Raw genomic sequence first — 121,896 nt, 5'->3', positions numbered from 1 at the left:
CTGGGCTCACTGAGAGGTTAAGCAACTTATCCCATCACACAGCTAGTTTGTGTCAGAAGCAGGACTCTAAGGCTGGTCCTCTTAACTACTACATCACACTCTCTTTTTGTGTATGTTGGGGGGGGGGGTCAATGGGGTTAAGTGACTTGCCCAGGGTCACACAGCTAGTAAGTGTCAAGTGTCTGAGGCCGGATTTGAACTCAGGTACTCCTGAATCCAGGGCCGGTGCTTTATCCACTTCGCCACCTAGCTGCCCCCGCATCACACTCTCTTTATCCTATTATGCTTACATTCTTTAAAAGGTTTCAAATATTTTTTCATATATTTGTCCAATCTATCCATGGAGAGAATAGGCTTCCTGAGGACAGAGACTGCCCCTTCAATTTCTCTGGCATCCCTTTGCTACACAATGCAGGAGAGAGCAAAGAAAGAGAATCTTTATCAGTTTACTGAATATAAGGTGAAACCACAGAATTGTTTTCATTTGCATTTTTCTTATTATTAGTAACCTGGAGCACCTTTTCTTTAGAAAGTTGTTTATATCCATTACCAACTTTTGAGGAATGGATTTTTGGGTTTTGGTGTGTGTATATTTATGCATATATACATACATATCAATTACCTTTATATCTTAGATATCAGAAATATATGATACAAGTTGTTTTGGGGGTTTTTTTGGTGGGGGTGTTATTGTCTGTGTGAAGACCTGCAATGATGTCCTGAGAACATCCATTATGTGTGTTTTGGCAAATTTTCCCTGTATCATGCCAGAATCTGTCTTCTTATAACCTAATGTATTGGTTTAAGTCCTTTTAAAATACAAAAGTACTTCTGTCACACTACTGTGTGGTTCCAAGCACTTTCACTCACAAGTAGACCAAAAAAAGCAAACATTAATTCTTTTTCAAAAAGTTCTGTATTTTGTCAAGTACAATTAATGTCTTCATATATGTGAATAAATGAAAAGCATTCTCTTTCTTTTCCTGATCATTACAGACAAGGACTTGCTGTTGACTTAACTAGTTGTTTCAAAATCAAAACATGCCCCCTTCCCATTTCCAAAAAGCAAATCCTACTAAGTGCATCCATTTAATGATCTGGGTTGGTGGTCCTGCCTTTTGACTTTTTGATTTTTGTGGGGCAATTGGGGTTAAGTGACTTGCCTCAGACACTTGACACTTACTAGCTGTGTGACCCTGGGCAAGTCACTTAACCCCAATTGCCTCACTAAAAAAAAAAAGTAATAGGTTAAAAAAAAAGTGATAGGTTAATTAAGGCCTGAAAGTTAAAGATAAGAAAGAATGAAATAACCTGGCTAATTCTTGGATTGTAAATTTAAACACTTGATATTCATCTTTTGGAGGAAAAGGTGGGACTGTACCGTATTTGGCTTTATAGCCCTCATAGCACCTGGCACAGTGCCTTGCACATAGTAGGAACTTAAATATATATCTGCCAACTGACCACAAAAATTTTTTTTTAAAGTGATAAACTTGAAAATAGAAGCCAGCTATTTCCTTTTCCTGTTACATGGCACAGAATTCCCCTTTGTCTTACAGATCTTTGGAGGGGGGGTCGAAGGGGAAGAACATGGAACATTTGTCACGGGGTTCACCAGACCAAGTGCTATTGTAGGGCTGACATAAATGATTTCATAACCAATACAATGCCTTGTGTCTCTTACAAAATTTAAGTCTCTTAAGACATTTAAAATAAGGTGAAATGCTGCTCTATTGTACTGTTTTATCTAGCCTCCTACCCCACAGCCATAAAGGACCCCAAAAGTCATCTTTCTCTGAATATTCATTTTGGGTCATGCTTTCTTGCTTATCTTGAATATTAGAGCACATGGTTTATTATCTAGCAGCAGCATCCACATAAAAAGAGTACTTTTTTCTTCCAACCCATAAATGGAAAACAAACTGACAACCCTGTCTTCTGTATCTGAGGAAGGGTAGAACGGGGAATTTTAATTCTTTTTACGAAGGTGCTATAGAAATGCAAGGTCATCTTATTAAAGGTCAAAGTAGAGAAAGGCAGACACAATGTCAAAGCTGTTTTCTCCTGCAAACAGTAACTACCTGGAGCCCTTCTGCATCCCATCTCTGCACATTCCAAGTTCTCTTGTCAAAACGATACTTGACAATAGAGAACTCAACATCACTAACGGCATTTCAGCATGGGCAAGGCAGTACTTGTGAAAATATTCAAGGATAAACTAAATTTGTACAAATTCAAACTTTTAAAGAAATGGCCCCCTTAATGACAGCTTTAAGTGGGTAAAAATCTAGATGTTACAGTAATCTTTTTTTAAAAGCACCAAGTTGAGAGGTTCTGGGTATCCAGAAGGCACACATACAACTTTTCCCGATCTCAACAGTGTGAAGAACCCAAAAGATAGTTCCCCTAGGTTTTGCTCTTCCCCATGGCAGTGTGTTACTGTCTTTTTGGAAAGCAATGGGGGGGTAAAAAAAAAAGGTGGGGAGATTTAGAAGGGAGCAGGTAAATGTACTGGTCTATATGTCCCTGAAAACTTTTAATGATCCTAACCAAGATGATGGCAAGCAGGTTGAGGATTTATTTATATAATGAAGGGTTTGGCAATCCTCTTATGGTTCCTATAGTATTAACCTCAGTGAAGCTGTGTAAGCCAAGCAAATGGGAACCACAGGAGACTTCACTGTGCTTGATTTGTTTGTATTCACCTATTCCAGCAGACACAACGATTTTGGCATGTATTAGGAAAACAGGGTCTGCATTATTGCACTGTTGAGGATCTTATGATTGGCTCACCTAACGAACCATTTCCAGCAGAGCCCCTGCACACACTTAACGCCTTCACCACCTCCAGTCTTCCATCTCGTGCATGGCAATGAGAGTCAGCTCACCAGCTATCTAATGATCTTTAGCACTGACTCGAACAGGTTTCCTGGCTGGGCTGGCTTTCTGCTCTGCCTTTAGAAAGCAGAGTATGAACAGGAAAGACAAAGGTCCCTCCTCTGGGGCAACCCCAGGAAACTGAAAGTTGAAAGACAATATAGATTGCACAGCAGACAAATCATTCTCTTGGGAGCTTGGTGCAGCTCCTATGAGGGAAACACCCCACCCTGTGTGTAGACATTTTTGCTAACATTAATACCAGCGACTGAGTTCAGAGTACTTATGGGTTAAACTCAAAAGTGACAATTTAAAACAAAAATGGAGGCACTGCCCCACTGGGCTCATAAGCCTGGAAACTAGGAGACATTACTCTAAAGCCCACGTCATTGGAAACCCCCAGTAGGCACGTCCCTTCATCTCTGCCTTATGTAAAAAACAATGGTCCAAACAGGAGGAAGAGCAAACTCTGCAGGTCACTGGACTGCTCTGGTTACACGCTGCAGTTCACAGGTACAACATTTTAATTTGTCCCTTCAAGTTACTGAATCTTTTTTCTTTCGGAAAGGTGATTTCAGTCTTTTCCACACACTGCTTTTGGGTTTAGATTTCTTCTCCATGGCCAGCACTGCCTCCTTTTCCTTCCTACGGATCTCCCTCACAAGGGCATGGAACACGTCATCGATGTAGTACCGGTAGGCAGCTGAAGTTTCAAAAAAGGGGCAACTGAATTCACGGGCCAAAGCTATGCCTTCTTCTTTGGTGACCTTGGAGAAAGAATGTGACAGAAAGTACCTTATTAAAAAAAAAAATCGTTCCTTGTCAATGGACTGGGCTGCTATTTTGTGAGGTAATGAGCTTCTCATCATTAGATGTATGCAGGCAGAGGGTGATAAACACCGGTCAAGGAGGCCATGAAGACTTCTGCACTACGAAGGAGACTAAACTCTTGCCAATTCTAAAATCTCTGAAGTTATGAAATAAGCTAAGCACTAATTCATGCTAAAACCAACTGATCTGAAGCTAACTTTCTGAAAAACAAAACAACTGTATGTATCAAATTCTATCATCTCAATGATATACTTTAGGCAGATAAAGTGACTAACCCTAAAGACTCACCTTATATTCCAATCTAAAAACTAATAGGGATCTCAGAGGTCATCTTGTTTTCTCTTCCTGCTCTTAGGGAGGGTGGAACAAAAACTGTTTTGCATAGCTATGAGTATCTCCTATACCTCAAGTCCTCCATTATTTCTTTTAAGTCATTCTCACCAGGAAGTGAAACCTTTGCACTTTGAACTAAGTTCCTCTTGCAACTCACCTATTCTGGGTGATGACCCCCAGGGTCCCACCCTTGCTTATTTAAGGTGGTCTCCATCTGTCACCTGATCCTCTTTTACAATAGAGAATCATAGCCTCGTAAGCTTAAATCGAGAAAGGATTTCTGAGGTCATCTAGTCTTATAACTCCCCTCATTTTAGAAATGAGAAAACTCAGGTGTGGAATGAGGGGATGACTTCCCAAGATCCCACAGGTCAGTGGCAGAAGTGGGATTCAATCCCAGCCCTCCTGTGACAGTCCATGCTGTCTGCCTTATGTTATAAACCTATGGTTTGTTTCTTTCCTAAAAAATTTTCCCTATGACAGTCTGCATTCAACTTGTTTTCATATAATGTTGGGAGCAGGGAGATTTTCAGGTATCCCCTATTCAAAGGAGAACAGATGCTAAAATTTCAATTCAAGGTAAAAGTAGACAATGGGACATTAGGAAGGAGAGGAAGCATCAAACAGCAGCAACAGAGGCTTCCTCTCAGGTCTTACTTGGCGTAGCTGTCTCAGGTCAGACTTGTTTCCCACTAGCACCACAGGTGTGTCATCCGTCCGTCGAACTCGATAGATCAGTTGCTTAAATTCCCGAACTTCATGGAAACTTCGACGATCCGTAATGGAGTAACAAATGATAAATCCTTCACCTGCCCTCATGTACTGGTCCCTCATGGCCGTGAACTCTGCCTATAAAATATACAATGAACGTTCTGTTTTGTCAGAAGTAGAGGCAGATACAGTAACTGATTGCTCCACATTAAGGAAGAAGTATACTGATTACCTGCTATCCTGAGTCAGAGTGCATGAAAAGAAAAAGATAGAATTGGGCTAGTGATCTCATCTACAGAAACTTTTCCCATCCTTTCACTAAAGTTTCGTTCATGGCACTTGGGTTTTTAAAATCACGCACCTGTCCAGCTGTATCCAATATATCCAGATTAGCCGGTTCATCATCAATACGAATTCGGATTTTATATGCATCTTCTACAAAAGGGAAGACGTGCAGAAATTTAGCTAGTGATATAGATCACCAGAAAAACTAAGAAACGACTGAGGAAAATCTGACACATGAGAACTTATTTTTAATGTCTTTCTCTATTTAGCAGACCTAGGCAAAGGCTGAGTTCCCTAAGGAGCTACATCTTAAGCAAATGTTTTAAAACCACTGTCTTTGGGGCAGCTAGGCAGTGTAGTAGATAGAGTACTGGCCCTGGAGTCGGGAGGACCTGAGTGCAAATCCCACCTCAGACACTTAACATTTACTAGCTGTGTGACCCTGGGCAAGTCACTTAACCCCAATTGCCTTACACACACACAAAAACAAGAAAAAAAACCCCACTGTCTTCAAATTGGACTTGTCTCATTTAAGTATAGCCATGGCATACTTACAATTTTAAAACTGCTAGTTTTTTTTTTATCAATATTTTTTATTTGTTTACAAATATTTTAGAGGGCAGCTAGGTGGTGCAGTGGATAAAGCACTGGCCCTGGATTCAAGAGGACCTGAGTTCAAAACATGCCCTGATCAATCAATAAGCCAGTGCCAAGCACTGGGTTAGGTCTTGGGGACACAAATGCAAAGAATGAATAAATATTCTCAAGGAGCTTACAGTCTATTTGATGATAATGAGTCATTCACATTTTTATAGGGCTCTAAGCTTTACAAAGAACTTAAATCATGAGAACCCTGTAAAGCAGGTGACATGTCTGACAATGTCACTTTCCTGTTTAAAAAGCTCCAGAGCTTCCCTGTTGCTCCTGGTATAAAACACACACTGCTGGGTTTGGCATTTAAAGCCCTTCACAATTTGGCTACAACCTACTTTTCCAGATTCACTGTACATGATTCCCATTCATGTATAGTGTTCTACATTCCAGTCAAACTGATCTAACTGCTGAATTTTACATCATTTTCATCACCTTTGCATGGACTGACCCCTATGTGTGGCATATATTCTCCTACTCTTGGAATCCCTAGGTCCCTTCAAGGCCAGGGATGGAGAGCACCTCCTGTAAGAGGCTCCTGATTCCCCACCAGCAACTAAGGGCTGTCCCTCTCTCCCCCAACGAACAGTGCTTTACACAGATTTCATATTTACTTATCTGTGTACCTGCTGTTTTCCCAATAGAAAGTAAGCTCTTTTTGGGCAGGTTCTGTTTCACCTTGCACCTCTATATCCTGAGCCTGACACATAGTATGCACTTGTTAAATGTTTTTGAATGAATGAATCAAAGTACAATTATCTGAATTTTACATAAGACGATAATGAGTTTTAAAGAGGTTAAATTACCCAATCAATCAATAATCATTTTTTTTTTGCAGGGCATTGGGCGTTAAGTGACTTGCCCAGGGTCACACAGCTAGTAAGTGTCAAGTGTCTGAGGCTGGATTTAAACTCAGGTACTCCTGAATCCAGGGCCTGTGCTTTATCCTCTGTGCCACCTAGCTGCCCCCTCAACAATCATTTATTAAACAATTATTATGTTCCAGGTGCTAGAAGTACAAATTCAAAAGGGAAACAGGTAACAAGGAGTAGAGCTGAGACTGGAGCCCAAGTTCTCTGACCCCAAATCCAGTGCTTTTCATTATATCACAAAGTCACATTTGAGAGGGATGGCAATTTTTTTTAAGCCCAAGCAAAGGAAACAGTGAATTTCCTCCTCTCACAAGTCTCTTGTTATCAACAGAATTGAGACTATGGAAAGGTACTGGTTAAAGCCTTCCCAAATTATCAATTCCAGGTAACAGGAAGCAAAGAAAGGGGATGATGGGGAGGAAGTTCAGGCTATGTCTGGGGTAGTGAGAGTTCAGTGGGCTGGCTCTACTTGCTTTTCTGCTTCCCTTTGTGGAAATCTGAACAGGATGACTCATAGTTACATAGCACCTCTTCAATCAGGCCTTCGGAGAAGTGACAAACCAGAAAGGGCTCCAGGCAAGTGGCATTTCAGCTTAATCCCCCCCCCCTTTAATTTAATATGTTATATTACCCAGCCATAAAAGCTGAAGGGAAAAAGTGGTGCCACTGATGCTCAACATAGGATAGCTTATAGGTATTTAGATGTGGGCAAAGATTGAGGACCTACAGGAGGTGATTCTGTTCATCAGCTTGTTACTAAATAAAAACATCTGCTACCTAAAGAGGTTCATCAAGTCCCTATCTAGAGGAGCTGCTTTTGGAGCCTGGTGCATTCTTTTTTTTTTTTTTTTGGTGAGGCAATTGGGGTTAAGTGACTTGCCCAGGGTCACACAGCTAAGTAAGTGTCAAGTGTCGCAGGCCACATTTGAACTCAGGTCCTCCTGAATTCAGGGCAGGTGCTCCATCCACTGCACCACCTAGCTGGCCCCCTGGTGCATTCTTGATTAGTGGACAGTGAAGGTTACAGGATCAGCTCTGATGCTGCATGAGACCTCAGGACTTAGATCTGGAACCAGCTAAGGAAGAAACTTTCTGGACAAAGAGGTGAAATAATTAGACCAAGGTTACACGGGGAGCAAGGAGCCAAGGCAGGATCTGACACCTGGTCCTCGGATTCCAAATCGAGAGTTGTTTCTAACATGTGGTCTTCAGAAGAAGATACTATGCGGCTTCATCCACCAGGAAGCAAAGGGGGATCTGGGCAGGGCTGAAAGAAGCCCTGGCAAAGCTGACTCGGGGGCACGGAGAGCATCAGCAGGGGTAAAGGGGGTGTGTTGCTGGCTGGTGTGTGAATCCTTCCCCTTCCCCTGCTGTCTCTATGCGGGGTGGGGGTTTAACCCGACTTACCGATGGTGGGATCGTGGTCCTCGGGGAATCGATGGCTGATGAACTGCATGGTCATGGCTACGAAAGAGGAAGCGGGAGTTCATGAGAACACTGGGCTCAGAGTTGGGGGGACCCTGGAAAAGTCCACCTAGGCAAAGCGCCACCCCCACCTGCATTTTTACACGTAAGGAAACTGAGGCTGGCCGGCCTGGCGCGGTGCCGCGCCTTGGAAAAGGTGGCAGGGCCGGCCCGGGCTTCTGTCGGGACCAAGCGCGCTCCCCCAAGTTAGCCTGCCCGGCTGGGCGGGCGCAAAGTCACCTACCGCTCTTGCCCACGCCCCCGGCGCCCAGCATCACCAGCTTGTACTCGCGGGACTGCGCCGCCGCCGCCGCCGCTGCCGCCGCGGAGCCTCCGGAGGAGCCCCCACCGCCGCCCGTGCGCGCGCCCGCGTCCATCCTGCCCCGGGCACGCGTCTGGCCCCCGCGGGGGCGCGGCGGAGGAGACACGGTCTCGAACCGCGGCCTGTCCCCTCTCCTGGGAGTGCACGCCCCCACAGCGTTTTCGGGCCGGGGCCGGGCGGGGGGCAATGCGGGGACCGAGACCCCGGACTATCCGACAGAAGGGCCTGGGGCCCCGTGGCCGCAGCTCAGTCCGTTTCCCCGCGGTCCTCTCGGCTTCCCCCGCCCGCGTACCTCCGGGCCGGACACCTCGGCCCGACCCCGCCCGGCGCTCCAGGAACCCTAACCTGTGACCCCTCCCGCAGCTAGGGGAAGATGGCAATGGCGCCTGCAGCCGCCAACGTCCAGACAGGAGTGGGGAGGGCCCGCTGCCCCGTGACGCGTCGGCGCCGAGGCCCCGCCCCCTGGCTCCCTCTTCCTCCCTTAGCCCGGGGCCGCGCCTCAGCTGTCCAGCGGGATCCAGCCGCCCAACCCGGAGGCCCCAGTTGCCGGTTCCCGACCTCCTAAGGCAGCTCGGTTTCGGTCTCAGAGCTGGGGCTGGAGAAACATCTCAGTTGGGGCTGTTTGCTGGAGTTTAGGAAAGAAGCTTCGTCTCAGATTAGTGACACTCCCACAACAAAATGTGGAATGAAGCAAAGAAGCGGTCACGCATAACGCCTCAATCTTCACTTTCCCAAAATACAAGTGACAAGCAAAGAGGCATTGGCATTTAAAAACCCCAGAGGCCTCCCCCAGCACAGCCGCAGGGATTCGAACCCTAGTTCCATGATTGGGCTGCTGGGGGTGGGTCGGCTATGAAAGCGGCAGCTGTTTTCTTGAAAACGTTTTTGCGAAGATAAGGTGACCTTCCCATAAACAAGGGAAAGCAAACACGCAATTCATATTTCACTTCCCAAAATTTACGCGCATAGAATTTACTGGCTAAAGCTTAGTTGCAGCTGTTCTAAACTTATTACCTCACCCTTCCACTTCCCCTCTGCTTTGCGTCCTTCCCGACCTCCAAGGGTTAGGAAGATAGTTTTCTATAGGTTGCCACTGAGAGGCGGTGTGGAGGTAGTGCATTAAAGAGCTGCCCTTGGAGTCAAGACCAAGGCCCATGTCAGGCCTCTGTTACTCTGACAGAGGCTGCGACCTCGAAGAAGTGAATTAATCGGGGCAGCTAGGTGGCGCAGTGGATAAAGCACTGGCCTTGGATTCAGGAGGACCTGAGTTCAAATCCAGCCTCAGACACTTGACACTAGCTGTGTGACCCTGGGCAAGTCACTTAACCTTCATTGCGGCCTTAAAAAAAAAAGTGAATTAACCTCTCCTTGCCACAGGCAATTCTCTGATACAGAGGAAGTTCCCCACATTGATCAAATCACCAGTTTGAATATCAAAACTGCATGTAGGGAAGCTAGGTGGCACAATGGATAAAGCACCAGGACGACCTGAGTTCAAATCCGACCTCAAGTCACTTGACACTAGTTGTATGACCCTGGGCAAGTCACTGAATTCCCATTGTCTAGCAAAAAAAACCCCTGCAAGCAGTTGCACAAACAGCACTCAGGTATCACATAGCCCTGGAAGTCCTTAATCCATCTCCATAAGGAAGTTTAGCACCAAGGGTAAGGAGGATACTGAGCATTTAAAATGGCATTTTTCATACCTTCTATTTGTGGTACCCTTTTGAGTTGGAGTTTAGTATCCCATACAATCTTTTTGGATCTGTGCTGTGGAAGCAAGCCCCATTGGTAACCTTTTCACTTTTCGACTTCCCAATCAGTATTACTCCATATATAGTCATGCTGGCAGCAATCTGACAAGTTTGGGCATCATTTTATATAGTTATTTCACATATGGATAAACAGCACCCCCCTTTACTTATTCCCTAACCTTACCCAAAATGGTTATTTTTCTTTAAACCTAATTAATTGCATGTATGTGTAAATATAAATAATCTCTGTAACACTGTCCCAATCAGCCTGATTTTGCAAGAATGTCTATCATTAATATTCTACCATAAACTGGTGGTAAAGTTGCTACACTTCTACAATGCCCTCCTGTTAACAGTTTTGCTTATTTTTGTGAAACCACAAAAGTGATGTTTTGCCAGCACTTAACACCCAGAGTAATGATCCACTAGCACAGGACAAGTTTTCTGTGCTAGAGAAGGTAAAACACAATACCAAAAAAAGAGAACTGGAATGCAGAATATTTATATTTATTTATAATGAAATTATGGTTCTAAATATTTACAACATATAGGAAACCAGAGAAATTTTATACAAAGCCAGCCTGCAAAGTGTTCAAGTGTGCAAAAACAACAGTCCCAATATCTCAAACACTAACTCCTGCTCTGCAGGCCAGCGCCGACATTCTCAATGGATTCACATATCAATATTCTCAATACAAAAAAAAGTTCTTTTGGCAGGACCTTTGTAATGCCAAGAAAAAAGAAACTAGCTGCAATTTCAGTCACTCTAAATGATTCACCAGCCTAGCCAGAGCAGTCAAATCTCTCTACTACAGCTGCAACCAGTTCTGTGGAGACATACAATTTCCATGGTGATGAGTTGGGAAAAGAACCTGGTAGACTGAGAGTAGTAAGAGAACAACTTCAGATGCTCTGACCTGCTCATAGTCAAGGAGTTTCATCTGGACCAGCTGAAGAGAGGGAAAGTTTAGAGGGATGAAATAAAGTTGCAATGACTGTCTTAAGACATAAATATGCTGAAGGTGCTGGGTATGTAGATAATCCCAATAAAGATGAGGAAATAACTTCAACTTTCCACTCAGGAACTGGTTAGATCCAAGATTCTCAAGTGAGAAAACAGCATTTTTCAAAACAAAAGTAATCCAACAACGGAATATGGAAAAGGGTCTCTTAGAAGAATTAAATATTAAAAGATAGAATGCAAGTTCTCAAAATGATGTCCCCCTTAATGCTAAGATTTTGGCTGCCACTGCTTATAAACATTCATGAACAGCAGGGAAATACAAATAGTATTTGTATCATGTCAGAGCTGGGGTCTTACATTTGTAAATAATATGGGGGCCAGACCACAAGCAACACTTTGCTCCTTTTATCAAGCAAGCACATTTCATCCATTCTCAAGACATCCTCTCTCCCCTGAAATAAGCCTGTGATTCTCAACATCTTTTAATGGATGGTATGCTGCTGTAGAAATAAGAGCATTTTTAAAAGAATGGAACTCCTCTGGAAGGGGACACAGCACCTCTAACTTCTGGAAACGTTAAAGATGGCTCCCCCAGCTCCACAGTCTGTTACGTGACACACATGCATTATTGCTAGAGAAGAGTCACTGATGATCTGCTCTGATGTCTTCTACGGGGCCATCCAGAAAGGCATTTGCTGTTTAGCTCGATGCTGTGATGATGGGTATTGATATCCCAAACTCCAGCCCTGTGGGAAAGTACTTGCATTTTTATGGCCTCCATGCTCCTCCTCTTCATCAGATGAATCCCCAGCATAAGCTACCAGCCCAAATCCCTTTTCCGTGGTTTTCATCTTCTTAGCTGGATAATCTAGAATAGAGAAAGGCAACCCCAACCCCCATCCCCACCAAGAAAAAAAGATAATACCATAATTTGTTAATAAAAAAAGATGTTAATTGTAAGTGGTTAGTTGGACACCATTTTGAGGTCACAGGGTCAATGGTCACCCAAAACCGTTGAAGATCACACGAAAACAGCACCAGCATCAGCAAATGTGAATCCACCAGAACCATGTAAGAAAAGAGAAAGAAAAAGAAACACAAAAAAGAAAAAAAAAAGGAAAGTTAGCAAGTGAGTTTCTAAGGACTGACATTTCACCTTTTAAAGCGTTAAAAGAAAGAAGTTAAGTATAAAAGAAATGTATTTGCCTCTGTTTATTTAGGCCACAGTATGAAAAGGTACCAAATCCTATGGACCTTCTAAAAATCCAGAGCAACTGTTCTGGAATGAGAGGCAAGATTCTCAGAGTGAGCAACAGCTCAGTGTTAGACCTATAAGGATCTAGCATTATCTTCACTAATTCTGAGAAAGTTAACTCTTGGTGTCTAACGAGCATGCAATGCTACTTTTGAATTGTGAAATTTGCTACTTAATTAAAAAATTCAATTAGTAGCCTTTTAGTGGGTTTTAAATATGGAAGTTGATGCTATGTGCCATGTAAACTGACAATATTCCCTAGAATCTCCCTATACTAACTAGTTAAAAGACAAAAGGTTAGGTGTCTATAGGCTATGTGTATGAACATAAAGGAAAGCAGCTTATTATTCAGGATCACCCAAGTGAACATCAGATAAGAAAGTTAAAAGCTACAGCTCAGACTAAAGAGTCTCCCACCTACACCATACTCACCATGGCTGCCTGATAAGGCCCCAGACCCATTCCTTTCATCAGATTCAGTTTTTATTCCAGTCACTGGGAAAGCTGGTGGAGGCATCAACTGCCTGTTAAAAGACAAGAGATTTAGAAACAGCATGGCTAGGAGTGCCAATTGTTCATTTAGGGCTTCATTCTAAAGCAAATCCAATCAATCCTTATGTATCTAGGAGGCAAGTACAGAGAAGAAAATTTAAAAGTCTACAAATAGTCCCTTAAACTCACTCTGACCATTACTTTCAAGCTCCTATCCACAAAATCTTTTAAAAAGAAAACCAAGCACCAGCCCTGGACTCAGGAGGACCTGAATTCAAATTCGGCCTCAAAACACTTGATACTAGCAATGTGACCCTGGGCAAGTCATTTAACCCTCATTGCACTGCAAAAAAAAGAGACAGAGAAAAAAAGAAAACCAAAAAAGTTCTATTAACGAGTACCAAATTTGGTTGAATTAATTTTCTCTTTACTCAGTTCTTATCCTTTCTCAGTGCAATGACCAAAATCTAGGCAACAAGAAGACACCTAAATAACCATGCCTTCAAAAGGTTACAGTCGATTGTACCTACTTCTTTATACAGGCTCTCTAGAGCCTGTTTGCCATTTATTCGATTAATTATAACAAATAGAAGCTTGTTTGACCCGAAAGTATTCCTTTCAATCTCATAATAATACTAGTGCCTGTAGCAATGTCCAGTAACCACTAACAATTACTTGAACATTATCTCTTAGGTCATGTCAACCGCCCACTGGACAATTCATCCAACTTACCTGTCCCTCTCTCTCTCCTTGCCTGAGGAACTTGCCGGCTTCGATCCCGCACCCTCGATCTCACTCTGACTGGAGAAGCCTGTACCTAAATTAGTCATATGAATGGGTCCATGCTATGAGCAGAAAAATACAGCGGCATTAGCAAATCTACAACTGCTGTATTAGTTTAGCTCCTTAATGTAACTGTCACGTGCCCCATCTTTCAGGTAAACTGTAACTAGTCTGAACTACACAGTTCCTTGTAATTTGACCAACTAATAACTACCCTCAAAATAGGAATTTCAACTTCTTTTCCTTATACATAGAATGTTTTCCTTTACTAAGGGATTCCAATGATGTGACCTGCTCTTTCCAAGACTGGCCACAACTTAACTGAACAGCACAAGCGTAGTCATATTATATGAAAAGCTACTAATTTTTGCATACTACATTAATATGGGCCAAACTCAAACATGATTCTTGTCTTGGAAGTGAATAAGACCCTTTTATTGGATGAGGGGAAAGGGTACCCAGAGTAACTAGATAATATATTTCCAGCTAACATTTCTAGCAGCTTTCCTATTTGGCATCTGGAGGAAAATACTGAATTGAAAACCAAGCTGCAACAACGAAAAGCCCTAAACAAAGTTGTAGACTACCAGATCTTGGTGATGTCTCTAGTGAGATGAGAACCATCACATGAAACATCTATAACAGAACCTAGATAGGAAGTACAGGCTTCTAAATACCTTCTAGATTCTAATTAAAGGGGTCTTTTTCTCTAAGTGGGATGCTTGGTAAACTCATCACTGTGCCCTTTCTGACTTAAAAAACAAAAGGACAGCTCTGGGGTTATTAATTCCCCAAGAATAAAATCATAAATGAGTTAACTAAATTATAGGTATATCAAATATTATCAAGAAGACTGCTGATGTAGATTTGGATTTCTGTCTCTTTAGAGGGAGAGTAAGGTTAAGAAGGTAAGTTGCCGAGAAAAGTAAGACTGGATATTTTATTTGACCTGGTATCCCAGAAGTCCAGATTCTCGTTCATCTGGTAGCTCCTCTGTGAACCGCCTCTTCTGCCCCTGGGGCTGTGCTGGGAGTGGGGGTTGAGGCTGAGGACTAGTAGGCAAGGCAGTTTTGACAGGGGCAGCAGGGAGAAAAGGACCACTCATTGGACTCTGGGGGCCAAAAGAAACCAAGAAGGAGAGAAAGAGAGAATGAGAATACAAAACTGGTAAAAAGGTAAATAGCAAGAATAATATACTTTTATGATACACTAATTACAAACTTTCATCTTTTCCTAGGCACCAGTAAAATGACTGTAATATTAACAAAATATAGTAATAATAGGGACAGCTAGGTGGCGCAGTGGATAGAGCACCAGCCCTGGATTCAGGAGGACCTGAGTTCAAATGCAGCCTCAGACACTTAACACTCACTAGCTGTGTGACCCTGGGCAAGTCACTTAACCCCAGTTGCTTTAAAAAAAATTATATATATATATATATATATATATATATATATATATATATATATATATATATAGAGAGAGAGAGAGAGAGAGAGAGAGAGAGAGAGAGAGAGAGAGAGAGAGAGAGAAAGAATATCTACTTCCCTTCTTCCTAGGGCTATATGAAATTAGAAGAAAATCTAAACAAAGACTTTGGACTTCTGGGAAGAAAGACCAGTTACAAATTCAATGTGCCATTATTGCTCTTATTAAAAGGCAAACATACTCATTAAAATTATACCCATTCTAGGGGCAGCTAGGTGGCGCAGTGGATAGAGCACCAGTCCTGGATTCAGGAGGACCTGAGTTCAAATCTGGCCTCAGACACTTGACACTTACTAGCTGTGTGACCCTGGGCAAGTCACTTAACCCTCATTACCCCGCCCCCCCCAATTTATACCCATTCTATATAAACAAAAAACAGTCCAAAGGGATTCAGACAAAATTTTCATTTAAAGACATTTATCAAGCATGAAAACTCTTTCAGTCAGCAACCACTGACTATGTATACTGCAAAGAAAATTACATTACTAAAAAGTAGTTCCTCTGACACTATTTTCTTCTATTATTTAAAGATGCTATGATGGGTACAAAGAATTCTGAATCAAAGTTGCGAAAATTTGTCTTTATATAAGACGTAGAATTTAAAACCAAATGCATTGGGAAATATATATACACAATGAAATTTTATAGAATCTCAAAAATTAAGGATGTTTTCTAATCCACTGCAGAAAGATTACCACTTACTCTTTACTTTAAAGGCATGAGGAGTTTCTTTAACATTTGGTTGTACATTTCAGTAACAGAAACATAAAAGATGGAGACATAAGAGCTAGCTGTTAATAAATTTGACAGATTAAAAACTGACTGGATGATTGGACTTAAAGAGCAGTCACTAATGTTCAATGTCAACTTAGAATGTGGAGTCAGCCATAGATCTGTTTTGCCATATGCTGCTGAATATTTTTGTTGATGACTTGGATAAAGTTGTAGATAGCATGCTTATCAATCTGCAGATAACAAAAAGCTGAAAGGGATAGATAATGCATTGAGTGATTCAGGTACCGGCTAAAATCTGATCTTCAAGAAAACTTTCCTGAATCCTCTTAATGTCAGTGCCTTCACTTTAAAATTACCTCCAATTTATCCTGTCTCCATCTTGTTTGTATGTTACCTCCCCCATTAAACTGTGAGTTCCTTGTGAATAAGGACTGTCATTTTTATTTTCTGGATTTGTTTTTTGTACTTCCAGGGCTTAGTACAATGCCTGGGACACAGGAGGAGTTTAAAAAATGTTTGCTGACTTGGCTTTAGTCCAAAATGAAGTCAGAATTCAGAAACATCTTCAGAAGTTCAAATATTTGGCCTGATAAAAGAATGCATAGAATAGGTATGTGTCAAGTCTTACACTTGGGTTCAAAGAATAAACTTCGGGGCAGCTAGGTGGTGCAGTGGATAGAGCACTGGCCCTGGAGTCAGGAGTACCTGAGTTCAAATCTGGCCTCAGACGCTTAACACTTACTTGCTGTGTGACCCTGGGCAAGTCACTTAACCCCAATTGCCTCACTAAAACAAAAAAACAAAAAAACAAAAAAAAGAATAAACTTCACAAGTACAGGATGGAGGAGGTACGGCTAGATTGCAGTTTGTCAGAAATAGATCAGAGGGGGAGCTACAGGGACTGCAAACTCAATGAGTCAACAGTGTGATTAGAGCAGCCAAGAAAGCTAATGAGATCTTAGGCTGCATTCTGAGAGGTGGCAATTTCAGGAAGAAGGTGGTGTTTAAATCAGCCAGTCTTTCTAGTCATCTAAGACCTGTAGTGTTATGTTCAGTCCTGGGGAGCAGGTGTTTAGAACAAACATGGTTTAAGTTGGAAAACATCCAAGAGAAGCCAACCAGAATAGTGAAGAGCTTGAGTCCAAACCATATGAGAATCAGCCAGAGAAACTGGGAATGTTTAACCTCTATCAGAGAAGTTTGCAGGTGACTCGAGAGCTATCTTCAAAAAAAAAGAAAGAAAGAAAAGAAAATAGCCATCTTTAACTACCCAAAGAGCTATTAGATGGAACAAGAATGCTACTTACTCTGCGTGGCCAAAAAGAGCAAACCAGAGCACAATGGATAGAGGGGGCCAAGGCAAATTCAGGATTTATATAAGGAGAAACTTCTCAACAATTATGGGGATGCAGTAGGCTATTCCTGACTAGAAGTCTCCAGCAAAGGCCAGACGACCCCTTGTTGTAGTAGATACACTTTGGGAGGTTCAAAGTAGATGGCTACTATGGTCCTTTCCAATTCTAAAGCAATGGCTAAGATTTCTTGTTCTTAATGTCACTTTGTAAACTTCCACATATGACAACCTGAATCTGGCACCGTTTGGGGAGGTTATGAAAATGGAAGGTACAGAGAACTAAAGAGCTTTTCATGGCAGGAGTGGGATGACCTGAACTGGCCCTTTTTACCTTGTGAACCTTCTTCTAAATTAAGGATAGAGAAGATCTCTTGGAAGGTGATTTTTTTTCTTTTTATTTTATAGTGACAAATTGATTTTGTGGCAAAGGGTACAGGATAAAGATATCTGACCTTTTTATTTAACAGGTTTTCTTTTTCAATGAGTAAAATAGGTTATTCGTATCCTTAACCTCTATGTCCCCTCCCCCCAAAATCATGCCATCTGGTATACCCATCCCTTTAGTATCCTACCTGTCCAGTGCTAGCTGGAGGCTGCACTTGTGAAATCGGATATTGTGTTGGCACAGGTGGGACTCCAGTAGGTAACGTTGGCAAGACTCCAGGTGCCAATGAAACAGCTGGTGGCACTATGCCTGGTACTCCATAGGGAGGCTGAACTGGCTGCTGAGGAGGGGGAACAACAGGGTAACCAGACTGATAGCCATTGGATGGATAATATGGTGGTTGAGGAGGGACACTATTTATAGCAGAGGGTTGTGTATAGCCTGAGGGGGAAGAAAAAAAGTGTTTATTATCAGCTGCAGCAGAAGGAGATGATCAAGTTGAGTTACACTTATTACCTAAAAGGAAAGGAATAAAAATGAAGCAAAATGTTTTTCCAAATTACAAATGAGTGTGAGCTAATGTTACTTGGGAGTTTAGGGCACTCTAAGGTTTAACCTGGCCTTCCATGACCCATATAGAAGCATTGTTTACAATAAACTGATTCACAATCCCAAAACAGTAAACTGAAATGTACATACCTGGTAAAGGTACGGCAGTGTTAATCTGATTCACAAATCTGGAGTATTCCGCATGAACCTGCAATAGGAAAAAGAATAAATTAACAAGTGAATATCCCTGGATTTATAGTTTATGAACTAGGAAAAGCTTCCTGAAATTTTTGGTAGGTCTGGTAAAGGCATTTCTTTCAGGTCGAGGTCTGTTTAAACAATTCTACAGGTTTTAATTCTCAAATAACTTAGGAATTTTGGAAGCACTGTGAAAATTAAGTTTCAAATGACATGATAAACTTAACTAAGTTTAATATTTTCACATGGGAGTCTAAATTTTGACAGGATGAATGAAAAGGCATTTGTTACATATTTAACATGGGCCAAGAACTGAGCTATGCATTTGGGATACAAATAGAAAAAGCAAGAAAGTAATACTCCCAGGGCAGCTAAGTGGCACAGTGGATAAAGTACCAGCCCTGGATTCAAGAGGACCCGAGTTCAAATTTGACCTCAGACACTTGATACTAGCTGTGTAACCTTGGGCAAGTCACTTAACCCTTATTGCCCCAAAAAAGAAAGAGAGAGAGAGAGAGAGAGAGAGAAACACACTCCAACTTGGAGGAAAAAACATAGAGGAGGGTTCAGCAACCTAGGGCAGTGCCTAGGGGCCTAAAAGAAAAGAAGCCGATAAATTTTAAGACAAGCAATGGACTTCTTTTTCTTGGCCTAAAACACATGTTCTCCAATCTACACAACTACCTAACATTCATACACTCATAGCAATCAGGCAATTTCAAAGTTGTTGATTCTAACACAATAATAAATATTCCTTGATTCCCCGCCAATTCTTCATCATAAATGTCAACCATTTTCTTCATGTCCCCACTCATTCCTTAGCCAATACATACCTGCAAAATGCCCAGGACAAGAAAAAGGTAGCAGGAGAGTCTGGAATAAAGACTAGAAAACTACCAAGCATGAAGGCCATCTAACAAACCCCAAGACTGAGGCTCAATTTAGCATCTCAGACTTTTAGACTCTCAAAAAATAGCTACATAATTAACTCTGATCATGTTTGTATTCTTGAACTCCCATACCTTCTAGGCAGTAAGAGCATAGGTCATCTAGGGTTTAAATAAAATCTAAGTTTACAAACAGGCAACCAAAAAGCCCTACAAAACATATTTTTTTTAATGATGAAATGAATGGAATGGTGAATTCCAAATTCTAAGAGGAAAACAGCAGCCAGGTATGTAAACTGCAACCCACACTTCAGTGATTCTGGCCTGCCTCTCCACAGTATATCCAGGTGGCAGAGTGAGAAATGCAGTCCTGTCAAGCCCCAAAGGCAGCAAAATCTCTTTTGCAAAAGTGATAAACAAGAGACAGGTAGGTGGCACAGTGCATAAAGCACCAGCCCTGGATTCAGGAGGACCTGAGTTCAAGTCCAGCCTCAGACACTTGACAGTTATTAGTTGTGTGACTCTGGGCAAGTCACTTAACCCTCAATGCCCTGCAAAACAAAACAAACAAACAAAAAGTGATAAACGACAATACAACTCACTGTTTGTAGGAGATTTTCACAGAGTTTCTTGGCAGCAGCAAGGCCTTCTGGTTTGGGATGACTACAAAAAAACAAGAGCAAGGAATTCAATGGGGAAGAAAAAAAAATATACACACTGCTTTGATTACCAGTCTATTTCCATTATCTAATCCAAATTTTCATGATAGTCCAAATTCTAGGCCTGAAGATAATGTAACATAGATACATGCCCTTAGGTATTTGGAATATGTTCAGTACTGTGGCCATAAACATTTTTACTAGCTTTCCTTACAGATGCCAACTCCCATGGATCCCATATGACCAAATTAAGGGGGAAAAAATACACGCAATTTTCTAAGAAAATAATAAAAATAATCACAGGTTCAAGAACTTGTTATAATTTGGGGGGGGGGGCAATGAGGGTTAAGTGACTTGCCCAGGGTCACACAGCTACTAAGTGTTAAGTGTTTGAGGCCAGATTTGAGCTCAGGTCCTCCTGACTCCAGGGCTGGTGCTCTATCCACTGTGCCACCTAGCTGCCCCTACAGCAGGTGTTCTTAACCATTTTTTGAGTCATGGATCCCTTTGGCAATTTGATGAAGCCTGTAGCTCCCCTTCTCATATGTTTTGTGTTTTTTTTTTGCGGGGCAGTGGGGGTTAAGTGACTTGCCCAAGGTCACACAGCTAGTAAGTGTCAAGTGTCTGAGGCTGGATTTGAACTCAGGAACTCCTGAATCCAGGGCGGGTGCTTTATCCACTGCGCCACCTAGCCGCCCCCCTCATATGCTTTTTTTTTTTTTTTTTTTGCGGGGCAATGGGGGTTAAGTGACTTGCCCAGGGTCACACAGCTAGTAAGTGTCAAGTGTCTGAGGCCGGATTTGAACTCAGGTACTCCTGAATCCAGGGCGGGTGCTTTACCACTGCGCCACCTAGCTGCCCCCCCCATATGCTTTTAAATGCATTTTGAAATGGTTATACAAATACTTTATAAAAATGTTCACAGACACCAGATTAAGAAAACTGTTTTAGAATTACAAACTGCAAAACTGAACACTGGAATTGGAAAGAATGTTATGCCCTACTTCAAAAACAGCTTATGTTTATATGGAGCTCAAAAATTCACAAAGCATTTTCCTTGCAATCCTATTAAATTTTACAATTTTACAAATGAGGTTTCATGAAGCAGAGACAGATTAAGTGACCAGTCCACTGCTAACACAACTAGAAAGTTTTTTCAGGAACTCAGAGCTTCTGATTTTAAATACATTATCTTTCCAATACAACATCTTTACTCCTCCTAAAAAGGGGATTGCACTAAAACTAATTTGGAAAATGGATATTCCTTGGGTTTAAATGCTTCCAGAGAAGATTCTAAAATTTTCTTTTATCATATTTAAGATGTTATGTTTAAGAGATTATTCTTAGTATTTTAGCTAAATATTTCATAACTTAGGCCTATTTTCTTTTGCTCTGTCTTCGTCAATCCACGGTAAGGCTCAAACCACCCCCCACACACCCTCCCTAACCCTAGCCAAACATACCTAATGTAAATATACATTGGTTCGAAAGCTTCACGGCCTGAAGCTGGTTCTATGCAGCCTGAGCCTTTGCCTCGTAGGAAGACTTTGGCGCCAGTTTCAATCTGAATGTGTTGCAAATATGAGCAGCTGGGGCCTTCTACCTTCTCCTTGACATTAAATGTGGGCACAGCATGTTCCAGACCCACAAATAATTTGTCTTGAACATAATGCAGCTGTAGACAGAACAGAATCACATCTCAGCCCCCGCAAAACATACAGGTACATCTTATTCCTTGAGAAATCATGTACAAAAGATATACTTAATTCTCTCAATAATAAACACTACATATAACATGATGCCAAGTCAACCCCACCACCACCATGTACTGGGTCCTCACCCACAATACTAATGATTTACAAAGCGTCTGATTTACATCACCCACCCCATCCCCCACCACCATATTACTCACCATTGCCTACCAAATACTTTATACTGAATACCAAAGAATCTAGCAAGTGATGTTTGCTGATGAGAGAAACACTTAAAAAGCTGGCAGGGAGCACTCCCTTCATAAAAACACATATGACATTATTGTAGATTGCCTTTTCCTATGAAGAGATGGAATATAATGTTGGGTAGTACAGTCAGTCCTCTATTGTTCTTGAAGTGGGACTGCTCTCTCCAACCCTTTTTTTGTAGGAGGATTGTATCAGCAGAGTCTAGCTTCATCAGACTCAGCCTTCTTAGTCCTCCAGTGGTTACCAAGTTCAGAACTAAACCAAATAAGCTATCCATATATGTGAAGAAAGATTCCTTAGCCTCACCTTTTTTTTTTTTAACTCTCAGATGAAAGCATACAGTTCCATTAATATATCGATGACTGTGTTGTAAAAACAAAATCATTTCCCCTAAAATCTAGCTCCTTTGAATCATCCCGTATAACATGAAAAACATTTAAGCAAAAACCAAGAGACATAAGCAGCAGACACTATAGCATTCCACATCTACAGTCCCTCCCATCTCTATTAGCATATGCCTCATAAACAATTTTTTGAGACCAGTCACTAGAATGTGTCAGAATCCAACTGTTTTTAGGGTTGTGTTCTTCCATACCACACCACTTTGTTTTTGGTAGCAGGCTTCTTTGGGGGTGCATAACCAGCAGTATAATTTCTGGGCCAAGGGTAGTTTAGTAACTTTCCTCACAATTCCAAATTACTTTGTAGAAGAGTTGTAGCAGTTCGAAGTTCCACTAACCGTATATTTTTTGTCTTCCCAGAGTGTCCAACAGAGTGTTTTGTTCTTTTGATACCTTTGCTAATTTGCTGTAAAGTGAAACCTCAATTGTTTCAATGTGCATTTCTCTTACTATTGTTTGGAACAATTTTTCATATAATTAGTTGTTGATATGTAGTTGCTTGCAATTCTTACTGTTTATCTGGTCCCCACTCTGCTTCCCAATCCACTTAACTCTTAGGATCTCAACTTTTAAATAAGAATACTTTGAAATTAAACTAAGTATCTGTGTACCTGCACTATGCTGCTGGCCTAAAGACGGTTAAGGTACATTAACATACCCCTGACTGGAATGGAGGCTTCTGACCAATAGCTGGTGACAGTTGGGCGACAGGAGCAGGCTGGTGATAGACAGTGACTGTTGCTCCATTGAAAGTTGGACTGGTCCCTGTGGCAGCCTTCACAACTCCATTAGTGATGATTTCTTTGATTCGGTTCACAGCTCCTAAAAGGGCATAGAAAGTAAATCTCCTAATGAAATGACCAGTGCCCCAAAGTACATTAAATCCAACTCTCAACAACCAAATGACAGATAATCCATCTTATACATTGTCCAAGTTTCTGCCTTTCTCCAAGCATTTACATATTTGGAAGGTGAACAGAAGACTAAATTGGTCAATTTATCTCCTTATTACACAGCCCCAAAAAGTCAACTTGTGCTTCAAATACAGTACAATAATCATCTGCCACATTGAATGTAAAGCAAAACCATTACTTACTGTCTACTAACTCCCGGGTCTGGCCCTGAACATGAAGATATAATGGACGGTCCCTGGAAAAGTGAACATAAAGCAAATCTTTCAAACTAAAGAAAACACATGTCAATGTTCTAATTTTAAATGTGTTTAAAATTTCAAATAGGAAAATTAAACACAAATGGAGTTGTCAAAGCTAGGCAATTTACTTTTTTTTAGGTAATTAACTTCTACTTTTGGATGCAAAAGGATGCTCAAATTAAGAAAGAACATGCTAAGGATTTAAGTTTACATTTAGAGTATTACTTTTCTTTTTTTTTTTTTTAACTTTTTTTTTTCAGGGCAGTGAAGGTTAAGTGACTTGCTCAGGGTCACACAGCTACTAAGTGTCAAGCATCTGAAGCCAGATTTGAACTCAGGTACTCCTGAATCCAGGGCCAATGCTTTATCCACGGCGCCACCTAGCCGCCCCCTTAGAGTATTACTTTTCAAAAAGAAATCTTAGTTTAGTCCCTTTCCTCTATATTAGTCCCTGATGGAAAGTAAGTGTTTAAGACTTAAACCACATATTTTACAAATGCTGCCTACAAAGGTATTTGCAGGACAGTTCCTAAGGATAGTACACTAAAATGCGAACAAGTTCTAATCTGAACCATATGGTCAAAGATTTGTTAGTTTTCATTCATCATCAGTGCTCTATCCACTGCACTAACCAGCTGCCCTAATTTTCATTCATTTTAAAAAATTCTCTTTAACTTAAAAAACCTCTTCAGTTTTGCTTTGTTTCTGGTTCTTATATAGGTTTAAAAAAGGTCATGGGGCGGCTAGGTGGCGCAGTGGATAGAGCACCGGCCCTGGAGTCAGGAGTACCTGAGTTCAAATCCGGCCTCAGACACTTAACATTTACTAGCTGTGTGACCTTGGGCAAGTCACTTAACCCCAATTGCCTCACTAAAAAAAAAAAAAAAAGGTCATAAAAAAGTCAAATTTGACAATTCCAACAAATGACAACAGTTGAGAAAAACTTATTTTGGGTGCTTATTTTTAGGAAAACTAGGCAAAAAACTAAGTAGATATTTCCTTGAAATGCTACCCTGATACATTAGAATCCCTTTACTCAATAGGGACATAAAAGGCAGAAGAATAATCACAATATTCTATAATAAGAGAACATAATCATAGAAATATGGATTATTCACCACCACTACCAAAATCAACAGTACAAAGCATGTTTCTACAAATGGTCCAACCAACAAAGAATTCCAGTGACTTTGCTAATCTCTAAAATCCTTGAGAAAAGTAACTGAGGGGAAAAAAAAAAAAAAAGGCTGTACAAGGCCCTATTATGAAGCTATAATAGCCCTGACTTAATAAGGCTTGTGAGTTGTTCTTCCAGGAATGGTTATACTTTTCCTATATCCATCCACATTTCATCTGGAATCCACTGTTAACCAAGCATGAATTTACTAGATCTACTTGGCAATAGGGGTAACACTCTATGGCTGTGACTTCATTAGTACTATGTGCTAGCCAAAATATGTAAGAATAGATTATGTAGCAACCACATATTAGGTCTAAGTCAAATAGGCTTGTGGGTCTCAAAACTATAACTTTAGATTAACCATGATAAAAGTTGGCAGTGATGTGGATAATTAATAATAAAACAAACCCCATCTTAACAGGTAATCAAAAAACCACCTTTACTTGTTCTGGGTGAGGCAATTGGGGTTAAGGGACTTGCCCAGGGACACACAGTTAGTAAGCGTTAAGTGTCTGAGGTCGGATTTGAACTCAGGTCTTCCTGAATCCAGGGCCAGTGCTCTATCCACTTCGACACCTAGCTGCCCCACTGCCTTTATTTGTAAGAGATTTTTGTTTTCCTTTCTAATTTCATCTCCTAATTATGTTCTACGTAGGTCAATGTTTTTAAATGTTTGCAATCAATCCCCAAGGTCAAATCAACTGATAGCTGAAAGAGAAAGGTCAAATATAACAAGTACCAGGTAAGACCTTGTGGGATTAAAATTTCACTACAGATTGTTCACAATCCATACCTGACATGTAGATAGTCAATAACCAACTATACTGCATAAATCATACCTGAGATACCCAGGACACAAGTGTTAACAACACTTTGGAAAACTCAAATGGGCTTTTTAAACAATCATTATACCAAGCTACTAATTAAGGAATAAGAGCATCTTTAAAATATCTCAATGAAATGGACCCAGCAGACCCAAAGATCAGTTGGTGACTCCCACTCTAACACCCTACACCAAGGAAGGAAATATTAATCTGTACCCAGGTCCCACTTTGGCTTTCTCCTCTGCTGTCATGAATCTCCCTCGAGTGGAGACTGCAGCCCCACTCAGTCGGCTGATCTAAAAAGAGCAAAGAAGCACAATGAACAAAATGGCATGTTCATTAATAGAGGCTGCAAAATGCATGTGATTCCCCCCCCCCAAGAGCCAATAGATGAAGACAAACTATAAATTCACGCTTTAATTCAGCAAAGTTGACATTTAATTGTGTCTCCAATATGTAGATGCTTCACTTCTATGTGGATCACAAATCAGGACCCAAAGAGCCCATAATTACTGCCTTAAAACTGGTAAAATGTCAATTACCTCATTTGCAAATAGGGTCTCTTCCCTGATTTAACAGGTTCCATTTCCCTGATTTCATTACCTCTTACACTCTCACAATGCTGTTGACTTCTTTTCTCAACATAAATTCAGTCTTCACGTTGGAGACCAGAATAATAATCCCTTAGCTAGATAGCAAACACCTAAATCTTTTAATTTGTTTCAAGAATCCTCTCTTTCCTAAAATGCTTCTACGTATTACCATTCTAAAAGCAGAGATCAAATTCATACACACCTCATCCTGAGTCTGTCCTCGTGTCAATAAGTTCCTGCATGTAAGGGGGACATCATTGATTTCTACTTCAGCTACCACCAGGTCATCTTTGCTTTTATTGCTGACCAGGCCTTTGCCTGGAACCTGAAGCTACAAACAGAGAAAAAAATCAGAACAGAAGCAGATAGAATAATAAAATCATTAAGTTGATATTCATTGGCCTCTCCCAAATCCCCTAATCTTTTTTCCTATTCCTCCATCTCCCTAAGCCACCTCATTCAATTAAAATGACCAAATATTTATTAAGCAAGGCAGTGGGGATACAAAGAAAAAACAAAACAGTTGCTGCCCTTAAAGAGTTTGTCCATACATGTGAGTCTTCCTTGAGAACAAGGTAGAACAGATTATTAGAGATAACAGGACTTTGGATGTCATTTAGAATAAGCCCTTTATTTTACAGATAGGGAAACAGAGGCCCAGTAATGTGAAGTAATTTGCTCAATATAAAATGGCTAATGGAAAATATAGTGTAAAAAGTTCTGGAACTGGATACAGCAGACTGTCTGACACTAGCCATATAACAATGGGCATGTCACTTAGCCTCTCTTGGCCAGTTTCCTCATCTGCTATAAAAAATCTAACAGTAGTTGTGTCTACCTTAAAAAGATATCGTAAAAAAAAAAGATATCATGAGAACATAAGATGTAAAAAATAATTTACCTTAAGTAACTATATAAAATGTCAATTATTATTATTTGTGGCAAAGAAGTGACTAGACATGGCTATTATATTACATTATATTATACTATACCACAGACAAGACATCATTTTGAGCTAATTGCCAAATGGCTTTTAATCTTAGCATGTATATGGACTCTGTGACCACAAAACTGTAGAAACATTAAGTGCTATTAATTGTTCCCACCAAAGAGAATGTATGATAACTAAATTATGATGATTTGCAGCCTAATTCATCCAAGTAAACATGGCAGTAAAATGTATGGGAGAATCCACTGTATAACATTCCTCAGGCCAGGCCTTTATCCCAAATCCCAAAGCCCCAGAACCTCAAATCTGCCTAGCTTTATTTTATCAACACCAGAAGACTCAAACTGGATTATTCATCCTTTCAGCAATAGTAATGAGGCACATAAGGTAAAAAGCTATAAAGTAAAAAACCCGAGTTTACTTTTCTCAAAATTGAAAGTACTATCAATTTCTAATTATATGCCATGACTTTTAACAAAAACATTTTTTCCCAAGTACATATAAAACAATTTTTAACGTTCTTTTTAAAAATTTTGAGTTCCAAATTTTCTCTCTCCCTCCTATCCCTTCCTCCTTCCTGAGATGACAAGCAATTTGATATAGGTCATACACCTATATCACCAATGTCCAGCAGGTTTGTGGATCAGGGAAAATAAAGTCTGACATTATTTTGTACAACAGGTAGAATCTACAAAATTTCTGTGTAAAGCAAAAATGTGGATATAGCACTATACAGTAATTTTCTAAGTGAGTTCCATTATAATTTCAGAGACATATGTCCATGAAAAAATGTGGGGCCCAAGACTTCCAGGACTATTCTGTATCAGTATGCATTTAATTCTTTGCCCCTACTACTATCACAAGAAATGGACAATTGTTTATCATACTAATTAAAAGCATATACATGCTGAATTACTCAAGGAAAAAATAATTTACTTCTACTTTACTGGAAATTCCCACTAACCTCATAGAAACTGAATGTTCAAATAGTCATTCTGATTCTAATAATCTGGAGTTTCTGCCTTCTCACTGTGGAACGTCCCTCTTCTGCTCCTCCTTCTCCCATTTACAAGTTTCTCCAGGGATCTCCAATTTGGGAAAGAGACCAGGCTAACCATCCTCCATTCCTTTCATGGCTCTGCTTTTGACTCTTTGGACTTTACCACCATTAGGCCACAAGCTCCTCCCCCGTCCTTTTCAGCTCCCTTTTGTGTCACTGTCCCCTAATTAGAAGGCAGAGTCCTTGAGGGCAAATACTGTCTTCTCTTAGCTTGTGGCTTAGCAGTGTCTTCCACATAGTAAGCACTTAATAAATCAATGCGTGTTGCCTGCCTGGTAGAGCTACATGGAGATACTTTTTCCAAACACTTGTTCATCACTACCGTAACAACAGATAGAAATTACTAGGAGAAAGATTCCATGTTAACATACAAAAAACTTTTTAACAATTAGAGGGCTACCTCAGACCGTATTAAGTTCTATCACTGAAGGTACTCAAGCATAAGCTGGATGGCTGTTGTCGAGAATTCTACAGAAAATTAGAGATTGCTTCAAAGAGTGAAAAGTTAATCTTTGACATCTCTTTGGAAGATTCTACAATTCCACATGATGCTCAGCAAAAATGTAAAGTACTCAACATATCATTCTCTCTCACACACACACACACACACACCAGATTCTTCAAGTTTCATTAAATGTTAGTCATTAAATAAAGCAGTCTAGTAAATTTTTAAGCTCATGCAACACTAAAAAATGTACACTTATTCAGAAATTGGCTAAATATATCAATCTTTTATTTCAACCTTAATAGTATTTTATTTTTTTCCCAGTGACAAGTAAAGATAAGTTTTCAACATTTGTTTTTATATTGGAGTTCCACATTTTTCCCCCTGCTCCAGACAGAAAGCAATCTAATATAGGTTATATATAAACATAAAAATCTTAAAACATATTAATACAACTTATTTTAAAATGAACTATTTGACCTCTAATTTAGTGTTATAAATAATCATCTATCATATCCCTCTAAAAAGAGAATTATCAAAAAGTGAGCCTACTCTCAAAATACCTTCTCAACAGCATTTTGGGTTGGTTTGAGCTTTCCTTTAGCCATCAGCATAGCATTGATTTTGGCGGCCACAGCAGCTGCTGCATCTAAGGCTCCTGAGGGAGCAGCTGCTGATCCCCCAGGACTCCCCCCACTGTTGGGAATCTCTCCACCAGGGGCAGCAGGTGGGAGGAAGAGAAGTGGGGCTGGTGCTGGCTGGTCCCATTTACTTCTTCGCCTTAAGGAATGAAATAAAAATGTTAACCCTCCAAGAGCTCGCTACCATTTCAACTCCCTGTTCTTCCTTTACTTCCTCCAGATAACTTGCCCTACTTTAATACTTCAATCCCTACTGGGGATAATTCTCTGAGGTCTCTATTTTGTTTCATATTGGACCTCCTCTAACCCATGCTGGAAATGCAGCATTGGCTGATCCTAATATTGATCTACATCTAAGTTTTAACCCATATGCCTATTTTTCCTGTATTTCTACCAGTTAGACCCTCCTTAGAGGGCCTGGTAGCCCTGCACTTTAGGGGGCTTCCTAAATTTCTGCATGACTTAGTTCAGAGACCCATTTGTTTTCAACCCTACTGCTGCTATGAATTCAAGTTATCCACCAGCCTCAGCCTCCTAAGCTGCAAAGACTATAGGTGTGTGCCACCCCATGCTCTGTGTTTGTACTTGTACAAACTGCTTTGCATTTTTCTCACAACTAGGCAAGTAAGCATCGCGTGTTATTGTTCTGACACGTGAAATTAAAGCTCAAGGAATCAGAATTGGGAGGCAGTAGGACATAGCAATGGATCTGTAGTCATCAAGACTTACGTTAAAAGCGTAATTATTAGATGTATAACCTTCAGTAAGTAATTTCTCTTCTCATCCCTAAGATAATGTAATGGATAAAAATGATTCTCTTCCAGTTCTAAATGCTTTAACTTATAAGTCCGCTGTACTTGCACTAACATATGTTCTAACACATTACCTACTGTTATTCCCCAAATTTCAATGAACAAATTCAATAAACTTCTTTAGCTCCTATCTGTGTGCAACTCCATTCCCTCTACGCTTAGAACAGAGCCCCTTTAATTGCCCCCGCCCCAGCAGTCCTGTCACCTTCCCCTCACGGTCAGCCCCGCCTCTTTCCCCGATTGGTCGTCCGGCCTCCCTCTCCTCTAGCTCCCCAACCCCCAGCGACCTCCCCAAAGCTCCTCCTCCGGCTTTGTCCCACTCACCCTAACCTCCTCTCCGCCCCTTCTCAATAACACCCCCCCCCCCAATCCTCCTCCCTCACTCCCCCCTCCTCACGTTCCCTTCCACCTCCGCTCCCCTGGCCAACCTCGCCTTACCAACTCCCTCTCGCTACCATGGCCCCTCGGCCCTCTCCTCATCCCTTCCCATTCCCGCCCACCATCTCCTTCACCCTCCAGGCCTCACCCGCCACCCCCGGGATGCGCCGCACTCCCCGCGGACATGGCGACAGGATCAGCTCAACCACCCGCCAACTACCACCCCACACCACTAACACCGCTCCCCGTCACTTCCGCCCCCAACGCCTTCGCGCACAACCCTTTCCGGTCGCGAGGCAAGGCGGTTCCGGTGTCAGCGCCTCCAAGGATTGGATGTAGAGCGGAAGAAGGTGAAGGGATGGCGGGAGCGGGAGGAGCCTTTTGAGGCATGCGCAATGTGTCTTTCCGGTTTCTCTCCCTCCCGAGGACGGATGCCGAATTGCTTTTCACAGATGGGCGTGGCCTCTGTGACTGCCTGTGCTGTGGGCACGTGATCTGGCTTGGTTGAGCCCATGGAGGTATAGTTGGGCCACGTGCTTCAGAAGAGTTGCGCATACTGAATCCTGATCAATGGGAAAGGCTTGGTTGGCAATGAGGAAGAGGGGCCAATAAACATCAACTTTTCCTTCAATTCAACACAATTAAAAACGCACCAATGTTTTATTTTAACTTTTTTTTGTCATTCAGTCCCGTGCGACTCGTGATCCATCGGACCATGCTGTCCATGGGGTTTTCTTGGCAAAAATACCTTAATGGTTCGTCATTTCCTCCAACAGTGGATTATTAAAAAGGGGTTAGATGGGGGCAGCTAGGTGGTGCAGTGGATAGAGCACCCGCCCTGGAGTCAGGAGTACCTGAATTCAAATCCGGCCTCAGACACTTAACACTAGCTGTGTGACCCTGGGCGAGTCACTTAACCCCAATTGCCTCCCTAAAAAAAAAGGGGGGGGTAGATGACTTCCTTGTTTATTTTTACTATTTTCTGTTTTCTATATGTATTCAAATATGATAGCATAAAAAATAAGGAAAACAAGCAGGAGAAAGGATTCTGTTGTCTTTCAATTCCTGCTATTTACCCATTTCAGTGTTTACTAGGAGCTGACTGTTACACACACACAAAACTACACAAAGTGCTCCTGTCTGGGAGAGATACAAATTGTAAATGTTACAGTGTCCCTGTCCTCATAATGCTTACATTCCATTAAAGGAATTGGCTACATTCATGTGTATTTGTAGAACAATTAGGGATGCCCTCTCCCACTCCAGGTTTTTTCTTCCTGGTCTATGGTTGCCCCCATGATGGCAGATCAGGGTTGTTTCCCCAAAGGATGGCTATGCTGCTACAACCAAGTCTTCAGGGTCCTAGAGGAAATCCTACTGGGAAGGGAAGATTGGGAAAGACCTACTTCTACTCACTACTATCCTCACTACTGAGCTTCCACTGGTATGCTTCTCATTTAAGCAAATCAAGATGACACCATTGCATCTTTTTTTTTTCTTTTTTTCTTGCGGGGCAATGAGGATTAAGTGGAAAAGGCCAAATTTGTCCCCAGATTCACCTTATGACAGTAAACCCCCAAAACAAACCTCCATTGAAAAAGGTACCTTGTGGGAATGTTTTCCATGACTACTCATGTATAATTTATTTTGAAATGCTTGAGTTCTAGTGGGTGGGGGTGGGAAGAGAAGTGGGAACAATTTTTTTAAAAATTTATGTTAAAATTTGTTTTTACATATATTTTGGAAAATAAAATTCTATTCAAAAAAAAATTAGAAAAAGGTACCTGCCTCGGGGGTTGGCTTAGGACCCCCAGGAACTCCAAATTAGGATAAGCCCTCCCTTGTAACACCCCTAGGTGGAGAATATTATAATATGAAGGACAGGCCCTCCCCTGTACCTCCCCAAGGTGGAGATTATTATAATGAGACTGATAATCAATTTATCCATACTATAAATATAACTGTCTTTCCTTATTTGAGAGATACCTTTCCACTATTCTGGTTCTCTCCTTGTGGTCACTCACAGTATTGCAATAAAACTTGGGAAACTGAGTCACTGAGTCTTGTAATTCTTTTGGGACGACTCACAATCAATTTGACCCCAAATTCCAGCCCACATCACATGGAGGAAAGTAGACACAAATTTATAGAAACCTAGCAGTGAAACAGATGAACAGAGAAATAAATCCTTGTCCCTTGGGGCAACTCACAACTCTAGGCTACAGGTCTTTACTCTATGATTCAGTCTTGTCTGGGCCTCTCCATTTCCCTGATGGACAAAGCTGCTTCCTTGCTATTCTCAGGCTTCAGTGTTCAGCTCTTTTCCCCTTAAGCCTGGAATTTGCAGAGCTTTTCAGATCTGCTCCCTTGGCTGAGTGCTGAGGCAGCATTAACAAACTTTCAGTGAAAAGCAGTTCCTGTAAGCCTAGTATATATAAAAGTATTTAAGTCTGTTCTCTGATTTTGAGTAGTTTCTCTTTTACAATAAAGGGCAAAGTAGTCAAACCTCAAAGGAGTTTCCCCATTTTGCAAGGTACAGATAATATAAAGATTAAGGCAGCCTTTCTTCAAGTAGTTTCCTAGATCCGTAGGAGCGCCCTCCAGTCAGATCAACTATCTGTATCATCAACAGCAGAGCCTGTGCCTCATTATTAGTCAGCTAGACTATTATCTGTTGACTTCTGTAATATTGTCTTCTATCTTGAAATAGTTCAACTTCTGTATAACACTTATCTCATTAGCTTCTACCTTTTAATTCCCCACTTCTCATGTGGCTTCTCAATCAGCTCTCCCACCACAAACCAGGGACTCCTCCTAGATAGGTACCCCTTTGTATTAGAGGTTAAGAAACACCAAATCCACATTTGTCAGATGTGACATATAATAGTCAATGTTCAGTTTTCCCATAGTTTCCAAATAGTTCTCTGACTCATTTCCCTAGAAGGGAAGTTCCATATCTTAAAAGCAGTCATACGTAAATTAGATGCTGGGAAACAATGCACTGCAACCATCAAAAGGGGCTATTTTCACTCAAGTCCTCTCAGAGTAATGTATCTCTCTTAAAGCGGCTTTTCTCTGTTTCTTACTCAAATGTACTTTTTATTCCTTCCTGAGTAAGTTAAATGTCCACACGAAGAACATAACATATATGTAATTCACAATTACGATAACTAACATTTCTTTAGTACTTCTCAGGTTTTTGAAATGCTTCACAAAAATTATCTCACTTCATCAGTATAACAACCTTGGCAGGCAAGTGCTACTGTTGTTATTATTATGCCCATTTTACATATAAGAAAACTGAGGTTGAAGAAAGTTAAGTGACTTGTGTTAGGTCACACAACGGGTAGTAGATTTTGAATCAAGGTCTTCCTTGCTGCAAATCCAGCACCCAACTCATTGCTGATGTTGCTTATCATGTTTGTGATAAGCATGCTCATAAAGGCAGCAGAAAAGTGCAAAGAAAGTTCTATGTGAAGTTTGAGCAGGAAGGGTGTTTATAGACCTGGAATGAGAGAAAGCTTTATGGAGGAGGTGGTATTTGAGTTGAACTTCAAAGATTGATGAGACTTCACCAAACTTCTGCCAGTGTACCAACATCTTTCTGTATACACCCAAGTTCATAACCTTAGAATCATCCTTAGGTTTTTCTTCTCACTGCAGGGCATGGGTGGAAGAGGATAGATAGCCTTATATAGTTAGATAGGTGCAAAGTCTTATGGATTCTACTTCCACAAAATTTCTTTGGCCAATTAGTTCCCACCTCTCCATATAGTCATTGCTTTAGTTCAGGACCCTATCTCTGAAATATTGTAATAGTCTCTACATTGGTCTACCTACTTCAAGTCTCTCCCCTCTCCAATCCATTCTCCACACAACTGCCAAAATAATCTTTAAAACCTTTAGTGTTCCCTATTTCCTCTATAGTAAGATAAAAATTTCACAAACTGGCATATAAGATTCTCCAAAATCTGACACCAATATAATGTAGTAGGGTGAGTTGATCCAAAAACCTTTGATCAATTTAAAGAGTTTCTTCCAATCAGTTTGAAGAGATTACAGGATACTGATTTTGCTGCATCTGACATCACTCAGCTTTCCCCACTATCTCCTTATCTCTCTCTCTTTTTTTTTTTTGTGAGGCAATTGGGGTTAAGTGACTTGCCCAGGGTCACACAGCTAGTAAGTGTTAAGTGTCTGAGGCCAAATTTGAACTCAGATCCTCATCTCTTTCTCATCAGAAATGGCCCTTCTCCTTGCCAAGACAAAACTCTCAATAGGCACCCTTAACCTACCCCTTCCTGTCTTCTCCAACAGATTGTCCCCTCTATCATCCTCACTCTAATCTTTAGTCTTTCCCTCTCAACTGGCTCTGTAATTACCTGCTGTCATATTTCCCTCATCTTTAAAAAATCCTTACTTGATCCAATATTCTCATTAGCGATTGCCATGGTTAAACTGCTTGAGTAAGCTGTTTATACTAAGTGCTTCCATATCCTCTAGTCTCGCTCACATCTAAACCCTCTGTAATCTGGCTACCCACCTCATCACTAAAAATAGCTTTTCTGGGGGCAGGTAGGTGGCACAGTGGATAGAGCACTGGCCCTGGATTCAGGAGAATCTGAGTTCAAATCCAGCCTCAGACACTTGACACTTACTAGCTGTGTGACCCTGGGCAAGTCACTTAACCCCAATTGCCTCACCAAAAAAACCAAACCAAAACAAAACAAAAACCAACAAAAAAAACCCAGCTTTCTCTGTAATTACCAGTGTTCTCTTAATTGCCAAATATAATAATCTTTTCTTCATCCTTATCCTTTTTGACCTCTCTGCAACTTTTGACACTATCAATCACCTTCTCTTGGATGCTCTCTCCTTTCTAAGTTTTAGTGGCATTGCACTTTCCATTTTTCCCCCAATCTGTCCAAGCACCCACTCCTCAATCTCCTTTCCTGGATCTTCATCCAGGTTGCACCCACTAAACTTGGGGGTCCTCCAAGGTTCTTTTCCCTTTATACTCTCATTTGGGGGGGGGGTCTCATCAGTTCCCATGGGTTCAATTATCATCTTTCCACAGATGATTCCCGGATCTAATTTCCAGCTCTAATCTCTCTCTTGAGCTCTAGTGTCTTATCAATAGTCAATAAATACTTATTAAATGCTTACTATGTGTTTACTATATGCTTACTAGGTGCTTACTAAGTGCTAGGTACTGTGCTAAGTGCTAGGGATAGAATACAAAAGAAAGAGGAAGGAAGGAAGGAAGGAAGGAAGGAAGGAAGGAAGGAAGGAAGGAAGGAAGGAAGGAAGGAAGGAAGGAAGGAAGGAAAGAGAAAGAAAGAAAGAAAGAAAGAAAGAAAGAAAGAAAGAAAGAAAGAAAGAAAGAAAGAAAGAAAGAAAGAAAGAAAGAAAGGCAGTCCCTGCTCTCAAGGATACATAACAAGGGGAAGGACAATGCACAAAAGAAAGGTGGTAAGTAGGGGTAGAGGTTTCCAGCATGGGGGAATGGGGAGGAAACCCAAGAATTTAAAAATGAGTGTTTCTGTCAAGTCCAAAAAGTCCAAAATTAGTTCAGATAGAATATAAATGAAGAGATCTCCAGTTCTTGTATGCCTTTTCTATTTCTGATTCCTTTTTTTTTGGTGGGGCAAGGAGGGTTAAGTGACTTGCCCAGGGTCACACAGCTAGTGTCAAATGTCTTGACAGCTAGTAAGTGTCAAGTGTCTGAGGCCAGACATTTGACACTAGCTGTGTGACCCTGGGCAAGTCACTTAACCCTCCTTGCCCTGAAAAAAAACAACCCCCCCCCAAAAAAAAACCAAAGAAAGTTTGAAGGTTCCAAGCCTGTGCCTGAGATCCTAGAATAATACAATATTGAATAAGGCAGCAACAGGACCGTCCAAACCTTTCCTCTAGAAGTGCACAGGGCCCAGTCCTAATATTAAGTAACTGCAAGAATGGGCAACCTCCCCCCCAAAAAAACCCACTGTAAGAAGCAAGTATGGTAGCAGGGACACTCGAGACACAAAGAAGAGAATGACTCTAAAACTTCTACAAACATTGCCCCAGATTAAAACATAGCTAGGGGACAAACGTAACCAGAATTTTTGGAAGAGATGAAGCAAGAGTTAAAAACTGAAACTGTTTTTATGAATGGAATGAGAGTATTTGAGTAAAAAATTGGAAAAGAAATTAGAACCATTGAAAGAAAGAATCAGAAAGGGAATTAACAGCTTGGCACAAAGAAGTAAAAAGCTTTGCTCGAGACAAACTCTCTGAAAACTAGAATGGATAAAATAGAAGCCAAAGACTCCATGAGACAATAAGAAATAGTAAAACAAAGTCAAAAGGCTGAGGAAAAATGAAAGAAAATGTAAAGTATCTCATAGCACAAACAACTGACCTAGAAAGCAGAACAAGGAGAAAAAAAAATTTAAGAATCATTGAACTATCTAAATGTCATGACCAAAATAAGAAATTTTAAGAAATTTTCAAAGGAAACTGCCCAGATCTCTTAAAGCCAGAGAGCAAAGTAGAAACAGAAAGAATCTACTGGTCACCTCCTAAAAGAAACCCCAAAATGAAAACTCCTAAAAAAGCGAGAGCCAAAATCCAAAGTTGCCAGGTCAAAGAAAAAAATACTGCAAAAAGTCAGAAGCAAATGATTCAATTACCACAGAGGTATAGTCAAGATCACACACTATTTAACAGCCTACCACCATAAAGGATCAGAGAACATGGAGGATGATATTCCAGAAAGCAAAAGGATATTCACTTACAGCCAAGAATAGCTTACCCAGAAAAACTAAGTATAATCTTAAAGGGAAGAAAATGGATCTTTAATGATCCATTCCTGATAAGCACAGGAATTAAGAGAAAAATGAAAATATAAACACAAAATGAACAATCATAAGGAACTAAAATAGTATAAACTGCTTACTTTATTTTTCATTTTTTATTTTTGTTTAATGCACTTGTGTTTTTTTGTTTGTATGTTTTTTGGTGGGCAATGAAGGTTAAGTGACTTGCCCAGGGTCATATAGCTAGTAAGTGTCAAGTGTCTGAGGCCGCATTTGAACTCAGGTCCTCCTGAATCCAGGGCTGGTGCTTTTTCCACTACACCACCTAGCTGCCCCAAAATGCTTACTTTAAATTAGACATGTCCTGAAAGTGGATCCATTATGTTTTGATGATCCTAAAAATGAAAAGGGAGGGGAAGAGGGGGTTGGGGGAGGGAAGAGAAAGGAAGGCTAGAGAAAATAATCTCCACAATCAGGGTGTACAAACAAGGAAGAGGGGGTGGAGGGAGTGGCTGATACTTGAATTTCACTCTGAACTGGTCAAAAGGGGGGAAAATGTGCATATACACACACGGAACTGGGTACAGAAATACATTTCACTCAATAGGGAGATAGGAGGGAAAGAGAAGAAGTGACAGTTAGGAGGGTAGATTATGGAAAGGTTTAATTATAAACAAAACAAATTACGATGATGTACAAAAAATTATACCTCTTTTTGAGATGGTAAACAATGGGAATCTAAGGCAGGGTTCATCATTTGAGTAATGGGTGAACAACTTATAATATATAAACATGATGAAATACTATTTTACTGTAAGAAATAATTAAGGAAATGGCTTCAGAGAAAACTGGGAAGACTTGTATGAACTGATGAAGAGTGAAGTAAGTAGAGCCAAGAGAACAATTTATAGAATGATAAGAATATTGAAAAGATAAACAACTTTGAAAGAATTAGAAACTCTGATCAGCATAATGGATAAAAATTCCAGAGGACTAATGATAAAACATGCTATCCACTTCTTGATAGAGAGGTGAAGTCAGAATATAGAATAAGATTTAAAAAATATATGTATGGAGTGAGCTCTCAAACTCATGACACGGTCACTCCAAAAAACATCCAAATAACACCATAGGAAAATGCCCGGAGCAGCAAAACTCATAGAAGAATGTGCTGAAATTATCTTCTAACCAAGAACGTGTAATGGGGGGAAATGGGGTATGGGTTTGGGTTAGGGGTTGGGGTTCTTAGGAATTCCTCTTTAAAGAATTACACCCTCTTGCACACAAAAGTAGTTAGAATAAAGTGGTAGTTTATTTAGGGGCAAGGGAAGGGAAGGGGGAGGAAGGGAAACCATGACAGAAATCCTTGGACTTCTATGGGGAGATAGGCACAAAGCATGTGGCTCAGAGGTACCAATCTCCTCGAACAGGAGACTGGCAGGTACTTTTATAGAGGACTGATGGGGGGTGGACCATCTGCCTGTGGAAAGTTCTTTTAGTGAGGGAGGACCATCCCTCACTGGTAGTGACTGGAGGAATTGGGTGAGGATTTATCTCCCCAGGGGTAAGGGAGACCAGAATGAAGGGTGGGAATCCGAAGCTAGCTCAGTCCAATTTGGTTCCACTTATCTCTCTAGGCATTATATATCCTCTGGTTTAGTTTCTTCAAGGAGAAGATTCCTTGATGTACCCCAGAGAACTTCTGGGGTACTCTGCACCCCATGACATACGGCTTGGAAGGTCAGAAGGAAGGACCTACTGTGCTGATACAGGAGTCGAGCCCAACCTCACAGTCACCCTGACACAGATCCAGTCCCAGGAAGGCCTCACCAGAGAAGGAGACCCCCAGAGCCTCTGAATCAGCTGAAGTGCAAGTGTCATCTGGAACTAAGCTCACAGTCTGGTGAGAGGGCTGAGCCCTGGGCAGGGGGGAGACTACAGGGGTCTATGCTGGTGCTGAGGCAGAACTTGGATTTTTCACCCTTGCTGAGAACCAGGAGGTAGGCTTGAGTAGCAGTGGCCCAGGTTGGGGAGGGGCACAGGCTCATGGGAGCTGACAACCACAACACACAAAGCTGGTTGATTAGCAAGTTGGTCTGGGGTCATCTACGGACCAGGGAACAGACCAGGGGAGCGAAGAACCTGATCCTCCTTAAATCATACCACCTGGGACTTCTTAACTTTGGGATTCTGTAGCCTGGAAACATAGCCCCACTTTAAGGAGCTAAAAGTCAAGTAAAAGAAAGGCAAGATGAGCTGACAGAGAAAGGTGAGGACCATAGAGTTTCTTCAGTAACAAGGAAGAACGAGGTGCACCCTCAGAGGAAGATATCAACGTCAGGGCCCCTACATCTAAAACTTCCAAGAAAATATGAATTGGTCTCAGGCCATAGAGGTGCTCAAAAAGGACTTTGAAGATAAAGTTAGAGAGGTAGAGGGAAAAATGGAAAGAGAAATGAGGGTGATGCAGGAAAGACATGAGAAAAAAGTCAACAGCTTGAAAAGCCAAATGGAAAAATTCTCTGATGAAAACAATTGCCTAAGAATTAGATTGAACAAATGGAAGCCAGTGACTTTATGAGAAACCAAGACACAATAAAGCAAATCCAAATGAATAAAAAAATAGAGGGCAATGTGAAATATCTTCTGGGGAAAACTGTTGACCTGGAAAATTGGTCCAGGAGAGATAATTTGAAAATTATTAGTCTGCCTGAAAACCATGATCAAGGGGATAGAGAGAGAGGGGCAAAAGAAGGAAGGGCAGAATGGGGGAGGGGACAGACAGAAGCAAATTCCTTTTGAAGAGTGATAGGATGAAAGAAGAGGGATAATAGAATAAATATTATGGGGAAGGGAATAGGATGGAAGGGAAACAGTTAACAATAGTAATCATGAAAAAGAGAAAAGGGGGAAAAACTGTACAAAAATATTTATAGCAACTCTTTGTGGAGGCTAAGAATTGAGATTCAAGGGAATGTCCATCAATTGAGGAATTATGGAAGAAGCTGTGCTATATGATTGCGGTGGAATGGTCTCATGCTATAGGAAATGACAAACAGGATGATCCCAGAAAAACCTGGAAAGACTGATGAACATTGATGTATAGTGAAGTGAGCAGAGCTGGGAGGACATTGTGCATAGTGACAGCAATATTGTTCAATGAGCAGTTGTGAATGACTTAACTACTCTCAGCAATGCAATGATCCAAAACAATCCCAAGGTACTAATGAGGAAGCTTACTATCCACTCCCATAGAAAGAACTGATAAAAAGAACACTTGTGGATTGTACATATATAACCTTGTTGCAATCTTGTGGAGGGGGGAGAAAAGGGAGGGAGGGAGAAAAGTTTGGAACTTTAAATTTTATGAAAACGAATGTTGAAAACTACCCTTACATGTAACTGGAAAAAATAAAATAAAATAAAAAGATATGCCAGGATTTGTACTGCAAAAAAAAATTTATATATATATATGACCAGTCAAAAAACTCTGTTTTGCTTAATTATATAAGTTAATAACTGGATTTGGTTTTCTTCTGTTCTCATTTGTGGGAGGAAGGGTGAGTTAGGATGGGGAGGAGAGAAATGGCTTTTTGCTGACTGAAAAAAACCATAATTTAAAAAAAAGAACTTTAAGAAAGAAACTGAACAAATATTAGTATTAAACATATGTTTACCAAATGGCACAGCATCTAAATTCATAGAGGAAAAATTAACTGACTTGCAAAGGACTAAAATAACAAAATAATAGGAGCCCTTACTAGTCCTCTTTCATAGACGGACAACTCTAACAGTATGATAAACAAAAAGCAAAATATAGAACTGAATAAACTGTTGGAGAAATAGAGTCAAAAGAATAAATAGTACCACAAAAGCACATACATATTTTTCAGTACTACTTTTTTTTTTTTACAATAGAACATGTATTAGGACACAGATAACTTCCAAATATATATATAAGAAAATAGAAATACTAAATGTATCCTTTACAGATCATCATACAATAAAAATATAAATAACACAAGAAAAAGACATAGATCTAAATGGAATCTTTATTATGAAATCCTCAACAATGAGTAGGGCAAAGAACAAATCACAAAAACAATTAATTCTATGAAAGATAATGATAATATAACAGAATATCTGTAATGCAACAGAGGAAAAAGTATAACCCTAAAAATATACATTGACAAAATAGAAAAGGGAGGACTAATTAAATGAATATGCAATTAGAATTTAGAAAGTGAACTCAAAATATGCACAAAAGAAATCTTGAAAATTTAAGGAGAAAGAAATAAATTAGGAACCAAAAAATTAAAGCAGTAATAAAATTAAAAGATGATTCTTTGAAAGGACTAGCAAAGTTGATTAACCTTTAGCCAAACTGATTAAGAAAAGGAGGATAATTAGATTTTTTTTTTTGGATGAGGCAATGGGGGTTAAGTGACTTGCCCAGGGTCACACAGCTAGTAAGTGTCAAGTGTCTGAGGCCGGATTTGAACTCAGGTACTCCTGAATCCAGGGCTGGTGCTCTATCCACTGCGCCACCTAGCTGCCCCTCTCCAACTCACTTTACAAATGAAGGAACTGAGGCTAACAGGGTTAAGTGACTTGACCAGGGTCACACAGCTAATAAGTGTCTGAGGTCAGATTTGAACTCACCAAGATGAGTTCCACTGTATTACCTAACTGTTTGCAATAATATTAGTGAATATAAATTTAAAAGCTTTAGGAGGCAGCTAGGTGGCGCAGTGGATAAAGCATTGGCCTTGGATTTAGGAGGACCTGAGTTCAAATCCAGCCTCAGACACTTGACATTTAACTATCTGTGTGACCCTGGGCAAGTCACTTAACCCTCATTGCCTTGCAAAAAATTTTAAAAAACAAAAATAAATTTAAAAGCTTTAAATAGAACCCTGGTAAAAATGACTACAGCAATCCATCTAAAAAACTACTGGATTCACAGAAGATAGCAAGGATGATTCAACATTATGAAAATAATGATTATAATTAATTATATTAAAAAGGAAAAAAATCCCCCAAGCCACATGATTATATCAGTAGATACAGAAAAAGCTTATAACAAAGTACAACATTCATTTATGCTAAAAACCCTATGAAATATAGAAGGATTTTTAATATGATAAATTATCTATCTAAAACTAAAAGATAGCATAATGAAGACAGCATAATACAGCCCCTCCTGCAAGTTTCTATGGAACAATGAGATAGCACCCTAGGAAAGAGAATTGTCTATTGGAGGTACACTGGGGGGGGGCAGCTAGATGGTGCAGTGGATAAAGCACCAGCCCTGGATTCAGGAGGACCTGAGTTCAAATCCGGCCTCCGACACTTGACACTTACTAGCTGTGTGACCCTGGGCAAGTCACTTCATCCCCACTGCCCCACCAAAAAAAAAAAAAAAAGAGAGAGAGAGAGAAGGAGGTACACTGGATTTGGTGGCGAGGGGAGGAGATGTTGCTTTAGCATGAAGTTTGGAGCACCAGAAGGAACTTAGCTGAGAAGCAGCAAGAACAACTGCAACTGTGGAAATAGGAAAACAAGAAAAATACTTTAACAGAATAGAAAACAATCCAGAGATTACACTGATGGGCATTTACCCTGAGAAGTCATTGACAAAACAAAAGGCTTCACATACACAAAAATATTTGTAGCAACTCTTTTTGTGGTAGCAAAGAAATGGAAATAAAGTAGATGCTCATCAATTGGGGAATGGATAAACAAATTGTGCTAGGGGAATGTAATAGGATATTAATGTATTGTAAGAAACAAATATAACAAATATAGAGAATGAAAAAACATACAAACTGATGCAAGGTTAGTTAGGAAAAGAATATAGACAACTATAACAATGTGTATGAAAAACAACAAAAAAATGATTAAAACTAAATGTTACAAACTTATAGAGATCAAGCTTGGATTAAAAGGAGATATTTGAAAAGAAACCTTCCTCTGCTCCTTTGCAGAGGTGGGACTCTGTGAGTGTGGAATACTGAATATAACATCAGAATATTTTGATGTCTTGATTTGTTTTGCTAACCACAGATGTTTACAAGGAATAGAACTTTTTTTTTGGAACAGAACTTCTGTAAAATGATGTTTATAATAGGATGATGGAACATGCTTAGAAATGGGTACCAGTCATACTGAGCTAAAGAGGTGAAAAATAGAAATAGTTCACTTTATGATCAGCCATCACAGATTAGAACAGTCTATACCTCTTTGACAACCCTCTTCCCCCTTTGTCTGGTCTTATTTTCCCTGTATCCCCCAGGGGTGATGGAAGAGGAGTTTGGAAATCTGCATCTCTTGGCTGTTTTTCAAACTACCACATCAGCTCCCACTCTGTGTAGGCCAGAGGTGTCAGTAACACTCCCCAAGTATGGCACCCACTAGATTAAAATGCAATTGGGGAGGGGCAGCTAGGTGGCGCAGTGGATAAAGCACCTGCCCTGGAGTCAGGAGTACCTGAGTTCAAATCCGGCCTCAGACACTTAACACTTACTAGCTGTGTGACCCTGGGCAAGTCACTTAACCCCAATTGCCTTACTAAAAAAAAAAAAATCATATAAAATGCAATTGCCCCTCAAAAAAAAAATGCAGTTGGGAGGGGCAGCTAGGTGGCACAGTGGATAGAGCACTGGCCCTGGATTTAGGAGACCCTGAGTTCAAATCTGGCCTGAGACACTTGACACTTACTAGCTGTGTGACCCTGGGCAAGTCACTTAAGTCCAATTGTCTCACTATTGAAAAAAAATGCAATTGGGAAATATTAAACAAAATAAATAAAAACACAATTTCATTGTTTAGTCATTTTTCAATCATATCCAACTCTTTGGGACCACCTTTGGGGTTTTCTTGACAATGATACTGGGGTGGTTTGCTATTTCCTTCTGCAGCTCATTTTACATATGAGGAAACTGAGATAGGGTTAAGTGACTTGCCCAGGGTCACAAAGCTAGTGTCTGAAGTTGGATTTGAGCTCATGTCTTCCTAACACCAGGCCTGCTGCTCTATCCACAGTGCCATCTAGCTACCCCCAAAACACAATAGAATATAGATAATGTTACTGTGCCGTTGTTTAAGTCAGCATGTAGCTGCAAGTTTAGTGGCCCAAGAGCCCTACTCCACATTCTCTATGGATTCTGCAGCTCCATGGTCTCTGGAAGGCTAGAGAGTTAGTACTTACTGTATGTGCCCTCTCTCTGCTAGGCGTATTTTCTTCTTTTCTTTTTTTTTTTTAATAGTCTCTTCTTTTAGTCCAAGTTCAGTTTCAAACCATCTAATATTTCCTTACCTTGGGAGATGAGCAGAAAAATTCCAAATCCCAGAAATCTATGCTGGTTCAGATGATTATTCCCTCTTCTAAAGAAGTCTTTACATTCACACAACCTATACTATACATCCCCTAAAACAAATAAATTCCTTTGCAAAGTACATTTTGCCCCCCCCCCCAAAAAAACCCACCAACAATCCAAGATGACTGATTGTTAAGAGTAAGCATAAATGTGTCCCTTAACTTTGGCAATGTGGTATTGAAACTCTGAGCTAACTCTGAGATATGCAGAAACAGTGTTTGAGGGGCACTGGACTGGAATAACTAATGTAGAGTACAATATCTCTACATAGCACGAGGTTGTGGTCCAAGTTCTAGCTTCTTTGTTCATTTTCACTTCAAGGGGTGAGCAGCTTCTAGGGTCTGGTGTTAAATGTCTCAGAGACATCTCAAACGTAATGTCCAAAACAGAATTCATCATCTTTTCCCCTCTAAACCCAACCCTCTACCCAATTTCCCTATTTCTATCGAGGACACCACCATTTTTCCATTTTCCTAGGTCCTTAACTTTAACATTATTCCCTATTCTTCACTCTCCCTCTCCTTACATATTCATCAGTTGCCAAATATTACCATTTCTAACTCCATAACATCTCTTGAATCCATCCCCTTCTCTCTATTCACACAGCTACCACCTTAGTTCAGGCACCTATCACTCTTGTCTAGGCTATTACTGTCTTCCTAATGACTTGCTTTTTTCTCAAGTCTTTCCCCACTCCAATCTTTCCTCCACAGTGATTTTTTTAAAGTGCAGATCTGTCACTTCCCTACTCAATACACTCTAGTGGGTGCTCTATTATCTCCACGATAAAATGTAAAGTATTTTGACATTTAGAACCCTTCGTATATACTCGAGAGAGACCAAATAAACAGAAAAGACCCATATGTACAAAAAAAATGTTTATAGCAGCAGTTTTTACTGTAGTAAAGAACTGGAAATAAAGTGGAAATAAATCAATTGGGGAATGGCTGAACAAACGAATACAGTGAAATACTATTGTGGGGTAAGAAATGATGAAAAGAATGGTTTCAGAGAAACTTGGCAAGACTTATAAACTGATGTAGAATGAAGTAAACAGAACTATGAGAACAATTTCTATAATAACAGTATTGTAAAGACAAACAAGTTTGAAAGATTTAAGAAATCTGAATAACCATTTATATTTCCAGAGGACCAATGATGAAGCGTGCTACCCACCCTCTGACAATGGTGATGGATTAAAGGTGTAGAATGAGACCCTTTTTAGACATTATCATTGAGGAAATTTATTTTTCAACTATGTATATTCATTATAAGCATTTTGTTTTTCTTGTATTTTTTTTTAAGTGAGGCAATTGGGGTTAAGTGACTTGCCCAGGATCACACAGCTAGTAAGTGTTAAGTGTCTGAGGCCGGATTTGAACTCAGGTACTCCTGACTCCAGGGCCGGTGCTCTATCCACTGTGCCATCTAGCTGCCCCTCTTGTATTTTTTAATGGGAGGGGATGGTTGTGGGAGAGAGAAAAACATTTTTGTTATTTGAAAAAATAAATTTAAAAATATAAAACTCACATATACCTCCAAAGAGGCCAAAGAAAGGACTCATATGTAGACAAATATTTATAAGTGGGTTTTTTGTTGTAGTAAAGTACTGAAAACAAAGTATGTGCTCATCAATTGGTAAATGTTACAACAAATTATTGTATATTAGTCAACAAGCATTTATTAAGTACCAGTCATGCGCTAGGCACTGTGCTAAGTACTATGCCATCATGTGAACAAAAATGGAATATTATTATTCTGGAATAGTATAGTATTCCATTATGTTCATATAATCATATTCAATATATTATTATTTTGTTTATTGTTTATATTAACATATCAGAATATTACTGTGCTACAAGAAATAAGAAAAAAAGACGAATTCTGATAAATCTGGGAAGACTTAGATAAACTGATGCAAAATGCAGTGAACAAAAACAGGAGAACAATGACTACGAATTATAAAGAAAGACAAATTTGAGAGACTCAATGTCCAACTACACTTCCAAAGAACTAATGAAGCATGCTGTACATCTCCTGACAGAGATGATAGATTTGAGGTGCAGATTGAGACATACATTTTGGGGGCAGCTAGATGGCGCAGTGGATAGAGCACCGGCCCTGGAGTCAGGAGTACCTGAGTTCAAATCCGGCCTCAGACACTTAACACTTACTAGCTGTGTGACCCTGGGCAAGTCACTTAACCCCAATTGCCTCACTGAAAAAAAAAAAAAAGAAAGAAAAGAAAAAAAAAGAGACATACATTTTGGGGCATGGTCAATGTATGAATTTGTTTTGCTTGACCTAGTTTGTTAAGAAGGATTGTTTTAAAAGTTTTTATTATATACAATATATGTCTCAGTAATGCAATGACCTAAAAATACAAATGGTGTCCACTCTTAATTCCTGTACACTTAACACATGTCTAGTTGGCTGTTGGACATCTTCAACTAGATGTCCAATAGACATCTTACACTCAACATATCCAAAAGAGAATTCATCTTTCCTCCAAACCATCTCTTCTTCCTAACCTTCCTATTACCATTAAGGGTGGTGTCATCTTCCTACTCACCCAAGATGACTAGGCAATTGCTCTTACATTAAATGTCTTAGGCCATTCACTTACCCAATTCTAACTTTTCTCTTATTCCTAAAGATGTAGGGAGAATGCAGAATAAAAAGACACTTGGCCAAGTGGAGACTAATAGGTACTAATGTACCTATTTGTCTGAGATTCTTGCCTCAGTGGAGATCAATGTCTCTCACTTATTCGAGGTTGGGGAGAGCAGGAGAAAGAAGTCCACTCTCCTTGAGCTCAGGAATCTCTCCAGTTGCTTTAAGTCTCTTGAGGGCTCGTTAGTCTTCTTCAAGTCATTTCAGATGCTTCTGTCTTCCAGGTTCAAGAGAGAAGATGGAAGATGCTAACCCTGCTTCAGGTTGCTGAAGGAAAACTTCTGGAGAGAAGCCTACATGAGAGGAGCTAACAGTCTCCATCATGTCCACTAGAGATTTAGGGGAGTTTCCCCTTGGTGGGATCTGAGGCTCTCTTGGTTAAGCTGAGTTACCTTGCTCAAATGGGAGAGCTCCTTCACTCTGTATTGTCTAGTACATATTCTCCTAAGTATACTTTCTCTGACTTCTATTTTGCTACCAATTCAGATAGAAAGGGTTTTTTGCTGGTTGTGTCCATTGTGGAACTAGTATTCAGTGGGATGGGAGTCAAACCTTGGATATAAAGCTAGGGGTCTTGCTTCCCTTATTAATAAAACAGCACCCTAGGGGCAGCTAGGTGGCGCAGTGGATAGAGCACCGGCCCTGGATTCAGGAGGACCTGAGTTCAAATCCGGCCTCAGACACTTAACACTTACTAGCTGTGTGACCCTGGGCAAGTCATTTAACCCCAATTGCCTCACCAGCACCCTTATTAATGAAAACAGCAGAAGTTAGCTTGAACTAAAAAATTACATCCCTTAGACTAACAATCTTTAAGGGAGCAGAGAGATGTTATTTTATTTGTTTGTTTGGTTTGGTTTTTTTGTGGGGCAATGGGGGTTAAGTGACTTGCCAAGGGTCACACAGCTAGTAAGTGTTAAGTGTCTGAGGCTGGATTTGAACTCAGGTACTCTTGAATCCAGGGTCAGTGCTTTATCCACTGCACCGCCTAGCTGCTCCCAGAGAGATATTATTTTAACTCAGTACCCATTCTCTCTGAGGAGAGCAGAGTGACCTCTGGACCCAATCTCCTGCTTCCCTTTCTGGAAAGAATTAAAGTCTCCCTTGGAGAATGGTAAGAAAAGAAGAGGTTAGAGATGTCTATTCTGCCTCTCTTTGAGCTCCACAATGATATCCCCATGTTACATGTGGGGGATAGCTCTCATCACATGAACATTGACCATTCTATTTGACTAGTTCTGTTACCTCTGTATACTTACTATAGTCATCTCCTGGCTGTTTTCTCATTCTTCTTCATTTCAAACACATTTTTTAGTGTTTCTTTGGATTTTAAAGGTCATTTTAAAAGTTCATTTGCCCTCTATTCATGTGCCAAATGTGGTGGCTTCATCATCATTTACAGTAAAAAGAATTTGTTATAAATAACTGCAGATCTTTACCAAGTTTTATCTGTTATCTTCCTTCCAGTTTCACCCTTAGATTCTTTCAGGATGAAGATATTTAGCCTATCCATAATCACAATGAAAGGCTGCTTGGTATAGTAGATAAAGAACTGGTTTACGAGTCAAGAAGAGGGAATCAGCTAGGTGGCTCAGTAGATAAAGCACCTGCCCTGGATTCACGAAGACCTGAGTTCAAATCCGGCCTCAGACACTTGACACTTACTAGCCGTATGACCCTGCGCAAGTCACCTAACCCTCATTGCCCTGCAAAAAAAATAATAATAATAATCAAGAAGACCTGGGTTCAAGTCCTGTCTCTGCTACGTGTGACCCTGCATGTTGTACAGGTGCCAAGGTACATTGACAGAATTTCCTCATCTAAGAGTTCTCCAAACCAATAAAATCACAGTTCTAGGCCCTATCTTTCTCTCTATAATTAAAAAATTTTGGTCTGCCTTTGCATATAGGGAAAAGCCAAGTGGATATATGTAGCAGCACCTACCCCTTACAAAGGAACAGCAGAAAGGACAGGTACAAAGGCATTAATTCCCAGATTCCATTTTGAACCCCCATCTCCTAGTGTTCTGGCTTAGGTTCCTTCCAGTGTTTCTTTCTTCTTCTTCTTCTTCTTCTTCTTCTTCTTCTTCTTCTTTTTTCTTTTTCTTTTTTTTGTGGGGCAATGAGGGTGAAGTGACTTGCCCAGGGTCACACAGCTAGTAAGTGTCAAGTGTCTGAGGCCGGATTTGAACTCAGGTCCTCCTGAATCTAGGGCTGATTCTTTATCCACTGCACCACCTAGCTGCCCCCCCATCCAGTGTTTCAATTGTCAAGCTAATGTTTAAAATGTAAACTCATTCACATATAATATTTCATAAATTTGTCATAAATGGACTCATTTGCCTCCACCCAGAGGGAAAATGCTCAATATATGCTTCATTTCCCCTTTAGATTTTTATCTCCCTTCACATGACCCAAAAGGAAAACAGTCCTATTAAAAATTAACATAAATTTACTGCATGAAATCAAAATGAAAAGGCACAGCATGAAACTTCTAAGCAACTGGGTGCCACCCTGGCAGGTGAAAGGTCTGCAATCTCTACCTAATCTCCTCTGGGTATTCCCAGCCCCCTCAAGCAATATATAAGTCATCATTTATAGTCATGTCAAGACATGACATACAGGACAGATACAGAATGAACTGGAGGCAATCTCAAAGGGAAGGCATTAGCGTTGAGGGATGGGGAGGAATCAGGAAAGGCTTCTTGCAGAAGGTAGTATTTGAACTTGGATCTTGACAGAAGCCAGGAGGTAGAGGAGGCGAGGAAGGAGAACATTATGTCTGGAGGACAGCCAGTGAATAGGTATGATGATGGTATGGGGAAATGGCAGTTGTGTGGCAAGAACCTGAGGAGGGCCTACATTGCTAGATCATTGAGTACATGGAAGAGAGTCCATTGTAAGAAGACTTTAGAGTAGGAAGGAGCCAGATTATGGAGGGTTTTATGTCAGAGGATTTTGTTTGGTTCTCAAGGTATTAGGGAGCCACTGGAGGTTTCTGAGTAAGGGAGTTGCATGTTTAGACCTATTCTTTTTTTTTTTTTTTTTGGTGGGGCAATGAGGGTTAAGTGACTTGCCCAGGGTCACAAAGCTAATAAGTGTCAAGTGTCTGAGGTCAGATTTGAACTCAGGTCCTCCTGAATCCAGGGCTGGTGCTTTATCCACTGCACCACCTAGCTGCCCCCTTAGACCTATTCTTTAGGAAGAACTCTTCAGCACCTGAATAAAGGATGGATTGGAGCAGAGAGAAACCTCAAGATAGGGAGACCAGTTAGGAGGCTATTGCAGCAGTCCAGGCGTGAGATGATAAAGACCTCTGCCAAGGTGATGGCTGTGTCAGAGGAAAGAAGGTGTTGCAAAGGTAGAGACATAGTCTTTCTTGAGCTCTCTGCAGCATTTAACTGTGTCTGCCACCTTCTTTACCTTGTTACCAGGTTTCCATGACAGTGTTCTGTCCTAGTTCTCCTCCTTCCTCTCTGACTACTTCTCAGTCCTCTTTGATGGATCTTCATTCAGGTCATGCCTACTAAAGGTGGGTTTTGCCCAAGGAGTTGGTGAAACAGACAAGGAAAACTGATACCATAAGATGCTCATCAAGTCAAAGGAGAATGATCAACATTGTCAAATGCTGTAGAGAGGTTGGGAAGATGACGACCAGGAGATTGAGTAATAAAGAGGTCATTGGTGATCTCTGAGAGAGCAGTTTCAGTGAAGAGTCAGGGCCGGAAGCCAAACTGCAAGGAGCTGATGTGAGAGTGGGTGGTGAGGAAGGGTTGTGTGTTTTTTTTCTCCCCTAGAACAGCTTCTTCCAGAGCCCAGAAATATGTCTCAACTTCTTCAAAATCTTGAGAAAATATATGTTCCTCTCTCAATTCTTGTGTCACCGGGACCCTTTGGGAAGTCCTTTCTGTTGTCTAACCTTTTCCCTCCTGCTAAAATGTTAGCCTCTTCCTTCTTTTTCTGCCCTCCATAGAGATGAGAGCCAGTGTAGCACCTCTCTTTTCAGAAACCCACATCCCAGCAATTTATGAGTATGGCCAACAGTAGGGGACTGGAGGGAAGTGTGGCTATGTTGAAGGAGGGATGGATCAAATTGTTAGGCAATTGTCACTCAGCAAATGATGATTTGCCAAGAGATACTATCGTATAAAGAGGTCCTGGGCTGGGACTTGGGAAACCTGGGTTCTTATAGTCTCTTTCAATAACTTGATATATGACCTTAAGCAAGTCAATTCCCTTCTCTGGCCTCAGTTTCCATATCTATAAAGTAAGTGGAGTGGGACTTTTTGTCATTTTCACTCATATCTGACTCTGTGACCCCATTTGGGGCTTTCTTAGCAAAGATACTGGAGTGGTTTACCATTTCCTTCTCCAGCTCAATGTACAGATGAGGAAACTGAGGTAAACAGGATTAGGTGACCTGCCCAGGGTCACCCATCTAATGTCTGAGGCCAGATTTGAACTCAGGAAGATGAGTCAGTCTTCCTGACTCCAGGCTCTGCATTCTGTACACTATAGTGTCACCTAGCTGCCCTCTCTGAACACTGGGGATGGCTCTTAGAGACTTAGCTTCCCTCCCATTGAATCTTGACATTCCAAGCACTTGAGAACAGGGAAGGTTCTTGGGAGAAGGGAAGAGAAGAGAGGTACTATACTGTAATGGAAGGCAATCCTGACCAAGTTAGTTCCCTACTCAGTGCCTCAGTTCCTTTATCTCTAAAATGAGCCTGTAGGACTAGGACTAAAAGAGGCTGTACATAGCAGATTTTGGAGTGTAGAAGACCTAGAAAGTCCCGTCTCTGATAATATGCTACCTGTTTGACTCCTCAGTGTTCTAGGCAATTTCTCTAAGACTGTAAGATGCAGAGTAGATGCCTATCTGCTTTGGTAGAGGGAGTTTCCACACTAGGCTTTCCCTGTGCCAGTGAAGGGGGCAGCTAGGTGGTACCAAAGTGCACAGAGTACTGGGCCTGGAGTCAGGAAGACCCATCTTCCTTAGTTCAAATCTGACCTCAGAAACTCACTAGCTGTGTGACCCTGGGTAAATCACTTAACCCTGCCTGCCTCAGTTTCCTCATCTGTAAAATGAGCTGGAGAAGGCAATGGCAAATCACTCTAGTATCTCTGCCAAGAAAACCCTAAATGGGTCATGAAGAGTCTGACGACTCAAAAACAACTGAACGGCGTGCCACAGAATTCACAGATCTGGTCCCCAGAAAAGTCCGTGACTCCAAATGACTACTTGAGGGCAGAGCCTGTGTCTTATTCATCTTTGTTCCCCTACGTTATGGAGCACAACACCTCCCACATAGTAGGTGCTTACTATTTTAGAATGTCAAGACATTTTATTTCTGGTCTGGCATGCAGTTCATAAGCTTAGCCAGCGGGTGGCAGTGCCTCTCCAGAAACAAAAACAAAAACAAAAATCCAAAAAAACCCCACCATGGGGAGAAATTTAAATTTTAGATGAAAACAGGCAGATCTTTGGAAGAAACAGCAGAAGAACCCTTTCTTTTTTCTTCCTTTCCCTACCAGCCAACCCAACACAAAATCATGAGCAAACCAATTTAACATGCACCTTCACTACTAGTCCAAAGTACATTTGTAACGGGGAGCCCGAGAATTGCCTTCTTGCCTATTTGAATTGTTATTTTCTCATGAGTCCACAAGATAAAAAGAATGAGTGGTGGTTGACGAGGCTGCTGAGGATCACCTTTTCCCTTTCTGCCACGGTTAGAGGTGACAAAGGAGGGGAAAATCGACATAACCCACAATACCAGTAACTGGCACGAGTTACCACAGATAAATCTCATAGCCTTCCGGTGGGAAGGCAGAAAGGGTTTCTAAGATCTGGGGATGAAAACACCACCTCAACTGCCTCTCATCCCACCCTATTCCTTCCTCTTCCTAAGCTAAGGAAGAACTCAGGTGTCCTGGCACCCAGTCCAGATCTGACCAGGAACTCTGGCTCTGTTCTTTGCTGGTTCACTGAGTAGCCCATCCCAGATTTATTATCCTGAACCTCTCCTCCCTGGCTTTCAAAGATCTGATCATCAAATTTTATCTTAATTAACATCAGTGTTGGGGGTGGGGGTGGAGGTGAAGGGAAAGGAGGCAAGGAAGGGGAACTGGAAGGGTATAGATGAAAGTGTATGAGAACACGTTGACCTCACTCTCTCCCCTGGAATTCCAGCTTCTTATCTCCCCCTTCTAACAGTGGCTTTTCCCAGTCACTCTTCCCTTCTCTGTTTCAGGGTGGGGGTGGGGGAAGAGGAAGTTTGACATCCCAGCTGGCGGGTTCTGAAAAGGGCATTTTCACCAGGGTGGTTGATGTTGGACTGCTGGGCTGTGTCTCTACAGAGACAGACCTAGCAGAGGGAGAGTCTGGAGCAAAGGAAGGTAACCTGGAGACACGGACAGTACTGAGAGCAAGCAGAGTGGGTGAGCAAAGGAGCTGGAGGTCTTCCTCACCTTCTGTGTTCCACTTAGGCACCAATTCCTCAGCCCAATGCCAGGCAGCGTCTGAGAGGGTGCTGCTCCTTGGACACTGGTGAAATTGCTAAATGACCCTTAAAACACCCTCCCACCCCAATCCAATTCCCCTCTCAATCGAAAAATCACCTTCAGGCGAAGGTAGGGGGAGACACAAGACAGCAGGTTGGGGCAGATGGAGTCTGGTTATCTTTGTACCATCTTCATGTCCCCAGGAAAGAAGCCCGAGGGGGTAATCCCTCTCCTTCACCTACTCTTTTTTCCTCTTCCGCTTGAACTCCCTTTCCTTACCCCATCCCTATGCAATTCTTTCCTCAGCTTCTCCCTCCTATTAGATAGAGATTCTGTGATCCCTGGGAGAGTACGGGGAAGCTACCTACTTTGTCCTGCCCCACCTATCACCAACCTTGACCAAGAGGGAAGGAGTGGTGTCCCATCTACATCTCACTCCTAATGATGTAGGCGTGGCCTTGGGGTTGCTGGCAGGTAGATTGATTCCATAAAAACAGCATAAACTCAGAGTTGCCTGCCTGGAGAGACAGTGCCATCTTCTTCCAGCTTTCACCTATCCCACTGGCTTTGCTGTTTGGGCAGAAGAGACAGCTGGTACCCTCAAGATGTCCACACTCAATGTTTCCACCCCACTGCCTGTGTCCTTCTGGACCAATGCCTCCAATGATGAAGTGCTAAGCATGGATGATGTTGCAGTAACAGCTGATTACCTGGTGCTTAGAATCATAGTTGCCCTGGCCTATGGACTGGTGGGAGTGATAGGCCTCCTGGGCAACCTGGCTGCGCTATGGGTGTTAGGTGGGTGTCATCAACAGGCCTCACGTCCAACAACTGACATCTTCATCTTTAGCTTGGCATTGGCCGACCTGGGGTTGGCACTCACCTTTCCCTTTTGGGCGGCTGAGTATGCCCTGGATTTCCACTGGCCTTTTGGGGGCATTCTCTGCAAAGTGGTTCTGACGGGCACCGTCCTCAGCATCTATGCTAGTGTCTTCCTCATCACTGCTCTCAGCATTGTCCGATATTGGATGGTGGCCATGGCTGCTGGACCAAGAACTTGCCTCTCACCCTCCCGTGCCTTTGGGACCAGCCTGGTAGCGTGGGTGGCTGCAGCTGCTGCAGCAATCCCCACAGCGATCTTTGGGGTTGAAGGTGAGGTGGGTGGAGTTCAACTGTGCCTCCTTCGTTTCCCTAGTATTCGCTGGCTGGGCGCTTACCACTTACAGAAGATCGTGTTGGCTTTTGTGGTGCCCCTGAGCGTCATTGCAGTGAGTTATATGATGCTGCTGGCATTTCTCAGGCGGCAGCGACTGAAGCAGAGGGACAGAGTGGTGGCCCAATCCATCCGGATTATTATTGTGTCCTTTTTCCTCTGCTGGTTCCCTAACCATGTTGTCACATTCTGGGGGGTCCTAGTGAAGTTCAACATCGTGCCTTGGGACAGGACCTACTATGCCCTTCACACCTATGTCTTCCCCATTACTGTCTGCCTGGCCCGAAGTAACAGCTGCCTCAATCCTGTGATCTACTGCTTCCTACGCCAGGAGTCCCGCCGGGCATTGGGCAAGGCCCTGAGAAGTCTGTGGGCACGGTTGCCTGGTGGAGGACAAACCCAGCCAGAGCAAGTAGCCCTTCAGAAGATGAGGCCACGGGACATGGTGGATACCCCTAAGTGCAGTGGGCTTTCTACCACCCTCACTAACCTGGATAAGAGGGGTACAGAAATAAGAAAATCCTCCACCACCGAAGTTATAGCTCCCTCTCCTCCCAGCATCTACAGGACACCAGATCCTGGCACCTAAGTGTGGGGAGAAGCTGCCCATAACTCTGTCAAGCCATAATGCCTTGGGAAGTTTGATCTTTGATCCCTAACCTCCCTCTAGGGTGTCGATGAGTCCAAGGCCCAAGGCAAGGTTGGATGGGTGCCAAGAAAACTTAAATCTCCACTTGTTACTGGGATGGGAGTTGGGGGGGGGTGAAAGGAAGGAGGAGAGAGTTGTGAATAAACTTTTTGTTTTTCTACCATCCATCTCTGTGTTTCCACCTCGCCCAGTGGCACCACTGCTGGGTCTGGGGAGGTGATCTTGACTACTTAGCCCTTCCTGACCTCTTCCTACAGTGGGAACTCTTTCCTCACCATGAAGAAACCCTCGGTATGTCCAGTTCAAAAGAGCTGACAGCTGTGACTCTCTACTATCCCCTCCCTCTTCCTTCCCACCTTCAATTCAGATTCTTTCAACAGTTACAGCTAAAATCCACCCCCCAAACTAGAGTGTCCCCCTTGACTATGAACATTAGCTGTGACTGGACAATGCCAGGGTCACAGATTTACAGCTGTTAGGCTCTAGTCCAATCCCTTCGGTTTTGCAGATGGAGAAATCACATCATTACTCACATCATTTAAAACCTAAGTTAGGAAACTCAGATGTCCCCTAAACTCAATGCTTATTTGGTTCTAACATACTGACTATGAGAAACACAACCTGCAGGCTTAGGTTATCCCCATCCATGGGGATTACTGGGGTTACTGTAGGAGACTTGTTGCCAATAGGAATGTCCAAGTCTGAAATCCTCTAGGAACATTGAAAAGGGGGGGGGGAGCCTGAGTCCATAGCTTCCCATCTAGCAGCAATCTCAAGTGCCAGCTGGGGCAGGGCGGGGCTAGAGGGTGGGGGTGGGAACAGGAGGAGGGAGAGCAGTAAATAGCTTCTGGAAAATAGTCATCTTCCCCTCCATCCTCTCCTCACTTCCCTTGTATACCCCAAAGAGACAAAAGGTGGGATGGAGGGTAAGAGGAGCTCTGAAATGATGTTTTATTCCCTGAAGACCCTCAGAATATGAATGAAATGAATGTGCCCCTCCTAAAACACTTGGTGGATTCTTGGGGGGGGGGGAGTGAAGCTGGAAGGATAGCAATCAGAAGGATTATGAACACAGCATGGGGGGTCGGTGCTGTGGAGGCCTTTAAATTGTAAGGGTGCCAGAACAGGGAGATACGAGAAGGTATGAGAAGGTAAAGGAGACCCCTTTGTTTTCTGCAGGTGTGTTGACAGGGTTCCTACTGAATACCCCCAAATGGCAAAGGGAGTAGGGCAAATGACCTCCAGGTAGTCCCAACCAACTTTGTCTCTAACTAGTTGCTTGGCAAAAAGTGAAGCATTAAACAGTCACCCAGTTTGCAACTTGTTACCAATGAGGCATAATTGGTGTTTCTCTTCTTGGTATTTAGTTTCCTCTTTTCTGCGTTGAAGCCCTGCTCCAAAACTCATGTTCATTTTTTTTTTTTTAGTGAGGTAATTGGGGTTAAATGACTTGGCCAGGGTCACACAGCTTAGTAAGTGTTAAGTGTCTGAGGCCGGATTTGAACTCAGGTACTCCTGACTCCAGGACCGGTGCCCTATCCACTGCGCCACCTAGCTGCCACCCATGTTCATTCTTAGTCAATTCAAAATGGAAAATTCTCCCCCCACCCCTTAAGTGCTGCTCTTTCCCTAGCCCATCTTTTGATGGATAAGCACCAAGTACCAACTAGATACTAGCTCCTCCAGGGGCACCTCTGCTTTATGGCAAACAGATTAAAACAAGGAGCAAACTGGGGGGGGGGCTGGAAGGTGGGAAGGAGGAATGCAGAGGACAAGCAGCCTTAGACTGGGAACTCTATAAGGGAAGCAATTGGGCTCCTGGTTCCCCAAAAAGCATAAGAGGAGGTGGGGCGATTCTATAACAAGGAGATTTTTTAAAGTGGTGTAAGGAGGAGGTGATGGGGAAGAGGTTAACTGCCCTAGATTGGGAGGGAAAACACTGTTCTCTAAATACTATGTGACCTTGGGCAAGCCAAGGGTTTGGGCAAGCTCTTGGCCTCCCTTATCTGTAAAATGAAGGGCTAGGACCAAGTGTTGAAGGTCCTTCTAGCTCTCCCTTGAATCTAGGACAGAATGGGGAGGGGGAGGGTGTTGTGAGTAAATGCTATTGATTTTTTTTTTTTTTGGTGAGGCAACTGGGGTTAAGTGACTTGCTCAGGGTCACACAGCTAGTAATTGTTAAGTGTCTGAGGCCAAATTTGAACTCAGGTCCTCCTGAATCCAGAGCCGGTGCTCTATCCACTGCGCCACCTAGCTGCCCCGAGTAAATGTTATTGAAATGGAGATTTCTGGGATTGGTCTTAAAAAGACTTCAGGAAGGGACAACGGGGTCAAAGAAATAAAGCAGGAGCTTAGTTTCTAGATTTTCAATGGTGTGATGTGTTTTTCTGTATAGCTACTGCCAGTCCACACCTCTCCCTCTATCAAGATTTACCCATTGGTTTTGTCTGTTTCTGCACCCCTGTCTTCTAGTTGACTAATCCAGGATGTCACTAACTCACCCTCTGCATGGAGCCCTCTTCCTTATTTTCAGCCCCTTTCCATTTAAGTTGTGTTAACCATGAGTTGGGCAATTTTAGTTGAGTCAAGAAAACTGCAATGTAAATACATCAACAGAGCTTGGAACTCTGGGACTTTCAGGAAGAACACTAAAGAGAGCAGACAAATACCCTGAGCCTCACTCAATTTCGATCTTGGATTCTGGGTCCCTCAAAGGCACTAGGACTATTTGGGGGAAGAGACTCGCCTCTCAGGGCCTTCTCTCATCACTCCTAATCTAGCATATGAAACTGACCAGAAACAGGAAGGATAAAGGACCCAAAAAATGAGAAGTGAAAAGAATCAGCTCCTTAGTGGGGCAAAGAGCAAACAGCCAAGGGCACATTGTTCCTGGGTTGGGGTGGGGAGCCATGTTAGTGAGGTCACATAAGTGCTTACGGTAGGAAGAGCAGTATGGTGGAGAAAGAGCTGGAACTGTGTGTCGATTTTGTGCCTCCTTATATGCTCTCTCCCCCATGACATGTATAATTGTTTCGTGTCCCCAGTACTTGATGATACACAGAAGAGCTAAAGAAATGCTTGGTGATGGATTAAACTCAACTCTATGTGAGGGGAAATGGCCTGATTACGGCCCAGCCCCCAGAGACCGTCTACAGCTCAGCATCTCAAACATGGCTAAGTTCTCTCACTGTGAATTCCAACTGTCAAGAAGGGAGAAGCTGCCTCCAAAAAGAGATTATTTTCCAGCCCAGATCTTCCTTTAATTCTCATTTTCTTACAGACAAGAAAATCAAGTCCATGGGGTTCCATGTCTTTAATTTTGTGTGCTTGATCTTTTTACAATCAAATCATCAGAAAAGTGCTAGGGCCCAGGGGGGAGGTATTTAACACTTGCTAACATCCCCCAAACCAAAATTCAAGTCTGGTTTTCAAACCAGACCACAAGGCCCCCAGATATTTCCTACACTTCCTTAATGCATTCCCAACTGGTTGAGTGGAGATGGGCTAGTGAGAGGAGCCAGGCGAGGCTCCCTCACCAGGACAGATTATGGTGAACAAGTCATTGTTGCCCAACCTCACCCCCCAAGTTTCTTCTGAGACATGGGGTAGTTGGAGTCAGCATCTCTAATTTCCTATGATCTTCTCTTAAAAATATAAAACACGTGCAGTCAGCTTTGGTACAAAAAAACAAAATGAAACAAAAAAACACCAAAACATTGTGGTCCCAATGGATCTCCCACCATTACCACTGGTCCCATCCCAATCTCCACTCTAGACCACTTGGGGTTCCTAGACAGCCTATATCCCCAGGATCTACAATGGAGGTTGGAATGAGCAGCATTAGGAGGTCTGTAGTGGGAGGGACACTTGCCCTCTCTACATCCCTTTTTAAAGGACAGAAGGGCTATGGTAATTTTGGCCCCCACGTAAATATGAGGGTGAGGGTTGCTGGGCTGGAGTCCAGTAACTGAAGGGTTAACCCCTGGTTGGTCTTCCCTCCCCCCCCTTCCCCAGTAGTGTTAAAGGGCCAGGTTTTCTGTCCCTTTATGGCTTGGTTCCCTTGTCCCTGGTCCTTTAAGTCCCTCCCTCCCTCCCACCTAATAAACAATAAATAAATAAATCTTTCCATATGAGGGGAGTGGGGATGGGGTCTGAAAAATTGGCATCTGTGGTGCTGCTTGTGGACGCCGCCAGAGGGCACATCCCACAGCTTTCTGAGCCCCTCAAGCAATTTCACTCTCCCTGAGTTGGGAGGTTCTGGGGGGTGGGGGTGGGGGACACAGAAAGTCAGCAGTTCTATTAGGTGTCCCTCTCACCTATGTAACTTAGACATCCAAAGGCTACTCCCCCAACTCCTCATCCTCCAGTAATGGCCCTGGAGGGGATCGGGAAGGGGGGAAGAGCCCCTTTAACTTTCTGAGGCAATGGGTTCTCCATCTCGACTCTCACTCTCCTCTGGGATGTCCTGCATTCGAGGGAAATCTACAAAAAAGAAGAGGGTAACCGATGAGCTGGGGCCCAAAAAGGAAATACCAACCACCTCCAATTTTCCTGCCTCTTAGGAGGCCTTGTGGTCAACCAATCACAACTAAAACAGGAAGCTTGCCTCTCAGAGCACCCCTATCCAATCAGCACTTGACAAAACAGGAAGTCCAGCCTGCCCCCACCCCAGGGATCTTGTGCCTTCAGAAGAATTCTCATAAGCACTGCCCCGTGAGAGGGCTGAGGCAGGCAGAGACAGCACTGCAGGGCGTCAACCATCCTGTCCCCTACTACCTTCACAGCCCAACTACCTTCCCCAGGACCTTTCAGAGCCTCACCTCTGGGGCTATGTGGTGGGGTCAGGCGACTACAGCCCTCCTCCTCACTGCCGGTATCAGGATCGCTGCTGTCCTGAAGCCGCTCCTCGGGACTGCCTAGCTCAGGCCCCTCTCTGTCCTCAAAGGGACGATGGATAGAGCGGGTAGACAAGGGCAGATCGAGGCGGTCATGGCCTCGGCATATCTGGGGCACAGCCTGGTGGGTGAGGAAAGAGGGCAAGCGAGTGATCCAGGATGACTGCTCAACTCCACACAGGTGGGCTCAGGCGATGGGGTGGGAAGAACCCCCAGACCCTACTCTGGGCTCCCCCCCTCTTCTACTTGCCTTCGACTCATCTGCTCCAAAAATCAAACACCTTTTCAGGAAATACCTTAGGATTTCTTTCAGGCCTACCACTCAATTTCTTCTCAGTCTGATGTGATGGAAGAGCTTCCAACCCAGCCCATAACTGAGTAAGCACCCCCTCAGTGATAAGCCCCAGCACAACCCACTCATTTTAGGTTCTCCAATGTCTGTGTACCAGTGGCTTCTCACCAAAACACATGGGAGGGCCTCTGCTCACCTGGGAAGGGGAGGTGAAGCTCAAGTAGAGGGCATCCCCTGCAGGGAGGCTTCTGCGCCGTGGGTCCAGAGGCCTTCGGGCCCAGGGAGCCTCAGCTGGGAGCGGCTCGGTCTGGCCCAAGGCAGCCAGTTGCCTTCTTGCTTCTTCGGCCTCACGCTCCAGTCGGGCCCGGGCCTGTTCACTCTCTCGAAGTCGAGCCTCTAAGCCGCCTGCCTCAGCTGCCCGCTCTTCCCCCTGACGTCGGCATCGACGGAGCTCCTCTTGTAGGAGGGCGTGCTGTCTCTGCAGCAGGGCCAGCTCTGTGGCCTGCTTCTCAGAAGCCGCAGGCGCACCCCCAACCCTGCCTGCCTCCCCATCTCGAGAGTTGGCCCGGGACAACACGAGCTTCTCCCGTCGCTCGGGGCCCTCGGATAACCTTGCTTCCATCAAGGTGTCTTGCTGAGCCACTGCTGCCTGGGGTGGGGCAAATAATAAGGGTGAATGGGTCACAATTCTCCTTTCCTGACCACCAAGGACCAAGTCAATCCTTGCTAGGACACCCAGGCTGTGTGTCCTTGGAAATATTCTGGAGGAGAGTGAGCCTCCCAATCTCCCACCTCCGTGAATGGCTCTCCCTTCTGATTTGACTTCCCCTCACCTTGTCCCCTCTACCCCAGTCAGCCTCACTTACCTGAAGGCCATGGAGAAGTCCATACAGGTGGATGAGCCGCTGCAGGGCCTCCTGAGGACAAGAGTGAGTGGGGACAAGATGCAAGCACTCAGATTCAGAGTTAAATGAAGGGTGAGGGGAATCTCTGGGGCCATCACCCTAAATTAGGCTCTAACTGCTTTTCTGGGCTGGAGGCTTGATGTCTACCCCCCACCCCCAGTCCTTGTCATCAACCCTATTAACTTGTTCTCCCATCTTACCTCCTGAGGAGATCTCAACTGGTTCCCATTTCGATCCTGTAGTGAAGGGAAGGATGGGGAGTCAGAGACTATTCAGGTCTCAGCTCCTCAGCCCTCCACGGGATTGCCCCCAGAGCCCCTAGATGAACAGAGGCCATTCTGGCCAGGTCTCAGAGCCCCGCTGACTCACCCTCTGACTTGAGTCTGAGTCAGCTCTGCAGAGCTCAATGGAACCATTGAAGGTTCTTGTTTCACCATCTATTAGGGAGAAGAGAAAGAGAAGGGCCTAAATGCTTGGCAGAGTGGAAAAGAGAGCTGGATTTGGGAATCTGGAAGATCTCAGCTCAAGCTCTGCACCTGACATGAACTAGCTAGGTGGCCCTACTGTAAGAGGTATGATAACCCCAGTAATATCTATCTCACAGACTTTCTGAGAAACTCCAGTGAGGTAAGACAGGCAAAACACTTGGCACTCTTTAAATTCCTGCATTATTATTATTTCTCTCAAGTCCCCCTCCCATTCTGGTCATCATCTCCTCCCCGGCTCCTTGGATCCCCTTAGCCCAGGGCACTCACTGGTGGTGACCCCGGGGCTGGTGTTGCCACTGCCATCCGGCTCCAGGGACAATGCGGATTCCCGTGGGGGCAGGGGCAAATCTAGCCCAGGTCCAACTAGCAGGTCCTTCAGGCTCTCCACTGAGGGGAGGAAAGAAAAGAGAAGGTCAGGGAGAAACAGAGCCGGGTGCTGAAACAAAAGGGAACTGACCCTAATGTCCAAGCACCGAACCTCAAGGCACATCCATCCATGTGAGGCAGGGAGGAGGGAGGGGCACAAGGTTTCCATCTAGTCTGTGTGGGCACATCGGAATGTCAGAGGGATTTCAGAGTTTGTCCCTGGGGGGTCTGTCTATCCCTGAGGGCCCTCTTACCTTCACGGATAGCATCTTGTAACAGTCTTTCCCCCCGAGGGGATTCCAGGGATTCAGAGCGGAAGAGGCCACGAGGCAAGGTGGGTAGTGGCCCTCCACCCCCTCCATCTTCTTCTGCCTGGAACTGGGTCATCTCAGCAAAGAGTCCCACCTTCTCCTGCAGCAGCTCCACCAGGGCCCTGTCCTTCTGCTGCAGCTCGGCTAAAAACACAGGGCAAAGAGGGTGAGAGGAACCAAGCCAGAAGGCTCCAGTATGAGAAGAAGGCAGGGGTAGAGTGGGGGCAGAGGAAAAGAAGCTAGAGAAACAGTGAGAACCCGTCAGTTGGGAAACTGGTGAACAAGTTATGGTATCTGAATGTAAAGAAAAGAGGGTGGATTCAGAGAAACCTGGGAAGACTTGTATCAACTGACGCAGAATGAAGTGAGAAGAACCAGGAAAACACCTTTGAAAGATAAGTGTGCTAATAAGTGTAATGACCAAGACTGATGAAACACCTTCCCACCTCTTGGCCAAAAGCTACTGGGCTAGAGGTGCACAGGAGACATTTCCAGAGATGGTTGACATCTGGATTTGTTTTATTTTGCTATACTTGCTACAAGGAAGGGCTGCTGTTTGTGAGGAAGGGCTTTGAATTGGAGTACTTGGTGGCTGGTGATTGTGATAGAAAAAAAAGGAAGAAAAAATGCTAGGGTGGGATGACCAAGGGCAGTGAGTAAAAAGGGTATGGCACTTACTCTTTGTTTTTTTTTTGTTTTTGTTTTTTAGTGAGGCAATTGGGGTTAAGTGACTTGCCCAGGGTCACACAGCTAGCAAGTGTTAAGTGTCTGAGGCCGGATTTGAACTCAGGTCCTCCTGAATCCAGGGCCAGTGCTCTATCCACTGCGCTACCTAGCTGCCCTGGTACTTACTCTTGATCCGTCGGAGGTAGGCCTCATCCTCTGTTTCAATCAGGGGGAAGTCCTCTCTGGATGGACACCTGTGATGGAAAGACGGGGTGAATCAGAGTTGAAGGTGGGAAGGGACAAGGGATACCTTACAGTCTTTCATGCTTGCTGTTTCCTCTGCCCAGGACACTAACCCACTCATACTATGCTCAACTTTGGTTGCACATTTCCCTCTTCTAGGAAGTCTTTCCAGGCTAACCAACTTCCTAGCCCTGCTTGTGTTCACTTAGCCAATCTTTGCTTCACAAGAGAAGGAGGTAGCTCTGCTCTGGGCTCTAAACAGTCCCCTTTAATCCATAATGTCTAACACAGTAAATACTGTTGGCTGACATGCATGCTGAGGCAGACATGGGCCTTCCTTTGAATACTCACACACGCACACTCTGCTGGATGACACGGATCCAAGTGTTTCGGTCCTCTCTGGAGGCTGTGTGGACCTCATACATTTCAGGGGGAGCTGCGCTGATCAAAAACATTCCCTTTTCCTGGTTGGCAATGTCCCGAATGATCAGGTTCTGCAGTGAGATTACTGCTGGCTTGTCCTGATGGAGAAGAGCAAGGGAAAAAAGGAGTGAGCTGAGGAGTCCTAACATCTCAGACTTCCAGGAAGTTTGTCTCTTCAAAATGCTTAGACACGATGATTTCAGAAAGGCCTGGAAAAACTTATATGAACTGATGTATAGTTAAGTGAACAGAACCAGGAGAAACTTGTGTACAGTGACAGCAATACTGTTTGAGAAAGAACTGTGAATAACTTAAGTATTCACAGCAATACAATGATCTAAGACAATCCCAAAGGATTAATGATGAAACATACTATCCACGTCCAAAGAAAGAACTGATATTGATTGAACACAGACTGAAGCACGCTATTTTTCACTCTCATTTTTTTCCCCTTTTATTTAAGTTTTCTTATACAAAATGACTAATGTGGTCATGTTTTATAGAACTGCACATGTATAACCTGTATCTGATTGCTGACCGCCTCAGGGAGTGGGAAGGGGAGGGAGGGAGGGAAGGATAAAATTGGGAACTCAAAACTTTAAATAAAAATTTTTATCAAAAAATAAATAAAACAAAACAAAAAACCACACACACACATACACACAAAGTACTTAGAGATCTGTCAGAACTGGGGGGGGGGGGGAAGGGGAGGAGAGAAGAGGTGTCTGGCATTTTGCCAATTCAAAGGAAAAAATGAACTTTGGAGACTCTAAGGATTCTTTAGGGTTGGAGTGCCTGCCTGCCTGCCTGCCTGCCTAATCTGTGAGGCAGGAGAGGAGAGGCATGGTCTTACCAAGGCAGGAAAGATGTATTTCTGGTCCTTCTCCTGGAGGAACACCAGCACATCTGTCATCAGCAGCATCAGCACATCTGGCAAGAGGGGTGACAGGACAGCATTGGATGAACTAGAAATCTGATTTTCCTTTGGTCTCACCTCTCACCAGGGACCAGTCTTGCCTCACTAGGTGATAGCTCCTAACTCCTTTCCTTTCCTTCCCAAGTCCTCAAATAGCCTTCCTTCCTATATTTTAGAAATGGGGGTGGGAGCAGGGAAGAGGTGACTTGTGGAATTCCAGGTTCACCTTGCACTGGAAAGGGACTTCTGTGCCCCTGGACAGGATGACTGAAGCCCCATCCACTGAGATGTAAGTATTTCCTCTGCCCAAGTCGCCATTCCTTTTTAGACTGCAGTTTCCATACTTTCCAACTCACTCACATCCTTTTTGATACCTAACCTAAATCCCTCCTACTGCAGCATATGCCTACACCCTCTCGTTTTATAGTCAGTGGAGGAGAACAGCAGGTCCCTCTCTGCTGCAGAATTAACCTTCACAGAGTCTAAGATCCTCACCAAATCTTACTGCCACCACCCCCAATCTCAGATTGAGCTTCTTCAGGTTAAACAATTCCATCTTTCTTCAGCCCTACAGTTACTCACTCCCTTTCAAAGTCTTTCCAGCTCCCTCCCCTGACCTTTTCCTCCCACCCCTCTGACTCTGTGGGGCTCCTGAGCCTGTGCAGGAGACAAAGGTCAATCCTATAAAATGGGGAAGCTGCCTCTGAAAAGAGACACCTTCCCCCTTGCCCTTCGGGACCTTGCAGTCCTGTGGGCACGGCAGGGAGAAGGGGAGGTGTTTTGTCGAATACTTCAGAAAATAAAGCTCTCCAGCCTTGCTATTTTTAACCTCCATGGTTTATATTCTTAGCTGCTGCGTGGGAGGGATGGGAGAGAGGGGAGTGGAAGGAAGGAGAAGGTTGGTGAAGACTGACAAGATCCAAGGCAGAAGCTTGGAAGTTTTATAAAGGGAGTACAAAGGTCCAGTTTAACTCTGGTGAAACCAACTTCAAGCCATGATTATCTTTTCCCAGTGCAAATCCCTTCTGAGAGGAAGGAGAGTGGGAAAACCTACCTTCATTCCCCCCTGTAGCCGCTCTACTCTTTGTCCATTCCTGTCTTTCCTGTTCCCTCCGACAGAAGTCTTGGAGATCCACTGCCAGCAGTCTCCCTCTTAGCATTAGAATTTTAAAGTGGCCTTTTGGGTTCTAACCTTCTGTGCCCTAGAATCGTCTCTCTCTGAATCTGGGAGCTCCCCAAGGCTTCAGTATTGCCTCAGAAGCACATGCATTACAGTAGGGGCTGTGGCAGACTATGGTGCTCTCAGAGGGCAGTTTATCTCTCACTTAACAATGGGAAGGAGGTCCATAAACTTATTTAACTGACAAAGACTATCTCTCTTCCTCTAAGGTTATCTTGAGGGTAGGATATGAGCGGTCTTTCCCTCTGTCTGGGTCGGGTCAAAGGCCACAGGGTCAGGAAGAACTGACCTTTGAAGCGCCCCGTGGCTGTCTTCCAGAGCAGGCAGCCGTCATGTAGCAGCTTGCGACGCAGAAGCTCTTCTCGGCCAAAGGGACCCTTGCCAGGCACTGGGGCCTGGGCACGGGGGTCTGTGCGTGCATAGATCTCCTGCAGGCGAGCTCCCTTCTCCAACTCATGCACCTCCTGGTCTACTGCTGACAACAGCTCCTTCACCAGCCCCAAGGCTGTTGTCAAGTCTTTATGCTCCTCTTCATTGCCTGGGAGACGGTGAGCAGTGTCAGGGATAAGGAGAAGGCCTCCCTCCTGGCCACCCTCACTCTCCCTATCTGGCCTCTCTCTCTCCCAGAGGCTGTCTCTCCTCCTGCCAGTTTCCTGGGTGTCCAGGTCTACCCCCACAGGCTGGGCTCTGCCCCAGCCTTAGGCTCTAGCCTCCTCACCACGAGAATGCTGCAGGATCCGGTCGATGAGTACGGGGTACTTGGTGATACGCTGTGTCACCAGCAAGATGCACTCCTGCACCCCGTGCCGCCGAAGCACCGTGGAACGAGTCACCTTCTGCAGAATCAGGATTGGACCAGAAGAAGCAAGGTCAGATGGGGTGGGATTTCTGGGGTGGGGTTTGATGGGGCAGAACAGAGAGGGCAGGGTCAAAGACAGGGAGGTCCAAGATGGTCAACGGAGCTTCCAATCCCAAGATCTTGTTCCCCAGCCAATATAGAAGCTAGGGTTGAGAGAAGTGCTTAGAGTCAGGAACCAAATGGTTCCATGTGGAGCTTGCGGCCAAGTTTTACTCACTCTGATGAACTGCTGGAAGCGCTTGTCCCGAGCATATAGTTCCTTGTAGAGTTTCAGTGCCTTAGTGTGACGGCTGCAGAACTCAGAATAGGCCTTGCGCATCTGATCTGCACTGGAGCCTGAGAACTAGAGGCCCAGAGACAGGTTAGCACAGCTGAGGCCCAGACAAGGCCTTTGCTTCCCCTAACTCCCCGCTGCTCCCACAACCCCTGAAGTTGTCCTGTTCCCATCACCTACACCCTCCAGCAGGCCCTTTCTCTTATCCTCACCTGGCTAATAAGCAGGTCCCCTAGCCGGTGGATGACAAAGTTATGGGTACTGCCTGGGCAAAGGGCCTGGCGCCGGCGCTCCAACAACTGGCTGAGGAAGCGGGTATGGATATCGCTGAGCTCGTCCACACAAGGAAAAAGGCCCTGCACCAGCGCTGGCTCCAGCTGTAGCTCCTCCAACAGACCCGTTCGGAAGAGCCGGGTCATGATCTTCAGCGTCCTCACGTGGTGCAGCTCTGTCTGGATCAGCTCTGGGCGAGGCAGGCCAAAGTGTCAGTCAAGGAGCAAGGGGGCAGGCCAAGGGGCCATATACTATTCTATATCACTGTCTAATTGTTCCATCCATGACAGTAATATTTACAAAATGCTTTTAGGTTTGCAAAGTTTTATATCCATTTTTCATTTAGTGCTCACAAAAGCCCATTAAGGTAGGAGTTACTGTTATTTCCATTTTACAGATGAGGAAACAGACGTAGGTTAAGGGGCTTAACCCAGAGTCACACAGCTACTATGACAGGATTTCAACCTAAGTCTCCAATCCAGCTCTCTATCCACTATGTCATGATGCTTTTTGCTAGCGGACTCACAGGCTCAGAGATCTTGAGGCAGAAGAGACCTCAACCCCCTTGTTTTATAGAGACTGAGGCCCACAAAGTTGGCCTTGTCCAAAGTCATATAGATAACTTGTCTCCCTACATCATAAGGTCCTTCAGGGAAGGTCTTTACAGTACTAAGTACTGAGCACAGTCCTAGGCCCCATAGCATGAAGATCTGGTGGCTGCCTGAGTTGAATTAAAAGGACAGATAGAGGCTAACAGGGCATTGGGGAAGCAACTCAGAGGCCAATGAGTCAGCACTGGAAAGGGTCCTTGGTATCAGGAGAAAACTATTCAATAGGGCGTGAGAAAGGAAGAAAGGAATGCAAGTCCCAGTCTTGACAGCACAAGGGGCCTTAGGCTCTTTACACCCCTGCTTACCATAGATCACATCCTGCCGCTTCATCACCTCTTTTTTGTGCTGCTGTAGGAAGCTACTATCTACGGCAAGACTCCAGGAATCCGCTGCAAAGTCCTTCTCATCTGTCTCAAAGTCACTCATCAGCTCATTGTAAATTACCTCTGCACCTGGGGAAGGTGTGATGGAGCCTCAGGGCAGTGTTTTCTCCCCCTGGAGCCTAGATTCCAGTCTCCTGAGGCCCCAAGTCCTCCTGGGCAGAACCCCCTCTTGCCTGGCTTTTCACCTGTATCCATTCCTTACCCTCATCTATGAGAGACTCCACAGACAGTGTTCGATTTCGCATGTTGAGGGAGTCTGTAGACTGAGAAAGGATCCTTCGAAGGCCCAAGGGGGACTCATCATTGAAGTGCCTAAGGAGAAAGGGTATTTGTATTTTAACTGAAGGGAATGAGGCAGAAATACCTGGAAGCCCCTACTCTATGCTTATCTCTAATTCCCAAGTAATGCCTCTCACCTCCTAACCAAACAAGAAGCCAGGGATGCTTCTGGAATCAGGCTTTCCACCTGTCTAAACGAATACTCCTTCTCCCCAGCAAAAAACCCCATCGGCTCACCCAGCAATGTTGGTAGTGGAGACACTCTTAGACAGGGAAAGGGAGGACCGGCCTCGTCGAGAGCCAAGTAGGGACTGGCGAAAGCTGTCGGAGGGGTAGATAGCAGAGCTAGGGCGCTCCCGGATGGTGGCTGTGGGAATAAGGAAGTGGGGAAAACCCAGCTCGGGTAGTGAGGAAAGTATGGGAGACCTACAGATTTCTTCTTTGCCTGAGGCAAAGCTCCTTCTCTCTCCTTATTCAAAACTGGATATCCCTTCCCCACCAATATGCTCCAAACAAGGAAGGGATGCAGGTTAACCCCCCTCCCCGCCCCTCAAGCCTCTTTCTTAACATTTATTTGGACCTTAGTATCCTAGCCTTCAGTCCTATCCAAGAAGAATCCAAGAGTATACCCCTCTAGTTCTACCACTGTAAAGGAGGAAGGGAGTGGCCTGAAGGTGGCAGCAGAGCCCAATATCTAGACAGCCATATGGGGAGTGGGATGTGGGTTGTACTTACTCTTGCTCCGAAGGGAGACGGACTGCAAAGCAGTGCTGTTCTTGAGCAGGGCAGCCTTCTGTTGCTTTAGGGCAGCAGGGCAAACAGAGAACATCCATTACCCAAAAGGCACAGAACTAGTTAACTGACCCCTGGGCTGATGGCGCCAGTAAAGGGCCCACCTCCCTCAGGCAAGCCTGGGATGGGAAATCTGGCCCAGAGAAGATGCTAAGTTCTTAACAAGTAGGGAAGGGCACTGGGGACTCAGAGGGTAGCCTTTCAACACCCCATATGACTGACCCAGGGAGACTGGAAAGGAATTGAGAGAGCACAGCAACCCAGCTCAATACCCATAGGGGCATGGCCTTCTGACTGTCTGGAACTCTTGGCCTTCTCACCTTTTGCTTGACCTTGGTGCAGTTGGCAAGAGCATCTTTACAGCGGTTATGGATGGTCACATTGCAAGCTGGAAGGATAGGAAGATGAAGGTAAAAGGAGGGGACAGACACACGCACACTATACACACCCTCACCCAAAGGACAATGCCCCCATTGTCCGTCACCCTCAGTTCTTCAGATACTCCCCCCTTCAGGGTCTCAGCTTCTTGTTCCATCATTTCATAAAGTGAAGGATGGGGAGTGCCCTCACCTGTCCCTATGCCCTACTTGGCTCCTTCTAGTCAATAGGGAATAAATGGAGAAGGGAACAAATTCTGGGGGCTTAGTTCAAAGCTGCCTGGGGAGATAAAGGAAGGGGGCGGCTCACTGCTGGGCACCAGCATTAGCACAGGGTTGGGCACAGAGCACAAAGCCAGCTGGAGGAGGGAACTCAGAGGAGTGGTTGATGCAAAGGCAGAAAACTGGTACCAACATGGGAACGGGGGTAGGAATGTGACCACAGATGCTTTCTCTAGGCCTAAGCAGCTTTGAGGTTAGGCTGGGGAAGAATGGTGCACCCCAAGGACCTCCAGGGTAGGCTAAAGCCCCAAATTCAGTCTTGCTTCACCTTCAGCCTGTTTCTCTTTTCTTCCACTACTTGGTTCCTACCTCTAACAACTCAGCAGTACCTGCCCTCCTAGGACTCAGGCCCTGAAAGGCCAATCTTCCAAAAGGAGCAAAGCTACCAGACCTGCCCTACTTCTGCCCTAGGTGAACGGCAGGCAGGCAAAGACACTGAAGCGGGGTTGGTCAAAAAGCCAAACCTAAGAATAAGGCTGGCCAGCCCTCTCCTTCTCCATCACACACTCCGCCTCCTCCAGCTTCCCCTTCCCCACCCCAACTCACTGCATCAACACCGGAAACTCTGCTAACTCCTTCAGACAATACCCAGAACCCTGTTCACTTCCACAAATACAAGGCAAACAGGGTGGGGCCAGGGGGGCAGGGGAAAATAGGTGCTGGGGGAGTTTCATCCCCTTGAAAGATCTTTCTTCCAACCCCCACCCCTTGGTGTCTCTGGATCGAACCTCCGCATTCCACCTGCTCCCAAAATAGCGCCACCCGCCTCCCTCTGTTCCCGTGGTAACGGGCTTCCGGATTGGGAATTTTCTCAGGATCTCTGGAGGGATCTAGATTGGGAATCCCTTCTCACCTCCAGAGCCCTCTGCCACCCCCCCCACCTGAACTAGGGAAGAGGTCAGGGAGGTCTCCTAAGTTCTCAGAGTGTCCCTTCCCCAAACTCCATGGGCATTTAAGAATTAGGGTTGAAGGTCTCCCTCATTGTCAAATTAAAAAACCCTTTTCTGTGCATTTCCAATCCAGTCCTTAATCAAAACCATTCTCTTGACCTCCTATTTTTTTTTGGGGGGGGGGCACCTGGGAAGCCAGGCTGAGTGGCTCTCCTCTAAAACACTTCTAGGGGTGTCAAGGAGAGAGGGAACCCCCTTGATTTCATGCCAGCCTACTAGATTTGGATATACTTTAAGGTTTCAGAGGAGGCCAAAAGCACTCACATCATAAACCTGATGTGCCCTCCCTCTATCACAATGGAGCTGGACTAGAAATTGGGGAAAGGTGGAACCCATAATCCCATTCTTTTCTCTAGACAGAGCCTTAAATGAACAGGAAGGGAGGGGCAAATTGATCCCAGAGTCTTGACTCCCAGTCCTCTCCAAGGGGAATGACAGGGCCAGCTGCAAAGTTGGCGGTTTTCTAGTTCCACCCCCTACTGCCCCACATTCTTTCTCTTCCTTCATCCTATTACCCCTACCCTTCCAGCTGTTCCTGGGGCAGATGTTACAGAATTGAGAACCCAAGGAGGAGGAAAGTTACTGGGGGATGCCAGAAGAACAGCTGCAGGGGAGATACCCCACATATGTTTTCTTTCCTCCCCCCATCTCCCTCTGATATCCTCTTCTGACATATTCCCACGACTACCCACTCCTCAGAATAAGAGAGGGAAAAAACAAGATATAAGCATCTGACCCCAATAGTTAGAGAGTTATAGAAGCAGGGGATCTTTAAGATTCAAAGAAGGAAAAGGAGGACAAAGACTTAAGGACCAGAGAAGGGCAATCTGGTAGCCAACCTCGGGGTCCTGGTAACTTACTTGGGCAGATAAGGGCTTCCTTGGCCGTGATGCTTTTGTTACAAGCATAGCACATCGTCATGCCTGATACAGAGATGGTGGTGAAAAGGTGCCCATTGGTATAGCGGGCATCCTTGGCTTCTTTCATCTTCTCTTTTTCCCGGTTCTGCAAGGAATATGAAAAGATGGAATCAGGCTAAAGATCTGGGGCAGAATACCAGAGGGGCTAGAGAGACAGACCCACAGTTATTGGTGATCAGAAGGTCCTGCCTGGGGATGGCCAGAAAGATAGCAATTTGGAGCAGTGATTCCTACCCAAGGATGCTAAGGAACTAGCTAGCTGCCCAGAAGGGCCCTCCATTTATCCTCCAACCATTGGTGATCCCAAAAGAGTCACCTAGATCCCCCTACCCACCTGGCCCCGACGGCTTGGCTGCCTCCGATTGCCACTCATCTTTCCTGCTTTGGTCTTCAGAATCCTCACCCACAGTCCACCCTCACCCCCAAGGCCTGGGCTCTCCTCGTCCCCTTGAGCTTCTCTGTTCCCTCTGCCGGGAGAAGATGCGCAGAGAGGAGGGAAGTGCAGGCAAGGCAGAGGATGCCAGCTCACCAACTCTGGGAGTTAGCTCCTCTTATAACCATGACAACCAGTGTCAGAGCCGCCGTCACTGTGGCAGCCACAGCAGGGGGAGCAAGGAGATTCCCCTGATCAGACGGGGTGGGGGTGGGAGACAGAATCTCCCAGCTTTGACCCCACCCCATTAGAGCCAAACTTTCCCCTTCACCTCACCCTAAACACACAGTGATTTTTCCTGGGTGATGGGGGTGGGGTCATTATGTCTATCCCCCTGTCTCTAGGCAAAATGAACCCTTTTTCAGACCGAGCCAATTTGGGGTGCTCTTTTTCTTTTAGATCTAGATCTAGGAAAAGAAATTCTGAGTCTCCTTTCCTTCTGTCATAAAGTCTGTCCTGGAGTCTAACTTTCATCCCTTTTACCAAATTAACCCTTTCCCTTTCATTTTTCCTCTCTTCAGAGAGAAGAACCCCTTTCTTCATCTCTCTGAAGTTTTTTAAGCCCAGAAATTCCTTTCTGCCATCTGACTTAAATCCCTTCTCCATGACAGTTTTAGTTCTAACTTCATGGATATGGGAGAAAACTCTATTTCTTCCTATGTCCAAACATGCCAACCTGAGAAATTTATCAAGTCTCAGATACTTGATATTCTCAACCCTCTTTTTAGCCTCATTTCTTACATTTCTGCAGAGATGAAAAGTTTACAAAGTAATGTCATCACTCTAACTTATGAGATGGGCATCAGAGGAATGACCTCCATCTTTAAAGATGAGGAAATTGAGGTTCAGAATAAAGGAATTTGTCCAGGGTCACAGAGGGCATGGAGTTCAAATATGATCGTAAACCTCTCCTGAGCCCAGAAGTACTGTCTCACACACACACACACACACACACACACACACACACACACACCCTCATCCATTTTCCAAAGCCCCGATTAATTCAGACAATTTCCTAAATCTGAGGCACTCTCCTCTGTCAACGTCCTAAGTCTTCCAAAGAGCCAATGAAGACAGAGAGAGGAGAGCACCATCATCGCAGGTGTCCATATACTCTAGGACCCTGCTAAATGGCCTCTTGAATCTAATCCCTGGATCTCTCCATTAAACTTGAAGGAAAAGGGCAAAGGGAAATAGAAAATGCCAGTGCCTTGAGGGGCATCATGACATGGAAGAAAAAACAATGACTAGACTCGAGGGCAGGAACAACCTGGATTCAATCTTCACCACTGGCATTTATTAGCTATGTGACCACTGGCCCAGTGATAACATATATATATAACAACATATAACATCTAGGGGCAGCTAGGTGGCGCAGGATAGAGCACTGGCCCTGAAGCTGGAAGGACCTACGTTCAAATCTCACCTCAGAGATTTACTACCTGTGTGACCCTGGCCAAGTCACTTAACCTTAATTGCCTTAAACATCCAGGGCCATCGCCAGTTGTCCTCGTATATATCTTGCCACTGGACCCAGATGGCCCTGGAGGAGAGTGAGGTTGATGATCTTGCATAGCCCTCCCTCACTTAAATCCAATTCAGTGCAAGTCATGACATCACCTCCCAATGTCATGGCCCTCTTTGAAAAGAAGGACAAACAATAATGATAACAACATCAAGTCTATTTGCTTATCTGTTAAATACACCACATAGTTTCTGTGATGCTTAAACCCTAAAGTATTATATAAACGTCAGCTACTGTTCTCCCTCAGTCTCAAAAACAGAGACTTTAAAACAGAAGGCTGGAGAGATAGCCCTGAGTTTTCCTTACTTGTAGAGGCTCCCTACTTACCCAGGCAAGTTCAAACTGCTTTGTCTGGCATTTAAGGTCCTTGGTTCTATCTTTCAAGCCCTTCTCAATGTAGAAAGCCCTCTGAGGGATGTTATTTTCTTTATTCTACACAAATACCATTTGGAAATAGGTTCTAGGTTTCCCAGTATTCCCCTTCTTATTCTGATTTTTCAGATGAGGAAATGGAGACTCACAGAGGTTAAGTCACTCCTCAAGCACTCTGTACTCTGGCCAAATTAAATGAGTGTCTCTCCTAAACCTCAACTTTCCTCAACCCCTGTTTGCCCAAATTGTTCCCCAAACTTAGAATGTTCTCTCTGCCTTCTTCATCCAATGAATTCCTAACCATCCTTTAACACTTAATTCAAATGCTCCCTCCTCCTCATTAAACTTTCCTTAAAACCTCTTGTTAAAGGTAATTCTTCCATGGGATTTTGATCTTGGACCTAGTCCAATCCTTTCATTTTACACATGAGGAAACTGAGGCCCAGAAAGGTTAAGTTACTTGTTCAAGGTCATAGGAGGTAGTATGTGCTAAACTAGGATTCAAATCCAGGTTTTTGGACTCCAAATTCAGCATGCTTTCTACTTACAGGATGCTGCCTTCTCCCTCAGACTTCACATCACTTTTACATTTTCCTAATGTACTTCATATGTATTATTGTAGATAACAGCAATCATTCTATCTTATCCTCCTCCTAGACTGTAAGCTCCATGAAAACAGGGTCACATCTTATACTAAATAGTGTCCCTCTTATATTATGGCACTAAAATACGCCCCCCCCCATACACGCACATACCCAGTGGGGAAAACCCAACCTTTTTTTGGGGGGGGGCAATTGGGGTTAAGTGACTTGCCCAGGGTCACACAGCTAGTAAGTGTCAAGGGTCTGAGGTCGGATTTGAACTCAGGTCCTCCTGAATCCAGGGCCAGTGCTCTATCCACTGCACCACCTAGCTGACCCAAACCCAACCTTTTAATATTCCATGTTGCAAAGTTTGGGGAAGAAATACTTTATAATACTGCTGATAGGATTGTGGATTGGTACAAACTTTTTGGACAGCAATATGACTATATATAATGGATCACAAACTGATTACACATACCCTTTGGCAGCTAAGACTTATCCTAAAAATATATCATAAAGACAAAAGAACCTGTTTGATCATATTTTTTTAATCTTCCCCAGCACCTAGGTAGAGTTCTATGCTTAACAGCTCCACAAACCTTCGATCGAATGCCAAATATAACTAATGACTAGGAATTCTAGAGGACTCAGACCCAGGTTCTGGAAGACTCATTTAGAGGGATTATATAGTCATGGTTCCCAGTCTGAATCACCCTAGCAAAGAGAGAGTTAAGTAGGGAGAGGGTTGTCATGGTGTCTGGGGTCAAAAAGGGGAAGTAATAGAAGGTTGAGTCAGACCAGGGACTGTACAAGAGCACGAGACATGAATGGGGGGTTCTCCTCAGCATTCCTGGGACACCCCCAGAACCATATTTCCCTTTCCTTGCTCTGAGAGGTCTGTCATATTTGGCCAGAAATAAGCAAAGCCAGTTGTCCCTTATATCCTTCCCACTTCTGGCCTCTTCCAAACCTCACCGTCTCTTCCTGCTCCATTTTCCCTTCCCCCCCCTCCTCCTCAGTTCCCATCTTTTTTTTTGGTAAACTCTACCCACCCCCTCCAGTCCTCCCCAAACCACAATCTTCATTTATTGTATCCCCTCCTTTGCATCCATGCAGATTAACTTCTATCTACCACTACTTTCATGAAATTACAAATCCACCTTCCACTCCCCGTTTCTGAAACCTCCACCCCACCCTAAAACCCTTCCCCTGTAGTTTAACCTCCCTCCAGCTGGATTTGACAGTCTCTCCTCCTGTATTACAGCCCTCCTCATAACCTTTCAAACTCTTAAGGTCTCCCCACGCTCAAATCCATCCTTACCCTCACCCTCCTTTACCTAGATCAGAGTCAGCTATATAGCCCTGCCATCCTAATAGCATGGTGCCACAGATCAGCCCTAAACCCTGGCCACCTCTTTCCTTTTCATACTCCTGCTTCAAATCACAATTTTTCCAACCCCCAACTCCATTTTCAGATGTTCAGTAATTTCATTTGCCCAAATAGCTCTTCTTGTCTTCTGAAGACACTCCAAATTTTGTAGGCAAAGAATCCAAGGAATTGGGGGAGGAATATGGATAAAATCAAAGAAGCAAGAGGCTTAGGGGCAGACCTAAAAAAGAGAGACATGGGATAGATGCCTTCCTTCCCAAGTATCTATGTCCTTGAGCCCACTGGAAACCTTGGGTAGCTAAGCCCATTGGCACACAGGTGCTTGAGACCCTGCCTACCTCAAGCTTCAGGAACTTACCCTCTCCTGAAGTGACCCCCTTTCTGGCCCGGTAAATAGTGGGCAGCAGCAACAGCACATAGCGGCTTGGGTGCTGCCAAGAAGGGAGCTGGCCCCTGGCACTGCCTAGCGCTATTGTAGGAGGTAGTCTGTGCCCGCCCTAGCATTCTGGGTTGGAGGGGATGAACCAGGCTGCCAGGGGAGCTACTCTCAGCTAAGCTGGATAGTTTGATTATCATTATTGACAAAGCCCTTCTGGTATTATCATTCCGTCCATAAGACGGGACCTCCTCCAACCTACTTCCCTCTCCTCCAAGACCTCCAGGGAAGGGAATGCTATTCTTTAACCCAGGGTCTCCCAGCTCCAATCATAAGAAAACCTTTGATGCTAATTTCCATCTTTCTTAATGTAACTTTCAGTCCTTTCTGACTAGTTTGTTCCCTGTGGAGTTAAAAATAGATCAAGGTCTCTCCCCCTCATTTCTGGTTTTACTCCCCAAGGTGCCCTTCTTGTTGCCTTCATTTCTGTTGCTGTAATGGCAGCCCCTTGGAGACCACAGGATCAGAAGTTTAAAACTGAAAGAGATTTATAAGGTACCTAGGTCCCACTCTTTCATTGTATTTTTTATTTTCCCTTGAACAGGGCGGCTTTTATCTCACCCCACAGAAAATGCATTAATAAACACGATACAAAGGACTTGCAGTAGTCCAGAGAGCAATATGATTCTCTCCAGTGAGGTCCACCTTTCAGAACCCGTACAGTCCCCCAGATGCCTACAAATACCCTGGCACTGGGACTGCCCTTGAAAGGAGACCGGTTTGACTTTGCTAGGATGGAAAGCTCCCAACATTTCTAATAAATCCCATTTACCACCCAAGACTATGAAGCCCCCCAGAAGGAAGCAAATGGAACTTGGTATTGCTAGAGTCAAACTCCTGTCCAGCTGGGCGTGATGGCCAATAAGTAAAGGGAAAATCCCAGGCCTTTTGTTTCCTGGTGTTATGCCTTAAACTTCCCTACTCTTCCTCCAGTTTCAAACATGGTGCTCTCAATCCTCTCCTCTCTCTAGCGGGCTGGTGCTATCTGAGAATTTGGCTTTCTTTTGAAGATTAGAGTCCAGAACTCTTGAACTTGGAGTGTCTGGAGAGGAAACCACAAAACTGAGGCTAGAATTCAGGAAATTTCCCTAGGAGGCTAGAATTCAGGAACTCTCCCATGTGGTTCCTCCCTTCTCCCAAGGTTGCTACTTATTGGGCTGAGAGCTTGGAGCCCAGGAACTCTTGCTACCCTTTTATTTTACAAACCTGTAAACTGAGAACTGAGCAACTGGTCTGTAAATGCTTGGGGTTTTGGGGCGGCTAGGTGGCGCAGTGGATAAAGCACTGGCCCTGGATTCAGGAGTACCTGAGTTCAAATCCAGCCTCAGACACTTGGACCTTACTAGCTGTGTGACCCTGGGCAAGTCCACTTAACCCCCATTGCCCCCCCCAAAATGCTTGGGGTTTGAGCCTCTGATGGACCAGAATTAGACCCCTTCCCCTCGGGTAGGGGTCCATTAACATTTTTTGTGTTGTGGACCCATCTGGCAGACTGGTGGAAGCCTATGGATCTGATCTCAGAATAATGTTTATAAATTCACAAATTACAATATATGGACTACAAAATAAACCATTGTACCAAAATCATTTTTAAAAATAGTCCCCCACTGCAGGATAAGAACCCCTTATGTAGAGAATCTTCCTTCAGGTTCTTAGAGCCCAGGATAATAATCCCCCTTTGCCTCCCTTCCCTGGACTTTATCTCCCACACACAGGTCCTTTCCTCCCTCCTTCCTTGCTCCTGGCCCTTTCCTGCTTCTTATTGTTCTCCCACCCAAAGGCTCCTTCTAAAGGTCTTCACCTTGGAGAAGAGTGAATAAAAGGGAGAGGGAATTGTGGGTTATGGCCAAGATGTTTTCTCTTATCTCCTGCCAATCTCCCTTCATGTTGTCTCTTAAAAGGGGAGATGAGGAAAAGGATGACACACAGGAAGGGGAAAGCATGGTCAAAGCTTAGACCTTGGCTTCCTGCTCTCTGCCAACGAGCAGCTGGGGGGCCTATGGAGCCTCACTTGGGATGTTTGGAGAGGAGAGATAGTAAAGGCCCTAGTAGTCAGCCTCTTATTCTTCCAATTGGGCACACCTCCCACCCCAACCATTGGGAGATTTACCAGGAGGTCTAATTTCCATCTCCATTTGCTGCCCCCCTCACTTCAGACAACAGCCTTCAGTGTTTTTCAGGAGGGATCCTAGCTCCTGCTGGGGGACTCTACTGGGGTGTGGAGTCACCTGTGGCTCAGCCCTATGGGTATAGGACTGGGGTCATCCACTGAGAAGGCAAAGGATCTCTAACTGAAAGGACTGAGAGGGAAGGCATAAGATGGTCCCAGCAAGGCCTTGCCCTCTTAAAACATTCGAGAAATCTGATCTCCTCACTACAGGAGATCATTTGGAGGAGGGAAGAAAAGCAGAACTAAGGCATTCATTTCAGAGGGACAGAAAAATCCCAGAGAAAATGCCGGGCTCAAAACAGGCATTTCATAAATGTCTGGTGTATGGATGAATGAAGTAGAGGTCACTGGAGCAGAGAGACAAAGGAGGAGAGGGGATTTTGAAGCACAGGGGCAGAGTGTGGTAGAAGAAATGGGGAACAGGGATCCTTAAAGAGAATGGAGACAGAAGACTGAAGTAAGAGACAGGTAAAAAAGCCATGGAAACTCTGCCTTAAGACCCAGACATCTGGCCCCCTAGTCATTCCTCAACCCAGCTGCACCTGTCAGGCCAGGAGAGGAAGGCTGAGCATTGGGTGAGGGGAGCAAAGTAAACAGACAGGGCATTTGTGCAGATGAACAATGGTTGTGCCAGTGCTCCTGCCCTCCTGGCACAGGGCAGGCCCGCTGGGTTGGGGGGGGCAGCTGCTGTCTGGAGCCTATTGCTCTTGTCCCTCCCCATTCTCCTTCAAAAAACCCAGCAGGGCTGAACATCAAAAAGCCAGCTCAACCAAACTAATGGAAGAAATATACTACCTCTTTGCATATCTCTTATGACCCTACCCTGCACAACCCAAACTATTCCATTTGCCTTACTCTAACTTGTGGGAAATACTGTGGTCTAGGACTGAAATTGAGCTGTGTGTATTCACAAACTATCTTCCAGACTTAAGACTCCAGTTTCTACATTCACCTCCTCCTGTACGAAAGCCTTTAATCTGGTTGTTTCCTTCTTCTCCCCCAACCCATGAAATTAAAAGATATGAACAGAAAATTGGACACAGATATATTCACATTCACACTCACACACACACACACTCACACACACACACACTCTTTCTCTCTGCTTAGAGGCTCTAGTCAGGCCCCTCTCTCCTTTTAACATTAATCCTAGTCGTCATGTTTCTTAAAAAACCATGAAGCTGGGCCCCTGATCCTCTCATTTTAATTCCCTCAACCTATAAAAATTCCTCCTCACACACCTTAATTCCTCTTTCCCCCGGTTGATCCTCTGTCTGTTTTCCTTCCTCTCCCCAGGCTCCATGACTCCTTAATATTGTCCAGTGTTTTCCTAGCTCCCAGAGTGTCAGCCTCCCCTAGGGAACCCCAATTTCCTTAGCCTTCCCTCCAGGAACTTCCGGCCTCTTAGTCCCCTCCCAGCTTTCCTAGCCCTCCCCCTAGCTGCGCCCAAGTCCCTATACCAAAGCCAGCCACCTCTCTCCACACTCAGAACAAAGAAACCTTCTCTCCTCTTTTCCTCACACCCTCAGTTCAGCTCACACCCAGATGCCTGGGTCCTAGAAATCCTAAGAAGATCCCCAACTCCCCAGCATGTCCTTTGCTCCTGGCCCCTGACCTTTCCTAGTCAGAAAAGGGCCTTTGTTCTGGGAAGAAATCAGGCTCAGGGTTTGGGGGGCTGGGGTGGGGGAGGGGTGGGTAGAGAAAGAATACTTGTGGGAATTGGGTCGATTTGTGGAACGGGGAGGTTGGGGGCAAAAAAGTTGGTGATATCCTGAAAGAAGAGAAATAAGGAGTTAAAGTACTATTAATTATACAGAAAGAGAAAAAGGACAGCTGAAGAGTCAGAGGAGAGTAGCAGAAGATGAAGATAAAACCAGTGTTTCTCCCCTCATGGGTGACCACAAAAGATGGGTAAAGCCCTGGGTCCAACCCTCCATCTGCCCCAAGCTAGGGATTAGGAACATTGTCTCCCCACACTTCCTATCATGTATAAAAATAAAGAGAAGGCAGTTTAAATTGGAGGGAGACAAGTATGTCGGCCACACGGTCGACCCCTTTCTGTCTTAATCCGTCTTCCAGAGGTGACCCTCTCCCCTTCCGACAAGGCCAAAAGCCACACACTTTCTAAAGGCTCCTCTTTTTTGCTGGCCCGAGAGGGTTTTAGCCTCCAAGTTTCAGTCTTCCACGGTGAGGAGACTCCAGAATCTGTCTGTTATCCCGTCCTGAAATGGGTCTGAGGAAGGGGGGAGGGAGGTGGTGAGAAATATAGACAATCCAGGTGACTGGCCTCTTAGATTCCAAACCTCGCCCGTGGAAGGATACTAAGGCTTCTGACCCTCCAAGATCCAAATCTCACACCCTCTCTCCTCATCCACCACCCCCAAACACAGAGTAGACCACTCAGAACCCCTTTCACACTTGCCTAAACCCTTCCCACCCCCTCTCTGGTCTTCCCCCACCACACACACTCTCTGGTCTTCCCCCCGCCCCCCCTTCCTTTTTAGGGTGGAACCCAATTTCCGTGGTTTCAAAAAAACCTCTCCGCCCCCCTTGGCCTCACTCCAGGGTCTCAATTCTAACGGCCAAAAAAATAAACAGACTTTTGGAGCATAAGCCTGGCCGGAGTGGTGGCAGAAGGGATCAGGGAGAGCCTGCTCCTTCCTATCCCTGTGCTAGCTTTCCCCCCAGGTTGTCCTAACCTAGCTCTGTATTGATCAGGAGTCTAACAGAAACCTCAAGTTCTTTTCAGTATACCAGACCCTCAGCTCAAGCCCCGGGGGTCAGGTTGTCCCCACACCCCTCTTGATAGCCAAATACAAATCACATCAGATTTGGCCTTTACATTGGGGAGACCAGGAGGGCCCAGGTGTCCGGCTGTCTAGGCGGCGGAAGGAAATATATAGGGTTTTCCATTACCCTTGGGGGGGTCCCGGAGGGGGAAAGCGTCCAGGCTTCTGAGCTAACTTGCTAAAAGCAACCTGGGGCGAGCAGGGCAGCAGGGTGTGGGGGCGGATAAGTCACAGATTAAACCAACTCTGAAATTTTAGTCTTGGCCCGAATCACAATGAGACTAGTGTGAGCGAGGAATGGTGCCCGTCTACGGAGGAGGATTGTCTAGCCTAGGCATGGGTCTTCCAAGAGGTCTCTTCCAGGATCCCACTTACTCACTGGAGAGTCAGCCCCCATCATGTGCTAGAGGATATGGAATGGAGGATCATTGCTCTTGGGAGTGGGTCTAGGTCCCACAAGTGGGAATTACATTTATAGCTAGAAAGGGGGTTTTTCGGGGTGACAGGTGCTGGATTGAGGAAGAAAGAATAAGAGGCTAGAGGAGGACATAAGTCTGGGAGCTTAGGCAGTGGAAGGAGGGGGAGAAGGGAGCACAGAGTTGGGGAGTAGGGCACCACTCTCCAGAGGATTCACAGCTGGCTGAGTAGATGGAAGAATACCCACACAAAAGACATTAACTCCCTTCCGCAGCCACGTTGGGGGTGGGGAATAATGGAAAGGAGACGAACCCTCGTCCTCCCCCACTCCAGCCCAGACTGAATGTGAGTGTGAGTGAGTGGGGGGTGGGGGACAGGGAGGGTGAATCACAGCTGGAAAGTCCATTTGTGGCCGCGCCGGGAACACTCTGGTCCGGGGGAGAGGGAGAGCGCGAGCGAGCAGGGAAAGCCCCCTCCGCCACCGGCGGGGACAAAGGTGGGAACGCGGAGGCGGCGCCGGGCGGGCAGGGCTAACGCGGCGGAGTAGTGGGACCCGGGAGGGGGCAGCGGGAAGACCCAAGACCCCCTCCCCGCTCCCCAGCGCTTCACCCTCGGCCCGGCGCGCTCCCGCTCCGTCCCGGGCCGGCTCAACTTTCTAGGCGCCCCGAGCCCCGGCGGTCGTCCACACCCCCCCCCGTCTCCCTCCCAGCCCCGGGGCCGCAGTTACCGGCTCCACCCAAGTTCAGCGCCCCAAGCCCGGAGGGGAGGGGGCACCGAGGGCCAACCCACCTTAATCGCCTGCTCTCGGCTCCGGTCGATCCGCGCCCGTGTGAGGGATTCGATCCGAGACATAATCCGGGGGGGAGGGGGCCGGGTCGGGCGCGGGCCGCCCAGGGGGAGCCGGGACGCGGCCGCGGACCCAGGCGTCCAGCTATTGTCCGTGGGTCAGGATGGGGGGGCAGGGGGAGGGGTCCGCCCAGCACGCGTCTGTCTCAGGGACAGGAAGTCTGACTCCCCCAGCTCAGCACCCAGCATCAGTTCCTCAAACCTAGTCTCCACCCCCGCCGGAGCTCGGGAGGGAGGGGGGAGAGGGGAGGAAGGGGGGAGGAGCGGAGGGGAGGCGGGAGAGGGGAGGGGGCAGCAGCGCACCCGCCGAATGGGGGTCGCCCCTGGACCGGACTCCCTCCTTCCCACCCCCAGAACCCGTGGCGCTCTCCTCGCCTCCTTCTCCAGCCTCCTCCAAATGCCTCCGATCCCCCAGACTGTTCTCTTCCCTTGCCCCCTTCCCTTCAACTTCAGGCTCTTAGGTGGAGGGGGAATTGTCCAGGGCCCACCCCTCCTCCCAAGGCCTCAGGTAAAGCTGGGCTGGGGCGGGTGGGGGGGCGGAGGCAGGAATGGATGCAAAGAGCTCATTCAGTGTTTAACGAATGCAGCCTAAGGGTAAAGTGTGAAGCGCTCGCTAAGCGCCCTTATTTCTTATAGTCTGGCAGAGCCTTCCCTGGCCCGACCCTCCGGGGAGGCATGGCCCCGGGAGTTCGAGCGCAGCCCTCCGAGTCCGGGCCCCGGGAGCTCTCTTCCCCGTCCCAGCAGGGGAGGCTCTTGCCGAGAAGAGAGCCCCTGACCTCTTCTGAAGGTTAACATCCGTTCTGCTAAGGAAGTCTGCCTTTTCATTTAAGTCCCATCGCTCCTGCTATAATGTAATTAAGTTTTGTGTTAAAAACTACGAGTAAAGTTTGTTCCCTTCCCACCACTTTTCTCTTCATCGGCACGCCCGGGAAGGGGAGGATGGGTTGGGGTTTGGGGTTTGGTTTTGGGTCTTTGTATCCTCAGCGGTTAGCACAGTACCTGGCCCATAGTAAACACTTAAACTTGTTCTTTGAAATTAAATACTCCTCGACTTGGAGAAAGTACTTTCTTCCTGAGGAATTCTTTTGCTCTTAGGAAAATTCCTCTCTGAATCTAACCTCAATCTCTCACCTTGCATCCTGTGCCTGCTTCTCAGCAGGTCCCACTTTTCTGGAGAAGCCAAGAGAAGGCAATCGCATACCATCTGTGCTGGGGACTGACCTGGTTCTGGTCCATGAGGGTGTGGCATGTGTTAAAGGGGGACAACCTGGACCTACAGATAGCTGCTCTCTTTTCCTGCCGGCCCCCCCCCCCCACCTCATCCAACTCAGCATTCTTCTAGGTGCCAGTTTTAGCTCCTGCCACTATTTTGGGAACCTTCGGCTTTTCATTGGCTGAGTTTGGTTTGGCCTCCCCCCCACACCATCAGTGTGTTTTCTCCTCCCCTAGCAACCACTTTCCCAGGGTCACTAATTATCTGTTTCCAAATCCAAGGGCCTTTTCTCAGTCCTTACCCTTCTTGACCTCCACCAAGCCTTTGACACTACTGTGTACTCTCTCCTCCTGGATACTCTCTGCTCCAAAGGTTTTAGCTCTTTCCTGGTTTCACTTCTCTCTGTGATGGTTCCTTCTAAGCACCTTAAACAGGATCATTTATCCAAGTCTCACCCACTATATTTGGTCACAGTCAAGGCTCCTTCCCTGTCTCATCAGCTTCTATAGATTCAGTTATTATCTGTATGCAGATGACACTCAGCCCCACATATCCAGCCTTATCTCTCTCCTGAGCTCTAGGACCACACCACCTGCTTGTCCTGTAGACATTGAAAACTCAACCTGGCCAAAACTGCAATCACCTTACCCCCATCCCCCCACCCCAACTTCCCTATTTCTGCCAAGGACACAAAAATTCTCAACTCTACACCCTCCACTCCAGTCTATCCAGTCACAGTGGTCAAGCCTTGTTTTGTTTGTTTGTTTGTTTTTTACTGAGGCAATTGGGGTTAAGTGACTTGCCCAGGGTCACACAGCTAGTAAGTGTTAAGTTTCTGAGGCCAGCTTTGAACTCAGGTCCTCCTAACTCCAAGGCAGGTGCTCTATCCACTTCGCCACCTACCTGCCCAAGCCTTGTTGATTCTGCCTCCATAATCTCCCTCACACCTGTCCCCTCCTCTCCATTCACAGAGCCACTACTCATTCAGGCCCTCCCCACCTCCCCAGTGGGCCTCTGCTATAGGCCCCTCACTGCCATGAGCTCTTGTTTTGTCCCTGCACTTTCCCACTCGGTGCTTCTCTGCAGCCCGTCATGCCCTCCCTGCATCCTCTGCACAGCCGTCCAGTGATGCTACCAAAGCACCAATCTCATCCTCATCGTGTCAGTTCCCTGCTCAAGAAGCTTCACTGATTTCCTAACTGTCCTGCCTCTAGGATAAAATTCAGGCTGCTTTTTTTGGTGTTTAAAACCCTTCACACATGGCACTCCATTCAGGGCTCAGCTCAAGTGCCTCCTCCTTCCCAAGGTCTTCCCTGACTCCCCCTACTTGTTATTGAGTGGAGAGAATAAGCATTTCTATAGGACCTACTATGTGCCAGGCACTGTGCTAAGTGCTTTACAAATGCCATCTCAAATATCCCCATTTTATGGATGAGGAAACTAAGATGAATAGGTTAAGTGACTTGTTCAGGATCACACAGCTAATAAGGCTCCCAACTCCAAGCATTTTCACTGGCTGTCCTCTATACCTGGAACTCTCTCCTCCCTCATCTCTGCTCCCTGGCTTCCTGTAAGTTTCAGCTCAAATCCCACCCTCTTCAAGGAACCTTTCCTGATCTCCCTTAATCAAGTGCCTTCAGAGCAGCTAGGTGGCACAGTGGATAAAGCACTGGCTTGGATTCAGGAGGAACTGAGTTCAAATCCAGCCTCAGACACTTGACACTTAACTAGCTGTGTGACCCTGGGCAAGTCATTTAACCCTCATTGCCCTGCAAAAACCAAAAAAAAAAACAAAAACAAAAACAAAATTAAGTGCCTTCTCTCTGTTGATTCTCTTCATTGTATCTTGTATTTAGCTTCTTTGTACATAATTGTTGGCATGTTGCCTTCCCCATTAGACTGTGAGCTCCTTGAGAGCAGGGACTGGTTTTTTCCCTTCTTTGTTTCCCCAGCATTTAGCACAGTACCTGGCTCATAGTAGGTGCTTAATAAATGCTTGTTTCTCTCCTTTCCTGCCCTGATCCTGGAGGAAAGACCAGCAGAAATGGCACAATAACCCCTTACATCAACTGGACACAGGCGTCTGGACTCTGTCTCCCCCAAAGGGCAGCCAAGCCTGACGAAAGAGCTAAATTTAAAAACAGCCTGGAAGAGGCCAGAGTCAACCAGCCCCTCTTTCCCCTTCCCTGCTCCGCCCTCTGAGGGGCCCAGAGGAGGGGACAGGCTATGGGTCTGAGGCTGCCAACTGCCAACTGAAAAACAGATTTTCACAGACTTTCCCAAATGGACCTGAACAGAAATCTAAACCCTAATCCTAAATAAATCCTAGAAATGACTAAGCCCCTCCTCACCCTTGGTCTCTAAACTCACACTAGATAGGGGGGAAATGACCTCCTCATTTCCATCTCCCACCCACTGCAGTGTCTGTCTGTGATCTCTCATGGAGCCCCCTCCCTCTGTGAAGACATAGGAAGGGAAGGTGAAGCAATTCCAATGAAACCCAAAGGATTTAGCCTTCATAAAAACCAGTACGCTGGCCACAAAGATGTGCCGTGGATGTTGTTTTGTCTCTGCTCTTTCTCCCTCAGTGCCTCAGAGCCCATGCTCGTCACCTCAGCGCTGGGAATCAGTCCCACCACTCCCAACCTACCCAGTGACCCATCTCTGATAAAATAAGATTGTTAAAATGCCAGAGCTCCCAGTGTGGTGCAGTGGAAGGAACCCTGGAGCTGGAGTCAGAGACTGAGCTCGGGTCATGTCCTGCCTTGAACACTCAGGACTTGTGTGACCTTGGCTAACTCTCTATTTTCTGAGCCCTGTTTCCTTCTCGGTAGAATAAGGGGCTTTAGATCTATTGTCTTACCAGGCTCAGAGTAGCCAACATGAGAAACATTCTATTTCCTGTCGGGGAAAAGGGAATCTGGATATTTGGCAATACCTGGTCTTAAGCCACATAAGTAATTGGGATGGTTGACTCTGTCCTTATTACACTGATTCTTAGTGAAGAATAGGAGAGAGGAACCAAGGCATGGACAAACAGAAAATATAAGGTATAAACAAAACCCAAGTTTCCTACTTCTAAGAGAAAGTAGACAACAGGGCCTCAGATTTCCTTGATGGAGAAGCTTACAAGGTGATTGGAGAGCCTTGGGAGAAAAAAAGCTGACCTAAGAGGCAACACAAGGAATCACAAGGAATAGAGAGACTTCTAACACTCTCCAACCTAGGTTGCAACAGGGGGTGACGTGGGACTTATGCCCCACAACATCTCAGGAGGTGAATCTCAACAAGGTTCAGGAACAAGATGAGAGATCTGGGAGGAGGGGCAGGGTCACACCGGAAGAGAGGGACATCAGAGGCTTCCCCACTTCCTCGGCTTTGTCCTAGCCCTAGCATATTTAAGGAAGAGGAAAGTATAATTATTTCTACCAATGCAATTCTGAAACACTCCCATGTAAAAGCCACATCTTTCTCTTTGTACTTAGTAGGACTTCATGTCCTGGAAGAAATAGAAGGCTCTTTCCCTGCCCTATGATTCTGTCCATTGAACCAGGACAGGAAGCGAGAAAAACAAAGATAAGGTGTGAAAGGGAGGCAAAGTAGATATAGACAAAAGATCTATACAATGAGGGAGAGACAGAGGAAGAGAGAGAGCTTAGACAGGAAAAAGATAAGGAGTAGGCCAGAAACAGAGTACCCTAGAGAGCAACTGAGAGCCAGAAACAGTGAGTGTGGGGGAGGAAATGTTGGGTGGTGAAAATTCCCTTACTCTAAAAGCTTTTCTATTCCTACCTGAACACCTGGTCTCTAGACACCTTCTGCTTTACCTGGACTAGCCTTTTCAGATCTGGGCTGGGTAGGGCCAGCTTCCTCAACTAAACCTTACCTTGTAGGAAGAGAATTCCATTATCTAGAACTTATCTGCCTGTCCCTAAGCATCCTGGTGAGAGGAGACAGGGACCTTAGGATTCCTGGCTTCATTTTCCAGAGGTCTGCATCTCCTGAGAGGGAAGAGAAGACCTCCTTTTCTCTCTTTTTTTTTTTTTTGCAAGGCAGTGGGGGTTAAGTGACTTGCCCAGGGTCACACAGCTAGTAAGTGTCAAGTGTCTGAGGCCGGAATTGAACTCAGGTACTCCTGAATCCAGGGCCAGTGCTCTATCCACTGCACCACCTAGCTGCCCCACCTCCTTTTCTCTTAAAGGTTTTCCTATTCCCCACGTGTTTCTCTTCCTTCCCTTGTCCCTGTGTTTTCTTCCCTCTTTCAGCCTCACCCTACCCACAGCCCTCCAGAGAGAAGATGCCAATACAATGATTTTCTCATCTTTACTTTCCCTCTCAACTAGTCCCTGGCTAAAAGAGCTGCAGAGAAGGCATCTAGATATGCATAACTGGCAACAACCATCGGGCTTCTCCCCCTTCCCTTTAGAACCATCCCACCCTTCAACCCTCTGCAATACAAAAAATTGAGGGGCAGCTAGGTGACACAGTGGATAGAGCACCGGCCCTGGAGTCAGGAATACCTGAGTTCAAATCCGGCCTCAGACACTTATCACTTACTAGCTGTGTGACCCTGGGCAAGTCACTTAACCCCAATTGCCTCACTAAAAACAAAACAAAAATTGAAAAGTATGTGTCTGAATCCATATAAACCTGGCAAATGAGATTGCAAATAGCCACAAGTATGTGTACACACACAAACGCATCCAAAAAGTTCTGCCCATGGTCTAACCTCACTTTTCCCAGTTGTGGTATCTGCCCTGAAGCAGAGCTCAAGTGCTCTCCTGCTCATCTTTCAGCTATATGGGAGAAAGGGGAAGGGAGAAGAGCCATATCAACATTAAGCTTGTGGAGCTTTGCCTTGTCCCTGAATACAGCTGTTTACAGCTAGCAGCTAAGGGGGAGGAAGAGTTGGAGGACAGTAAACTGGGTGGGAAGAGAAGAAAAGTGAGTTGTTAGGAGAGGGAGCTTGTCTGGCTCCTTCAAAACTGAACCCAGGTCCAAAGTTTCTGTTCACAGGGACAGGAATTGAAGGGAGAGGGGAAGAACAGAGATGAAGATCTGAGGCCCCCAGTTGCTCCTACCTTGGCTTTGCCTGTCATGCCCCAAAGGAGGCTGAGGGTCCGATGAAGGGATCGGCTTGCCCGTTTTCCTGAGAGCTTTACGTCCAGCTGGCTGCAGCTGCCTCCCCAGAGACTGGAGAAATAAAGAAAACGAGATGGAGGCAGAGACAGGATGGAGGAAACAAAGCCACCCCCAGAAAGTTAACAGATAGAGACACCATGTTGTAAAGAGTGAGAGAGACAGAGACAGAGACAGAGAGAGCGGCAAATGATGAAGACACCCAGAGAGTAGGGGAGAAATAGTACAAAAGAGAAGAAAGTCAGAGAAAACGCCTCAGAGAAACAGACACCAACCTCTTCCCTCCCCTTTCAGTTGTCTGGACCTCCCAGTTCTGGTTTATTTTATCCTTCTATTCCAGAGGGTGGCTCCAAACTCCTCCCAGTTAACCAGAGACTCCCCCCATCCTCCTGAGAAATTAAAGATCAGGGCTTGGCTTCTCTTGACCCCATCCAACCCCAAATAGAAGCAGTCTGGAGTTTGGGCGCCTCCGGAGCCATGTTTTTCCTGTTGCCAACTTTAGTGGTCAGGGAACCCTCAGTGACCTATACCTGCCCCCCCCCCTCTGTTTGAGAATGGTCCCTGGGCTCATTGCCAAGCAGAACTGAGTTTCCTGGGATTTCATCAGCCCTATCCCATGAGCTAATTCCAAAGCCCAGAGCCAGAAGGGGGCTGTGTCAGCTGGAGACTTAAGGGACCCAAAAGCAGAACTTAGTGTTTTAAAGGGCCGCTTTACAATGCTGTCCTACTAAACAGGCTGCAGCTGTGGGATTCAAACAGGTGCTGATTTGCATGCTCATTTACATGATACTTATTAAAATCTTCCAGCACAAGGTTTTCTCACCCAGTGTGGCCTCTATGCCCCTCTCTTCTCCTCTACTGTCCCCTCAGCCCCCACCCAGTCCTGTTCCTTTCCTGTATCCCCCTGCCCACCCTACTCTTGCCCCATCCCACTCGTCAATTATCTGAGACCCTTAATGTCTGAGCAGTGCTCCAAGGCCACTGGCTCTACCCACTCTTCCTCCCTAAAAGCTAGCTTTCTCAGCCATTTTCTATTTCCTAGCCTTTTGTTGCTGGCCTTCCCACCTCAAACCTTAACCTGGACACCCCCTTCCTCCTAATTTCTCCTCCATGCAGAGGTGACACTGGGAATCACCTAAGCCTCCTCTCTTCATCTCCCAAGGGAAGAATGGGTCAAATTCCAAATCTTCCAAGGAGAAAGGAGTTTCTAGTGTGCTTGGAGAATCAGAAGAACTGAATTAGAAGTAGAAGGGGTGTTGCTTGGAGAACAGTGTTTCTGAAAACAAAGTGACCCCTGAAGGTCACAGAGTCCACTACCCACAACCCCTTTGGTTGACCTACCTTCAGATTTCTGAGGGGCTTGTTGAGCTCTACACTCACCCGTTGTTGAAGTCAGGGCCAGGAGATTGGGGCAAATTCTCTGCTAACACAAAAGGAGACGAGATATGTCTGGCTAAAGCCAGACAAAGGCACCTACAGCTACCTCCCTTCCCCCACTCTACACCTTGGATCAGGTTCCCTGGGCTACAGGTACCTATGACTCCATCCTCAGGGCGGGCACTGGGGACTTCCTGGAGGGAGGCTGAGGGCGGGGTCTGAGCAAGAAAAAAAAGGCCTGAGACCTAAATTAGAATACCTAGGAAAACTAAAAGGAAGCTGTGGGCCCAAAGTCTAGGTCCCTGACTTTGTTTTTGGTAAATGGGGAAGCTAGAGTGAGGATGGATGCTTAGGATCCAATTCCCCATCTTTGGTAGAAGGGGAAGCTAGGATTGTCCTCTATCCATGGTAAAGATGGAAACTGGAATTCCAGCGGCTTGTGTCCTGAATCCTTGGTTTTTGTTTTGGTTTGTTTGTTTTTGTGAGGCAATGAGGGTTAAGTGACTTGCCCAGGGTCACATAGCTAGTAAGTGTTAAGTGTTTGAGACCAGATTTGAACTCAGGTCCTCCTGACTCCAGGGGCAGTGCTCTATCCATTGCGCCACCTAGCTGCCCCCCTTGGTTTTTGATAAAAGAAAAAATCAAGAAGATGTAACTATTCACCATTATTTAGGACAGGAATTTTGGAGGTCTCCAAAGGGCGTGTGGTTCAGCATAGACTAAGTTATAATGAAAAGCCAGGATACCTCCTTAGGCCCTAGCCCTTAACTAGAGTCCCTGACTCATATAAAACAGTTTAGTCTGGTTCTATACTTCTGGGTAGAAGGGGTTACATCCATTGTTCCCTGTCTACCTCCTTCAATCATCCCCTTCCCCCTTACTCACCATTAACATCTAGATCCAAGTAGCCATCGATACCGCTCATGGATACAGATTTGGAGAGGATGCCACAGGCAGAGCCATTCAAGGGACCAAAGGATGGACGTTGGGAACTCTGAACCTATAATAGCCCAACATCCCCACCACCCCAAGAGGTTATTTATTGAGTTCACCTTTCTATCAGACTCTTCCCTGATTACATTATTTGACTCCTTTCTAAATATGGGCCTCCCAGATAGATGCTATCCAATTATCATGGCATCCCACCCTCTTCCCTACCAGGTGCAATTCAACTTCAGGCATTCTTAATGTAGGAGATCTTTAAGAAGAAAATTTACTATTTTGAATGGTTTAGACCTGTGTTTCTCCATCTGATTTGGTGTATAGACAATTCTGGTAAAATGAATGATCTTATGAATCACCCGGTCTGATTTGGGGTGTAAGGAGGGAACTTTATTAGACTCAATGAGACAAATGGCCCTAATTTAATTAGGTAGAAAACAGGAGAAAATGCAGAAAAGAGAAGAGATAGAATATGAAGAAGTGGATCCCACAGAAGGAAAAGGAGGAAAAGTAGAGGACAGCTAAAAGAAAAGAAATGAAGAAAGAAAAATTGGAAGAGAGAGAGATGGTGAGAAAAGGGAAGAGGGAAGGGAGTAATAAAGATGAGAAATGAAAATAGGGAATATGCTCACTCAGAAACACTAGTGGAGGAAAGCAGGTGTCAAGGACAGGACTGTGACCTGACTGTCCTCAGCCATTGCTTCCTTTTACAAAGAAAAGTGAAGCTGGATTACCTTTTGGCTGTGTGGGAGATAAACTATGACAAGACTTTGAAAAGACCCAGGTATCCCTGGAGGCTGAATCGGGGAGGAGGGGCAGAAAAGTCAGGAGGATGGGGAACTTGGGCCCAGACTGGATGAGGTACCAAGGGTTGAAACAACCATGGGTTCTATTGTAGAAAATGCAACTGGGTTTTCCTGAGGCTGGCTACCCTCCCCCTCCCCCTTGATTTAGGTTTCCAACAAATTAAGCAGCTTGTCCTGATAAGGAGACCCTCAGTGAACTAGATTGTTTCTCTAATTCCCAAATGTTGGGTTATTGAAGAGCTGAGGGGGGGGGAGCACAGGGCAGAAAAGACTCTAGATACATTGGCCAGATGGGTGGCAGAAAAGGTAGGGACTTCCCTACCTATTGGATCACTATTTTAACTACTTTTGTTTGTCAGGGTCTCAGATACCTAGGCTTACCTGCATACTCAATAGAGTGCACTCATAGTCAAGAAGGAAGGACTTTGTTTCAAAAGCAAGGAGGGTACTTGGGGACCCACAGTTGAAAGGGCCAAAAAAAAAAGTCTCTGTTTCATACCTCTGGGAATGAAACCCATTTATCTGTTTTGGAGAAGTTCCTCACCCTTCAAGTTTCAAATATTGTGGGTAACTTAGGAAGCAAAAGATTAGGGCAATCAACAGATGAAATCAGGCAATGATAGGGAGACTCATACACAGACAGGAAGCATAGAGGCCCAAAAAAGACACAGAGAAAATAAAGAGACACGACAGAGGATACAGAAAATGGCTGAGATGGGGGGTATGGGGCTGGGATGGGGGGAGAGAAGTGTAATATTGTAGAAAGAGCATTGGGTTTGGAGCTAGCGATTTGGAGTTAGTTCTAACATGAGTCAGAATCCCAGCCCTGATAATTATTAGATGTGACCTTTGGCAAGCGACAACCCTTCTGGGCCTCACTTATCCCATCTATAAAATGAGGGGGGGGGGCAGCTAGGTGGTGCAGTGGATAGAGCACCAGCCCTGGAGTCAGGAGTACCTGAGTTCAAATCCAGCCTCAGACACTTAACACTTACTAGCTGTGTGACCCTGGGCAACTCACTTAACCCCAACTGCCTCACTTAAAAAAAAACACACCATAAAATGAGGGACTGGACTCAAAAACCTCTAAGCTACTCTAACCTTAAATATATGATCTCTATTAGATGAAGAGATATACAGACAAGGTAGAGGGAGACAAATGGGCACAGCAACTGACAAAAGCATAAAAAGCTGTAAGATAAACCGTGTTTTGAGAAGTGGAGTGAGATTGTGCTCCAGTTTAGGGGGTAAATGCCCAGTGCCCACAGGGAGAAGAGTCTGTCCATACCAGGTATTGGGGTTGGGCACTCTGGTCCTGCAGCCTCAGAAGTATCTCCAGCTCCTCCTGACTTTGAACTAAGGGAATTCTCCGGGGGTCCCTGGGATCCAGTTTTTGCAGGTTCCTGCTGAAATATACATTTATTTCACTAAAACATTCCTTAGCACCATGCATACCCAGCACTTGGAGAGAGATCAACAATCACCAGATCAATAAACAAGCATTTATTAAGGTCTTAGTGGTAAGCACTAGGGATACAAAAGAAAAGGCAAAAAATAAAAAACAAAAGCAAAACAGTCCCTGCCCTCAAGGAGCTTACATTCTAGTGAAACCAAAAACCTGTTTAGAATATAAAAGATAGAGTAGATGGAGGAGGGGATGGCCCAGGAAAGTTGCAGTAGGTGGCACTTGAGCTGAGTCTTGAAGGAAGCCAGGGATTCCAAGAGGTAAATGTGAGGAGAGGGGGAACATTCTAGGCCCAGGAAGGGGGAAGGGGGCAGGAACTACAAGAACGTGCACACAGGAAAGCAAGCATCTTGAGTAAGGAACATCAAGGAGGCCAGGATGACTAGACTATTGAGTTCAGGGAAGGGAGCAATGTGTAAGCAGAGTGGAACAATGGGCAGGGACTGGGCTATGAACAGTACTGCCCAAGTTAATCCCTGGCTAGACTCTTCTGTTTCATGTCTGTGGCAGGGGACACAGGCTGGCCTAGACTGGCCTCTCCATTTGGCTCCTTTTCCCAAGCAAATAGCAGACAAGGGCGGCCCCTGCTGGTCAAGGGTGAGCTTCTGTCCCAGAAGAAAGTGAAGAGATGGGGCAGAGGAGAGGGAGCATGGTAATGATAACTGGGACTCCCTACTTCATGCCACCTCCCATTTTTTCTCTCGGCTATTGCCTCCAGACCTGCCTCCCTGATTGCCCTACCCTCTCTGCCCTAGATACAGAAGTAACTTTGGGGATGGGCATGAGGAACTGTGATGACTACAGAGCAACAAGGGGGAGCATCATCAGCTGGTGATGAGGTACCATGCTCCCTCAGTTCCCAGATGCTGGGGAGATGCTTGGTTCTCACATATTCCACTCCCATCCAACTTAGCACAGTGACACAAGTTAGGTATCTCTGTCCCCAAACTCAGCCCAATCTATCCTTGAACCAACAGGAGATAGGGAATCTTACCAAAACCAGAGGAAATATGCCTAATCCCATGTGGCAGGTCCCTTTTGCCACTTAGTCTGAACTGTTTCAATCTGACCCTGGATCTTTTCCTCCTGACTTCCTCTGTCTTTGGATAAATGTTCAGGGATTTTCCAGAGGAGATGCTTCCATCTGTTTGCCTGTGGCCAGCTCTGGGGAGCATGTATACTGTTCCCTTTATTCATACCCAACTTACCCTGCTGTGAGACAGGACCATTTTTCTGTCCCCAGTAGTCATCCCTTAACTCCTTAGACTAACAGAAAAGCTGAGAATTTATTCTATCAAAATGCATATTTAGTCCCCTAGATTTGAAACGATTGAGAAGTTACTTTTGTGCTAGGTTCAGAATGAAATCAGTGGGCTGGCATATTCCTGAATGTGGGGTAGGAGGTACTATGCTCAACTCTCTCTAGAAATCTCCCAAACAATTTAACTTCTCTCTTCCCATTTTTTCATCTGAAAAAATTAAAGGAGTTGGACCAGATAAATTAGGTTTCTCCTGGCATTGTCCATGAGTCTATGAAATTCAAAATTAAAGATGGATGTCAGGCTCAGGAAGTAAGGGAAAGAATGGCAGCTGAAGAGAGGGATGGAGTCCAGTATTGACAGAGAATAGTTAAGAAAGGGAACCTTGTTCTCCCCCTCAGTTTTCCCAATTCTCCAAAAAGCAAGAAAGGATTTGGGGAGCTGCTAAGATGAATCTCTAAGACAATATGCAGGGTTTAAAAGAGGCTCTGAATTAGATACCTGGGTTTTGTCCATCTGTGTCCTTAGGAAGTGGCTAGAGGTCTCAGACTCCCCCATTCTAATCATCTCCCAAATCTGAGGGCATTTGTATGCAGATGGTTACAGTGCTAAGACAACTTAGTTCTTCTCACCATTCCATTTTCTCCTAAATCTAGGGATTCTACAAAGATAGGTGGGGAAACAGGATACTTAGGTCCCCTAGGCTTGGGGGCTTACCCTCCCAGTGGATCATCGGCAGCATCCTGAAATACACTGCCAGGCTCCCAGCTGTGACGTCTGAAAGGATCACTAATGTAGTTTCGGACACGATGAGCTTTTGGTCTTCGGAGGGGCACTGATTGGAAGCCATCTTCTTCTTCCTCTTCTTCCTGAGACTGCCCACTGGGCTCCACAGCTGATAGGCATCTCCGAGTTCTTCCTTGGGGCACCGGGTCTCCTCCTGCCAGGAAGGCCTCTGGGACTTTGTCATTCATGGAAGTGGCAGATGGGCAGGCCTAGACAGAAAACAAAGAGAGGTTGGGGGGAAGCAGGCTTGGGTCTCCTCCTTTAAAGGCTTCCTGGAGGAGAAGCAACTCTCATCCTTCCAGACTAGCTTCCTAAATATCTTTCATGTTTGCCTTTTTTTTTAAAGCCAAGGTTTCCAGCTATACTAACCAACTTTGGTTTCTATTCCCCTAAGCCAAAGACCTCTCTCATCCTGTCAACTAATTTTAACCTCTCTCGAATGAATGAAAAAGCATTAAGTGCATACTATGTGCCAGGCATTACATATAAATACAAACAAGTAGACCAATACCCATCCTCAGGAAGTTTATATTCTAAGAGAGGAAAACAACACACACAGGGGTGTGATGACCAGGGAAGCAGGGGGAATAGTGATTGTAGCCATTGGGCAAACTTGTTCTTTTTAAGAATGATAGTGTTGGGGGGCAGCTAGGTGGCGCAGTGGATAAAGCACCAGCTTTGGATTCAGGAGGACCTGAGTTCAAATCTGGCCTCAGACAGACACTTCACACTTACTAGCTGTGTGACCCTGGGCAAGTCACTTAACCTTCATTGCCCCTTAAAAAAAAAAAGACAAGAATGATAGTGTTGATAGGATTACTGTGTCCAGAGCTACTGTTGTTTTTTGATAATAAACATTTTTATTTAAAGTTCTGAGGTCCAAATTCTATCTCTCCCTCCCTGCTCCCTGATGTAGCAAGCAATCAGATATAGATCATACATGTGCAATTATGTAAAATATTACCATACTAGTCATTTTGTACAAGAAAACTCAAATAAAAGAAAAAAATGAAAGAAATAAAGTGGAAAACAGCATGCTTCAGTTTGTGTTAAATCAATATCACTTCTTTGGAGGTGGATAGTATGCTTCATCATTAGTCCTTTGGGATTGTCCTGGATCATTGTATTGCTGAGAATGGTTAAGCCATTCACAGTCCTTCACTGAACAATATTGTTGTCTCTGTGCACAATGTTCTTCTGGTTCTGCTCACTTCACTATATGTCAGTTCATATAAGTCTTTCCAGGCCTTTCTGAAATCGTCCTGTTTGTCATTTCTTATAGCACAATAACATCCCATCACAATCATATACCACAGCTTGTTTGGCCATTCCCCAGTTGATTGGCATTCCTTTGATTTCCAATTCTTAGCCACCACTAAAAGAGCTCAGAGCTATTATTTGAAAGGAGTAGAGTATACTCTAGGTGATGTGGCATGGAAATGGGGGGTGGGAAGTGGCAAATGGACCCATACCACTTTCTTGGAGGCAGGCACTTTGACACCAGGGCTCATGCTAGAGTATATCAAAGATCTATGAACTCTCCAAGGACTTTTGACATTGAGGGTGATGAAGTCCCAATCCAGGAAGCATTGCCAACCAATCAACGAAACCAATGCCACATACCTAGTCCACAATTTTAGGTCCTTTATGATGAAGACACAGGCGCTTGGGCTCCCAGGGACTACTTCTCTAAGGAGGATACCCCACTATCCAGTAAGGTTTCAGAAGTGGTCATGAGGAGCTGAGAGGCAGGATGTCTGGGTCATTCCCTCGGCTAGGTTTACCAAGGGGTATGAAGGTGACATGTAAACTTCTCCCAAGCCCATTAGTGACCTCAGGGATCTCCAGAGTGTTAAAAAGTTCTTCCTATAATCTATTTTCCCTCCCTCCTAATCTAATCTGTCTACTATCCCTGGCCACATGAAGAAGTTACAGAAAAGAAGATTGTTAGCCAGTCACAAAGCTTGTGACTTTTTACCACCTAAGGTAGAAAGGGAGTCGGGCCCTTAGACTTCTGCAGCTGTTAAGTCTTAGTTCCTGATCTGTTGCACCCAGGGATAAAAAAGGAAACTGGGTGCAGCCATTGTGCCCACCCATACCCTTCCTATGCAAAGGAGGAGGCTAATGTGCAGCCAGCCACTAGAAGGGCCTTTCTTCATTCTTTATACCTGGGCCTGATGCCATCTGTACAAGCTGGCACCCAATTATGTTGGCAGCCAGGATAGGTATGTCCGAAGGGAGTGGGAAAGATGGTGAATAGCTCTGGGGTCAGAGCAGGACTCTCTGCCAACTAGGCACTTTCCAGGGAAAGGTAGATAGGAAATTGTGTGGAACTGTGGCTGAGGAACTGGAGGGGGCAAATGAGGAGAGAACAGAAGCCTTGCTATCTGCAGATGAACTTGCAAATGAGTAGCGAATTTCCACCCCTTTCTCTAGGCACTTAGCTAGGTGTCACCGTAGATAGAGTGCTGCGCCAGAAGTTAGTAAGACTGGAGTTCAAATCCAGCCTCAGACACTTACTAGCTGTGTGACACTGAGCAAGTCATTTAATCCTGTTTACCTCAGTTTCCTCGTCTATAAAATTAACTGGGGGGTGGCTAGGTGGTGCAGTGGATAAAGCACCAGCCCTGGATTCAGGAAGACCTGAGTTTAAATCAGGCCTCAGATACTTGACACTTACTAGCTGTGTGACCATGGGCAAGTCACTTAACCCTCATTGCCCTGCGCAAAACAAACAAACAAACAAAAATTAACTGGAGAAGAAAATGGCAAACCATTTCAGTATCTCTGCAAGAAAACCCCAAATGGTGTCATGAAGAGTTGGACAGAATTCAACAACAACAACCCCTATCTCTCTCACCTGCTCTTCCTCCCCTCCACCCCACAGCTCTGCATCTAGAATTAAAATAGGAAGGGGAATGGCAAGCAGAAGGAAATGAACTGAATTCCTTTCCTGTTTTCTCTCCCTTCCTGGAGACAAACCACCTGGTCCCCTCACCCTACTGACACAGCCCCTGATCCTGATATCATAGAGTTCCCCTCTCTCTCTTCCTCCCAAAGCCCAGAACTACAATTTATCCTCTTCTAAAAAAAATCTACTCCCCACTTCCCTGTCACTAGTACCATGTAGGTCCTTCCACTGAGAGGCCTTCCAATGATCTCTATCAGCACTGGAATTCCATATGCTCTCGTTCTAGACTACATGGTGATGGAATCCCCAGAAGTTCCTCCTCCCTTATCTCCCTTATGAGACAGACACCTAGGATTTAGAACTGGAAGGAATCTCAGAGATCATATTGACCAATAGCATCATTTGGGGGGGGGAGGGGAAATGAGGGTTAAGTGACTTGCCTAAGGTCACACAGCTAGTAAGTGTCAAGTGTCTGAAGTCAAATTTGAACTCAGGTCCTCTTGAATCCAGGGCCGGTGTTTTATCCACTGCTCCACCTAGCTGCCCCCAAACCAACAGCATCATTTTACAGATGAAGAAACTGAAGCCTAGTTTGGCCTTTCTCAAACACCTGGGATGCACAAGCCTCTTCATTCCATTTCCAAAAAATCCTTCCTTTTGTCTTAATGCTGCAACATAAGGTGCCTCACTCTGCTCTTCAAGGGACTGGGGTTTGGCTGCCTCCCCCACAATACCAGCTCCTCAGTGTTCCTGTGCCTAAAGCCTGGCCTCCTAGCTCTATTTCCTTTTCTGTTCCTTGATCTTCCCTCCTTCCAATATCTCCCCCTCAACCCTCTCCCCCTACAGGCCTCCAGAGCTTAGGAAATGGAACAAGGGAGTAGTAGCTGGGGCTGGGTCTCACACAATGGCTTTATTTAGCTGCGGAATGAGATCATATCATGTCACATTGCTGTTTCCGCTGAGCATAGATAGGAGGTTCTGAAATAGATCTGGGTTGTCTAACACTTTTTTTTGGTGAGGGGGAAGGACATTAGGAAGAGAGTAGGTCAAAGTTAATCATCCCCCCTTCAGGGCAGGATGGGTCTCCAGCCCTGAAGGGTCAACATGTAGCTCCATTTTCAAGCACCCTTTCAGTGTTATCCTCAGCATCTCTAACTTCCAGGAAGTGTTTTGGGTGTCTAACCTGTATCCCCTTATGCAGCAGTAACAACAGAACTAGTCACTTGATCAACATTCTTTAAGCAATGAGTACTTGATATTGGGTGACACAACAGTTAAAAAGAAAAGAATGCAGAGTGAAGAGAGGCATTCACTGAATTGAATCTTGGTTGAAAGGAGGGGGAAGTTTGGGGAGGTAGAACCTTATCTCTAAATTGATTGTGGTACTCAGAGGTCACTACCTGAGATACAAGCCTTTTTTGGTGGGGGAGGGTGAAGCAGGGAGAAAGTGTCATTCCATGTCACAATTGGAGAAAAGGGAGCCTAGAGGGACCTGGCCAAGGCAGAGAGAGCCAGGAATGGGGGTCTGAGCCTCTTCAGCTATTACCTGAATTACACCCTAATGAACCAGTCTTCATCTCCATGGAGGAAAGAACAGAAGACAAACAGCCTGAAATGAATGCAAGGCCAGTGGGATGGCTGCCCAGCAGAAGGAACTTACTGTGTGACTAAAGTAAAAGTGACCCGGACCGTGGAAGGAACAAGGAAATAATAGGTTCTATTTATGACTTGTTCCTAGAGTTAGAGAGTTCTACATCCATTATCTCTGTGAGGTAGGTGCTATTTATTATTCCCATTTTAGAAAGTAGGGAACCGGGGGCGGCTCGGTGGCGCAGTGAATAAAGCACCAGTCCTGGATTCAGGAGTACCTGGGTTCAAATCTGGCCTCAGACACTTGACACTTACTAGCTGTGTGACCCTGGGCAAGTCACTTAACCCCCATTGCCCCACCAAAAATTAAAAAAAAAAAAAAGAAAGTAGGGAACCAAGACTCAGGGAGGTGACTTAATTAGGGTCACACAGCAGGTAAGTGCCCGAAGCTGGATTTGGACCCCAGGCTTCCTTCTCCCCCCACTTCACACTCTAACCACTACACTACCCTGGGCACATGGAACAGAAGACACAATGCCTACACCCCACCAGTCTGTCAGTCTAGCTTGGAGAAGGTGTCACTGGGTCCAGAGGCAGACACTTCCACTGGCCTACTGTATAGGGAGAGATTTGGGCAGTCGAGGGGAAAGTGTGTAGAACCAAATCATGACCAACTTCCAACCCCCAATTATAAAGCTGGAATGAAGAAACAGCACATAACAAACTAGGAGACGAGTCCCTGAAGAAACCAAGTGTGGCCTAAAAGAAATCAGGCAAAGACAGGCCCGTCCCCAATCTGAATCTTGTTTTCCCCTTGGTCATTCCACCAATTTCCCTGAAAAGCTAGGTGGGGGAATGAGTGGGAGAACTGTGTTCCTGAAGTGTTTGCTTCCAGCAAATGCTGGGGAGTGTTCTCGTGTGTGTGTGTGTGTGTGTGTGTGTGTGTGTGTGTGTGTGTGTGTGTGTGTGTGTGTGTGTGAGAGAGAGAGAGAGAGAGAGAGAGAGAGAGAGAGAGAGAGAGAGGGAGAGAGAGAGAGAGGGAGAGAGAGGGAGAGAGAGGGAGAGAGGGAGAGAGAAAGAGAGAGAGAGAGAGGGAGAGAGAAAGAGAGAGAGAGGGGGGGAGAGAGAGAGAGAGAGAGAGAGAGAGAGAGAGAGAGAGAGAGAGAGAGAGAGAGAGAGAGAGAGGGAGAGAGAAAGAGAGATGGGATATGGGGAAGGGTGGGAAAGGAGAGAGGGAAACAGAGAAGAGTAGAAAGATGACTGTGTCAACCTAATAACCAAGCAGCATTGTCCAACGGAGGTGGGGGGACTTTGATCTTTTCCCAGGCCTAGGAGGCTCTTAGGGGCTGAGTTTTAGGTTCTTCAATCTCTTCAAAGGGACTTAAAAAAAACGACACTCCTCCCTCCCCTCCCCTCCCGCTCCCCCCCCCCCCCCAGTCCAGAAGAAGGAGGGGCTGGATGCTGTGTTTTAGTAGCTTCTCTACAGGCCCTGGGGAGCCAGGGCCATAGAGATTCCTTTGATGGTTCAAAATTTAACTCCTCCTCCTCCTCTTTTTGGGTAAACCATTAATCCAAGTCCTAGCATAAGGGCTAAAACATGTGTGCTTAGACGCTCCCCTAAGACACTTAGTGAGAAAGGTCCCAGTAGATCCTGTATTGTCTTTCTGACCTATAGAACTGGGTTTCTCTCCTAGCCTAGGGCTGATCCCAGATATCCAGGGCTCCAGTTTTTCCTCATCGCTGACACTTTTGCATTCTGAGATTATTAGAATGCTGGGCTTTGCGTGTTCAGGTTCCAACCCCATCTCTGAGGACCTGAGGTGAAGTTCTGGCAAATCTTAGCTCTCTACCTGGGGTATCATGACACTTAATCAAGTACTTAGCCCCAACCTTTCACACTCAAACACTGATAACAAATGCAGAACCAATTCTGAAAAAGGAGGAAGAGGGAAACAGATGTGACTAGGATTCCTAAATCCAGAAACCCAGTCACCTCCTGACATACAAAGCCAACGAGATGGGTCACAGGCACTACCTCTGGGAGGCAGCAAGGCTGGGGATACAGTAAGTACCCCTGCCATCTTCCCATACCAGTTTCCAGACTTGCTTCCTGCCAGCCACCCCCTCATACACTCTAGGACTAGATGGAAGAAAGTCACCAGTTTTCCAGAAGTGACCCCAGAAACTCAGTATCATTAGGAAGCGACCACAGCATCCCTAGCTTCCTAAGTCTAACCACACATTCTCTTGCTATAACAGATCAAAAACCAAGCTTGGCATCTCAGCTCCTTCCCCTCCACCATAAGCAGCAGTTTGGCAGGGTAATGATGGTGCTAGGCTTGGGATCAGGAAATCCTGCTGCATTCAGATCCCATCTCTGACAACTGCTGAGCGACTGGCATAAATTGCTTCATCTAAGCCCATTTCCTCATATATAAGATGAGGAATAATAATAATAGTACCTACCTCACCAGGATGTTGTGAGGTTCAGATGAGACAATGTAAACTATAAAGCACTGTGGGCATCAGTCTTCTTATTATCTTTATCTACCCCTATTCCCACCACTACAGAGCTACCGTTGCCTTAAGACAGCAGTTCCCCTACGAGGGAGCTAAGAGACAGGCATGGAGTGGGTCACAGAATGGCATATTTAAGTTGAGGGGAAAGCGAACACTCCTAGTTCTCTTTCATCTAAGGCTGGTTTCTTGGCATTGGTTCCAAGTACAGTGCCAGATGGGTAGGGCAACCTGAGGTTCAGTGGGACACACACCGGAGGAAGAGACTTTGTCCAGAGAGCAGCCACCTTCAAATAGAATTTCCACCCCACCCCACCCCCAAAAAATATTCTGGAGAACAGCTGGAAGCAGGGCCAGGGTACCCAATCATAGGGAAATAATAACACGGGAGCTGGAAGACCAGGGTCCCTGTCGCCTTCCCCATTTATATCTAGGGAGAAGAGAGAGTACTTGCTTGGGGGGAGGGGAAAATGGCTTGATGGCTGATTGAAAGTCCCCCAGCAAGAAAACATAAACCACAAACATACTCCCACAAACAGGATCAAAAGTTGGATGAAAGCCAACAAAGAAACAAAGGGCTTAGTGATTTATCAGGGTGCTAGAGAGACTTCTTAACGGCCTCCACTCTTCTGGTTACCCCTATTTTTGGACTGGGAGCCTGGGTTGGAGGAAGGGGAGGAGCGAACTCACCGTTGTTGGGGAACCCACTCCAGCCCCCTGCTGATGAGCTTCTTCAGGAGGGAATTCTCTCTCCAGGTGGCCTAAGCAGGTTTCTGTCCAGTTCAGCACCTCAACTGGGGATCTTTCTCTTGAGCATATTAAGAGGGTCTTTCATAGTCCAAAGAATTGCCCCGAACAAGGGCAGAGAGGTAAGATACTTGCTTAAGTCCAAACTAAGTCTGACCTCGACTCTTCCTGCCCTTACTATCTCTACTTACAAACACCACACAATACTGTGCTTGACTCCTTTAACCCTTTGGATTCCACCACTACACTAAGAACTCTTGAGTCCCCTTCCCTGGGCACTCCCTGGGCAAAGGGCAGCCCAAGGAGCCTGCGTGGGGCAGACTATGAATAAAGCCAAGTAAAATTTACCAGGGGCGGTGAGTGGATAGGAGATTGTCCATGGAACTCACTCTCCTGAGGGAAGAGGTGGAGCTTGTAAAGGGGAGGCTAAAGAGGGGTGGGATTAGAAATGGTGATCACAGGGAGGGAGCCACAGCTATATCTCACTGCTCAACCATGGGCAAGACTCCAGTATGGTAGAGGTGCATGCCTCCTGCCCTACCTCATTTGGTTTAGAAGCCCTGTCCCTTTAAGTGAGAGATTATGGCTGGTGGAGGGGAAAGATTGTGCTTTCATCATTTAAAAAAAATACTGGGAGGAGGAGTAGCTGGGACTGCTGCATCTGGGCAGGGCCCTCATTCCAGCCAACAGGAATTAGGATTGACCGAGTGCATGGTCACATAGCTTGTTGTGGATACCGCTGGGAGGATGTTTGACTAGCTCCCCTCCCTGATAACAGCCTCTCCAAGGGGCTGACTCACTCCCCCATCCCCACCCCAGGCCCATTTTGGATAAGTTCTGGGGGAAGGGTACAGTCGATGCCAAATACAAAGTGAGTCCTCTTGCTTCTCTCCCTGGATCAGAAGCTAGATCTGGGGGTTGGGGGGGGGCGGGGGATGGAGTAGAGGCTGATTCCCAAACTACAGCTACACAGGAAAGCTCCTGCCTCATTTTACTGACCTAGACCTATGAGAAGCAAAGGGCAGGAGGTGGACAGAATGGCAGTCTTCAGGGTGGAGACCTTAAACACCATCTAGTTGAACATTCTCATTTGGTAAATGAGGAAAGTCCGGCACACAGAAGCTAAATTGCCTAGAATCGCTTAGGGCTAAACTCCCATCTCCCAGGTCTGGTGTTTTTTTATATCGTACCATATTGGTTGGTCTCTCAATCTATCCAGGCTCCCTAACTCTGCACACTTGGAGACCATCTCCCCAGCAGCCCCAGCTCCTTGTAAAGTTGTGTCCATACTTCCCCTTTACCCCCAATTAGGCATGGCTCCAAAGCCCAGTAAACAAAGAGGGTGGAGGTCCTTGGACCTCTCTCCTCCTGATACCAGACTCAGCGTATGGGTTAGGAGATGCCAACTGAAAGGATGGATGACGTAGCAGTGAGGATGGGGCCCAGGGCTGACTTCCAGGGGAGGAAACAGGTCATAGAAATGCTAGAGGTGGGTGGGCTGCTGGCTGCACTGCCTTTTGGGGAGGAGCCCCTCACGGCACCCATCTTCTACAAAGGGTAGGCACCTGTGTTAGCCTTCCCTCCTCCCCCTCCTGATGTGCAAGCTCTCGGCTCTCAAGAAACCAGGAGTCAAACAAACCTCACCAGGATGACTCTGGGTGGGAATGAGGTACTTCCTGCCTCCCCCCCACCTCAATCAAACAATCTCAAGTAGTTTTGAGAGCTCAGACCAAAAGCCAGGAATTCTAGCTAAGTTGTTCTGTCTATAGATTTTGGAGACTCTCAGGCTCTCCACCTCACCACTCAAGGGAGTTTTAAATTCCACTCTGGCTCTGAGGAAGCTGACTTTTCTAAAAGATGAAGTCTCACCATGACACTGAATGCTGACTTCCCTCCCCTGACTGCCACCCTGGTCATTTGCCTTCAGTTCCCTTTTTATCATCTCTTTTCTGTCCAGGAAGAGTTAAATTACAAAGTACTTTGAGCTCTTCAAGGAATGGTACTAATGAAAGCCTCCCTTGGTTTTTAGGCAAGAAAAGTACATCTAGTTCAGAATGATTCAACATTAGAAATGTTTCCCTGCACCAGGAAGCCTAATGTCTAATCTGAATTCTTCCTCCTGTAAGATAACTCTCATCATGCCCTCTGTGAAAATAGGAAACAGCAGATCATTCCCTGCTCTTTCAGGCCTAGAGACCATGATAATTCTTCCCTCAGCCCCCTATCTTGTCTCCCTTTCCATTGGACTGCACTCACTTTTTGCCATTCTCCTCTAACCATCTCCCCACCCTCCCCATCTTCTGGGAAGCCCCAGCAATATTTGATGTCCTCCTTTGCTGGTTAACAGAAGAGCCAAGATAACAACTGCCAGAAGCCAATCCATGCTCCACACCCCCTCTGACCTGGCCATTCCTAGGGTGTCCAAGCTGCAACTCCCGAAAGAGGGAGGTGAGCTGGTGGAGAGCTATTCCATTGCCGGCCTCCCGTTGCCTCCATGTCCTTTTCATCCTTCCTGGCTCTTAGAGTTGAGAGACTTTCTGGTTGCTGGGTGAGTGAAAGGTTAAACCGGTTGGGCAGGGGAGAGGGAGAGCAGAATCTAAACTGGGAAACTCAGTGGCGGGAACAATGCGGGTTTTTGTTGGGTTTCCCTCCCGCCTGGGAGGTTGTTCTCGGACCACGGCATTCCTGGGTTGGACAGAATCAGGCCGGGGTGGCTTCTCCCCACTTTGCTGCTACAGCAAAAAAACAGCTTCTCTGTCACTCTTTTACCCTAGACTGAAGTTAAGAGTGTGCTAGCCCAGGGGGCTTCAGCACTTCTCCCAGGCCCTGGCTCAAAGCAGTGAGGCATAACAAATGAATCACAACTCAGGAAGCTCAAGCTTTGAATGAGGGATCTAGAGACCAGTGGGGAAATGGGGAAAAGGCTACTCTCCTTTTAACTTTTCACTGAGCAGCCAACCAGTTAAAATTAAATCACATCTGAGAGAACAAAGCTCAGCATCTGGGGTGATAGAGCCTGCTGATATATTTGGACCATCCCCGCCTTTACTTCTCTGGCTAAGAAGAAAGGGGCTAATGACAAAGAAGGAAAAACAGGAACAAGTGATATGAGAGATCAATGGGGAAGAGACTGACGGCTGAGGGAGGGCTGAGGGGGAAGGGGGTGGGGAATCTCTCTGGGATGAGGATCCAGAGCTCCAGGCTCTAAGCAACCCAGCTTGGCTATAGGCTTGGTTTTCAGAGCCTGAGGCTGCAGTGATAGCTGAAGTCACCAAGCTGGGGGAAGGGAAGACACACAACTGAGGTGGAGTTTGTTTTTATTAGAAAACCCATTTCGGTAAGCGCTTCCCTGCCCCCGAACCAGGAGGCCTCCAAGAGACTTGCAGTTCCGATTTCCTCCTTCCAGAGGTGGTCAGGCAGCCTCCGAAGTTCCCGCTTCTGAACCCCTGAGAAAGTCCTCATTGCCAGCTTTGCACCAAGCAGCCCCAAAGTGAGGAGAAGGCCACCTGGGCTCAAGGTCAATGCTGGGGTGTTTCTGTTTATATAAAAACCCAACGAATGGCTTCAAAACTGCACCAAGGAGGCTCTCTTGGGCCCCTAGGCCTGTTCCTTTGCTCTGTGTGAGAGCATGGCCATGGAGAAGGTGGTGAAGGACTAAGGGAAGAGATTGCATTTTGAGACATCCTTTGGAGTCTGGAAAGCACCTGGATTTCTTCGGAGGGGAGGGTGCACATTCAGTTCTTCTTGGTCTTGGGGGTGTCGTATTTCCTCTTGCTTGAGTACCACAGGAGCAGGGGAATCCCAATGGAAGGAAGAGTCATGACACCAAATGCTGCCCAGTCCAGCTGTGGAAGAAAACCCATGTCTTAGAACCTGAATTAAGAGAAGATGCATCTAACAGGCATAGAGCAGACTAATCCAACTACCAAACTGATCTTGAGCAGAAAGCTTCTCTGGCTATTGATGCCGGGCCTCTGATTGGTCCTCTTTGGAGGACATCTTTTCCTCTGTAACTGTTAGACTACATCTAATACAACCTAGGCCAGTGGGCAAATGGTGGCTCTTCTGAAAGACCTCTGAAGACTTGATGTTGCCACTAGCTTCTAAGTCTTAGGTCCAGTGTCACAGCTCTAATAGGGGATTCTTTAATTTCTAACTTCTACTTCTCCTGAATGACCTTAGTCAGTCAGTCAGTCAGTCATCAAGTATTTATTAAATGCCTACTATATTCCAGGCAATATGCTATGTGCTGGGGACACAAAAAAATGCAAAAAATACTAAGGAGCTTGCATGAAGCAGCGCCGCCCCCTCTGCCCTCCCCTCTCTAGTCTCCATCACATCAGCTTTCTTCCTTCTAGATCTTTTGAACACAGCCACTACTCTCCCTGTAAATTTCTTAATCTTTCTGCCTCAACATTTCTCGAATCTATAATTTGCCAAGTGTGGGTACCACTAACGTAGCCTGTAAATCCCCCACATCTTAGTAAATATTCATGTGTTGTGATTTATCACACTCTGGCCAGCTTCTAGTGATGAAGCCTTCTGGGATGGACTGGTCCTGGGGCATCAGAGCCAGTTCAGTTAGGGCTCACTGTGAAACTTTACTAGCTTGCTGGGACCTGCTAGAGACCGTGCTGCACTGGCATAGGCTTGAACTCAAAGTCACTTCCATACTACAAGGAGGGAGGCCATTAAGAAGAACTAGGGAAGGGGAGATCACTCCACATTCTCCATGAAGCATGGAATCTCATTTGGGATCCAGATTCTAAAACCAGACTGTCCAATGAAGAGGAGGGAAAGGGGCAGCTTTTTAGTTTGGGGGGTAAATTCCTATTTTGAAATTTCCAAACACAATCAAGTCTGTAAGTCTTGCTGGTTATATTACATCAGAAACTAATCAATGGGTAACAGCAAAAATCAATCCAAGAAAGGAATTCTGAGGAATCTTGGGAAGTACAGTATGGGGGAACCCATAAGCAAGGCAGGACGTCCTCTCATGCCAGGGAAAGACAACATGTGGAAAGGATCTTTGTGAAACTTACAAAATGGGGAGAGAATCTCCTATCAAATTCTCGCTGTGCCAGAATTCCTCCCTGCCCAGGGGCACTGGTGAAGCCAACCTGAAAACATGAACAGAGAAGACATCATAGCACATCTCTATTTTCTAAAAAGGCCATTCCCAAGTAACTCAGCTTTCTGGCACTGGGTACTTACTCATCACCCATAGATACTAACTATATCAAAGGGATGTTACTGGCAGGGAACCAGGGCCAGAGATCTGGGAGACACACATATGTTGAAAAACATGACTTAGGCCTAGAAAGGGGCTAGGTTACTGTTCTCCTGGAAGGCAAAATGATAAAAATTGGAACTCGATTGTAGGGTTCCAATTCTCCACCTAAAAATATTGCCTTTAAAGGAAAACACTGTCAAAAAAGAGCTGACTCAGGGATATTGCAGACCTTGTTAGGGCCATATTCATTCCCTTTAGTTTGGGATTCTGAAAGGGATTAGAGCAAATTTATCATCAGTGGCCTGAAGCTGTAGGATCTTGGTGTATGTCACTTAAATCTGTGAGCCTCAGTTTCTTCATCTGACAAATGGGGATAATACTTGTACTACTTGCCCTGTGTCACAGGACTTCTACATGGTTTAAATGAGAAAATGAATGTGAACTTACTTTGAAAATATAAAGCATATACAAATATAAACTGTTAAAGAAAGGCAAGGCCTAATTCACATTCCTTTCTCCTGGAAAAAAAAACAAAGTTTGGAGCATACTGCAAACAACTTTGCCGAAGGGGCAGCACTTGAGACTTTATTTTGGCTCTGAAGACAACTATAAAGAATCTAGTCTATTAACTCACTATCTGGAAGAACAAATACAAAATAGATTTGGAGATGGTACCAGAAACAATATTCTTGGGTTTTATCTAATTTTCTGGATGGTTCTAGGGAAATGCTTGCCCCAACATTCAGCAAGTGGGCCAGGATCCTACTTTTCAATTATGTCAGCTTGCTTTGAACATCAATCAATAATTACTAAGCATGGACTATGTGCCCTTTAATATGAGAAATATAAGAGAAATACAGAAAATGGGCACTCTCTGCTCTCAAAGGAATTTACGTGAAGAAGTAGTGGGAGATAAGTCTGGTGATAAGGTCATAGTTGGACTATGAAGGCCTTTGAATGCCGCACAAGTTTTGATTTGATGTAAAAGGCAACAGGGAGTCATTGTACATCCTCAAGCAGGCAACTATCATGATAAAATTGGGCATTAGGACAATTTATAAGTGATGAAGAATAGCTGGAAGAGAAAGGCAAACTTTAAAAAGTGGGGGATTATTGACCAAGATGTTATTGAACTAATCCAGGTACCAGGTGATTCAGGGGGTAGCAGTGGAAATAAAGAGGAAGAAGAAATAGGGTTAGAAATGCCAGTACATCCCCCTTCTATGACTTCAGAAAGTCTTCTTCTGAGACTTCAGAATATAAAATATTCCTTGAATTGAGGCCTCCAAATCCCTTTGACATCACTTCTACTTCCCCTCAAAATGTATATCCCCTTGGGCAATATGAAGTCAGAAGCAGAATAGAGATGTTCCTTTTAAGGAACATCTGAAATGGGCCTTGGCTAAGGAAATGTTGGAGAAAGAGCCACATCTGTTCATCTTACTATGTACTCCCTATTCCCTGCCCCTTCCCCCTCCAAAAAAAAAGAAAAAGCCAAAACAACTTACCACCACTGGCCCTTCTTCCTGGGCAAGGTATGTAATGGTTGCAGAGGTAAAGTTAAAATAGCCAGCCTTCAGGGGGCGCAGGACTACAGTATGGGAAACATTGCTGGCACTGGCCCAAATGTCAAGGAGATATAGAGAATGGATTCTAAAGCCCAGACTGCAACAATTCTCTAGTTCAACCTCCTGCCTAATTCAATGTTTATCACAAAGTGTACCTGTGGGGGCAGCTAGGTGGCGCAGTGGATAAAGCACCGGCCCTGGATTCAGGAGTACCTGACTTCAAAACCGGCCTCAGACACTTGACACTTACTAGCTATGTGATCCTGGGCAAATCACTTAATCCTCATTGCCTCCAAAAGAAAGGAAAAATGTGGGGCAGCTAGGTAGTGCAGTGGATAAAGCACCAGCCTTGGATTCAGGAGAACCTGAGTTCAAATCCGGCCTCAGACACTTGACACTTACTAGCTGTGTGACCCTGGGCAAGTCACTTAACCCTCATTGCCCTGCAAAAAAAAAAAATACAAAAAACCCCCCAAAAAACAAACAAAAAAACCACAAAGTGTACCTGTAAGATTCCACACCTTTAACAACTAATGAATGAAAAACCAAGTATTGTTCATGTTCATTGGAGATGTCTTTGTTTTTAAGTCAACACCTAAAGGATTCATGTATACCTAGTGTAAGCTTGGAGGAAATTTATAGAATAGGACCTATTTTAGGGGTGATAAGGGAGGGATGTTCACTTTTGATGTTATGAAGTCATCTGTGTAATCCCTCTTATATGTAAGGGGGGAGGGGGCAGAGAGGAGACATCCAGTTCAAATCCAAAATAATGAAGCATCAATCAGAATCAGATTGATAGACCTCAAGAGGTAACTGACTTTCCTACTCATTTTCAAGAAAAAGGTATCTAAAACAATCCCAGACATCCCTATCCATAAAAACCTTTAGAAGAATCTCTATGTAATTTCTATTAAGATCTTACATCCCAGACAATGCAGCATCCGTGCTACTGTCTAACCTAAATTACTCTCACTGAAATTTCAAGCCATGCCTTATCCTGTCCTATCCTTAGTAAGGCTAGGATAATAGCTACCTGTTAACTACCATAAAATGATCTGAGGTTACATCACTCCCATTCTTGCCGTCTTTCTCCTTTCCCCTATATTCCCTGGACCAACCTTTATTTAAATAAAATACAATAAAAAATGATATCAGGATACGGAGCAATTCGGTCCCATTTGACATTGAGCATTCCTGAAACTATACCAAAGTCTTCTGGAGGGAAAGAGTCATCAGACAATTCCACATCTAGAGCTGCACTAAAAAGAGAAAAGATACAGAAAGGATTAGGGAACAAGGTTAAGACAACTGAAAAAACTTCAAAGCTGCTCCCCGTGAATTCAAAATCTTCTGTAGGGCAAACACAATAATGTAGCTCAGGTACCACTACCATGCTAAAAACCCCTAAAACAGAGATTCTGTGTGTGTGTGTGTGTGTGTGTGTGTGTGTGTGTATGAGAGAGTGATGGACCCCTGCTCAGAATTATGATTTTAAATTCAAGAAATAAAATATATAAGAATATATAAAGGAATTCAATTACATTTATTGAAAGTTACCAAAATACTTTTGAAAACAAGGTCAAAGACCCCAGGTTAAGAAACTCCTGTTCTAGAAGGAAGAGGGCCTGGGTTTCTTCTGATTTCCATTTTTTTCCTCTGTAAAGAATGTGTATGTGAAGGAGAAATATGACATATAAATAACAAAAGAGGTTCTACACAACTCCGACAAGTGAGAAGAGGCACCTCATTCTTAAAAATACATAAAGATGAAATAACTCTTAGAAGTCATTTATTTAATTCAAACCTCTCATTTAATAAATGAGATAAGAGATACAGGTGTAAATGTCCAAGGTCACACTACTAGTTAATGACAGCAAGAACCAGAACCTAAGTATTCTAGTCAATGAACCAAAAAGCATATAATTGCTTACTATGTGCCAGGGATTGTGCAAAGCACTGGAGGGTGGGGGAAGGAGATGATACAAAGAGAGGTAAACAGTTCTAGTTCTCAACTGGGGGAACGATATGTAAATAACAACAACTGGGTACAAAAAAGATACATATAGAATACATGGAAGGTTGTGAGGGGTAAGGAGGATGGGGGGGTGTCTGGTACCTGGAAAGGCACCCAGCAGAAAGTAGGGTTTGAAGTAAATGAGACTTGAAAAAAGCCAGAGAAACTTAAAGGTAGAGGGGAGGAAGGAGAACCTTCCAGACATAGGAGACAGATATTAAGGTTGGATAATAAGAAAAGTAAAGTATAAGAAGACTGAAAAGGTATAAAGAGGCCAGGTTATAAAGAGCTTTAGATGGCAAATAGGCAACAGGGAGCCACTGGATTTCACTGTGTATGGGAATTAATACAGGCAGACTTACACTTAAGGAAAAATCACTTTGGGAGCTGAGTGGGAGATAGACTGGAGGGGAAAGACACCTGAATGGGGAGACCAAATAGAAGGCTAATACAATAGTCCAGCTAGAAGATGATAAGGTCTTGAACTTGTGTGGTGGTTGTATGAGTAGAGAGAAGGGGGCATATAGGAAAGATGTTGTAAAGGTAGAAACAACAGGATTTAGAAATGCACTGAATGTGTGGGAACAGATGACTAATTACACCATGCTCCCTCATCCTCTCTTTTCAGAATTCTTAAAAATTGGAGATGGCTCTAAGGTCACCTTCTTCTCGTTTTCACTTCTAGTTTTCACTAGGGGCTAGCAAAATAACTTGCAGATAATATATGCTTAATAAATGAACATTAATCTGAACTGAATTCTACTGACTGGAGTAAGATTATCCTCGACTCCAACCTGGGGAAGTCCTATACCATACCTTAAGATATCATTTCTCTACATCTTCTCCAAATGTCTACTGTAACCAACTAGAGATTTGGAGATCCAGAAAGCTCATCTGGGATCTAGTTTATTACCTTGAGCCGACATTGTAGATGTTGTACTGCAAGGTCAGGTCCTTTCCTTCCACAGCATATCTATTCAGCAGTGATTTAGAAGCCAGAAGCCTGGCCCCTTCTTCACTTTTCGCAGCAGAGAACAGACACAACACCGCAAACACCAACAGCCTCATCTTTGGAGTGAGACAGGACCATTAGCTACTTAAGACTGAATGTAGGGATCAAGATCCAATCACCAGACTTCTGGAGCCAGTCACCCTCTTCAGCCCCTCTCAAAAAAGCTCTACAGACATATCTCTTTGCACTCACCAAAGCATTGGGGTGTAGTGGAAAGAGAACTGACTTCAGAGCCAGAGGATATGTTCCTAATTTATCTCTGATGTTTACTACCTGTGTGATCTTGGGCAAATTCTTTTTTCTTTTTTTTTGTGAGGCAGTTGGGGTTAAGTGACTTGCCCAGGGTTACACAGCTAGTAAGTGTGAAGCATCTGAGGCCGGATTTGAATGCAGCTCCTCCTGAATCCAGGACTGGTGCTCTATCCACTGTGTCACCTAGCTGCCCCTCTTGGGCAAATTCTTAACCTTCCTGGGCCACAGATGGCTCATCTGTAAAGGGAAGGAGTTGACTAGATGGACTCTGAGTTTCCTTCCATCTCTATATCTAGGATCCTAAACCTCTACTTCTTCAGTAGGATTTCTAATGTACCACATCTGAGATGCCTAGGGGATTATTCCATCAACTACAATTGATGCTAACAATGAAAATCGGGGTTTTCCCCCAACCAACCACCACTTTCCTAAATTCCTGAAATAGGAAACAGGCTGAAAGGAGCTTTGTTCAACTAACCTTTTCACTGAGAGATAGACGAAGGGGAAACAGCCTGCAAGAAGCCAGAATGGGCAGCTCTGAGGTGTGTGAAGGCATTACGATCGTTTCTAGGGTATCTGACCTTAAAACTCTCAGAGTATCCGGGTTGCGTCCGAGTTTTGGCATTTCCTACATATGTGATTGTGGTAAAAATCACATAACCTTTTGAACTATAGCTTCCTCACCTGTAGAATGGAGACAGTAATACTCTAACTCATGGGGCCGCTAGAAGCCTGAGCACCCTGATACCTGTAGCAAGCCAAAGTGTGGGAGGCCAAGGATAAGAATGCCACAGGATGGGTTGTTAAGGACGGTCTGCTCTACACTTTTTTTAGGGGAGTGGGAGGGGATGATAACCTCCCTCAACCGCTACAGGACATATTCTGGGTGTTTGAGAATTGCTGTTCTTATGAATGATTATTAAGGCTTCCATCACAAAGTACAACCCTAAGGATTAACAGCCTTCCCTCTCCCATCGCTACAGCTGACACCACTCCCCGCTGCCCCTCTTGGACCACTCCTCACCTTCACGAGACTCTTCCCCCCTAGACCTTCCTTGTACTTTTCCCACAACCCCCATGCGCCCCCGCCCCGACGCCCAGAGCTCGTCGCCGACCCCTCTCAGTTGCCCTCCTTTTCCCTCTCACACTTGGCTCCCGGCCCCACTGCCTTCGTGGCTTCAGGAGCTGTCAGGTCGACGTGTCTAGTCCCCCTGCCCCTCCCCCAGTTCCCCGAGCGCCACAGCCGCTGAGCTGGACAGAGGAAGGAGAAAAATGGAGACACGCCGCCCACCCCTAACCCACTCTAACCCTCTCGTCCCCTGCCGAGGTTCGGGTCTCACCGCGTGTAACTTAGACCCACTTCAGCGCCACTAGAACCGGAAGACAGAGTCAGCACCGGGAGGACCGAAAAAACAACTTCCGCAGGAAATCATCTGGTGGAAGGGAGGAAGTTCTCTAACGCGGTGTCTTTTGGGGATTGTAGTTCTCCGGCCGGCCCCATCTTACCCGGGAGCTACTCTCACCTCACCCTTTCTCGGCTCGGGTGTGTCCGCCTCTGGACATATTCGTCCTTTACACCCTCTGCCGGTGTTCTTTCAGTTTGTTGTGGGTCACCAGCCTTGGAATCTGGGGAAATCTTCCATTCTTCTCCACCAATCAAAACACTACTCGTCATGGTGCAATGGAAAGAGCACTGACTTCAGAGTAAGAAGACTTGGGTTCAAATTAAGTCACACAAATCACTTCCTGGGCTTCAGTTTTATTTTCTCCAAAGCAAAACTAAAATACACGCACACATTATTTGTCCGTCCTTGAGGACACATACAAACCGCATCTTCTTTTGCTTCCTTCTCAGAGCCGCCTTAATATACGCAAGGAGCTCAAAAAAACACTTCTTGTGATTGGATCCATAGTGTCCGGCGTGTGTACTTCCTCATTGAACCATAGAACTGCAGAATTTCGGAACTGGAAGGGTCTTCACAGCACACGTACGTGCATACATACGTACGTACGTATACATACATGCCTACATACATACATACCTGAGAAAGAAGCCTCACCCTAAGTGGTTAAACTCCAGCTTTCGCTCGAAGATTTCTAAGGAGGGCGAGCATTGTGGTTTTTGTAAAGCTTTGTTAAATTTGTCCTGCTACCAATCCTGTATTTGCCTCTTTTGCTTTAATTGCTCCACTTCTGCCCTCTAGAGCCATCGGGAATAAATCGAATCTTTGACACTTGAAGATATCTATTACGGCTATCCCGAGTCTTCTCTTTTCCAGACTACATATTCCAATTTCCTTTATCATCCTAATAAAGCGTAGACTCAAAGCCCTTAGCTGTCATTTTGGGTACAAATGCTCACACTGAAAATTTAACAATCAGAGGGTATGAGCTGGCTTCAGCTACACCATTGCCAACCACTTTCCTCACAGCAACCTTGTGAGCTTAGGCAATAAAACTATTATTCGTCCCATTTTGTGGATGAAGAAAGCTGAAGCTCTGAGAAATTAAGTGACTTGTCAAAGGTAACCAAGCCAGTTTCAGAGATGGGATGCAAATCCAGGTTTCTTGTAGATTTTCCCACTACACTGTAATAAATTGGTATGAGAGGTACAATGTGCCATGGGATCCAGAGTCCACATCTGTTTGGGGAAATCAGAGCTGATTTCAAGGAGGTAATATCTGAACTGTCTTGGATTTTGATAAGAGATGGGGGTGAATGGGGGCAGCTAGGTGACACAGTGGATAAAGGACGGGTCCTGGATTCAGGAGGAACTGAGTTCAAATCTGGCCTCAGACACTTGACACTAGCTGTGTGATCCTGGGCAAGTGACTTAACCCTCATTGCCCCACAAAAAAAAAAAAAAAAGAATTATACTCCCACACACAGTTCAATTAGGATTTTTTCAAAAAGAGAGAAAGATGGGGGTGAAGGATGAAGGTAGACATTAGGATTTTTGAGTTGCAGGGAGAACTTTTGGAAGTCATCTCCTAGTATCATATTTTTAATTTATTTATATTTTTTTGGTGAGGCAATTGGGGTTAAGTGACTTGCCCAGGGTCACACAGCTAGTAAGTGTTAAGTGTCTGAGTCAAATTTGAACTCAGGTCCTCCTGACTCCAGGGTCAGTGCTCTATCCACTGCGCCACCTAGCTGCCCCCCTCCTAGTATCATAGATCTACAACTGGAAGGGTCTTCAGAGGTCATCTACTCCAGTTCCTCCCCCTCCCCCATTTGGATGAGGAATCTGAAGCCCGGTAGGTTAAGTGATTTGTCCAAGGTAAAGAAGCACAACTTACCCTGGACCTTCCAGGGAGGGAACACCTTGAAAAAGGAAAGGAGTATAGGCAGGAGAATTGGGGGAACAGTGAGTAGTTCATTTTGACTGGTTTGTCTAAGGCAACAGCAGGAGATAGAGTTAGAGATAGAGTCATAGGTGAATTGAGACAAAGTTTCATGTAGGGCTTTGTATGCCAGGCTTAGGAATGTGGACACAATTTGGTAGGCAGTCAAGAGACACCAAAAGTTTTTCACAGGAGAGGGATACTATCAGTGTCCACTTTAGAAACTGTTACCTAGCAGACTGGTGTGTGAGATGGATTAGAGGGAGATTGGAGGTAGGGAGACCTGTTAGGAGGCTGTTGAAATCTTTCAGACAAGAAGAAATGAGGTCGTGAACCAGGATGCCAGACATGGGAACTGAATGGAGGAAATATCTGGGAAACATTGGAGAGGAGAACTGAGAGAGGGCCAGCATAGTACAACAGAAAAAAGCAGTATCTCGAGCCAGAAGGCATCTTGCCTCTGCTATTTGAGTAACTTTGGGTAAGTCTGCCTGACACTCATCTATTTCCTCATCTGTTAAATGAGAGAAGGCTGGAGGTCCTTCTAAATCCAGGACTAAAGGTAGCCAGCTGGATGGGGGCGGGGAGGAGTGACAAAGGAAGTTAAAGAGGATTAAGTTTAAGGTTAAAGAAAGAGAAGCTCTCTCTGGTATGGGGAGATAGGTCTTGGATGTGTTAAGTTTGAGACTCTGGTGGGACAGCCAAGTGGTTCCTTAAAGCAGATGGTGGACGTTCAGGACTTACTGTCCAGAAGATAGGAAATGGGGAGATAAATTTGAGGCATCGGTACCTCTACATCTATGTCCACACCTACCAGGTTGGAGCAGGGGATGTCAGGGGTGATGATATAGGAAGACGAAAATGAGGAAAGGGCCTAGTATAGACATTTAGTGAAAAGGACAGCCAGAGATCAAATTTCAGCAGCAGACCAAATCAGGGACACTTTCCAAATCACTGTATTGCTTGAGAGCCTAAAAAAAAGGAGCCTCCGGGATTCCTTTTTAGACTCACTACCCAAATCTTTGGGGTCCAGTGACTGCTTAGCTTCCTTTAAGAGACTGTCCTGAGGAAACCCCTTTGAAAACCACAAGGAGCCACATAACTATGAGTTCTCATAATTATCATTATTTCAGGCAATCTTGAACACAGGAAGATGAACACTCTCTGTAGCTGGATGATCCCTTTGGTTATAGAGTACTTCCTTCTGATTTCCCCTTGGCTGTCTCATCTTCCAGGAAGTTTGCCCAGCCAGGAGAAAGGAGGGAAAGGGTGAAAGCCCCAAGGGACAGGCCTCATCAAGCTTCAGAATCTGCCCCCTCTTCAGAGAAGAGCCCTTGAACTCTGGGACTGGAAACCTCACTCTCATTGCCATGACAACTGCTTCTGTGTAGAAAAAGGAGGGGGTACCATGTCTGGGCCTCTTTGTTTCCAGTAATTAGTGATCTTGGGACTTTGAATGAAGACAAATAGTTTGATCATTCTGTCAAAGCAACCCAAAGTGAGAGCGAATTTGGGAATGAGGCAGTGAATGGTGACATGGACAAGTGGCTGGAAGCCGGGACTCCGAGGTTCTTGGTTGAAATGAGGTCTTCCTTCTAACCTTTCTTCCCCATCCTTTCTCTTAGGAGCCCAAGGAGGCATGGGGAGATCTAGGCAAAAAATCTTATCTTTTGGACAACTTTGCCACCTAAGGGACTTCCATCTACAACCTTGGCAAAGATCCAGGCTACTCTGGCAGTCAAGCCCAGACCACTGTAAGAAACTTTTTCACTCCCCCCCCAACCCCCTTTCCAGTGCCTGTCAGACACACAGTAAGTATTTCTTCCCCCTCCAAGAACCAACAAAATGACTATTACCCATAACCTCCATTTTGAACTTCTCTACCCAGCCTTCAAAGCTCCTCGGCCAGTCAATTGGGTCACCCTCATTTAAATTCCTATGAGGTTAATTTGCTGACCAACTCCCCTCTAACCTCCCCCTCTCCCATCCTGGTGGCCAGTAAGCAGCTCCAAACTTTTCCACAAGCCATTCCCCTGCCTGAGATGACCTTCACTCCATATCCTTAGCTCTCCTTGCAAGCCTAGTTCAAAATGTTCTTCTTCCAAGAAGTTTGACTTCACTTGGCTCTGATCACACCTTTATAGTGTCTTCCCAGCACTTAATTCGTATCAGAAGTATGCCCCATTCTTTAAGTAAATGGTAAACGAACAACCATATTTAGAAAAATGATCAATAAAGGGTGACTATTTTACAAAAAGGAATCAGTTTTGGTCCTGTTTCTGCTACTGTACATTAGTATCAACCTTGAGCAATGACTCAATACGCCTGTATTACGTACCTACTTATATGATGGTACTGGGCTAGGTGCTGGGGGTATACAAAGATAATGAATGCTGCAATCTCTACCCACATCCCAATGAGAGCAAATCACTTTTCTTTCTGGGCCTTAGTTTATATATCTGTAAAGTAAAGGGGTTGAATAAGAAGATTCTGGCAAGTTGAACATTCTGTGGTTCTAGATTTTTTTGCTTAACAATGGATTCACCACCAGAGGATCTCCCTAATCCACTACTGGATTCCTCTAGTGCATTTAAAATTATTGAGGTTATAAATTTTCAGAAATTTATCTGTTACGTCAAGAAGTTATGCCTGTATGTTAGTTTGTTTTTAAAACTTCCCCAGTCTTTACAAGTACCTGCATTGTTCCCCTAAATAAATGGTAAATACCATAAGGACAAGCAGTATTATTTTTTTCTTGGTCTTTTCATGAATCTTTTGCGTAGTATTTATATGCAGGAAGGTGGTGAGACCTAAAGTTTCCAGTGGTCTCAGGCTTCTTCTAATCCTACTTAGTCCTTTTCACATTTAAGATAATAGATGATTTAGACTTTGAAGAGACTTTAGAGGTCATCTAGCCCAACTCCCTAAATTTGCAAAGGAGGAAATGGAACCCATATATGAAGTGGCACAGCTGCGATTTGAAGCCAGGTCACTCTGACCTCCACTTTACTCAATTCTGACCCCAAGCCTATTTATTTTCATTGTACCATGCCACCCTAATACATGTGAGTAAGGGGGCTGGGTAGGAGAAGGCCTTGTCCCTCCCTCACTCTTAGATTACCTCCAGGAGGAAGATTTCATCCCACCCATTGCTCCTGTGCCAAGGAAGAGAAAGAGGAACAAGATTGTCAAGACTCAGGTGTCAAGGATGAATGATAGTAATTCTGAATGCCAAATGAACTTCCAATCCTTCAAGCCACATTGGCCATTCATGGCTCAGAGATCATATCCAACCCAGCAGAAGAATACTATGTTCTTCTGGAATAAGAGAATGAATATATAGGCTCACAAGGAGCAAAGGTCGTCCTTGCAGGTCTCCCATTGCCTCTGGAAAATGACTTCATTTTGAGATACAATATGCAGGTGTGGCTATACTAATCAGAATCAGAAGGAAAAAAACAGCATTCAAAGGCAAGAAGTTCCAAGCTAGGTCGAATTTACCATGAGACTTAGCTGAGAGCCAAACGGTGGTGATGCCTTAAGGCCACCTGGTGTTGCCTAAGAAATTCCAGGAAGAGACTTTGGAGGTTGGAAATGACACTTCTCCTGTTGGAAATAAAAGCAAGTTTTACTTTTGACACTGGTACTTCTTTAGGGCCACTAATTCTTTTTTACTTTTTTTCATATTTGCTTGCTCTTCTTCCTGCATATTTTTCTCTTATCTCCATCTCACCTGTTGCTGTCATTTCTTTACCTTTCCTTGTTTTTCTCTGTACCTCTTTTTTGTATCTCTTTCTACCTGTTTTTTTTTTTTTTTGGTGAGGCAATTGGGGTTAAGTGACTTGCCCAGGGTCACCACAGCTAAATAAGTGTCAAGGGTCTGAGCTGGATTTGAACTCAGGTCCTCCTGAATCCAGGGCCCGTGCCTCTATCCACTGTGCCACCTAGCTGCTGCCCCGCCCAGAGTATTAATTTTAATAAAGCCTGGTGGGGGTTGAAGGCAGGAAAGAAATTATTCGGCTTTACGAGTGAGGAGTTGGAAGCCATGTTTTCAATTCCCTTCTCCTAACTCCTTTGTCACCATGGGGAGATAGAAGGATCCCCAGTAGTATCTTCATATCCTGAAGGTGAGGAAGAATGCTTCAAGATCAGACAGTTGGCAAAGGACCATAGTGGAACCTTCACAGATTCATAGAATGTTAGTTAGCTGGAAGGGGAGAAACCATCTAGTCTAACCTTTCTTTTATAGATCAGGAAAAGGAAGACCACAGATAAGAACCTTGTCCAAGGGCCCTGGAACATCCTAATTTCAGAGGTGGAAGGGCAGATAAAAGGTTGTCTAGTCCCACCTGTATTTGAGCAGGAATCCCTTAATCTCATTCCCAAGTGGTCATCCAGCCTGTACTTGCACATCTCCAAGAGAGGAACCCTTCAAAGCAGCCTCATTTCACATCTGCATGGCTTAAAGTGCCAGGAAGTTTCCCCCCATTAGACCAAAATCTAAATGCATTTCTGCAACTCCTGGCTATTGCTTCTATTTTTGCCCTTTGGGACCAAGTATAACTAGTCTTATCCTCCTTCCACATAAACTATTTTCAATACTTGAC

At 44.7% G+C, this 121,896-nt stretch overlaps 6 protein-coding genes and 1 non-coding gene across 15 annotated transcripts; 1 reads left to right on the top strand and 6 right to left on the bottom strand.

Annotated features, from left to right (window-relative positions):
- Positions 1-761: 761 nt before the first annotated feature.
- RIT1 (Ras like without CAAX 1) lies at positions 762-8,737 on the bottom strand. Of its 2 annotated transcripts, XM_043964018.1 has the most exons (6): positions 8,269-8,737; positions 7,968-8,024; positions 5,114-5,187; positions 4,985-4,987; positions 4,699-4,890; positions 762-3,644 (listed from the first exon to the last, which is right to left on the bottom strand). In XM_043964018.1, exons 1-6 carry the CDS (start codon positions 8,399-8,401, stop codon positions 3,414-3,416), a joined length of 690 nt encoding a protein of 229 aa, XP_043819953.1. In that variant the 5' UTR covers positions 8,402-8,737; the 3' UTR covers positions 762-3,413. The 2 variants fall into 2 exon arrangements, with proteins under 2 accessions (XP_043819953.1, XP_043819954.1); XM_043964019.1 differs by lacking the exon at positions 4,985-4,987 and having other exon boundaries at positions 763-3,644.
- Positions 8,738-10,583: 1,846 nt separating this feature from the next.
- On the bottom strand, positions 10,584-30,537 carry KHDC4 (KH domain containing 4, pre-mRNA splicing factor). Of its 3 annotated transcripts, none has more exons than XM_044004455.1 (14): positions 30,395-30,533; positions 28,979-29,195; positions 26,164-26,292; positions 25,585-25,664; positions 23,308-23,360; positions 22,870-23,033; positions 21,313-21,524; positions 19,793-19,853; positions 18,256-18,313; positions 17,744-17,997; positions 14,544-14,705; positions 13,544-13,656; positions 12,752-12,843; positions 10,584-11,932 (listed from the first exon to the last, which is right to left on the bottom strand). In XM_044004455.1, the coding sequence occupies exons 1-14, from the start codon at positions 30,430-30,432 to the stop codon at positions 11,733-11,735; spliced, it is 1,833 nt and encodes a 610-aa protein (XP_043860390.1). In that variant the 5' UTR covers positions 30,433-30,533; the 3' UTR covers positions 10,584-11,732. The 3 variants fall into 3 exon arrangements, 2 of the variants coding, with proteins under 2 accessions (XP_043860390.1, XP_043860391.1); XR_006356401.1 differs by having other exon boundaries at positions 11,875-11,932; positions 13,544-13,628; positions 30,395-30,537; XM_044004456.1 differs by lacking the exon at positions 10,584-11,932 and having other exon boundaries at positions 12,701-12,843; positions 13,544-13,628; positions 30,395-30,537.
- On the bottom strand, positions 21,919-22,048 carry LOC122727125. Its single transcript, XR_006353077.1, has one exon.
- A 23,669-nt stretch (positions 30,538-54,206) lies between the features above and the next one.
- Positions 54,207-55,403, top strand: RXFP4 (relaxin family peptide/INSL5 receptor 4). Its single transcript, XM_044003219.1, has one exon. It carries the CDS (start codon positions 54,207-54,209, stop codon positions 55,401-55,403), a length of 1,197 nt encoding a protein of 398 aa, XP_043859154.1.
- Positions 55,404-58,761: 3,358 nt separating this feature from the next.
- On the bottom strand, positions 58,762-89,675 carry ARHGEF2 (Rho/Rac guanine nucleotide exchange factor 2). Of its 5 annotated transcripts, none has more exons than XM_044003700.1 (22): positions 89,405-89,675; positions 72,089-72,233; positions 69,940-70,007; positions 69,563-69,626; positions 69,065-69,194; positions 68,751-68,860; positions 68,471-68,617; positions 67,494-67,744; positions 67,225-67,350; positions 66,867-66,984; positions 66,438-66,686; positions 64,906-64,982; positions 63,981-64,150; positions 63,573-63,640; positions 62,664-62,864; positions 62,311-62,430; positions 61,925-61,992; positions 61,756-61,791; positions 61,517-61,567; positions 60,847-61,299; positions 60,284-60,479; positions 58,762-59,945 (listed from the first exon to the last, which is right to left on the bottom strand). In XM_044003700.1, the coding sequence occupies exons 1-22, from the start codon at positions 89,420-89,422 to the stop codon at positions 59,872-59,874; spliced, it is 2,940 nt and encodes a 979-aa protein (XP_043859635.1). In that variant the 5' UTR covers positions 89,423-89,675; the 3' UTR covers positions 58,762-59,871. The 5 variants fall into 5 exon arrangements, with proteins under 5 accessions (XP_043859635.1, XP_043859632.1, XP_043859636.1 ...); XM_044003697.1 differs by lacking the exon at positions 89,405-89,675 and adding an exon at positions 83,054-83,317; XM_044003701.1 differs by lacking the exon at positions 89,405-89,675 and adding an exon at positions 80,300-80,400.
- On the bottom strand, positions 89,442-103,830 carry LOC122754751 (A-kinase anchor protein 13-like; the record flags this gene model as incomplete). Its single annotated transcript, XM_044003218.1, has 4 exons — positions 103,806-103,830; positions 96,029-96,306; positions 93,876-93,993; positions 89,442-89,516 (listed from the first exon to the last, which is right to left on the bottom strand). Coding segments are annotated over exons 2-4 (450 nt in total), but the record flags the coding sequence as incomplete, so codon positions are not given.
- A 3,332-nt stretch (positions 103,831-107,162) lies between these two features.
- SSR2 (signal sequence receptor subunit 2) lies at positions 107,163-115,385 on the bottom strand. 2 transcript variants are annotated; one of them, XM_043964007.1, is made up of 6 exons: positions 115,285-115,385; positions 113,594-113,748; positions 111,827-111,925; positions 110,604-110,712; positions 108,905-108,982; positions 107,163-107,707 (listed from the first exon to the last, which is right to left on the bottom strand). In XM_043964007.1, the coding sequence occupies exons 2-6, from the start codon at positions 113,746-113,748 to the stop codon at positions 107,597-107,599; spliced, it is 552 nt and encodes a 183-aa protein (XP_043819942.1). In that variant the 5' UTR covers positions 115,285-115,385; the 3' UTR covers positions 107,163-107,596. The 2 variants fall into 2 exon arrangements, with proteins under 2 accessions (XP_043819942.1, XP_043819943.1); XM_043964008.1 differs by having other exon boundaries at positions 115,253-115,355.
- Between the last annotated feature and the right edge of the window lie 6,511 nt (positions 115,386-121,896).

The sequence above is a fragment of the Dromiciops gliroides genome, chromosome 4 (assembly GCF_019393635.1).
Source record: "Dromiciops gliroides isolate mDroGli1 chromosome 4, mDroGli1.pri, whole genome shotgun sequence".
In the NCBI taxonomy this organism is placed as follows: domain Eukaryota; kingdom Metazoa; phylum Chordata; class Mammalia; order Microbiotheria; family Microbiotheriidae; genus Dromiciops; species Dromiciops gliroides.
The sequence above is the reverse complement of the archived record's forward strand: the minus strand, read 5'-3'. Positions and strand labels throughout refer to the sequence as shown.

What these genes read in the sequence shown, in the direction of transcription:
- RIT1 (XM_043964018.1), bottom strand. Translation starts at nt 8,401, where the DNA reads ATGGACGCGGGCGCGCGCACGGGCGGCGGTGGGGGCTCCTCCGGAGGC. An exon ending in CGGGGGCGTGGGCAAGAGCG is followed by an intron (nt 8,025 to 8,268) that starts GTAGGTGACTTT and finishes CCTCTTTCGTAG; the next exon opens with CCATGACCATGCAGTTCATC. An exon ending in ACCTGAGACAGCTACGCCAA is followed by an intron (nt 3,645 to 4,698) that starts GTAAGACCTGAG and finishes TCTTTCTCCAAG; the next exon opens with GTCACCAAAGAAGAAGGCAT.
- ARHGEF2 (XM_044003697.1), bottom strand. Translation starts at nt 83,116, where the DNA reads ATGTCTCGGATCGAATCCCTCACACGGGCGCGGATCGACCGGAGCCGA. An exon ending in GGAAGCCCTTATCTGCCCAA is followed by an intron (nt 70,008 to 72,088) that starts GTAAGTTACCAG and finishes CTATCCTTCCAG; the next exon opens with CTTGCAATGTGACCATCCAT. An exon ending in GCTTCCAGCAGTTCATCAGA is followed by an intron (nt 66,985 to 67,224) that starts GTGAGTAAAACT and finishes CTGATTCTGCAG; the next exon opens with AAGGTGACTCGTTCCACGGT.
- RXFP4 (XM_044003219.1), top strand. Translation starts at nt 54,207, where the DNA reads ATGTCCACACTCAATGTTTCCACCCCACTGCCTGTGTCCTTCTGGACC.
- KHDC4 (XM_044004455.1), bottom strand. Translation starts at nt 30,432, where the DNA reads ATGTCCGCGGGGAGTGCGGCGCATCCCGGGGGTGGCGG. An exon ending in GAGGACAGACTCAGGATGAG is followed by an intron (nt 25,665 to 26,163) that starts GTGTGTATGAAT and finishes TGCTCTTTTTAG; the next exon opens with ATCAGCCGACTGAGTGGGGC. An exon ending in GACCCGGGAGTTAGTAGACA is followed by an intron (nt 23,034 to 23,307) that starts GTAAGTAATGGT and finishes ATGCCCTTTTAG; the next exon opens with GAGCTGTGAACCGAATCAAA.
- SSR2 (XM_043964007.1), bottom strand. Translation starts at nt 113,748, where the DNA reads ATGAGGCTGTTGGTGTTTGCGGTGTTGTGTCTGTTCTCTGCTGCGAAA. An exon ending in ATCTACAATGTCGGCTCAAG is followed by an intron (nt 111,926 to 113,593) that starts GTAATAAACTAG and finishes TTCTCTTTTTAG; the next exon opens with TGCAGCTCTAGATGTGGAAT. An exon ending in GGAGATTCTCTCCCCATTTT is followed by an intron (nt 107,708 to 108,904) that starts GTAAGTTTCACA and finishes TTTCTTCCACAG; the next exon opens with CTGGACTGGGCAGCATTTGG.